Source organism: Bactrocera neohumeralis, chromosome 2 (genome assembly GCF_024586455.1).
Source record: "Bactrocera neohumeralis isolate Rockhampton chromosome 2, APGP_CSIRO_Bneo_wtdbg2-racon-allhic-juicebox.fasta_v2, whole genome shotgun sequence".
Lineage (NCBI taxonomy): Eukaryota > Metazoa > Arthropoda > Insecta > Diptera > Tephritidae > Bactrocera > Bactrocera neohumeralis.
In genome coordinates, this window is record NC_065919.1 from 2302914 (window position 1) to 2447092 (window position 144179).

Consider the following 144179-nt stretch of genomic DNA (forward strand, 5'->3'; position numbering starts at 1 on the left):
AATATCTGTATATACATATTTATATATTATATATGTATATACAAATATTCACCGCCTCAATCAATTTAAATTTCATGCTGCTGAGTTATACACAAATTCGCGCTGATAGCTTGAATGATTATAGCGTAGAGCTCAAATCAATTAAATAGGGCCGTTGGGTAGCCTCACTGGCGTCACACCGCTCAGCTTACAATTAACAGCTGGTCAAGCAGGCGAGCTATTTGCCTAGGCACACAACACAATGCCGTCGCATTGGCGATTTTGTTTGTTCGTCCGGTCTTCAACTTAATCCGGTTATTAAACTCTTGCACTTAATTAATTAAAGCGAGAGGTGAGACAAAGCTACGCTTTTGACTAAGTTAGCCCAAGCTGCTGAAGCGTTAACAGGAATGTTTGTTGTTGTATGTAAGTTGACGGCTCGAATGTTTGTTCTTGTTGTTATTCTCACAAATATATTAGAATTTAGTCTAAATATTCAGCATTTGACATAATTAATGTGGTAAATATAGCCGCCAACGTTTTGTCTTAAAATAAAGACGGAAGATCGAAAAGAATGAGTGAAAATAAAAATCAAACAAATAAGTTAGAAATGAAGAGATAAGAATAGCACAAACTAAATAAGAATATTCTCCGGTCCAAAAATCTTTAATCAGCATTAAATTTTTACCCCGTCCGACAGCTGGTCTGCCGTTATAAAAGCAACCGTTGCGAGCGTTGGAGATTTTAGTTGTTTCCGAATTTGCATACGCGCTGGTCGAGCAGAGGAGTTTGTACACGAGTGTTTGTTGATATAAAAGCAAACACTGGTTTAAGAGCAGTTCTAAATCGAGATAACTGCGAGAAAGCTTAAGCGCTTACTAAAATATTCAGCTGACATCATGAGCTGCCCAAAAGTGAGTTGTGTTTGTGGATACACGTTTGGAGCTGGAAGTAAAAATTTAAGCAACAACAAAAAAAAAAACTGGAAAAACTGAAAAACGCCATAATTAACGCCATAGGCGAAATCGAATTGCCAGTGAAACATGTTTGATAAATACTCGTATTTTCGCCAAAACAAGGAAGTGTCTGCACTCGTTCACCTACAAATCTAACAACGCAAGTCCAAAAATAAACAAGTAACCAGAATTGAACAAAAAAAACCAAAACGTTAGCTTTGGTTGCAGCGAAGCTTTAATACCCTTTACAACAAAAAAAAATATAACAAGGAGTGGATTTTGATTAGGCAGTTTGTATGGTGCTATAGTGGATCAATCTAAACAATTTCTTCGGAGGTTGCACTGTTGCTTTGAGCAAAAGCCCGTGTCAAATGTAAAAACTTTCCATACCAGCACATGATTGCGGTCGTTCACTTGGTATGGCAGATATAATATATTTTAGTTCCATATCGGTAGTTCCGACAAATGAGTAGCTTGTTAGGGAGAAAAGAACGTGTGCGAAATTTGTGATCGATTTGTCAAAAATTGAGCGACTGGAACGCTTATATACATACTTTCGGCGATACGGAGAAGTTAAAATCGACTCAGCTCGTCATGCTGATCATTTACACATTTACTTTGAAGGGTCCCCGACGTTCCTCTCCAGGTGTTACAAACTTCATAACAAACTTAAAATATCCTGGGTAATAGGGGTAATGGGTATAGGAAAACAAGCGTGCTACAAAACCAAATCTCACAAAGCCTGTTGTGCCTGAAAAGCACAATATTTAATTTCCTTTTCATCGACGCATGTAAAATCTTTGCCTTGGCCTGGCCACTCGGCAGTCACTTTTCTTTGCAAACTTGGTTTGTCATTTCAACGCTGCCACACTCCATAAATCATGGTTGGCAGTCGAAAATGTTACAAAAACAGGAATTTTCCTTCAGCAGTGCACCGACACACCCACACACACTGACATAAATGTACACAGTAGCAACATACATGTAAACACGTTGTGTGAACCTATGTTTTTGGTTGTGTGTGTCCCTGCAAAGCTTCAGTTGCATGCGTCCAGTATGCTCGTAATTAAAACGTTGCCATAACTCACTTAGCACTCAGACAGTCGTAGAAAGACCCGGCAGGAAAGAGATAGCAAGAATATTGAGAGAATTTTTAAATATTGCTTACTAACGAGTCGTCGGTATCGGAAATTCAGAATTTTCGCTGTTTACGCGAGGGGAAATCGTCGGGTATGTTTCTTAGGAAACACCAGACAATAATATTCACAATCATATACATCTCCATAGACCCTGAAACACTCGTATTTCTAATAATTATTGCTTACTCAGCAAGAATATAAGAAGCTAGCACAAGATCGAAATAAATGGAACAGTCTCATTTGCTCGCCATTTGCTCCCAGTTGAGCCATGGGAAACTATATTCAGCATAGTAACAATGTTAGAAAATACAGGGACAGGGTTGAAGTTTCTCATATTTAATGCAGTTTTTTTAGTTGCCCAATATTTAAATGAATTTTTGTGGGTTGTTAATATATTGTATAATTTCAAAATTGTTTGAAAAAATGTATTAAAAAAATTTTTGTTCTTTCCAAAATTTTTCATTTTATAATAAGTACAAGGTGATTTCCATAGTAAATAGGACTTAAAAAAACAGAAAAAATGCTTTTTGCGGCAAAATGAATTTATTTTATTCAAAATAGTCTCCTTCGGCTTCAATACAGCTTTTTGCATGATCCAAAAGCATGTCGAATGAGTGTTTTAGCTCCTTGGCCGGTATGGCCGTCAGTATGCCGGTGCAAGCCTTTTGAATGGCCTCTAGGTCTGCATAACTCTTTCCTTTCTCGGGCAAATGCATTTTTCCGAAAAGGAAGAAGTCACCCGGTGCTATATCGGCGGCGGAGTGGTTAATGGTTAAAATGTCATTTTTGGTCAAACAATTGATCACAATCTCTTGAATGATGCCCTTCGAATGTTGGATTCTGAGCAATTTTTGGTCGTCAGTCGATTTGTGCGGAACAAAACGGTGCACACACTTTTCGTAAGCCCAAATTTTAGGTCTGATCTATCTCCATGAATTCGATGATAACTTCGGCTGATTTTTGATGAATTCGATCGTCATTTAAATGAAATCACTCGTACACTCTGCTACGGGATAGGCAATCATCGCCATAAACTTGTTTCATCAATTGAAACGTTTCGGTAAAAGTTTTACCAATTTTAGAACAAAATTTAATGTTGGCTCTTTGTTCGAAGCTCATTTTCGCACCGATAACACAAACATACTGACACTTAAAACGCAATAACTAAACTTCCAATCTATGAAATGTCATGAAATTCTCACTGGACAATCGATAAAGATAGCAGATTCTAACGCACCAGTCGACATATAGATGGCGCTACCAGGTGGCGCTAGATTCAAAAAGTCCTGTTTACTTTGCAAACCACCTTGTATATTCTTTTTCTTGAAAATTGGCCGAAAGATGTAGACAAAATTTTACATGGAAGAAGATATTTCGAAATACAGATTTTCGAAACGTCCTTAAGCCCCAGCTCCAAAGGAAATGCTTTAGTGAATAAGTGAAATATATTATTATCGGGAAACCTTTGATATATTGCAAAATTTGAAAACGCAAAGGTTCTTTATTACAACATGTTTCAATGCGCACCCTACGGGGTTAACGGCTATACGAGTATTTGCGTTCAGGCATATTGATCCGGACCTCTTCCAGCCACTCTGTTAACCATTATCTACGCACAGTATGCTCATGTAATGTTATGTTCTCTTGTTTGCTTTGTTGCAGATAGTGAGCCCATCCCTTGCCATTGCTGTTGCTCTTGGTTGTTTTGCTTTGTGTCTTGCTCCTTGTTGTCTGGCCGCCGCTGCGATAGATACCGAAGGGCTGACACAAGAACTGTTGGTGCCGTTCAATGATTTATTACCACCACTCTCTGATGCTGAGTTCCAGGAAGCCCAAACAACATCAACAACATCAACGACAACAACAACATCAACAACAACAACAACATTGGCACCACCGGTCACTGAGGCACCAGTTAGCAAAGCGATTACAGCAAGAGCACCAACAAAGGTGACAACGCCGAAACCAACGAAATCAGCCACAGCACAAAAACTTAAAAAGACGCAATATCAATTGGATCAGCAGTCGCAAAAGCAGCCACTAGCAGTGCCAATATTAGATTTGAACCCCGAGGTGCCGCCCGCTTTGCCAGAAGCCGAGGCGCCCGTGACGTCGCAGGTCACAGAAGCACCGGTAACTCCGAAAGCAGTAGCAGTGCCAACAACAACTACAACGCGAGCTCCAATTACAACAACGAAAGCGCCTGCTAAGGTGTTGGAGCACAAACAAGCCGCGTCCACGCAGTACTTTCAACAAGTGCGAACGACGCAAACACAATTTCAAGGGTTGGAACAACACCGGCGGCCACAACAACAACAATACAAGTCACAACCACAACAGCAACAGTTCGCCAAGCAAGCGCCACGGCAACCAACAGCTCAACACCGGTTCCAGCCACAAGTTGCTGCCGCCATAGCAAAAGTGGCACCGTCACCGCAACGCAGCGCGCCAGCAGCAACGCAAGTCAACGTCGAACACCTGAGGCAATACCTCGAATACATTTACCACCCGACGACGCGTCGTCCGTCGCGCGGACCGCTGCCCACGCTGACGCCATTCCCGCGGCATTTCAAGTAAAGTGACGGCTTCCGGTGAATGGGTGCCCCGCGCTTGTGCTACCTTCACCCGCCTCACTTTAAGAAGACTTAATTTATTCACGCAACTCCCCTAGAGCGTCTCAACTCATGCACATCAGTGATTAACTAGTTTTACGAAAATTAATATGAATAAAATAACGATAACATAACGAAGTGAATTTGCGACTTTTAATACCATCTAAGTTGGAGACTCGAAAACTACAAAAATAAGTATGTAAATTTGCATAAATTATCGAGCAGTTTATGTTGATTTTGCCATACTAATATTAAAATATAAAAATATTCTGAATTTGGTTTATAGTGAATGTGAATAGCGGTTTACCGTTAAGTGATTGTTGTAGTGCTTATACATATGTATGTCTGTCTTCCAAATGACATTAATCAATTTGATCGCGTTAGCTTTTGATTCACAACTTAGCAGTAATTCACATGTGTTTAAAAAGGCGCTGAGGTTGATACAAGCGTTTTTTTACACATATACATTCATATATTTATAATATATATACATTAGCATATATTTGGCAAACGAACTGATGAAGATAAATGGTAAATCCAATGTTGTTAAACTTAAAAAAATGTGGTTTCAGAAAGTAGTTTGTCAGCAAACAGATTAATTATACCCTTCATCTATTTGAAGTGGCGCTATGTATAACTTTGATATATTAAATTTTCCCAGCATTCTACTTTTCGCTCGATACAGCTGACCATGAAAGAACACTTTTTGCACAATACAGTCAGTGACACCTTTTCCCTTCTCCAGATAGTCGATGAACGTTTGCAATCATTTTCCTAGCAGTTGCGACAGTCTTCGCCATCTTCGGCACATATTCGTCGGTTGAAGACGACTGTCCCTTGATTTCTACTGTATATCAGTGGGTCAAAGTTTATTCGACGGTTTCGAAACGACGCTGAAGCCGTTTCTTATCGCCGCTAAAGCGGCAAATACTGGTCCGAAGTGATCTTACAGTGAGTGAGAGCCATTGTGTCGACAGCTTTTTCACTGTGTGCGAGTGATTTTACTACGAGTTCTCTCTTACAAACACAAAATAATGGATTCACCGACCGATTTTTCATTTTTTCACACTTGATCAAACAAAGCCAAAATATTATAACAAGTGATTCAAGTAGAGGTACTTTTATCAATAGCTTGTTTTTGCAGATTACGCGTGAGCTACAGCTACTGAAAAAAGTACTTCTACTCGAATCACCTGTTATATTCATTTATTTTTGTTTGATCAAGTGTCAAGTTGTCATGTTATTTTTGTTTAGTATTGTTTGACATTTCAGGAGGGAACGACTTACGCTTGAACTACGTTTACAAATCGTTCAACTTTATTATGCAAATTCACGTTCTGTAAAGGATGTGTTTCGTGCTTCGCTTAACTTATGGCCAACATAGTCGGTCGACTGAGCGTACTATTCGCAACACCAACTCCCATCTTGCTACCCAGCATTCATTACTGGATAATATTTGACCAAATAGATAACTTCCAGCATGCAGTGAAGAAAATATAGCAGCCGTAGCAGAGAGTGTACAGGAAGACTGCGAAGAGTCGATTCGACGCCTTTTCAGCAACTCGGACTAGCGCATTTAACGTCGAGATCTTAAATTGAAAGCGTACAAAATACAGTTTGTGCACACACTGAAGCCGCTCGACCTTCCCGAGTGACATCGTTTCGCTTTATGGGCTTATAAGAAGCTCCAAGAAGATTCCGTTCTTCAGCCAAATTGTGTTCTGTATCTGGATCAACGGGTATGTAAACAAGAAAAATTATTGCATTTGAGATTAAAAAAAAAAAATAAATGTCAAAGATTGTTCTTTCGAATGATAATAAACATTCCACATTAAATTTGAAGTTTCTGTATTTCTTTTAAACTAGGGAACATCAAAAATGATTACTCTTCACTACATCATAGTTTAGTTTCGAGCCACACTCATAGATAATAATATTATACTCAATATATTGTGGTTATCCAAAAAAAATCTTGTATATCGGTTGAAACTTTCAGGTTGTCGCTGGACCATAAGAAATGCTTATGAGTTATTTTAGAAATCCCTAAGACGTGAAGTATTTTCAATTTGTAGAGCGATTTGTCCACTCAAACAATACAGTGCAGAAATTCAAATACACCCTAGGCTATGGTCTAAGTGTATATCTTATTCTTCAAGAGTTAAGCCCTGACCCCCAGTTCAACTTCATTGTCGCACGTGTTAATAAAACATTGATCTGTTTCATGTTAAAAAAAGACTTCTAATGTCGTACATTTTTCTCAAGTGGGGAGAAAGCCAGCATATTTGGCTCCAAACAAAATTTAAGACAGCTGAAAGACTGTAGAAACAATGGTTGTAGTTTACGATGCCTCAGGTTTGGGCCATTGTTTCTACAGTGTATATATAATTTGCCAAGTGAAAACAACGTGATGGTCATTGCTCCCACAAATTCTTTAAACTTAATATATTGTAGATGTATTCTCACTTTGTTAAAGGGGTCATAACCTATTTGCAAACAGAATTAAATTTCAATACATTAATCAGTCATATTGAGGCACAATAATATCGCGAACAAAAGACAAATCAACTTTATTACCGTTAAATTAAAAATTATACATCGTTTTCAAAAGCTTTGACAATAAATATAATTTATATGTTTTAAAACAATTACGCGTCATACCTTCGACCACGGGCGGACAAATACGAACACATATGTATGTATGTACATGCATATGAGCTGGCTGCAAATGAAATTTAATATGCAATTAATACAGCAGCATTGCGCAGAAAATTGATATATTCTTCCTTCCGCATTTGACCGTTGTCAGCAGCTGCCAGTTATTGCACTGCCCGTCGCCATAGTTGCCACGTTTTCCATTTCAGGTTTTTTTTGTTTTTGCACACATCCGTGCGCACACATCGTTCTTGTTTCTGTACGGCAAGCTGGTCGCGCGGATATGAAAGGGCGTTGCACATGAAGCCATTCGCCTTTCGGAGGTTGTGAACTGAAGTGTTCTGACACATGACTTTAATGCAGCAAGAGTTCAAAGAAATGCCAGTTTATGAATATTGAAGCCCTCTTGTTAACTACAACCTACTCCGAGCTCTATTTTTTTGGTATACTATGTCCTAAATTATCCTTATTGAACTAGGCTTTTATTTGGTCCCCTTATCTCTCACATATTTATAAAATTACGAGAACTTAACATTTGTCAGGGGTTCAAATATTTCTTGAAAACATTTATAAATGGTGCAAAAAATAGTTTTACTAATGTCGTAAAAACAGGCATATTTCAGTTATTTGATAAATAGAAAAGGGCAGAATACAACTAGTTATTCGCGAACATGTCTACGCCTGAATGAACAAAATATTGTCATTTTGTTGCGTAAAAAAGGTGTTAGGAGGAAAGGCTTTGTAATTAAGGAATATATTCCATGTTGAAGATAATATTCACATTAAGAGATATCCGAGCCAAAAGTAGAAATCTACCGCATGGGTTGCTAACTTAGACGATGTTACTTCTAACTTTAAGACCTCTGTCAAACTTGCCAACGCTTAACTTCTTTTGCAACCGAAATTAGAGAGCGATTATTCCAAAACAATGATAATACAGATAAGTATAGGGATATATATATTCATAAAGGGTCACGTAGTCTCTTCATATATTTTATTCTATATAATTTTTCACACTTGTCCACCCTAGCATGCATTTCAGCGTGCCACGATATGCTACGATTGCTACGTAATGCTTACTTTCAATTATGACTGCAACTTTTGCCGAAAAATAAAAGGTTGCAACGAAGAATATGTTGATAAAGAAGAGTAAAAATAAACGGAAACGAATACATATTTTTGATTGATTGTTTAATTACGAAAGACTTCAAAGAAATGAAAATACAGTGCAAGAACAACATGCAATGGCGCGGCGTGAAAGGAGCGATCGCGTGAGTGGCCCTCTGTTATCGGCGAATTGCAGAACTGCGCAATTATATACATATGTGAGCTCATAGCATGCAAAATAAGGACAGCTTTGCAGGGAAATGACTTTTATTGGGAAATTTGAATAATAATAAAGATGAAGAATAATATAGATGAAGTGTAAGCAGAAGTTAAAAAAAGTCAGTATTATACTTGTAATTGTTCTATCCTATAAGTTCAATTTTCCTCTACGTTTTTCTCTATATCTCATCGAAAACTTCAAGAAGGTTTTTCCAGAACTGATCATTCCTATCTGGTAGATTTGAAATTATCTCACAAAACCTAAAATGTATGATCTAATGAACTCATGACCTAGTTGACCTCGCATTCGTCTTTTTTCGACGCACAAGCCACGCCAGACAGATATGTTTACAGTATGCCAGAGAGCCTCTTCTTCTCTTTGCTAGTCCACTGTATTTTAGTTTTCATTTTTCCAACCGAAAAGTTTTCATATTCATTTCATATCCGCTTCCTGGAAGGCGTTTTCTTAATGTACTTAAAACTAATTAATTTACCATTTTCTTTTTGTTTGGTCATTTCCTTTCGTGTCTTCAACACATTCTTGAATTCAATTGGGCATACTATACATTTTATAATAGCTTTAGTGTGAGTGTAAAGCTTTCGTTAATTTTTGATCTCATTAAATATTGCTGAAAGGGGAGTAAAGTATATTACAGGCGAAAGTACATACATATATCACGCCTCAAACTGGAAGATAGTTGGGCCCAGCCTTTCTTCGAAAACTTAGTTTGTAGTCTGCTTTATACTTTAATTTGATGAATTATTTAATTCAAGTTAATTTGGAATGAATATCGAATTCTAGTTGGACAATATTTTTGGCTTGAAATTCTAAGTCAAATACTTGCATCGCTCATTGGTTTTAAACTCACTTTAACTCGCTTAGTTGTCATGTACAGAGCACTTCAACTTCGCGGCTCACTTAAGTAAAGTAATACTCATATGCCATATATCACATATCATGCGCCAGTTTAAGGCGAGTCTTAATACGATTCGCATGGCTTCGTAATGCCATTGATGAGCTTGTACGCACGCAGGCTTATGCAAGCAATAATGGAAATAATGGAAATTTACATAAGGGTAATTGCAAGCCATTATAGTTCTTTACACGGCATAATGAGTTGTAATTATATGTTGAACCAAAAATTTTCGTTTTTTGCGAAAAATAATGGGCTTTTGAAATCTCACATAAGTTCTTTTCAATTCGTCAAAATATGGTGTTGGCGAATCGAACAATCAATTAGCATTATTGAATACTGAATGATAAGCAAGCGGTTATGCAACTTGATTTTAAAAATTCTAACTGAATAACTTTAAACTGGCTTCAACTCTTAGGACCATACCGCTGCTTACAAAGCTTCTGAAGGTTACATTGCGCTTGAAATATTCATATACTACTATTATAATAGAAAATTTAATGAAATATAAAATTGCAATAAAAAGTGAAAATAAATGCAAAAATAACTAAAAGGGAAGTTCAAAATGAAATTGAAGGCATACAAGGTATTTCCAAAGAGAGTGCTCTAGAGAGGACACAGTGTAGCAAATTCTTTAATTAATAAATTAATTTCTTTTCTTCAAGTAACATATTAATTTTAAATTCAATTCCAAGGTGTGTTTTTCCGTGCTTTTCAAAACTCTAGCAAATTAATAAAGATTTCTAATTAGACTTTATACGTTGGTTTAAATTGTTGATTCTTTTTTAATATTTTAAATAATTTATTAAAAAAACTCGTTCAGAAAAGCCTTCATATTTACGAAATTAAGAAATGCATTTAGTAATTTGAAGGTGTTACCGCTTGATTTTGTATTAGCTTCAGCAACATATTGCTTACGTAAGTCTCAAACGGAGAAAAATAGTCTTTGTTTAAGATACTGAAAATTCAGAAAACTGTCTTCTATTCTAGAACAAATGTGAATACGATACAGAAATTTCCAGTTTAAGGGCCTTTGTGGACGCTACCAGTAACTGGGCGAAAAGTATGCAATACGAAATCCATTGTTGTTCTTATTGTTGCAGTTTATTTGTTTTCACCTACAATGTCTACATGCCATATAAATTCGAAATTATCCGTTAGCTGGCGTGCAAGTCAGTTGCTAATTGGAAAATTCACTTAAAGCAGACTGCAGTGCTTTAACTGGATAACCGGCAGCAGAGGGCTGAAGGGAGCTATAAATGAGATTTTCCTTATTGTCGCACACAGCTTTGGCCAAACTAAAATGGCAGCATGTTTGTTGTATTTACTTTGGTAATGTCACGAAGTACCTTCGGCGCTGCATCGCTTTGCCATCGTTACCATATTGCCCACTTTAAACGAAACAAACAATTTGCCATTGTTCGCTAATTACAAATGTGCACACCAACACACACACACGCGCACATATGCAAGCAAGCAGTACACAAGTACACATGTAGGGCTTACTGAATTAAAATTCTACCAGAAAGCCGGTAAGTGAATGCAAGCAGTTTGTCGCCCTTTGGCGCATTTGCAGCAGCTTTGCCGGCATTTACAGGCCAATACTTCGACGCCTACGTACAGTGTTGTGGAAAAGTACAAAGCCGAAATTTTCGTAAGCAAGCTGGAGCAAAAGAAAATAAGCATTACTGTGGTCTATTGCGTAGAAAAGTTACTTACATTTGTAGTTTGCTTAGCTGCTTGTGTGTAGATGCGAGTATATACATATAGTTTTGTTGTTGTTTCAGCACAAATTTCCTGCTTGTGCAATATCTGTCTAATGCCTATGCCTTTCCTATGTACATGTGTGCGCTTTACTGGAATTTTATAAGCATTTTAGTGCAACTTGCACTCGCCTCAGTTGGTGTAAACGCTTTGTTGTTGCTGTTCATTTCGACATACAAATTTTGCCAATTGCATGCTTCGGTTGCCTGCTAATGCGTACATTTTCTTTCGTTTGCTTGTTTCCTTCCTTCCTTCTATATGCCTGTACGTGTCCGACTGCGCCTTTGTGCTTTTCACCTTTCTCTCTCTCCTCAATTAGAATTTAAACAGATGTGTGAATGTGTATTGGGGTGATCCCTGAATGTAGGAGGACTCATAACGCTTAAGTTTTCTAAATTCTCACACCTTATAGTATGCCGTTGCTATGATAGTTGAAAGTATCACGATGCTCCAACGAACTCGAACTCAAACAAATGGTTAAAAATTCCGGTAAAAAAACTTCCTTTCTTTAGCTTAATTTTTTAGCCAATTTCTTAAGTTTAGTACCGAATGTAAATGTGTATATATGGTAGTTGAAGACCTCATATTGAGGCTGTTGAAGTGTTTTAAGAATTTGTTCCTGATTCTAGAACACCCGAGCAACACGCTCTTTTAGCATAGTATTTGCTCTTGAATGAGAGCGAAAAATATCAATTAAATTGCACTGAGTGCCCCCCTAAAGTATTTCTACTACATTTTTCACTACCACCGGCGCCTAAATGTAGGCAAGTGCGTGTATTCGGAGTTATCAAAACAGCTCGTCGTCGTTTTGTTGCTCCACGCTCGTTTGATGGGTTTTGGCATTTTTGGGTTTTGCACTCAAACTCTGTTTGCTTAGTATTTGTATTTTGTTGCTCTTTTGCAGTTTAACTGCATCTTTGGTTAGATTTTGTTGCTTGTGTTTTGGGGCACTTGCAAAATCTGCGCAAAAATCCGATTAAACTTGCACTTCACAAGGGCGGTTTGTGCATATCAATGTCCGTGTTGATACAAATTGATATGTGCGTACTTTGTATATTTTTTTGTATGTGCTAACGGTACTTTCTATGTATAATGTTAACGATAGATACATATGCCGCACAGCTGGTGGCACAATAATAACACAGCAAAGTAATTAAATTTTTAAGAATATGAGCTTCGTCTCTTTCTTGTCTTATTTTTGAGCGTTTGCATAGGAAATTTAGGAAAAAGTTTCTTGTCAAAAATTTGCAATGGATTTTTTTTACATTTCTTATATAGAAACATTCAACTGAAATTTTGCACATGCCCTTTCCTCTCCACAAAAGTGCTGTTTTGACGGAACCATCGACAGAACCACCGATAGGTCCACTATATCATACTAAGCTGCCATACAAACTGAACGATCAAATTCAAGTCCCCTTTGCAAAACTTTTATCCAAGGCTAGGCATAAAAGTTCTTCCTCAATTATTTTGGCTACCCTCATACTATCAATACGTTTTGTTATCAACTATTTATATAACGAGTATCCCATATGTATGTATACTTCAGTAATTTATTAATTTATTTTGCGTTCACTGTGCTCGGGCTTCCCCGCGTTCGCAAAATATTTAATTATAACTGTTTGCTTGACCACAAGAACGCCGCGTATTTTATCGATAGCCATTCGCATGCAAGCTCTCAGTTAGGTTGTGTATATGGCCATTGTAGTAGTCACTTCACACCTATGCCGACGCTTCCTTCCGCCCTATCAAATAATAATACGCAAATGATTAAGCGTGGCCATTTTTAATTCATCATTTACCGCAATCGAAACAATGCGGGGGGTGCTATTAAAATCTTGTCTCCTGGGCATCGTAAATGTAAGCCGGGCGACTGCATGTGGTGTACTGGCGGACAGCAGGTGTGCATGCATGCAATTATAACCGGTGCGTGCACACACACACACCCAAATACACGATTATGTGGCGAATGTGAAATTGAATATATGTATATGCAAACAAACGAGTAACGGTAAATTCAATATAAGCATTTGACGGTGAACGCTTAATCATTAATATCGATTAAGTGATATTGGAAATGCCTTTTTGTTGCATGTGGTAACGATATGCCACACGGAGCAATAATTGCAATAACAACAGTTCCATTACCACAATACTCCGGTGAGGTATGAAATACATATGTACATACATATGTACATACTTTATGTTGTATAGATATATGCGGTACATATTGGCGGTCATCAGGTGAAATTGTTTGATATTACGTTCCTTTCACTCATTATACTGTCAATATATTCGAAATTGAAATTATAATGATATTGATAATGGTATTGGTAATGGTACTGGTACTGGTATTGGTATTGGTAATGGTACTGGTACTGGTAATGGTAGTGGTACTGGTAATGGTACCGGTAATGGTATTGATAATGGTAATGGTACCGGTATTGGCACTGGTAATCATACTTATGATGGCTCTAAATGAAATTGTGTTACTATTACAACTTTGTACTATTATACTTCGAAAAAAAGTATGTAATATAAGATAATAATGACAATAGTAATTGTTGAAATAATATCTACAGCACTAGAAATCAATAATGACTAAAGCAATTAATTGTAATTAGTAATTTCGTAATTAATGAATGCATTACTAAGCTTGCTAGTTTTTACTTCCCAAATACACAATAGTTTATGCCTTTAACATAGCACTTTTCATTAAATTGCGTTTTTTAGATCAACAACGTACAGAATATTTGGTTAAAAAGACCATTTCACGCATTAAGCTTGTAGAAAGTGCTTTGAAGATAATTTCAGGCGTGACAGCAACAAAATGGCGCAGCATATTCCCCCTTGCATAATAAAAGGCTATAAATAATATTAAATTGCAATGTGCCATCGAATTCATATAATTTACCGCCTTTCTTGTTCCCGTTGATTTTGTTACTCTTTGTCGCCTATATCGATGACGTCGGTGACTATTAGTTATAATACTATTTTATTTCTTCTTTTTCACTTATTTTCACACGTTCATATTTTTTGTACTTTTTTTGCACTTGCCTACAGTGGAAGGCAAGACACTTGAATAGCGCTCTAACATGATAAATTGCTTTGATGGCTGTGGGCAGAAAAGCAGCTTGAAAGCGGTATTAAATTCTAAAAGCAGGTCACCAGCAAGCACATAGTACGGATATTGCACATACACAATACGCATATACAATATGAAGTATGTACATACTCAAGTGTTGTGAACTGTGCTGCCATTTAGCGCCTTTATGGTTTAAGGTCTGATGCATAGCACTTCGCTGTGAACTCAAAAGTCGAGCAATGGAGGTAATGGGGGAAAATAACTGCAATAAAAGCTATTAAGCAAAAATAACTTGATATTCGATTGTGTGCGTAGAATTTTATTTTCCTCTTCGGAAATACTTTTATTAGAATTCCAAATGCTTTGAAATGTACTGAGCGGTTCAAAGTATGGCATCAGGGGCTTCTAAAGCTGCCAGCAAATTTCTTTTAATAACTAAAGAGCGAAATTAAGGTAATATAGTAGTTCTAAGGTGTGTACTTGTTCAAAAACGAAATATATTTAAATTTTAATTTGTTTTCCGGCGTATGCATTCCACACATTGAAATCGTTTTGAAAGAGGAAAAACTAAGGAGATTAATACAATTCTCCACACTTCGCCGAAAATTTTTAAATATTCATTACTTAATGTTACTAACCAGCTAGTGCATTTTCAATAGGCTACAAAGAAGTGCTGGCACCTTGAAGTAGAGGGAGCCATTTTCCAACGGCGTCTTATATAAGTACTTAAATAATCCAAGATAGCATTTGCTAAGCAATTCCTTTATGAGATTATATTCAAATTAAAAGTTCCTGAAGTTTTCTACCATCTTCCACTCGAAACTGGTCTGACAACAAACAACCATAAGCTTTCCTTACTCACTGAGTACTCACTCTATCAGAGGTCAGGTCTCTGGAAAAAAATAATGGTGAGCTAAATGCTTCTATACAGCGACTCAAAATCAATTCGTCTTCTTTATTTTCTTCATTCAAAAACTGTACTGTGCTCATTTAACAATTTTTACGAATTTCAAAATCTATCAATAGGCAGAAAATAAAATAAATTAATTAAAAATTTTGTTTGTGATTAAAATACTAGAATTGCCTATATTTTGTTTAATATTGCCGTGTAAGTTTCCCGCCAAAAATCAATTGTGCACAACCGAAGAGAACACCAATAAAAATGGCCGCTGCCGATTTTGATTTAATCCCAAGCGAAATGGTGGTGCCGTTGGAAATTCCCAGAATGCGTACAGTCAGCGAAGAGTTGGCATTTTGTCAATTGCTGTTTCATAATCGCAATTCGCGCAAAGTAATCGAACCGATTTATGAACGGAAGTTTACACGTGTGCCCGTGGAACCACAAAAGGTGCAGGAGCGGTGCCGTGAGCGACAGTGTCTGGAAAAGAAGATTAAGGCCAGGCGATCGCCTTCACTACCGCCAACACCCTTCACATATAAGGCAACGAAAAACTCACCACGTTCTGCCAATTTTTATCGAAAGTAATATGGGAAGGTTGTGCACATAAATACATACATATATATGATTAGTTGCCAAAATGGTGGCCACTCCGAATAAACTAAATTGTTTCAACGCTGATATATTTATTTGATTTTTCGCAGAAGGTTGTGATATCAATACTAAGCTGATATATTTCGCGAGACCGCCTTGCCTAGAGTCGACTTCTCAACGGTAAGTTTCAAATTATCACAGGTAACCTTAATTCGGTGCGGGCCAGCATTGAAAACTTTAGATATAGTCGGAAGACAGCTGATGTGTGATGCTTCGTAGAGTATGTTGATACTTTAGAAACAGCGGTAAGTCTGGTTAGTTCTGAAGAAGCTAATTTTATCAATCTGTCATTGGTACGGTAGGATCTAAGCATGCTTAAGCGATTATGTAATGCGTGAGTTCTTACAAACAACCAACTCTTAATGAATAAAAATAGAGCCATATAACGCCTGTAACCTCCGCTTGACAATTAGTGAGCTCTTACGGCTTCTCACGTATCATGTTAGCGGTTTCTGAGTTCTCTGTCCGTACAGTTATACCAGATTGGTTTCAAAATTCATAGATCGTTTTTTCACCTTCGACGGAGAGTAAAACAGCTCAATGACTTCAATCGTTGTAAAATTTTGTATTCATTAATGAGAAAAGCAGATTCATTTCGTCTTCACATTGCATGGTAACAGAATATGAAATTGAATAACTTCAAACTTAAGCTTTTGTTAAGCTAACGTAGCTGGCACTAAGCTATCACATTTACCTCATGACACCCTGACACCGTTGAGACGCTACGAATGTATGCAGGTGTTTAAACAAGATCAATGGAGGTGCGTGTTCGTAATTCGTGTTTTTGTTATTACTGCAGTTACATTACTGTATGCAGGCGCATAACAAGATGTTGCTGCAATTAGAGCACCGCCTGCGCCTTGTTGGGCATGCATGAGTTGCGGTTTCGGAAACATAACCACTAATACAGGTACTTATGCAAGCATGTACCATAATTATCACGTGAATTAATGAACGAAATACTATGTTTGTAAGTTTATTGATCAATTTGAGTAAAAATAGGACTTAGGCGACCATTCTGACAAATTCAAGTTCTCCATATCTGCCTAGCAGAAAAATTCTTGAGACACCGAATTTGGAAAATATACTCGTTGTTTCATTTCTGCGCAAAGTTCGACTCAAATAATTAACAAAAAAGCACAAATTTCGAAACGCTAAAAATAATGATCTGATAAAGTTCATAAATTAATTCATAAACAATACATTGTCGCAAAATATGCTTGATCAATTCTATAAAATGTTTTCTGTTTCTGTAGACTGGAGCAAAATGCAATTAATTCTATTCTATGAATATCCAATACTCCAAAAAATTTTACCGCCTTTTAATGATCTCCTCTACAGGAACATGCACATATCTTTGCCTCAGTACGGAGTTAACGCTTTGTCTTCATCAAACGATTGCGCCATTTCCGATTCACTGAAGCCATAAAATGGAATAATGCTGTGAATATCCTTTGACAGTCACGAAGTATTCTTGTATTTTAACACCTGCACATTCACGCGTTAATGCCTCACATTTCACCGTTATATATGAGCACATCAAATCAAATCGACGCAGTTTCGATTTTATGTTTATATAATTCTTTCATCTCACGAAGATATTTTAAGAAAATGCTTTCGATTTATTATTTGTATCTCAGATTCCAGATAAAAAACTACATAATCCATTGAAGTTCATTTCCGAATGAAATGAATTCAATTTCATATGCCAAAAAAAACTTATTTGTTTTTTATTTTATATTTTTAGCCGTCAATGCGAAGCAAGTAATATGTATTACGGGCATTCTACCATTTATTGGCGCCTGAATATTCCACAGAATGCTGGTATTAGTTTTCAAATTGTGCTCCCTGTTGTTGCTATAGTTGTTTGCATGTTTGATTGCTGGCTGCGTTGCGACACGGGCTGATTGTCAAAGCCACCGCTATTACCTGGTTTTCCTTACCGTCATTCGCTTCCTATGCTCATATGTTCACGTTGTCGTTGTCTGTCGGCAACAACAAACATTTAAATCCTTCAAAAGCGCGAATTTGTATGCCTCACAGTACTTCAACATACATCTACTTGGAATGCTTGGAAGGAGTTCGCTGTGAGAGCATACATTAGCCGCAGTACGGTTTGAAAAAGTTTTGGGTAGGTTGAAGCAGAAGAAAGGAAGCATCAACTTCGAGCAATGCCGGCGCATAAAATTGGCTCAAGAGAATATATAGAGTGTGTAGAGTCCACACTTTCAACCAATAATTTTTATATTGGACCATGCATTCCTGTATTCTTATTTATTTGAAACAGTTATTTTATTAAGATTTCGATAAACCTACGGTTGAGTCACCAGAGTTGATAATCGCTGTGTTCCGAATAGTGAGATTAGAGAAAAAGGGAAATCGTCATAATTGGTTTTATAAATAAAGTGGGCCGCTTTGTGTCATATTTGGCATAACTTGAACACACTAGCTATGAGATATTCCGCTTTATTCAATACCGAGCCGTTCTACTTTCTTTAGCCTTAGAGAATCCTGAGGAACAACTTATAACGGTAAAAAACACAAAGTATGCATCAATGCAGGTAACAGAAGTTGCTAACTGTCAAATAAAAAAAAAACAAAAATAAATAAGTAAATGAAAGCACAAATAACTGTAAGTCATTATGTTGCCAGAGTATGATGTTGCAATGGAAAATATCTCCTCACATAATAACAGCAGCCTCAACCCTAGCAACAACAACGCCAAAACTGTGGTAAAAGCATTACCAACAGATTGTAACAAATTTGAGCGACGACTTGTAGAAAATCCTTGCTTAAGGATACCTTAGCAAAACTAATGCCATACCAATCAGCTTCCGCTGCGCTCTTTTAACTACTTGCAACAAATATTGTCGAAAGTGAGCCATAATTTGCATATGTATACCCTAAAATTTCTGCTGTACATACAAAGATATGCAAATGTGTGCGGATGTGCTTCAAATGAAAGCCCCCATATGTGTGCTTTTAAGTTTCCGCTACGCTCGCTGTTGCGTCTGTTTGCGCAGCTGTTTAACTTGCTGCCGCATTTTGCTAACGCTTCAATACAGTTGCAATTGCAAGCAATTATCGTCAAGCAACAGTAGCACAGCAGCTGAGCTTAAACATTTGCCTTCCACTGCCACATTTCGATTCAGCTCCTTCTCCTTCTATGTGTGTTGTATGAATGTATGTATGTATATGTTTTCAAGGAATTTAATGCCCGGTGGCGCAGTGCCAGAGGCAAATGCTCAGCTATGTTTGTGGCATAAGAACTTTAAACTATTTTTCAACTTCATACATGCTCTTCTCCAAACTTCAAACTAGTTTCAGCACTTTAATCAGATACTTGAATGCTTTCATTATACTGTCTTAAGTGGCGTATGGGTGACGATGGGGATTTACTAAGCTAATGGAAGTGTTAACTTATATTGGCATAACGGTTGTTAATGGTCGTATGTATACATATATCTATATTTGTATGCATATATACAAGGAATATCTACACTCTTATAAATAATTATAGTATAAGCCATTATATCTATTGGTAAGCATCTTAGGCCCACCCCCGGCCACATAAAACTTTAACTTATTATATTTGCATATCCATGAGCGGAAGTTGTGATTTTGTGCCTGGTAAAATTTTGAAATATTGCTGTACTGCCGACGTCGCATCCTTCTGCTGAGAATTTTCTGCCATCAGTTTCAATAAACACCTTGACGTGTCAACTAATATATACAATATATGTATGTATTACCCATGAGAATGGTTGCCTCTAGGAAAGTCCTTTCGATTAAGGAATATGCAATACATTCCTTGCACGTGTTCACTTCTCGATTGTCCTCGCAATTAAATCATATACTCTTGATAAAATTTTTTTTCGAATATATCAGCTACTCAGCCAATCGTTCTTTTCGCCCTCATTTATTAAGACAAGTATCTTATAACCGTTTATTTCATTCGGCGGTGAGAGAAACCTAACACTAAATATTCATCTGAATTCGCATTCGTTCTGTATTCCGAGATGGACGTGATCTTCAAGCTTATGACATTTAATAATGACAAATCTGTCAAGATGATTGACAGCTCACAAAGTTAGCTCCGAAGATAGCTGTTCCTCTCGCTTTCCACCATATTTGCATTTTACGTTTGGTTCCTGCTTCCAACAAGGAAGGATAGCACAAGATAGCAACCTACCCTATATAAAGCCCAGTTTATTATCGTGGCTCTATGTAATTTTACTCATCAGTCGGGTCTACGATTTCAAGGAGCCCTAAGCGCCAACCGCTAACAAGACTACTCTCAAAACAAGAGCTCTTATGATCTGAAATTAGTGTTTATTTATGGTAGCTGAGTTTAATAAAAGACCTAGATAGTACAAATTGTGCTTCATTTCTAACAATGAAAGTTAGATTTCCTTACAGGGCATGAGTCACCTGAATCCGTAGGGCTGATTTAAAGTATTTGTATGTATGTATATGCGCGTCTGGGATGCCTTACCAGTCTATTCGATGGCTCCAAATGGCTGTATCGAAGCTGAGTGCATTTTCGTGCTTCCTAATCACCTAAAATGATTGATATTATTTCCATCTATTACTCAAAATGGTTGAAGTGTAAAATCATTATTGCGTCAATATAATAAATTAATGCAAATAAATTTAGATTTGTTGAGTCATCAACGCTTGCATTTTAGACACGCGCTTATATAGAACAAGAAAAACAAACGGTTTCAAAATAACGAGAGGTATTTGATGATGACTGAATGAGTTTCATTTATTAATTGATTGACTTCATTCAAATTAAGCAAGTGACGTCATTGTGGTTTTCTCGAACGTGACGCAATATTTTAGATTGGAATATAAGTGGGTATAAAAGGGAGTAGATCTTAGTAATATGGTATATTAATTAATTTGGAACATGTAATAAGAGCTGTAGTTGCAGTGGGAACCGATAGAGTGATAGAAAGGGCTTAAAGGGATTTTTAAGTGAATGCAAAGATAAAAGTAGTTCAACTTTAGGAAGAACCTTGATTATCGGTCTTTGCGGATATAGACAAAGGCTTAAAAATATCGTTTTACAAGCTTCGATTTCACGGTCTTCACAATGTATGTATGGACTCCAGTTGGGTCCAATAGCTGTCGGAATAAAACCAAAAATAAGAGCTACCAGCGGTTCAGTAATACTTTAGGGAATGGTGGATGGATTATGTTCTGTAAACCATCTGCAATATATTTACTACCTAGTCGACTATCTAATGCTGCTTTCCTATAAAGTGTAAAGGGCTGAGATAAACTATAAAATATAACATAGGAAAGGTGACCTGTCTAAATTCAAATTTCTTCGGGCGAAGAATATATCGTTATCCCTCAAGTATTTCTGCAGCATAACCAAACGAACAAATATGAACAATTTAGAACAAGATATAACATTTGGGATCACAACGAAATGAGATGCTCTGCTTTCATCTCGAAATGGTCAGCGAAATATTTCATGATATCCTTCATCGGATGTACCCAAATTTATTACTTAATCGTGAATTACTATCTAGAATTAAAATTTTCGTAATACATTCTGACAAAATATTTGTTTTTATTCGTTTTTATATCTAAAAATTACAAACACTAGAAAAGTTTTTCTAATAAATTAAAAAAATTTAAATTATAAAAAAAACGGCTAATTGAAGTCAGGTGTAAAAACAAATAATAAAAAAGCAAACCAAAAGTTTAAATTGACATTGTTTACTTCTGAGATGAATAAATATTAAACAAACATGCCAAAGTACTTGTTGCATTGTTGTCACGAAGCTAACGAGCAGGGAAGCAATTGAGCGTGCTAAATATGAATATATTTTCTAACTTGGGTAAAATAGATTCTTCAGCTAGCTTTTGGCTTAATAGAGGCTGGTTCTGTCTACTTTCTTTTTATTATTTCGAAGTTTTTTTGTTGTATTCGTCATTATAACGTCGCTAGGCTTTAGCAGCTCTTAAAGGAGAAGGTAAAACTTTTTGTTTTTGTGCCTTTTTTACAGCGCTGATGGAGACCAAATTTACATAAGCAAAACTCAATAAAGTGACGCTTGAAAATGACATATAGTTGTATTTCAATATGTTTCGCTAAAGCGGTGCTTTCAGTGATTTAACGGTTAGTGCTCTTACGAAGGCATAAAGCTGAGTTTTTCGTTGCCATGTTATCACCTGTATTTCTCCCGAAAGCTGCGACTTCAGAAGTTTTGTAACTGTAACTCTCGAAACACCTTGTCGCCTCATTCGTATTCTCATGTGTGTAAAAGCAGCCTGCCAATAGCGGGTTTCGAGCACTGAAGATCACGTTAGTACCACTTTAATGAAGCAGTCGCATACTCTCGCGCATGAATTCAACTCGATATCTTTGTTGTTGCAACAAACATAATGTTCTTTATGACAGGAGCGACCAATAAATGTATATACTATACATATGTATATCTGAAACTATTCATATTTATAAGAAAACTTAAATAGAATTTGATAACGTTGTTGCAAGAATACTTATTCCAGCCCTTTTGTTTTACCCCAAGTGGAAGATTGAGGAAAGTTTAGCAACAAAATCTGCATTGAATTATGAGCTTACACTGCAAATATGTTGCTGTGACGAGCTTAATAAAATAAGCAACAGGAAAAGTTTTGTCCAGTGTCAGAGCTAACGAATAATCAACGTACTGAGGAGTCTATAAGTATGTATACATATACATATGTACGTACACGTAAAGTGAGTTTTGAAACATTTAATAAAGTTACTTAGATTTTCACTGTGATTATCTAAAATATAATTTTGCAATTAAGTTTGAGCCTTGATGAAAATGTGTAGACATCCTACTTTTACCGCTTATAGCTCATGTTTCCAACATTCGGTCCGAGATAACTTTAAGAGTTAGAAATATTCGTGTTTCTGAAATATTCAGCAAACTATGTTAACAATGAACACTGCTGATAGATACCAACTCAAGTATTTAAAAGTTGTTTTGGGATTATAGTAAGCATTTTCTGCCTTCAAAAGCTACAAAATATGAAATTTCATCAATAAGAGTCAAAATATGTTTAATTACTCCCATTTCACAATTTATGAATTAAAACTTTAATTCATTGAAAAATGAAGAAATGGCAGTTGTAGCATTTTCAAAATAGCGATTATGTGTTGCTTGCACTATTACATAATAACAAAATGTTGTTTTTTGTTTAAGAGCTGAGCTGAAAATGCGCCCAATCGGTGGAAAATTTAATAATATAATTCTGATGGCGCTATTAGCTAACGCCAATAACAGATAAAACGCTTGCAAAAACAGCCACAACAATATTACATATACATTTTGCAATTAAGAGCTTAATGACGGCAAATGCATTTTTCCGAGTAAAAAAAATATAAACGAGCCAAATAAAGTATAAACAATTAAATGAAAATCGTTACATCAAAGTCTGTGTTGGAATTTACGCATCAATTTAAATTACTTTGTGACAACGGCTTTACGTGCCAATAAATGCGCGTCAAATGCATTTTTTTCTTTAATAAACAGAAGTTTTTATGCGCTCACACATACACAGAAGCAAACAGATTAATGCAAATACGGCGAAAATGCACTAAAAACTAGCTGTGAGTAATTGGCAATTTCGTGGAATTCATTGCAAAGTGATGTGAAACAAGAAACCGATTTGACAGCTAAATAAAAACTGCAATTTAAAACAATTATGTAAGTAACTATTAAACTATTTAAACTTAAGAACTAGAGAAGTTATTTTGCAGGATGTGCAGGATAGATTTAAATTAGAGCGCGGTGTTTCGAAAGGGAAGTAAGTGAAGTAAGCTGACCGCAAGAAATGGCACTTAAGCCGCCTATTATGCAAAGGAGCATTTAGCGAAGCTGCCATTGAAGTAGTTGTTGTTATTATAGAAGCAGAAACTATTCCCTATGTTACGCTATGTAGACCTGTCTGTCTCAGTTGAGAAAGTAAGATGAAATTTGAGAGCTTAGCGCCCAAATAATATAATTATTGCTGCTTACTGAGTGTTTCTGGCAGTAAGTTCGATATGAAAATATTTACATTGTTTTCTATCGACGGTATATCGATTGTTCACTGATGGTATTATAGGAAACTGAGAGACTTATCAGCGACTGCTTGTCATTCACAATTGGTTTGTAAGGAAAGTCTTCGAAGCCATCAGCGACGATGGACTGAATTTTAATGTAGCCCCGTCGGTATTACGATATTAAACTTTGAGAAAAACCCTTAATACAAGAGCTAATAAACCATTCGTCATTCACTCTCCATGGGTACTCTAACCGACCAGAATTTCGTTCATGAGCATACTCAAATCGCACTTTATAATACATACATATATGTATTTATAAGTGCTTAATATCTTACAAATTGCTACTCTCTGGTGTACATACACTGTCGCCGAAATTGGCAGCTGTTGAAAACAGATGGACGTTTAATTCGAACGAATGATATGAGCAAATTTTTGTTTGTGTGAAGCAAGTGACCATAAAATAGGTCAGAAATATGAACTCTTGCTGTTGATGTTCAACAAACATTTTCACTCAGGGATTTCTTTAATGTAAAGTGTAAGTTTTATTCGATTGCGGAAGAGAATTGGAAATGTGCTCATTTAAGATTTGTGCGTACCACCCTAATGATTATGCACTTTCATAATTATCTCGAAAGTTTTGGAATTCTAATTTACCAACTACAAAATTCATAAAATAAAATAAATATTAATTTTATGGGATTTGTAGTGTTCGTCCACTTGTGTACTACTTTTCGTGATGGCCACAAGACAAAGCAACAGGAATTGGACGAAATACTTGTTGTTGTTTGATACATACTTGTATATACATATATATACAGTTACACATTGTAAACACCAACAGTTCTAACAGGTAAGATAGTAGAAAGCCGGCACTCCAACCACTGGAGAATTGTTTAAAGCAACGATAAATAATTTTGCTTGTATTCTCAGCAACTTGTTTCCAATTTCTATGCTACAAAACTCGTGTCTGCTAGTGTGTGTGTGTATTGCGTAATGGTTTGCCTGCATATCGCCGTGTCACCTTAAAATAACTGACACATTTGCGTTTGAAAGCACAGCTACACCTTTTAGCTGAACATCACGTCCGTTGCACGACATGCTGTCCTGCCAGTCGAATCTACGTAAAATCAGGTCAAACAAGACACGGGCGCCGACACTTGTAAATGTCATCAAATTTCTTGACACTCAAGCGCAAACATTTTCATGTCAAATTTCTGCTTGTTAATTTTGTTGTTGTGTATTATGGGCATTGCCATTTTCTTAATGTCATCGGCATTAAAACAACACAACCAACAATTGTGCGCCATAGCCATTGAGCTGCAAAGGCTTTAAAGTCTCTCAACGTGTACTTTATTTCCGTGACCGAGCAGAGTTTACGGTGTTGCTTATAACTGTACTTAATATTAAACCTGTGGGATTTGATGACAGTTTCTTGTTTACGCAATAACACTTGGTTTCACCAAAAAAATTATGGAATTACTATTTTCATGGTAAAATGAAATTTTCTTGCTGGGGTGGGGAGAACTCGTAATAATGAAAGAGGAGCTACATTTACTTTAGAGAAGGCCTTGCGTCATATATATTGGTGAAGAGTAGAGACTTTTAAGTGTACACAATTCTTTAAGGTGATTCTCTGCACAGTTTACTGTTGTCCTTATCAAACAAGAGCTGACGTCATAGCGGATGAAATGCAATTAGTGATGACTAAGTCACTGAGTGTATAAAAGGACGTACATTTTTGATTATTTGTGGTGTGAGAGAATATGCATCGAGCAACATATTGAAAAAGAACGGATGAGGGGGCATATCTAATATCTATTCAAAAAGAGACACAATCGTATCAAACCTAAGCTCAGTTAATAACAGGTAATCGTGAGAATATCAAGGTGACACTGATATGCTTCAAAAATTCTTGAAGAGATGAGAGTAAAGTTCAACAAAATTGATGGAGGAAACAAAGGTTGTAGTTTGGAGATAGGCGTATACCCCAATAATATCTGTAGTTTAATTATTGAAAAAGAAACTGATAATAGTTTACCTTTTATAAGAAAATTCGATAAACAATCGCTCAAATGTAGAGTAAGGACCTCAATATTCGATATTATTGAAATAAAGCAGTTGTAAATTCAAATAGATTCGGCATAAAAGCCTCTAAATATACATATGTATGTCTATCGGTTGAAACCTAGTTGTAATACATACTATATAGTTCAAAGTAATGTCAAGGGGCAAATTTTGCAATAAATAAATATAAAGAAAATAAATATTTGGAATGTACACAAAATTAATTAAAATGGGGCTAAGTTCCAATCAATTATATATAGAGGACCCGTTCGCGTTTTACTGTGACTGATACACAAATGGTCCTACCATATATAAGATTTCTGGTCAGCCCTTATCTTTAAAAGATTGGTACACAAATTTGGCTACTGAGGAAAAGATATGAGCAAAATGAGCACCGAGGACAATGAAGGCAGTGGATGCTCTAAAGAGGCGAAAGTTTTGTGCAAAGTGGGTGCCTCGCAAGTTCATAATCTAACATAGCCCTTTAGTCATAATAAAACCGAATTTTTGCGTCGGTGTGTGACTATAGAAACATGGCTCCATCATTTCATACTGGAGTCCAAGACAGTCAGCCTAGTGGACTGCACATTAGGAACCAGTCCTCAAGCGTGGAAAGATGAAAAAGTTGGCTGGCAAGGTGATGGCATCAGTCTTTTGGGATGCATGTAATATAATATTAATCGACTGATTACAGAGCCAGTAATGAACCATTGCACTACGTATTTGGTTCCAGTTTGATTCTACTATTTCCAATATTTTGCAAGTACATATATTATTTTTGAAGAGGATCAGTTTGAAATTGTACACATATACATACTTCATTGTTTCCGTTTAAATTTTCTACTGCTCTGTGAAATGCTTCGAATAATAGACCTTTTTATCAACATTGCAGTTATTTTGTTTTTTTTTTATTGGTTTGTTTTGAACCCCTTTGCGTCCCTCGTCCATAATCTAGCAAAATAGCCAAAATGCCTTGACGACGAAAATGTCAATGCTATTTTTGGTTTTTTGGTAGTATTTATGAGTTATTAATAAATATAATATAAATAGATAAAATGTGTTCTATGTCCCTTGGTTCAAAGTTACCTCTCCATCAAAGTTCGTGAGTTATAAATTGTGTAACTAACACGACTTTTTTTTATATATGTATATATGTAAATATACTATATATATATATAGTATTGATTGAATGTCGCTATATCAAGAAGCTACAGTAAAATGGCGGGAACTGAAAAATAAAGTAATTGTTTTTACTGATTTTTTAACTTCACAATTTTTTCTTGCTTCATGAGATAGGGAGATATATAAAGAATATTCATGCTATACTTCAAGTAATTTGGCTGATTTGAACGAGTTTGGCGACCGCATCAAAAAAGGTTGTTTGGAGAAAGATGCATTATATGTTTCGCCCACAGCTCAAACCGGTTCAGTTGCCACGAATCTGAGACAACTGTAACTTCGGAAATACATCATTCCGATTTTGATAAATCCTATTAGGGAGATATTTTTGAATATCTAGGCTATGGAATAATAAAAAATATAATTTTTTCAATTTTTTTTTCAAAAACCATACTATAGAAGTATACATATATGTATAAATATATATAGTATATCGATCCAAAAACACATTTCGCTGAAGCAGTTCACATGAGAATGTTCGAAAAATAGAAAAAAAGAGTTGGTGTTAAATATTCAAGAAGAGTCTTGCTGTTTTTATACTCTCGCAACAAAGTTGCTAAGGAGAGTATTATAGTTTTTTTTTGTGTTTGAGATAGTCTGCATGAGAATATATCGTTGTTTCGTACACTAAAAAACCAGGAAATTTAATTGTTGACCTTTTAATATCTCCAAAATATTATTGAAAAAATGCAATAAATTATTCTTTTCACAAATTAAAGTAAAATTCGTTAAGTTTATCAAATTGAAGGTCTTAACAGAAGTTAAGTTTGCCTCTTTCATATACTGCAGTTAAGTATTCTGGCAAATTTATTTATTTTGTTTAGTTCTCAAATTATTCCTATCTGTTTTTAAAGGTTTTCGGCAGCGAAAGAAGTATTCTGCGCCATAATTAATTGCACATATTAAATAAAAAAAGATATTCAATAATTTACATGAAAAGCTTCACCATATACATATATACACATTCATAATTGCATTATGCCGTTATAAATTATATTAATTTATGAATAATGCAACTGTGTTAACGTGCTTTTTTCGGACTTCCACGCTTTGTACTTGTTGTACTTTATGAATTTATAAATAATATAATGTTGTAATTTAAAATTTAACTTAACTGTACAAAATTAATTTTATAGCTTTGCGAGGCAAAACACACTAACACACACATACATACGTTTGCGAATATAAACTAGCTTTATGGCAGTTTTTCGCATAAGGGGGTACTCTCATGTGAACGCATACATTTTACCACTTTTTAGGAACATTTTTTTATTCGACAACAAAATTCAATTATTTTAATTTTTTAATATATTTTTATATTTGTATTTTGAAATGTACAAAAAAATTGTATTTTTCGTTTTTTACATTTTTAATATATATATTTTTTTTAATCAAAGTAGTCCCCAACAAAAAAAAGTAGTTCACTGGTCATGGTGATAGCGGCTGTTCATGCTGTCCGAAATAAAACAAATCGAATGGATTATTATTCAGTAGTTCTGCCGCTATCGTCCCTACCAAATATAATCACTTTCATAAAGCAAAAAAAAATGTCGAACTTAAACCAAAATTCACGAAAATCTTGTTTTTTCGTTAAAAATCGTTAAAAAAAATATGAAAATATTTTCGAAAATAAACAATTCTGGTAGAGACGATAACTATAAATGAGTAGAAGAACATATGTAAATTTTAAAGCAATCGGTTGAATACTTTTTTTAGGACCATGACAGTTTCAGAAAATGATGATTCGAGAAAAATGCGTTTAGAAACGTAGCAGCTGCAGACTTGTCATGGTGCCTGGTAGACAGTCGCTTACGACACGTCGGCGACTATGAGCTGTAGCTTATTAAATACTATGAATTTCGGTCTGAATTTTTCACAGCTTGTTTTCAATAGGTTTTACTGTCAAAATATAAAAAAATCGATTTTCGAAGTGATTACATGAGAATACCCCCTTTACGAAGTGGCGCTTTATAATTTGTTTTTGCGAGGTGTGGGGGCAGATGCATGTTTGGGTTGTATGTATGTGCGCGCGTTATATAATTGGCTGCATATTTATTACGCATGCACTCCAACAAGCAACAAATTTAACTAAAATTCAAGCATAACTGTTATTGCATTAACTCTTCATTTTCATAAATCCAATGTTGCCGTATTTTTATTAAATATTTTTTACGCATATGAAATGCTTTTGCATTTGTCTTTAATATGTACACACCAAGTATATATAGCTATCTACGTTACTACTGGCTGCAACACTTTAATTAATATTTTTTGCCAGCAGCTAGCTTTGCAATATGATTTAAAATGTATAGAAATAAGCACAGTTAAATTTTAAACACGTTAAGTAAATTATAAAAACATTTTTATGTAATTTTGCATTTAAATAATTTTGAATTTTTTTGCCCATTTTGCTTCCTTGAGCACGATATTCTTGTTTTTATTTTCATCTTTGCATAATTAATCATTCGGAAAAATAACCGGAAGTGCAGAAGGTCAGTTTGACTGCTTGACACAAACAACGGCAACTGAATAGCAAACCATTCAGCGAATTACAGCCGCTGCAGGCAGAGTTTGGTCGGACGCTTTGTTGCTTCGTCACTCCCCCAACCAGTGGCTTGAGTTTGGCATTGCAACAAGGCCGCAATGTAATCGCATTAAACAGAAAAACGTAAAAACAATAACAACAATGTACTGCAATCAAATGGTCTGGAAAATTTACATAAGTGGCTTTCATTAACGCGCTGCCGCCGCATTACTGCCACTCACTCACTGCTTTCATTCATTTATTATGTCACTCAGTCATTCCTACAGTTATTCAGTCAGTTGCTGTTGCTGTTGTAATGCTGAATCATGTTGAAATCGCATTCACTTCAGTTCATACAAATTGTAGTGAGTTAATGAAAACAATGTCAAGTCACAAATATTATTCACATGAATTGTGTTGGTCACTCATACGCAGTGGGGTTCATATGTTGTTAACCGCTTGCACGCTTGTATTTGCATACACGTAATTTTTATGTTTCTGTTTATATTTCTGTCAATTGTTGGCACAACTAAGCTGCATAATATATTTAATAACAATTTTATATTTAGTTAACTGAAAGTGCCAAGCAAAGGCGTAAGGCATGTGCTCATATAAATTCGATTCGATATTTCTCAAATTCACTTTATAAAATTATGTTTATTATAGTTTTCACATTTGATATAATTTTTATCTTTTTTGTATTAAATTGAAACTTGTGTTAATTCTTTTTAAAAATTTCTGTTGACACTTTTATTTTATTATTTAATTTCAAGTCCTTTGCTGGTGCCAATTAATATCTTAAATTTCTCTGCTCGCTTTTATTTTCTTTTTGCTTTCGCATAATTTCTTAAATCAATGACTCCCTGTTGCTTTGCTGTTGTGCCCAAATAAGACCTCTTACTGATAAGAACGAAACTGCAGAAGCGATAATTGCACATTATGACAGCGAAATGACAATAAAAGTAATCATAACGATTAACATTAATATTAACGGTCATGTTCGACATTTCTGAACGTGCAAACAGACCTGCCGGAAATTGGTTAGAATTTAAGATTTAGCATCAAAACTCATCAATGTAACTTAATATATAAAGCAGCTCATCTTTTTTCCTTGTTTTTGCAAGAAAAATACCCTAAAATCAAACGAGTTTTGAGAGTATCTCAAACGACTTTCATTTTTTTACGTTTTGCTTATGATCGACCATCCCGTAGTGTCTGATAATGTGAATTTGAGTCTAAAAATAAAATAATCATGACTCAACATAAATGTGCCTGGAAATATGTAATTTGAACCATTTCCGCGATAGTCGTCTATACGTAACAGTTCTGGATTCTGAGCCGGCTAAGTACTATCACCTCAGCAGCATTCTCCAAAGAAATGCGAAGAATATTCACGGCAACAAGCGCCACAATATTCGTTTGAGAGCAGTCATGCCTCTGCGGTACGCGATATTTACGATAATAATTAATCGAGCAAACATATGCTTGCCTCTTTTACATACATAGCAACTCATTTAATGAAAAAGAAAGAAAGGCGAAAAAAGAACAATTTTTTATCGAACTTTTGTGACACTTCAAGTGCAACCCCTATGTGATGCAATCAGCAGTTGGGCAACAATCAGCGCACAACAGCCAAGCGGTAGCAATAATAAGAACAACACTGTCATTGATATATCTGAAATAAAAAAAACAACAAAAAATAATATTGCAAATGTGACGGAAGTGTAATGACATCCTGCTTCGTATGTAGGTATGTACACACACACACACATGAATACGCATACATTTGGCCATTTAATAACCAAACAATTTCGCTGTGCCTGCAACGTCTGCCAGTGATAGCGCTGCATTTATTTTATTCTTTATTGCAACGGATGTTGATGCGGTTCGCGTATGAAACGGATGCGCGACTGTAATCTATACATTTTTGTCAGAGTTATTGGAACGACGCGTGGCAGAAAACTGCAAACTTGTGAATAAGCGATACAAAAGTACAGTCACAAAACAAAAAAAAACAACAACAGCAGAAAACAAAGTTAAAAAAGCAATTGCAACTCAATTACTATGCAATGCGGCAATGGGATGGCAATAAAAAATTGTTTAACTGTGGCAAGAAATGAAATGTGGCTGTGTTGCAAGTTGCTGAGATTGCTACTTTTAATGCAATTGTTGAAAGTATCCCATTGCATATGCATCTACACGTATGTAGAGCGGTATGTGGCGCGCAAACAATAGCAATTGTGGTGGCAAACGATAATCCAAACTGTTGCTGAATAAAATGAAACTTCAGTGAAATGCATTGCCAATGGTAATAAAATATATTGCAACATTGTATTGGTGATTCGCTGCCACATGTGCTGTAATATGGAGTTTCACCAATGTTGCAACGTAGTTACATAAGTTTAAGTACATACTTCTTCTTATACACGTATACATATGTATCTATGTATAACGACTTGCAAAGGGTACAGTGGGACTGCTTTGGTAAAATAACCGACTTTAATGTAAATATTTTTGTTGATTTATTACATTTTAGTCTAAGAATAAGCTTTTTAAGAGGTACTGTTGAGAATCTGTACTTTTGATGTTCGAATACACACCATAAAATAGACAAAGTACGAAGCAGCCGAATTGAAAAAATCTTGTAAAAGAATTAAAAATGAATGGATGCATTTGGTCTTTAGAAATTTTGTCTATTCCTTTAAAATATCATAAAAAAATGGGTTAAATACTATTTAGGATCCCGCCGGTTCAATCTGTGCTGAAAATTATCGTTTAATATGCACTTCCTAATTTTTACTTCCTTTTAAAAAAAATATCTCACTTTGTAGCGATGCAGCAACTTGAGGAGAAAAACGATCGATGTGCGGTGGAACACTTATGTCTGTGATAAGCTATGAAGCTGAATTTTTGAAACTTAAATGATATTTTTGTCTACGAAATGTATGTTGATGGCTTGAATTGGATGTCGTTCCGGAATCAGACTCAGCTTTGCAGAAGGAATAAGAACTCACCTTATATTTTGTATGATATACTGATTTGTAAGCATCTCATATTTAAAAGGAAATCCTGAACCGCTGATGAATCCACACGATGAGTAACAACTGTCATTTCGTTATAAAATTGGACCGGAAATCGAACCAACAAATTAATATGTAAGTCGTGATCACGCAGAGCAATTAAGCGCCTACATACAAGTCTTTGACATTCGAATGTTTCACCTAGTCTTACGCTAGAATATTTAGTTCATCGTGTGCCCATAGTTTTTGCCGTCAATTTAAACGAAAGCATTTATTAAATTTTTTCGGTTAAATCAATGTCACCATGCACTGTTTTCTACCCATACGAACCTTTCAACCTCCAATCAATAGCTTTATGCAAGCATTTGTGGCGGCTTTTAGTTACTGGTTGCCAACGGCCAGTATTACCCATGAACGGATCCCCAAACGAATTGGTGTGGCTGCGGAGTCGGGACATGAACAGTCGTTATATTGCAACTGCAAGCGGTAAAAATATCACAGTTTCCAGGAACAAACGAATATGCAAATCGCTGGGCTGCTGGCACTGACAGAAGCGTTGACGCTGCAACTGGCCGCCGGCAACTGCCATTGGTCATCGGCATGGGCATCAGCAACAGCATCAGCACGGATGCTTTTAATAGTGCAATCGATGCTCAGTGTAATGCAACACATATCCACTTTCATATATGTATGTGCATGTGTGCGTGTATGTGTATGACTATATAATATATTTTTTTAAAGCGACTGTTGGCACAGCAATCAACCACACTTGCCGCACGACGGGAACGAAAGCAACAAATTTTACTTGATAAATCATATGTAAGCATTTGTAAATATATAATATATATCCATATATTAGGGTTGTTCTAAATAATATAAATTTAATTTTAATCTTTCTTATTTTACTACATCAGTTAGAAATGTTGGAGCTGTTGGGAGGAGGTATAAAAAGCTTTAGGAATTCAAATAATTATTTTATTCCGCTGCAAGCTGCGTTAACTTCTATGGATGCAAAAACACTAATCTAACACAATCGATTTTTAAGTAAAGTGATTCAGTTGATTAAAAAGCCCTAAACATTATTTTGTTGCTTTTTTCGTTTGAAACAAGATTTTAACACTTCTCAAGGACACCAAACAATTTTGATGTTGAAAACAACAAAGAAAAATATTTGATCCCTCAACAAAATGCATTTCTATAGCAATATAGGTTAGTACCTGAACATTAAGGTTGTCCATAAACTTGCAAATAATAATTAATAATTAATTAAGTACTGAAATACTTCAATAAAAATTTAGAAGCTACAAAGAGGCGATAAAAGTGAGAAAAAAATCTCTGAGGGCAAATTTTATTATTTTCTTCTATCTGTTTCCATTAAAATCTTGTTTAAAAATCCTACATTGTAGCGTAAATATAATATGGGATTTCTTCAACTGTATTCATGTAGGAAATCTACCGAAATTTAATTTTTTTATAAATTAGAGACACCCTAATACATGAATTTACTTTATGTATTTTATATATGTATGTATGTACATACACACTTGAATTTTCTGCATAAATCAGCGCCTTTTTAATATCAAGCAAAAATCTGACTTTTTATGTAGTGTTACATACATATATATACCATTCAAGCATGTATACCCTTGCACATTTCTATTTAGCGAAAAATTTAATTTTTAGGTCCTCTCTTTGCCACTCATACATAATATGATCAGCAAGCATTTTCGTACTACTATATTTAGCTGTTGCTTATCCTGTGATGTCGCGTGTAACGGCTCAGCCGCGTTTAACTGCGCTTTTTAATTTTTGTTGCACCCTCCTTTTTTGCCCTCCGTGCAACACTGTTGTGGGTTTTTGTTCACAACTGCCATTGTTGGCGTATTCTGCTATGCGTTGTCCAATTTCCAATTCCATTTGCATGCTCAGCACGTTGCGGTCAACAAATTTTAAAATTTAATTACACATTTTTTCCTTTCTTCGCTGCGTTGGCGCGATTTCAAATGGCCAGACATGGTCGCCGAAACCCTTGTTACACACAATATTCGTATTTGCCTGACACGCTTTGGTGTCATGTCGCTGGCGTTTCGCTTAGTTAACAATTTCTTTAAAAATTCTGCGCTATTTGGCCGTCAGTTTTGTTTGTGTTTTTCATTTCGCGCTCCGTTTATTGCCAGCGAAGAGGTTAATGGGTGTTAATGTGTAGGCTCTCAGCAAAATTTCGGTTGGGTTCTCGCTTACTTGTTTGATGTTTGCTTCGCTACTTTTCATATCCTTTTTATTCAATCTTTTACTTCTCATTTTATTGCATACATTTTAATGTAATAATATTTTAATTATTTTAATAAATGCAATGTCACTAAAAGTTATTTGCTTTATGTTTTTGACCGCCGCTTGTGAGACCCTTAAAGCTGCTTTTTTATGTCTCTTCGCGGACCGGTTGAAAATTATGCTAATATGCAAATAAAAAGTCGCTTCCGGGGCTTCTTACGCTAGGCTATAATCGCTTTGTCAATGAAGGATATTGCGCTTTAATGAGCAGTCAAAATTTAAGAGTCAATTTTTTGATTTATAATTTTGGGGAAATTTAATTAAGATGATGGAAATCCTAACCTTTGAAGCCAAATAACTTTTAGGCGCTGAAGTTATTTTCTTTATGCTATTGAAGCCTCAAAATAATAGCATGAGAATTCACGTTATCAAATAAAAAGACGTTGTGAGGTCTAGGAACGAGATTTGTAGAAGAAGCCCATTTTGCTGAACATAATCAGTCAGTAGAGGTTTATTTGGCATATGACATTAGATGATGAGAATTAATCTGCAAGTTCTCATTTTACATTAAATTGCATTAATATTGTTTAACTCAAAGATTTACTTTAGAAAATATTGCTAATAATAAATAAGAAATTCACATACTATCACATCCCCAATATAACTCATACGCCTAGGCATATCCACTGTAATCACGCAACAAAAATATTTCGAGAATTTCTGAGTTACTGCAGGGTGATATCATTTAGTTTAGAAAGTAAGTGTTAGCAAAAGTTTCGTCACTTCTCATGCAAAAATATAATTTTATTACGACAAGGCTCGTTGGGCCACTTTAGGACGGTTGGAAGTTGCTGAGGTGATATGGTGAGGTTCCAAACATAACCGTACAAGTGGACACATTTATGCAGTTTTCTAACTAGCATTTTGCAATTATTTGCTACTGCGAAGAATTATATTAAAGTTTTATTTCTGTTGAGATGGCTGCATGCCATCCTCTGCTTTTTCTTCAAGCCAAACTTAAAAAGCCCTCGGTTCATTGAATGCTATGCAGAAATGTTCACATCTTACTGCTCCAATGATCCTCCAATCCGTGGATCCCATCCCTGAAGTGAGAGTCCGGAAGGTGTACAAAATACGTTCCAACAGCCGTTATGACCTCTTCATTTGATGAAAAGTGCTTGCCACGCATAAATTTTTTGAGTTCAGGAAACAAATGGAAATAGCTGGGGGCCAAATCTGGTGAATACGGTGGATGTTCCAATAATTCGAACTTTAATTCATGGATTTTAGCCATTGTCAAAATGCTCTTGTGACACGGTGCATTGTCCTGATGAAAAACGATTTATTTCCTCTGCAAACCGGGTCTTTTTTCACGATTTTTTTCCTTCAACTGGTCCAAAAAGTTGCAATAATCCAGTTTGCATGTAATCTCGCAAAAAAAAATTCCTCTCGCGTCTCACCGAACAACCAAGTTCACACCACTCTTTAGTCTTTTCTTTTCATTCAGGATCATGATTATTGACCCAAGTGTCATGCATAGTGATGAATCGTCGCACAAAGTCGACTTTATCCTTTTTAAAAGGCTTCAAATGCAAACGCGGCACCCATTGTGCACGCATCTTTCCAAAACCCAAAATTTTACTTAAAATATGGCTCACACCGCCAATGAGATGTGTAGAGTCTCTACTAAATCTCAGTCAGTCAATCGACGATTTTCCAAAACCATAACCTGTATTTTGGCTATGATTTCTGGTGTTGATGCGCTTTTTGGACGTCCTTCACGTGGATCGACTTCAAGGCTTGTACAATCACGTTTAAATTCAGCAACCCATCTTTCTACTGTCCTAATTGAAGGTGAACAATCATTAAACATTTTTCACACCTTCCAAAAATAAGATTTTATCACTGCACGATATTCAATTTTTTCCATTGTAAAATAATAAAAAAATACTGCGACACGGCGATACTAAATGGCTTGTAAACAAAGAATGCATTGACAGATTGAAACTTACCATTCGTTCATATGAAGAGTGTACCAACAAAATAAAACAATTTTTGGGCCCTCTTTTATTGAACGACTTCACTTTTGGCATAGTTACTCTCCCAGTTCGATATCAGTACGCTAACACTGAAAATTGTAATAATTTTTGAGTTTTTTCCAAGCGTGAAGTTGGCCTTGTTATAAAATGCAAAGATCATTTGCTCGAGTTGAAGTCGATTGAAACTCTCTTATGTTCTTTTACTCAGTTTCAAGAGGAAACCCAGAAGCGTCATATGCCGAAAGTATGCTGGCATACTGTAATCCAAAAAGTAAGGCAAAAAAGGGTTTATTTTTTAATTTAAAATTGCGTCACCTTTAAATCTGGTATACTTGGAGTGAAGACCTTATTTATTTTATGGGAATTTTAACTGCCATAGCTAAATATCTTAGTTAGAAGCGCTTTTGTATAACAATAGACATTGTTACTGCAATTTGCTGATTTGTGAAACTCAAAGTACGCCCGAAACACTACAATCCTTTTCGCAATTTAGCGATTTAATTCGCACTCCAACGAATAATTTCAACTAAAGCTTTGATTTAGAAGAAGTGTTTTGCACTTCAATTTGAATGGAATGCTTTTGCTGAAGATTTCCAACTTTTTGGATTCGCTTTTCGTAATTATTTTCAACATTTTCTTAGAAGTGTAGAGAGCCTTTGTTGCCATGCGATTCCCTTTACAAAGCTGCCAAAAATGTAAATGCAATTCAAGTGCATGCAGCCTTTACCAGAATAAAACAGTAAGAAAATTACTTTCGTGTAAATACATACAAACAGAAAAGTGCAAAACCGCAAGGCAGCAGCAGCAGCAGAAGCAGAACCAGAACCAGTCTAGGGTACTCTTTGTAGTTGTTGTTTACATTTTAGAAGCGCTGCCAACACTTTAAGCCCGAAAATAATTTGTTTTCCTTTAATATTTACACGAAGCCGCCATTGTTGCCGCGCTGGATGGTCGTCGTAAACACGGTTGGAGACGCGTCGTCCGTGTTCGCTGCCGACTTGGCCACTTGGCTACTACTTAACGCTTGTACTTGCACAATAGTCTCCAAAAACTGAAAACAGAAAACAACAACAAAGTGTACAACAACTACGAAATCATCATTACTACAGTAATAAAAGTGCATAAAACTCAGAATAGTACATCCTGTCGAAACTCGCCCTCAGTTCCGCTTTGCGCGCGGCTTGTTTGCGTCTGCCCAGTGAACAAGGGGAAACTTAAAATTCAAGTCGTGCGACTGCGGCGGAGCGAGGTACAGCGCGGGAGGGTGCTAAAGACAAGCAAAGTAAAAATTGCGAGAAATTGCAAGCAAAAGAGTAATACAAAAAGCATTGCATAATAACGGAGAAGGCGGTGATGTTGCTACTTGTTTTGCATATCAAAGCCGGGAAGGACGCGGCGTGCGCGCGGAGCGTGTTGTGGGCTGTAAGTACTAAGCAGGCGGTTGGCAGGCGCAAAAAGACTAACCATAAACAAACCAACCACCCAAAAACCACATGAATGAGACGAAACTTAGCTCATAGCATAAGGTATGCAATCTATCCACACACGCCCCAAACCGCCTGCTGAACTCTTTTAGCGGTAAAACAAGCAGTACTCAACTTTAGTTTCGTTTACTTCCGTTTGTGCTATGCTTAAGTACTTCCGCTTGCGCGTATGCCAACAACACAAACAATCAGCTGCTGCACTATTGTTGCGCTGTTAAGCGTTACAGTAAAGGACAAGCTGTGCAAGGCAACATAATCAAGCAAAGAAACTTGTGTAGGCCAACATTACTAGATGCGAAGTCGTACATATATATTGTAATTAATCCTAAAAATATTTTTTATTTATTGAAGCAATTTTTTTTGTAAGGAAAACTATCAAAATCGATAACTATTAGAGAATGAAAAGTTGCTAAGTACCAGTAAGTTGATCCACCCGAGACAACAAACGCTTCCGGCCGCTGCGTGCATAATTAAAATGGAGAATGGAGAAGGATGCATGATCTCGATTATGCTCACATAACGGTTTCTTGTAGCAAAATACGTTTAAAATAGTATTGTAGGTTGTAGTTTATCCAAAGTGTTCATAAATTTAATAGAAATATTATCATTCGGTCATCTTAAATGAGTGAATTTGTTATACTAAAATATATGTATATATTTTGATTGTACTTTTATATTCAAAATGTAGGCAGTTTCATTAGCCTCTCTCTATTTTTAAGAAAGATAAAAATAGCTCTTCTTCTATTATTATAATCATTTTGTGATCTGATTCCGATTGTTGGAGTTTGTAAAGTTCTACATGAAAGTTTTAAGAAAAATGGGCGCTTCTGCTGAATCCTTTAAAAAAATAATAATCTTTAAATATTTATATTAATGTTAATTGAAGAATGCCTAGATCGCCACATCCATCTCTTGCAATCAACTTTGGAAAAGGCTTCACTTAACTGAATGCAATATTATATATATGTACTTTTAAGGTATCTTCTTTCTAGTGAAAGTCAATTTACAATTTTAAAAATACTTTTAATATTTTCTGTTTTTGACAGAAAAGTGAAGGCAACAGCTTAACTCATTTCTTTTTGACACTGCAGATGATTTTCGCAAGTTAATGTAAATTGACTACAGTTTCAGCGTGTTTTTATTTCTCAGAACAATTTCGTTCTTGGACTTCGCCTTTTAATTTTCACAGAAAGTTTTCAGTTTATGGGCAAGTTTTGAAATTTAAATTATGATTAAAATATGATATAATTTAAATATCGTAATATAGCTGCATAGATGTAAGTATTTTCAATACGTAAATCCAGTGCATGAAAGGAAGCAGAAATCATTTCAGCAACTGGTCAGTCGAACTAATAGTATAGGACTGCTTATAAAAAACAAATATGGGTGGCATGAATATAGCAAAACTAGAACTGTTGACAAATAGAAAAATATGGCAACACGAAGAGTTTAAAATAATTTATATTTTGAAGTAGATATCTCTATTTTTTCTTTCAGTCCTACTTTTAAAGACATAGTTCACAAAAGAATTGTGTATTTATTTGTCTCATTTAAAACTTTGTCTCATTATTAGAGAGGTTAAACCTTTCTTTCGGTCTTTAAGTGTACTGTTCGCTATTCCAAGGTCCCATCCACTAGGTAGAGCATATTATGTCATTAAAATAAATTCTCTGTCTGTTTATCAGGACTCTGCCCATGATGAAATTATTGGTATCGTAATGCCGTATGCAAAATGTTTGCCTCTCTTGAGGCCTTATCTGAAAATGTTGGAGGATAACAGAATTGAATCATATCACATTCTCGCCTTGGCTTTCCTGCTTTTATGAGACTAAACCAAAAGCACTCAGTTATTTCCTTTTTAATCTTTTTTTAGTATATTTATGATCATCTCTAAATTTTTCGTCCATATTCGAAGCCTTGATTGTCTTCCGATATTTTAGCATCGAAACATCATATCAGCAAGTTTTCAAATGCAAAGCTAACCTAATGAGTTCCGGACTATATTCTGAAACTTTCTTGCATAATTGAAATAAAAGTGGAAGGCATAAGTTCTTGCAGTGGGACTGCATTACCGCGCATATGACCAGTAATAGTGGGTCGGAAACTAGAACTCTACTAATTGTGACGTGGCGAATTTCTCCACAGGGTGCCATCAAACAAGTATAATCCTACGCGCATTATACCTACGCAATAATGCAATTGTTAGTGTTGGCGTTCCGCTTAGCACACATTGAATCGCATTCAAGGATGGTTGAAAATGTCCAATGGATTGTCATATTCGATGGTTTGCCGAGAATTGCTTACATTCATGGTGAGCGGCGAGAACAAAGCGACCAATAACGCAGTGAAGCCAGTAGTATTATTCCCGCATTTGATTTCAATAAGACAACAACAACAATAACACTATAACACTATAGTTGCGCCTTCGCACTAAGCCAACAATATCGAATTCTCCGAAGGCACATAATCAGCTCCTGGCGTGTTTGAGAAAAGACAGAAATCCTTAAGACGCAATTGTATGTATACTTATATGTTAGTATGTATATCTATACTCTTGAAGCTGAAAAGCATGGTCCCTACTACTACTTATCCCGATATTTTGATTTAATATCTTCAGACTTTCGGGAAGGTTTAAAAGTTCATTAAAGTCATTTTCGAAATTAGTGGGTAATTATAATTTACTTCGAAAGCGAACAGAATTGTTCCTGAGTACTCCCAATTAGGCCAAATTTTACTTGCAGGGCTTAAAAGTGCGTCCATTTCCACACATGGGTACATAAATACACAACTTCGCATACATATTGCGTAAATACGTCCAAATGTTTAAGTTAATTTACGCACGTTGCTGTCAGCTTTGTTTGCTGCGACATCGGGGTTCGCGTGCATTTGTCCACATTACTAAATTCAATATGTGCCAAAATGTCATGGGTAAATATTCACAATACCCACACACATTTGTGACAGTTTTGGATTAATGGAACTGAATGTAGGAGCATGCAAGGGGGTAGCTGGTAGAATCCATAAGTTAGGGCTGCATTTTTATTTAGATTATAGTTTAACATAATTTCAATATTTATAGGTTGAAAGTTCGAAAATTGGAATAAGTGGGCTATGAATTTTTAGGTGGCCGGGAGAAAAGATTTTACGAAATTTATGAAACTTGTCAGTGTTGAATATAACATGGGCAAAGCTGCAACATTGATATAAGGGATTTTAACATTTCACTGTCTTATCAAATGCGCCCCGTGGTTGTGGCTAAAATACGGTTACTGGAGCTAAAACACCGAACATTATGCGTATGAAAATGCATCCGAGTTAAGTATAAATTGTCGCGCTTGAACCGAGTTCAAATTGGCGAATTTATTTTAGTTCGTTTCGGTTACCGCCCTCCAATAAGTTAGCATGAATGTGTGCTCGAATTCTGCATACATACATATGAGTATATAGTGCTATGTATGTATATGTATTTTATTGGCATTGCGCCATAAGTTTGGATTGGATTAAATATGAATGAAAAGTGTCATCATGTATTGGATGAAATTTTGATCTTTTGTGTGAATAAAATTTATTGGATTATGCATAAATCATCAAAGGATGAAATGAGCGTAAAAGTATTATTTTAAATGCTATTAAAAATTAAAAACAATTTTTAAAATTTCCAAAACTAAAATTTTCTTAACCATTTAAAGATCACTTGCCCGCCGTGCTGACCAGGGCTTAATAAACTCATTACCAGAACTGTCGTGTTCTCTGATGTGCTGGCATACATTTGCACTTACGTATATACATACTTACATATACATTTTTCTATGGCGTCCTCTTTCTGAGTAATTCCAGCGCCTTAGCTTGAAAGTGTCAATGTGACTTCAAGCGAGTTGAATGCCGTTCATCTGACGTTATCAAGCGCAATAAGTGGTCAATTAAGCTTGACACTTGTACGCACATACATGTTTGCGTTGTTAATTGTGATTTGTGAGCGCTTTCTTGCAGTTTAGGCTTTTATATTTTTCAATGTCAGTTCACACATAAACGCAATAGCATAGACGAATGTATTAATTACTTCAGATATTGGTGCTTTGAAAGCTTTTAGTTATGTGATCTTCTATCCACAATGGTTTCTAAGTCAAAGTAATCAATTTTTATACTCTTGCAACCAGTTGCTACAGAATATAATAGTTTTGTTCACCAAACGATTGTATGTATTACCTAAAACTAATGGAGATAGGTAAAGGGATATATACAAGTATATAAATGATGACGAGAAAAGTTGATAACCTGGTCTGTCTGCCGTCTGTTCATTCAACAAACTGTAACTTGAGTAAAAGAAGATATCTTGATGAAACTTGGTACATATGTTTCTTGGACAAAAGAAAGGTGGAGTTCGCAGATGGGCGTAATCGGATCACTGCCACGCCCACAAGGCGACATTAACCGAAAAAGCATAAAGTGCCATAGATAAGCACTAAAAAAGTTAAAGAACTCTTATTGGCACAGCGGATCGCAGCGGACAGGGGTGGGCTGAAAATTTAAAAAAAGGGCGCGAGGCCTTTCTATCTCCTACGTCTATCCTGTCTATGTACATATCTCCTAGACTATTAATGCTACAATAGGCAAATTACCTCAGGATAAATTCCTTAAGCTCCCCTACTGACATTTAAAAAATGGATGAAATCACAAGATAACCGCGTCCAATCCCGATATAACGGTACTGTTAAAAGCCACTAAAAGATACGACAGAATCGTAAAAGAGCTACACCTGAGATGGTATGAGCGGGCATTAAGAAAGCCGGGGTAAAAATTAGACGATGGAGGCGGCACCACCCGTTGTTAGGTAAAACCACATATACCGAGAGCTGAACAACCGATTTCGACTAAATTTAGTAAGTTACGTTCTTTTCATACTTTTATGTCACAGTGTGACAATGAGCAAAATCTTGTATGTGAGGTATTATAACTTGATGAAACCCAGGTTTTTATAGTATGTGGCATGTTAATAGTGGATGTTACTGGCAAAAATAGATAAAATCGGGTAAATACTATCCCCTACTTCCACATTTTCCTGAAGAAAGTTCTCGGACTTACATAATTCATACTTTCATGCTTAAATCTCGTTTTGCATCGAAATAAATTGGAGTCTCTGCGATCAGCTTCACCTCTGTCGTATAGTGTGAGGACAGAAAACAGACCATCTGAGCCAAATTCGGAGATTTCGTCTGTTAAGAAGCAATCCGAAGCCAAACTGATTTATTTCATTATCTTTTAAAAAGAAACAATATTTTTTTGTCTTCCGCCAATGAATGAGTTTGTCAGTGTTTGTTAATCCTTCCAAGCAATATGTGATGAAGATTTTACCAAAAGCATCCCAAAATATTGACATTTGCACGCTTTGGATACGGTTCATTCCGTACGATCCACCCGGATGAGCGTCAATCGATTTTCAGAGTAAAATGTTGAAAATAGATTTCATGCATTGATTGTGAAGGTAAATATATTTATTAAAAGCTGCAATAAATGAGCTTTAGCAGCGATGCAACTACAGCAATTTTAGCTTTATATATCAGTAGATATATACATATATGTACATAGATGTTTAATACATCAATTCACCACGTTGAGGCAGTTCAAGTATTCTCCTGGCTTTTAAGCATGAAATAAATCGCAATATTTATACGTACATACATATATATACCGATATTAGTCCAGTAGTGTAAACGAGTATGTGTAGAGATCCTTATATAAGTCTCAAATCTTTCGTGAGACAATACATTCTAGGATTTCTTATTACCAGTTTTGTTTCACACTGTTGCCGGTCTAAATTGGTTATTATTGACTTAGCCGTGATTTGAACCAATAGATCTCAGGTGGATGGTAGTGAACTTAACAGAAAGTAATCATAATAAAATAACTCCATTTGTGTGTATAGGGTATACGTATCGCATTGATTTACTGTCAAGAATAGTTCTACACATATTTATATCTGTATATATGTATATAAATACAGAAGCATAATAATGTGTATATAAGTAAGTGAGATTCAAAACTCCGCCTCAGCCTCGTCGTACAGATATTTCGTCTTGCCTTACAAACTTTTAATGGGTTCTTAAAATCTCATTACTCGAGACGATTGCATAGTATCTTGCAAGAGCTTATTGAAATAAACGACATAGTTGCCATTGTAGTCTTGTATAAGAAATTTGAAAACCGAAAATATTGGCGGGGGCAGATAAGATTACACCCTCACTTTCTACACATCCGAAAATATGTTTCGCCATGTCTCCAAATTATTGTTTAATTTGGTTTAAGTTCAATAATTGTTCAATAAGTGCCATTGGTTTGTAAACAAATCTCATACGACTGAAAGCGTTTATAAAGGGGAAAGGAATATCTAGTTTAAGCAAAACTTTTTAAAGTGGAATTTAAACCTCCTTATATTAGGATAGATTTATACAAATTTAGCTTTACTAACTTTGGTCATAACGAAAAATTCGCTCTACGAATTAGAAGATTCAGTATATAAGAATTTACCGATTCCCTCCTGCTTCATTAAGGGCATGAACAAAAAGTGTTTTGAGATATACTCACTCCAAGACTATATGAAAATTACTTTATTCACTACATTACATTTAAGAGCTCATTCTAGGAGAGCCTTTCTTAGAGGTGTCTATAGATACCGTGGTTCAGAGTACCAAGCGAAAAAACATTAGTATTTTTTTTGATCCACCCCAATATAAATATTATATATCGATATACTCACTCAGAAGGCGATCACAAATAAGTGCTGGTGAGCTCGATGCCTATACTCTCCCACATTCCTAATATACTTAATAAACTGATTTCTATTAGTCCGGTTGTGCTCAATTTCCTGCCTACATTTGACTACTCACCGAAATTATTACCTATAAATATTTACTCTATAAAAAAGATGTCTTTATCATGCGCGTTCAAACAGTGCAAAGGTAAGATTTTTTTGCCAAATATGAGTTATGAGGCTTATAAATAATTGCAACTTTCTTGCATACACTTCACTGAATTGTTTACTAGAAAAACAGCAAGATTATTTTGCGTTGGTAAAACATTAAGGGGTATGGCAGCTTCTTTTAATAATAATAATAAATATTATCATTATTTTTCCATCGTTTAATTAAACTTATGGCATGACTTGCTGTTTTTTTTGTTTTTATTATTATTTTTTTTTTGACAACGCCAATTAGTATTCATAGTTCATTTCATTATCTCCGAAAATAAATATAAATGTCAGTTATAGGCTTGATCAAAGACAATCAGCATGCGATAGTTTGATATGAAGCTTATGATAATTATACATTCATTATAGTGTATATACTACAGCAGTATAGTGTCTTTTTCTCGCGATATAACTGTTCATCATTCTAATATGAACTTTTTTATAAAGTTTTAAAATTTAATCGAAAGCAATTAGCATAAAAGTAAGTGTCAAGCCCAAGTTCAGATCACAATTATTAAGTTCTTATTTCACAGAAGGTCAAACAACAATGTATAATAAATCTCACATTTACACAACAAAGAAATGTAATCTCAGAACATTATCAATTTAAGTCTGTTATACTTGAACTGCTCACCCCACTTCTCCCATTTCACAATATGTAATCAATTACTATTTTATTTGATAGCTGTGTGATTATCAGTCTTTCTATTCACAAAGAAAATATTAAATAACACTTAAAACAAGTAAGGAAAGGTTAAATTCGGCTATAACTGAACATAAACCATGTAAATTGCAAGAGTCGAAGTCCGGGTAACTCACATATTATCACCCAACCATATGGAGTAAAGTCACTTAGATGTTATATGATTGTTACATAGCGTCTTGGTCAAGTTTTCGTCCAATTGTATACATTTTCTTCTTCTTAATTGGCGTAGACACCGCTTACGCGATTATAGCCGAGTTAACAACAGTGCGCCAGTCGTTTCTTCTTTTCGCTACGTGACGCCAATTGGATATTCCAAGCATAGCCAGGTCCTTCTCCACTTGGTCCTTCCAACGGAGTGGAGGTCTTCCTCTTCCTCTGCTTCCCCCGTCGGGTACTGCGTCGAATACTTTCAGAGCTGGAGTGTTTTCGCCCATTCGGATAACATGACCTAGCCAGCGTAGCCGCTGTCTTTTATCCGCTGGACTAAGTCAGTGTCGTCGAATATCTCATACACCTCATCGTTCCATCGAATGCGATAATCGCCGTGGCCATCGCGCAAAGGACCATAAATCTTTCGCAGAACTTTTCTCTCGAAAACTCGCAACGTCGACTCATTGAGGCAAGAGTTATCCTGCGTTGGATTTCCAGGCTGACATTGTTGGTGGTGTTTACACTGGTTCCCAAATATACGAATTTGCCATTTTAGGCTCTAAAATACACTGTTATTAGAAAAACTCTCTGTCTTTGCGATGTAGAGTCACCTGGAAGTCCAAAAGTCTTTATATACTGTCTATGAGGCCTAAGAAAACTTTTGACGCAATTTCTTAGTACACGTTATTACATGATATTGATTTGTTTGGATATCATAGTTTCCCAAGTTTTCACATACCAACCAATTCTGACTTCGTGGTTGGGAAACATTCCTAGATAAATCGGTTATTTCCTCAGTGTGTGAATATATGTGATAGATTTTTACTTTTAGTTGTTATGGCAACCCATTCGATCACAAAGCGGTTACAATTGTAGCAATATGTTGCAATGTACAAAATGCATTCGTTATCTGATATTTGCAAATTCTATTAGTAAATTTTGCATCGGCGATAAACATGCAAATAGACATACATGCATACAAAGCGAGGTAATCGCCGAGAGAAAGAGCCTACTGACACTCACTTTATCACATTCTGCTCACTGTCTGCACATACATATGTAAACACTGATTAACCTGTGTTGCAAACATACAAACGCATACGCATATATGTATGTACTATGAATATACTCTGTGTATGCTTTCGCATGATTATACTATCTGAACTTAATAACTGAAAAAACAAATATCACGCATGAGGGCATTACCCAAAGCGCAAAAGATTTTTTGTTATCTGTTTAAAGTGCTTGTATTTATGAGTGTGCGTGATGTCTTGGCAACATTTTATTTTATTGAGTTTTAATTAATCATATTTGTTTTTGCTATGTACTTACTTGATGATTGCACTGCCGCGGCTTTCCACTGAGATGGTAATGGAAACAGAATTCAGTTGAATGAAGCAATTCACTTGACTTGGGGTTAGCGATATAACGGTGTTGAATCAAAGCGGCGAGAAGTATTTGCAAACATTTCTGAAGAAGAAGAAATTCTGATTTTCGAATAGTACGAATTTTTCTAAGCTATCGGGCGACATGCATTCAAATGTCGGTTTTTTAGATAAACTACGTTGGCGCTTAAAGTGAGTTGTGATTCAATGAAAAATTAAGTCTATCATTTTGTAAGGGCTTAGATAGATATATAAACTTTTTAGAGTCAGAAATACCGGTGAAATATTTAGCATTTTTAAGTATAAGTCATTTTGTATATGTGATTATAGTGAGCGAGAGTGATCTTGAGAAAGATATCAACAAAAGTTTCATCAACTTAGTCAAGTGTTTCTGTGACTACTCTACCACTTACTTACACAGTAGTAAGCGTCTTCTTCATTCCAAAAGAATGCCTCCCAAATTACGATGCTTATATTGAAAGCCTTTGCTTTAATCACACATTCTTTTGCTTGCAACAGTTCTTCTGGTCAATGCTGAACTTAGATCACGGGTTTCAATATTCAATTTGCGCTGTGTTCGTGTCTTTAAGCTATAATTTTAGTTGAGTGCATATTCATTAAAAGTTCTATATTTCAGCGTACTTGGAAATAGATATGCTCAATACCGTTTAACCACCAACGAGACCGCAGTGGTTGACACCGAGTATGGCAAAGTGAAAGGTGTCAAGCGAAGAACAATCTACGAAGTGCCATATTATAGCTTCGAGGGGATTCCCTTCGCTAAGCCACCAGTAGATGAGCTACGTTTCAAAGCGCCTGAGCGACCTGAGCCATGGGATGGTGTACTAGATTGTCTGAGCCCAAAAGACAGAGCCGTGCAACTGCATTTAATAACAAATAATGCGGAGGGATCGGAGGATTGTCTATACTTGAATGTGTATGCGAAGAATGTGAGTTGGAATAAGCAAGTTTCATGGAAAGCAGTCTTATAACTTTGAATTTATTATTACCATAAAAATATAAATTCTAGTTAAAACCAGATAAGCCACAGCCCGTTTTGGTTTGGATACACGGTGGTGGCTTTGTTGTGGGCGAAGCGAATCGTGACTGGTTTGGACCAGACTATTTCATGGAGAAAGATGTAGTTTTGGTGACAGTGCAATATCGCTTGGGTGTTTTCGGTTTGTACACTGTCTTTTTCGTATTCTTAATTAAAAAACAAAAAAATTAAAATCAACATTTAAAGGTTTTCTTACACTCACCTCGCCGGAATTGAATATACCTGGTAATGCCGGTTTGAAAGATCAAGTGTTAGCACTAAAGTGGGTTAAAAATAATATAGCCAACTTTGGTGGCGATCCAAATTGTATAACTGTATTCGGCGAAAGTGCTGGTGCTGCCGCGACGCATTATCTCTGCATTACGGAACAAACCAGAGGTCTATTTCATCGCGCAATTTTAATGTCTGGCGCTGCCATTGCTTCTTGGGCGCACAATGGTCAGGAGCGGCACGCTTATCCACTTGCCAAGCTAGCCGGATTTAAGGGGGAACAAGATGAACAACAAGTCCTAGAATATCTGAAAAAATGCAAAGCGACCGATCTGGCACAGTTGGAGCAGAAAGTGCTGACCACAGTTGAGTTACAACGAAAAATAATGTTTCCTTTTGCACCCTGTATAGAGCCATACGATACGCCGGACTGTGTAATATCAAAAAGTCCACGTGACCTTATGAGAACAGCATGGAGTAATTCAATGCCCATACTGGCGGGTCATACTTCAGCGGAGGGTTTATTAATGCTGCCAAGTGAGTCTTAAACAACTTTAATTTTTTAAAAACCATATTATAATGCATTTACTAAACTTACAGTTATTAAGGCAATGCCAATTTGTCTGAATGAATTGGAAACTTGTCGTAGCTTCGTACCATATGAAGTAGTGGATGCTGTGGATATCGAGGAAAATGCTGCCAAGCTGAAAAAAATGCATGCCGACAGTGCTGAGCTTACAGCTGACGAATATATGGATGTATGTACTATCTTACAAAGCGCCCAGTTCATATTTTTATTCGCTTCATCATAGACAGTTTATGAATTTGCATCCTAATGCTCCGAAGGCTTATTCAAGTCCATATTCTGATCATGACTGTGACTGCTTTTTCCTATAGAATCTTGAGAGAGGGCTTACATGTATAATATCCCTGCGGCATAAAATAAGTCGCTTTATGTTTGAGCAGGTTCTGTGGCTGACGCAGGTTGGGTGCATCCTACTTTAGACCTGACTTTATACCGCCGAGCGTTATCTTGTGTGCTTTATTTTGGTCATTATCTTCAATGTTCCAATCGGGTTCTTTTTCATTTCTCAGTTAAGCTGCCGCTTTGAGTAGAAAGTTGAGGACATTAACATGAACGCTCAACGCTTTCAGGAGAAAAGCTCACCTTTCTTCAAGTACACATCGAGAGTTTGAACATTAAGTTCGATATCGAGTAGTAAGATCATGATTGCGATTAGACATCTTTAATTTTTTTTTAATGCCTGCCAGATTTTTAAGAATCACATAGAGAGTTTTGAAATAAAACAAGGCACTACCAACAATGGCTTGGAAAACTTTAAATTTTCTGACAAATCACTCAATATATTTATATATATCTCGTATGGTTTTCGTTTCAATTTATCATTTTCATACCAAAAACCATTTCAATATTTCTATAATCGCATTTTATAATAAAATTACACTCCATTTCACAATATTATTTCAGATCAACGCTTATTGGCTCTTCTACTTTCCTCTTCATCGTGTTCTGCTCTCGCGTTTGACTAATGCCACGTCTGCTCCCACATATCTGTACCGCTTCGACTACGACTCGGAAATATTATCATACCCCTATCGCATTTGGCGGTTTGGTCGCGGCGTGAAAGGTGTATCTCATGGCGATGAACTAGCTTATCTCTTCTCACATGCAATGGCAAATACACTTTCTAAGGAGAGCCCTGAATATCGCACAATACAACGCATGATTGGAATTTGGACGCAATTTGCGGCAACTGGTAACCCAAATGATAAAGAGGTTCTTGGTATGGAATCACTTTCATGGGACCCCATCCGTACACCTGAGCCTGCTTACAAGTGTTTGAATATTAGTGAGGAGCTGAAAGTAATAAATTGGCCAGAAATGGAAAAGGTTAAGGTGTGGGGGTCTACTTTCGATAGAAAGAAGGACTTATTGTTCTAAGCGTAGTATGTGTGGGGGCAATAAAATGTATAATTATGGTAAACACAATTTTATAATTTCCCAATGGCGTGATATTTCGTCTTTATTATTGCAAAGTGTGCAAAAGAATTGTCTGACTGACTTATCAGCGTGTGTGGCAAATATCAAATTCAGAGTAATGTGAAAAAAACTACCGAAAATATGCATGAAGACGTGTGATCTTTTCTCTAAGGAGAACATTTTACTTCAAAAGTATGTAGACATCAGATATGATGAGAGTATATACTAATGGTACTTTAAATATACGAGGGCGGTCCAGTAAGAACTTGATGGCACAAAAATTTCAAGAGTTAGTTAGCATGGTGTTGTTCACTTACGTAGATGAAAAAAGGAAAAGAGCAATATCTTTTCGATGGAGTTTCTAAATATTGGTTTATTGAGTCTCAGCGATAATATTTCAAACTTTCACAATCTAAATTTAAGAGGCTACCTCTAAAATTTCGTACTTTCTTCTTCATCTGCCGGAATACTGAGGTATCTCTCAGGCAGAAGGCTTTGCGGTCAGGAAAGCTGAACAGATAGGTGAGTCAGGAAATAATGTAATTAGTTTCTATATTTAAGTCGATAGCCGAGCGGTATTTAAAGCAATAATCTCACATCGAATTTCGTCAGAGAATGTCCTTAAAAGCAGGGAGGTATAAGCCGGAAAGCGGTTGCATATATAAATGATTTCCAGGCTAGCGTTGCGGAGAACGAAATAGCTTAGAAAAAGCCATAAAATACTATAGAATATAGCCACAACACAAGCTGAGTGATCGGAATCAAGTCCTTTTATAGCAAATATTTTTATATGTGAAGGGTATTACAGCTTCGTTTTATAGTTTTCTTCCGTAACATTGCCTTATATTCTAGTTTTAGTTATTTCTAGGTAATGTCCTGTTATACCAAATCCTTATAAAGAAAATTCCCATGTTCATACAAAGTGAAAGATCCTATCCCCAAAACCATTAATTAATGAAGAACTAAGTAGGAAAAGGATCTCTCCAAACTTAAACGCTCCGGGTTGCAGCATGATGATGGTAGAGTAGAAACAGCGTACAAATCGCCAAGATATCCTCGCTTATACACACACAGCTAAATAGTACATATGAGTATATGCGTTAACAAGCCCCATCATCTGAATGTATAGAAGTTATACTCTTTTATGCACCTTTCCATGTAGAACTGAATGCTGCTCATATAATTATATGCAAAAGATAAGCGTGCATTGCTGTGGAATAGCTGCGCATTAAAGAAAATTGCATTGCTGTCATGCAATTGCGTGCACATATGCTTGACTCTCCCCTTACATATAGACATATCTAAGCATCAGAATGACTCAACCATTGCAGGGGCAACGATGCAGCGCACGCTTACGCAACGTCATTGAACAGATGGCTACTGGCAAGCGATGATTGTTTTGCGTGTTCTTCTTTGAGCCAAGCGCAGCTTGTTTCGGGTGTGTATAATAACGCTGTTCATCCTGTGGGTATCACTTTGTACCGCCCGCCACTTGCAGACTTAGAAGATTGTTGAAAACCAGATATTTACCTGAACCTCTATATGTGCCTTCCATGTACCCCTGCAGACAGTTACAGATGTTATTTGAAGCAAGCTTTTCAAACAACTCTAGAATACAATAATGGCGAAGACGAAGATCTGTGGTCAGAGGATCGCCATGAAAGAGCCCACGGTTTCGAAATTTCCAAGTTTCTTGCGTGCCTTACACTCCGTTTAGTTGAAATTTACATCTGTGTTCTTTGATTTCTCTTACTCTACTTATCACTACTTCCAATGGTTAACCGGTGGTATTATCAGCAGCTTGTTTATGGATCAGTGCTTGTTGTCTCTGGTCCCTTTTACTTTGCTATGTTTTACATATAAATTTCTCGACAAAAAAAACCAGGTTATTGATAAAAAGGCGATCGGCGACTTCCACTTTGTCTTACTAAAATCGGTTTGGCATTTTTACAAATAGCGGAGAGCTTTAAAACTGGCTTGGAGTCATAGCGTCGATATTTAATAAAAGCAAGTGTTCCATTCTTTCATTTAAGTGATCCATGTAAAGATCCTTTGGACGAAAATCTGCCCTAGGGAAAGTTTATTTATCTAGTAAACCACTTCTTTAGACAGCGACGCCACAGTCAAGTGTGATAAATTCAGGATGACAAAAAAAGTGCTAACTACAGAAAGTTTTCAGTTATATTTCTTCAACAATTAAAAAGGAAAAACATTAATTAAGGACTAGCTGGTACAACAGTTAACTAAACGATATTTAGAGCAGTGAAAGATCACTTGCCTCTGCGATGATTTTTTAACTTGTCACTCAAGTAAGAGAGAATAGGTAGCCACTCTTTATCTCAAAAAGTGCGGCCAAGATGGGAACTCCAACTCGCTCCACAGCATTACCAACCGCTTGCAGTAGATGAGACATTTATTAGCATTATTAATACTAAGACTGGCCACTCATAAGGAAATGGACGAGATCATGTTGCTGTCTGATAATTTCTTTCATGATACCAAAAATGAATCTTACATTATTTAGGTTGCAACCTCATTGTGCTCCGCCTTACTTGTTTTCCTCGTGTTCTTACTGTTCTATTAATACCTGATGATGCGCGCGACAATAGCGAATTACAGTCAGCGATTGGTGTAATAACATGAAATGGATAGCTATGCATAAACATTTATGGTATGTATGCGTATGTGTACCTTCATATTTAAAGTGGATAATAGTACATGAGTAGCGATTCACACATAAATATCTTTAATAAGAATAAAGCAGCCATGGTTTTGTTTCTTTTTTTCATTTATATAAAGAAATTTTGTACTAATTTGAAAATAGAAATATCGGACGGCTATCTTAACCACTTCCTATATGCTATAAAAACAATAATACGAGTATATAATATTAAATTTAAAATAATTTTCAAAGAATATGACAAATATTTACAAAAGCATGGATTAACTTCTATCGGGAAATATTCCTTCTTAAGAAAGCAAAACTGTGTGGTTTTGAGCTTTTTAGAATACATGAACATAAGTCCTTTTGGTTGTCTTTACAATAAGATACTACATTGAAACTTGCAGAGAAATCCAGACCTCCAAAGCAATATGATACAGAATGATATCTTTGAAATTTTCAGTAAGACAATGGAATTTTTCTGGGATTGATCAGGTTCATACATGGCACCCCGAATTTGGGTAACATATTTAAACTGTGGCGCAGTTTAAGATTGATGAGATGTTGGTTGAAGGCTTTGGTTGCTAGGTTCAATATCGGGATCGCATAACGCTTGACCGTAAGCAACCGCACTGTTGCCATGGTTAGGCCAATGTGCTCTCAAGGTAACCCAATTAAGCACCATTTAACAACTATCAAACATAAATCAATCATCGTCATAAATCAGCCTACATAATACTATATGCTCGCTTGTGCAGAAGGCATACCAATTCATGTGTGTGTGCGTAAATTCTGAAATCAAATCTCAATCAAAGGCGGCAATTGTCGGGTTGATGTATACAAGAGCATTAATTTGAATCCATTCATTCACAACAGCCTTTCGTAGCATACGTGTATGTGTGGGAGATGCTCACACCTCTGGTGCAATACACATTTTATTGGCGCTTCTATGAGTTGGTATAGCAGCTCAGCTGCAATATCTAATACGATTTATGGCAAAATAGGTCAATAATAGCAGTCAATTGGATTTGATTGATTTTTCAATCTCTTCATCAACCCATACATAGGCACAGAAAATGCTTGTGTGTTTTCAGCTTTCAGATATTAGTTTTCAATTCCACAGTTGACCTGGACGGATCGCAAGTAGCCAGTATATAATTTAAATGTGTAAGTCTGTGTAATATTTTATATTTACTAGATTATGCTATATAGGAGTATACTCACCGTTTTATATCGGTTGAATGTAGGGCATTTGTTTTCGGTTCTACTAATATACAGTGAAGTGTAAATTTGTGTATTAGCGGGTTAAAAAAAGACCGTTGCTAAGGCTCTTGATTGCAAGCGGCTTCACATTAGCTCTACTGAAGGCTTTGTAGTCTTTGATGAAAACCAAATAAGTCTGATTTCGTAATACGCTAAGACATATACATATACAAAGATGTATACTGTTTTTCCCGAATAAACTGAATATTTTTGAAACCGTTAAAGCATGTAAGTATTTTTTCCGCACGTTATCGTAAGGGATCATAACTGTAAACAACATACATAACAAATCGAACATAACGTGCTCAAACTCCACCCACACATATATACAGCTTATCTTTCATTTGGAGTGCATTGAAGTCAATCAACTCCTAACCCATAGCAATTGATAACTGCCACCGAAGCTCTAAGCCTCTACAAGTGCAAATGCAACGAGTTGTGAAATGTCTAAACATGTCGACTGCGCCAGCGGCAAATGCAAATGGCAGCGAAATTCTAACAATAATGTGAGTATTCCTAAGAGCAGGCACTGTCAGCTGTCACTTCGCTGTTGTACGAACTCTCCGCCTGTCATTGCAGTGTAAAAGTTAATGAGCACAGCGAATTGACTGCGAAGCGCGCCGCGACGGAGCCTCATCGCCTATATTACAAATGTCAACTGCCAGACGTTTCCCATGGATACTCGTATGCAACTCTTATTAACAAAGGAGCTTATGCGCTGTCTTCGGTGAAGTGCACTTTTTCTAAGCGATTGATTGACATCACTTAGTTGAACTAGTTGCAGTTTGGTGTTGCTCCCTTCAGCTCGCATGTATTGCAGCAGGCGGCGCTATTGACTAAATGCTTCGAACTGCAACATATTTTCCGCTGCTAACCAAGTTTAATGAGTGGGTTTAGATTTGTTGATTTTCTACTTGCTGCGCTGTATCAATGCGCTTAATGATTTCTATTCGCAGAATATAATGCATGCCGATTCGGAGCAGTGATAAAGCAATGCGCCATGGAATATTGGCAGAGGAAGAAAAGTTGCAATATTCGTGATTTTGTTTGAAGCTTTTCAATGCTCATCGCGGGTAGAGTGTAATCTAGATTAAACTGTTTCGAGTGGTTTGGAAAATTTGCAAAAGAGTTCCGTAGACATTTAGTAATTCCAAATAAATAGCTTGCATACACTTCGACTGCTGCCGCGATTTAGTATTATGCGTTGGTTTACAGTAAGAGCAAACTTCCATAGAACAGGGAACGGTGCCTGGCTTTCAAGTGGCAAACCATAAAAAATCTGCGCAACAAAGGAGAATATATGTAAAAACAAGAGACAGCCACAAGACAAATGCACCGGTTCTCCATCTTACTCTTTCAGGGTAGCATCACTAATTAGTTATGTGTTAGCTTCTTCTTCTTTACTGGCGTAGATACCGCTTACGCCATTATAGCCGAGTTTACAACAGGAGGATGGAGTCATGTGTAGAAGTTCACGTTAGTGAGGAAAGTTCTCTGATCGCCATTCACTTGGGAGTGGCCAGAAACGGTTCTTTTATATATGGCTCAAGCAGCTCACGACTGCCGGTCTTTGACCAAGTATCCTCTGGGTTGCCAGAAAATATCCGTTAGAAGACGAGCTAAAGTGAGAAGGCGCAACATCCCCACCGCAGGGTTGTGCGCTGGGTTTGAGACCCGCCACGTAAAATAACGGCCCCAATGAAAAGGTTATGTGTTGGCAATCAGTTCAAAAGTAATGGGTTCAAAGAGTTTTGTGGTATTTCCTCGTAGTTTATTATTTAGACATTAAATGCATTCTAATGATGTATTCTAGAGAATTGGAAATGTGTATGAAACAGTCATTTTCCAATGTTCGAACTCTAAAAAACGTCAAAAGCGGTTCAGTTTCTTACACCCATTTTACGGTTTGGAAAAGACGAGAACAGTGAGATCTATGTAGATGACGATGACAGCTGATTTCTGAAGCCTGAAGGGGTGACGTTTTCAAAATCAAATTTTTCCAATGACCCAACTTAAAGCACCAATGTTAATTTTGCCGCTAGGCTGGTCCGAAATACTGGAAGTAACTCTCGATAATACTTGTACTTTAAAGTTTTGCTCCCGTCAGCAATGTACATATTAAATTATGAGACCCCCTTCCACAGTAAAAAGCTCTTTAACATCTTTTTATTTCTTACGAAGCCTTCGACTTTTCATTGCTCACCACACGAGCATAAATATGCCGTATTTACATTGCCATATTTCGCAGAAATTTATAGTATTTGCGTTTGGCAAATATAATTTTAAGTCACCATAATACAACTATGTATTTTGTTGCAATAAAATTGTAACACTGCGGCAAACAGTGCCGCTGGGCGTGTTGGCTGTTGAGTGCACAGTTTGTTGGAGTTGCCATGAATATTTGATTACGCAGAAACCGATTGGCGTAATCCAAACAGATTCAATCAAACTTAAGCGTCATTTGAAAATATCGGAACACAAACTGTGCGTATTTTATTATTTCGATTTGTATATTTTTTCCCAGTTGTTTTTGTTGGTTTTCGTTTTACCAACCCAATTACACTAATAAAATTTTACAATCTCGCTTGCATGTTAATGCCGTCGACCGATGCTGTATTTTCATGCAGTAGTCTTTCAATTTATTTTTTATGCGAGTGGCGTATTGTGTCAGGTTTTGTTGCATGCCATCGCCATGAAGTGCGACCACAATGATGCCGAAAATTATGCAATACATTGCTTATTTTTGGTTAGGGTGATTCTAAATTCGTGTTGCTAATGGAAACCTCTGACGTGGAGAGTGCTATGTGTGGAGTATCGAAGGTCGAAGGATTGATTAGGAAGTTTAAAAGAGAATTTAAAGAGATTAACAAAAAAAATAAAAATTATATTTATGCCAATCGATTTTTAATCAATAAATCGCTGACATGTGTGATAATAATATTATGTACATATTTCAAATAAGTTTTAGCACAGATTGATACACATATCTGGTTATTAATTAATCTAATATTCAGAAACCGAAAAATTTACTTTTGTAGTAAGTATAAAGGCGTTCTCCTAGGCACTTCAAGTGTAGTCAAAACTCTAATTTCAGTTTTTTTTAAGTATTACAAAGTCAAATTAAAATTTTGAATCTATGTATATGTACAACGACCACCCTAATGTGGTAACACAAATATTGGTATTAGCATTGTTGAGCATTTTTGAGCGTCTACACATACGGACGCACGTATAATAGCGCTACAGCATTATGCACAATTTGGCATGTGAGCAAATTTCAATTATTTTTCAATAATTTATTAGGGTTTGTATTACGCGCCCGCCGTCGCCTGCATTGGCAAGCCGCAGCCGATGACACCAGCCAAGTGAGTGAAATATTATTGTACCAAAAATCATACATACGAAATGCGTGACGCATAATTGAACGCACACACCTACATGTATACATGTGCATGATCACGTGACTTCTTTTATCCATTTTATCGGCTGACTAGTCCGACTCAACTGACAGGAGGATGCCATTTTTATTTATTTATCCGCCATGTGACCCTAAATATACATATACCCGTGTATTTAAATCTCTCGTATGCGTATTCTCTTCTAATTGCATATTTGTTTATGTATGTGTCTACTGTGTGTTATGAATATGTCAAATTCAGTAAAATGAACTAGTGTTATTATCACAAGTTTGTTATCAAATTTCATGCTAAGTGAACCTTAAATCGAGACTGTAATGTGCAGAGAGAAATGTGATTTATTAGGGTTACTTGGAGTAAGTGTGTGGCTAAATCGTTATTCGATACTTTTTGACATTGTATACAGGGTTTGTGCGGAAAATAATTGGACTGAGTCGATTAAAAAAAGGTACATGCTGCTTAGATCCCCCTCATCGGCCTTTCCAGCCAAGGAAACAAAAAAAGGTCCGGAAGGCCACATCCGGATTGTAGGGCTGCTGCGGAAGCGTTGAGATGCCTGCCTTGGTTAGGTAGCTGTTCGAAAGAAAGGCAGTGTGAGCCGGGGCGTTGCGATGTCTTGTCGGATCCGATTGATCCTTCATTTGATTCTCTTGAGGACTTCCACGTAAAACAGGAGAAACAAATTCATGGTGGACAATGCCTTTGTAGTAATGCCTTCCTAGTAAAACGTAACAACACTTTGGTGGCCGATTTCCAAGTTGTCAAGAATCGCTAAGTCAGCTGTATAATGTTAACCATCTTTTTTTTAAACAGTTATCTTACAGGGTTAATATAAACTCTTAAGTTTTTCGTCATAAATACTATATCTTCTAAGTAAGCAGTTACAGTTGTAGGACTATTGCCAAATCCTATTCTTGCGTACTCGCCGCGCACCCTGAAAACGTGTATAACATTTGTATAAGATGCGGCAGCCAGATCGTATCATACTGTGGGGTCCCCAGATGCTTACAGCGTAGTCAATTGCTTCCCAGGTACCCTGCTCTAGGCATTTCCTACAGTTTTCTCGATATTTCAAGACCATCTTGCGGACATGTATCGCCATCAGACAGTGACCAGTTAGTATTCCCATCATGCTCCAACAGTCTCTTCTATCGAGTGCCAATATGAATGCTGTGTACTTCCGATCTATGGTTTTGCAAATGACGGGGTCACGTCTAAAAGACAACAAGCTTCAGCGAAACCACTCCAACATATTCGGTTTAAGGGTTCGTTGACGTCTGTAGCCTCTCTTCACCAGAGGTGCGGCTGGATTCGGGACTCTCCACGTATAAGCCACTCTCAATGAAAAAAAAAAACAACAGTCTAGGATGAAATACCTCACTTTTGATGACGACTAGAGCAAACGTTATAAGGACTATCATTTACAGTAATGTTCGGTCCCTAAATTGAGATGGTGCCAATGCCCGTCTGGCTGATGTTCTCTTAAAAATAAGGGTTGCTATCAACGCCGTCCAATTATTAAGTTTTTCAATTTACAATTAAAATATTGTATCAAAGTACCCCAAAAAGTGCTTTAGTCGCGTGCTAATCTGCTTGGTTATGGCAGTTTAATGCATTTATACCAGTTGCTAGTTCGATTCGCAACGCACTAATATATATATGATGAATAGGAAAAGTATTGAACCTGGCAAAATTGTTGAAGACAAAAATAAAGATTTTTTTTGTATTTCATTGAATTTTTCTAAAATTCTAACACTATTTGGGTTATTTCAAATACAAAACTATGAATACTTTAATTTATTAACAACGTAACTCCAAATGCAATATTTTATTTTTTTGATTTGCGAGTTAGTTAGTCTGCTTTTACAGTTATTTGTCAATGATTAATGACAATGAATGTAAATTACGCGAGTGCGACCAAAAATCCACAGACTAATGGTGTTGCTTACAAAAAAGAAGAATGGTGTGAAATATTCGCATATTTAATGGGAAACTAGTAAGTGCATATGAACGCACACCAATTCAACCATACATGGCATTTATACTTACTATACACTACATACTATGTATATAATGTAATAATATAGTTTGCACCCCTGGCAGTTTATCATGTCGGAAGCGCTCTAATTTTAGCAACTAGAAAACAGAGAGGCCTCATTAGCATGCTACGCGCACGTTATTCAACACACACACATACACATGGACCTACACATATAGTGGATATTGGCGATATCATAATTTATCAAAATTTATTTACATAAATGACACTGAAAAACTATTGAAGCAAAACTAACAGCATATGAATATTAAGTCAGCAGCACAGCATGGGAGCGTGGCTGCGCTGGTGTGGGTGTAAGGCGGCGTTTTCGAGCCAATTAGTAGAACATGTGACAGCGCAAACAAAAAAAAACCAATGAGAAATGGCTTTCTGATGTTACTTACTACACATATATTACACGTTGGTGCTTGTGTGTGCGGCAGCAAATAATATGCATCAGTGGAAAAGTAGTGAACTGTAAACTGAGCGCACGTACGCACACATACTTATACCTATACATATACACGTGTATTATGTAGCATATTTATATCGTTTCTGCTTAGATTATAGACGTTTTTTTTTACAAATTATCCAAGTAACTTTATTACTCTTCGGCGGATATTTATTCCCTTAACTGGAAACCATTTTCTCCGCTACAAAAAATATAATCATCCACTTAAAAACGTGTTCATATCTTTGATTGGTGGTTATTGCTTAAGAAAAAGGGATTGACGGGTCCAGTTTAAAATTGTTTCCCATGCGGACTTCAAAAATCGTAAAATTGACAAAAGATGATTTGTGTTAAAGGACAAGAAAGTTGAAAAGCTAAAACTGTAAAAATATAAAGTAAATTTATGGCTGTAAACATCGCTTGTGCGATGAAGAGATCTTTTTTGTAATTGAATATTTTGGAGCACAGACCGATAGTAGTACCTATCTCGATATAGGGCGCAACTTTAACCATTTTATTAAGGTGAGTGGATAGAAAAGATTACACATTTCGAAGGGAATTTCAAGTTTTAAATATTTAGTTTGCCTGGCTAGTTAATCGCTTCACTACAGCATTTTCATAAAAGATCTTGTCTACTCCATGGATAAGAAAAGCATACAAGGTGAACTTCATCTACAATTCTAAAATCTAAAAACTGGTCTAACTCTATATCCACTGAATTGTGTCTGTAGATATTTGGCATGTTCCTTCAGCATTCTTAGCTTATTTTCATATCCACTAAGACAGAAATTGTGACAGGGCTGTAGTAAGTCAGACTTCAGTTTAGAAACCGAGTTTTGAAACGAAAACTACAAGGTTTTTTAAATTTTCACCGCTGAAAGCTTTCCCTCTCGGAAATTCGATACCATAAAAATACCCAGTTTGAAATACAAACCACTATGGGCAGAAAATAGTAAGACTTTGTTTAGAATTTTAAAATTCTTAATTTATTCGTTAAAATCTATGTCGTCCCTCTCAATGTAATCCTTTTTGGCCCCAATACACTTGTGCCAACGTTTTTTCCAATCTCCGAAACAGATGTCAGTCAATTTCCAGAATTTTCTTCGAATCGTTTAATGATTCATGTCTTCAATTGACTGAAAACGGTTCCTTCGAAGAGGTCGTTGGAATTTGCTGAATAGCCAAAAGTCACACGGAGCTAAATCAGGCAAATGCGGTGGTTGCGGGACGATAGTGGTTGAAAATTTGGCGAAAATCTTACGAAGGAACAATTCAGGATGCCACGGTACATTATCATGGCCCATAATTCCGACCTCTTTTTACTAATAGCTTCGCGCAAGTGACGCATAACATTCAAATAGTATTTCTTGTTGTTGACAGTTTGGCCAGTCGGAAAACATTCGAAGTGCACTGTACCTCGATAATCGAAGAAAACTGTCAACATAACCTTGATTTTTGGCCTACTATGCGTATTTTTCCGGCTTCGTCTCACCTTTGCCATAATATTGGGCCGATTGATGGTATGTTACTGGCTCGTAAGCATAGATCATCGCCAGTAATAATACATTTCATGATAACCTGGTGGTCAAAAAGCATTGTTTCACACGTTAACGCGACGCCGTTTTTCGAAAGCATTGAATGATTTTGGAAGCAGTCTTGTTTTCAATTTTTTTAGCCCCAAATAATTTTTCAAATTGGTTTTCGCTGTTCCTTCAGATGTTCTAACGATGCCAGTAAGATCTCTGATTGTTAATCGTCGATTTTCTAGCACCAATTCTTTGATTTTATACACATGTTGATCATCAGTTGAAGTGGGTGGCTGTCCTGGACGTTGTTCGTCGTCAAGGCCAATAAAAAAACCTTGCTCACGACAAACAGTTATTACCGAAGGCCTTTTTAACATTCTGAACGTTTCGGCACCAGAAATTTGATTCCGCACATAAAATTCAATGAAACTTCTTTCTTGAATAATTTTATTCATCGTAAGAATCGCCGAATGCATTTTATGTACTTTTGAATTACAAGACTGACAAATGTCATTGATAGTCATACCACAATCGGAAGAAAAAGTATTGCGACAAGTGGGTTTAAATTAAAAAGTCTTACTATTTTTTGCCCACTCTAGTATAAAGTTTTCTTACTCTTGTCATTAACTGTGCGCTACAAGACTTTTGAAAAAATTAATCTATTAAGAAGTGAAATACGGCGGTCGACAACCCAGCCTTTATTAAATCTGCTAGCCACATTTTTGGTGAATTGGCAGAACTCTGCTTGCTTAGACGACATCACACACAAGGAGTGTGGCAACTGCAGAAGCAGCATTTAATTTTACACCCCGCTGAGCAAAGAAATAGTTCTTTGTGGAATATTGTTCACTGGCAAATACAGCGCCTTGAACACCTCCACAACACGCGCACGGACGGACTACAATTGGCCACCATTGCCACTAATGCCGTGCTAGTAGAAAGGTAGTACCGTCTATGTGCCTTACAACAGTGCATTCTTATCTGCGCAAATTGACTTGTACGACTATGTCGTTAAGCGTTCTTGAAAGCTTGAGCGCAGGCTAAGTTGCTCTTCGGGGAGCCATATGTATTGCCTCTGTGTAGACAAATATGTGTATATATACATGATATTTTTGTTAGTGTAAGTGTATACAAATAGTTTTTAATATGAAATTTTATGCGTCCTTTGCTTGTACGCATCTTCTTAAGTTTTTGCTTTGATGATTGGACTACCAGCGATTGCTTGGATGCGCAAGTAAACCTCTCGATTAGGGTTACTTCTGAAGTGGTTGTTAAAAACTATGTATGTAGTTACAAAAACAACACAATAACTAATAATAATGTCATGTATCTGTGTAGTATGGCTATATCTCTCATATGTGGCACTATTATTGAACCTAAGGGAATTCTTTTGTCTTAGAACAGCTTAGTTGCATGGTAAGGGCTAACGGCTTGTTCTTGACGCTGCATGAAGTCCATTGAAGCTGAAATTTTATATTAACTTTAACATTCATGCTACAAACACAGTTACATTACTGTTTGTGTTTGCTCACAAATGAAAGAATATGGCAAAACGTATAGATGTAAATATGTATGTACATACATATACATGTTTATAGCGGTAAAAAATGATAAATTGTGTGTATACACTTCTTAGCTAACAACGTAAGCCGTGTGTATGTAAAAACCCCACACTTGTCTTATTATATGTTAAACTGAGAAAACTAAGCTTGAAGAGCAGCAACAACAATAACAAAATGACTGACATCGCTTAATACATCTTCACTACCAGCTTGTCATTTTCTTTGGCGGGTTCACAGTTTGCTCCTCAATCATGCGTGATTACCTCTTTTCGTTTTTAAGTTAGCTTTTTTACAACGGTTTCCTTTTCTTCAAATACAAAACTAATTTCAGTGATTTTCCGAAGTTTTTGCGAACGCTTGAAAAGCAGTTGCCTTCAGCTCAGCGTCTCAGTGGACCTCTTTTAATCATACGCTGCTGCACCTAATGTCTTCTGGGCCCCTAGCTGCCTTACTGATGGCAATAATTTACTCTCTAGCGTACTTTGCAAATTCAACATTGTATTCAAAGATACTATTTCTGCGGTAATAATTCTGATTGCAATTTTATGCGTGGATATTGTTTAGGGCCGCACAGCGGTTGGCATCTTTTTAAGCATTTCCTATTTCGGAAGTTGGGACAAAAAATAAGCATTTTATCGGCGAGAGCGGAAACGAGTCGTTTAACAGTTGCAAGATCAATCACTTTAGTCTAATAAAATTGTCTTTCTCAATTAGGCTATGGCAGTGTATGATATGTGATTTACAACAGTTCTGTGTACGGTTCAGAACTTCTAAAGCTTCTGGTATTTTTATTTTTAAGTTCCAAATTGAACAGGCAAATTATGCCTCATTAATTAGCAAACAAGGAGGGAGCATAGAAACATATTTTGCACTTTGAAATAGAAGAGGTCGCATGAGAATATATCATGCAATTAGAACTGCTGATTTTGAAAGAACGGCGGAAGACTAACCTAAAGAATCCAATATTTTACAAAACTATTTTGTATGTATACTCAGAACTCTGCGGAATTTTGTTGCGTAACGCAATTTCGTCACCATTAATCGAATTTTTAATAAGCCTAATCGAGTTTCATTTTACTTTTTATTTTTGTTAAGGCTTTTAAGTTTTTTAGCTTAATAAAATTTACTGTTTTTTGATATTTCATGTTGCATTTTCTTAACTAAAATTCTGTGTAAACTTAAAGCAAAGCCAACCATTATTCTTTAAAGCGAATTTAAGCATTGCATTCTGACTACACTACACTTCTCTTGCCTTGCTTAGCATTGCACTTTCACTGCAAGCTTCAAGTTGCTACACACACACACACACACACACGAGCGCTCTCACAGATACACATTGTGTACTACTTTGTTGTCATTGCTGCGTGTCTGAAAAGCTTATTTGTTAAAGCAACCATTGTAGAAGTGCTGCCAAGCCGAGACTAATGCAAAGCTACACTTCTTATTACACTGTGTGCCATAAGATGTGGTACGCAAAAGGCGCTGACTCAGGGTATTACTAACAAGGAGCGATAAGTAACTACAAGAAATTTGTAAATCTAAAATTTGGAGGCACTTCTCAACAAATACTCGTACATACGTATGTATATGTATGAGTAAGCTCAAGTGTACTTACATATGTATGAAGGCAAGGTGGCTAGGGAAGGAAGCCGCGTTGTAGCGTCGAAGTTGGCGCATATGGCGAGATAATTTCATTGCTTTACTTAAAACGCCACAGAAGCTGCAATGTCTTTCGAATTTCGCTATACAATTATATACGTGCGTATGTGTGCATTTGCAGTTTCACTTTTGTGTTGCGATTGCTTTTAGAGCCAAGCAATTTTCCATTTCCACCGAATTTCCAATGAAATGTTGTTTGTTGTTATTGTTATTTCTAAAGTAATGCCAACACACGTCCGGATTGTCGGCAGCAGAATATTTCGATGCTATGAACCTACTTACATAATTATATTGTATGGTATATGCATGTATAATATGTACATACATATGCATATTAGGGTGAGCATATATAGAGAAAAATATTTCTGAAAAAAAAAATTTCTCATATATACGTACTTTTGAAATGACTTTTTAGAAAATTGTATGATCTGCAAAATGTAGAGATGAAAAAATTCCACCATATACTTTGAAAATGTTATGGTATTTTTAATGACTTGATGTGATGGATGTTTTCTATAAAAAAAATCGCATTTTTAAAAACTTCAAAACTGAAAATTTTGCTCTCTGCATGGTTTCATTTTAACCCCTAAATTCGACATTGTTTTTGTTTTGGGTCACCCTAATGTACGTATATGCATCGATGCTTTTACTTGTGTTATATGTTTATGTGTGTGTGTATGTATGCATCTATCTGCAACTACTAAGGTTTAATTAAACTAAAAGTGTGTGCACAACAACAACAACTAGTAATATGCCACTAACAGCGGCGATAATATCAGCTGGCAGCCGCCAAACTTTGCAGTCAACAACGATTTGCTTGCTGTTTTATCCGGCGTTAATTCTGAGTAAAGCGTATTTTCATTAGTATTGCAGAGATATTGGCTAAAATGCATACACATTTACGCTAAAATATACACAACGCAATATATTCATGCAATTTCGGATTTGTAGAGTTTTCTGGCACAAATTTCAAAAGCTGCACTTGACTGGTGTCGCTTTTACCTATAAATAAATGCGTCTAAAATACTAAAAAATAAAACAAATTGAATTTGAGAGATTATATTTATGCTCTCAAGAATAAGTTGCAGGCATTTTATGATAACTCGCAGCGAACTCGCAGATCTTACGCGATCTTCTCAATAATTTTTAACAAATTTTGAATGCTATTTTTCCTAGAATGAGCGGTTGGCTTAAATTAATGCCACGTTCTTCCCGCAAGACCTGAATTTCTATCAAACTTCCCTCATTATCTTTGTTTTCTAATTAATTTGGCTCTGAGCAAGAAACGACAAAATTCCGAGTCTGTTTCTTCTATCAAAATTAATTTATATAAATCATCATTCAACAAGTATCTGGGTCAATAATTTTAGATATACTTCTCTCGACGTGATATACTGGGTTTCATGAAAATTATTATTATACTGGCATAACTGGCGAAGCGAACAATCAACTGGTAAAAATACTTGCATAATTAAATAGAGTACACAAATGAGTACACTAAGTGTGACAGCCTAAAAAAACGTCGATTTTTGGTAGTATCGAATTTTATCCTTTTTTCGGCAGTTCTTCGTAAAAAAGTAGGAAGATTTCAAAAAAAAAATTCAATATCCAAATTAGATCTGAATATCTTCAAAAATCTTCCTTTGAGTGGAAACCGTTTTTACACTGAGACGATCTCTTAAGTTCATCGGTAATTTGTCTTCGACTTATCACTGCAGCAAATTCAAAAAATGTTGTCGTTTTAAAAATTTCATGGATAAGATTTTTTTAATTTGATAACACAATTCATGCGTTGCAGTTTTCAAAACAGCATAATTATTACACCAATAAGCTTATCACCTAACTTGGGACAAAAATAACTGCAACAAATAATGAACAAAGTCACAGCAAGCAAAAACAGCAGAACCCCATAGAAATGAGTTTTCATTTTCTTGCTGCGCAAACAACCGCAAGCGTTGTCGTCCTGCTTAAAACTGCGCTTCATAAGACTCGGGTCCATGATAAAGCTAAAAAGAGAAGACATACAGAGCCGTGTTAAAATAATTGTCAGGCAAATGAAAATTCACTATTATAACTGTATGTATATATGTATTTTAACTCATACCTGTTATCGAATTATTAATCACTTTTAAAATGTATAAGTACTAATAAAGTTATTGAGCAAGAATTATATTAGAATTTTATATACACATACACACTATTTTTATTTTAAGCAAACATTTCTCTTTACGATTATTATTTTTTAGCCCTATGATTGAATACTCTCTGACACAAGAAAATTACATTTTTTTTTTCAAAACAGCAAAGTGTCCAAACTTGTAAAATTTACACAATAAATGTGTTCATATGGAAGAATAACATAAGTCCAATATGCAAGTTTTAAGATGTAGACAATTTAGTAAATATTTTAAGCCAATAAAAACGTTTAAGTTTGATCTATGATATATATAATATGAATAATACAGATACTGCTGACTTAAGGTACCCAGCTCTTCGACTGAAAATTATACTTAAAGCATTAGAAACCCTTCCGCATCAATTCAAATATTTTTCGTCACACTTTCGACTCAATTTCGGCTCGAAGCAAGTTTGTGTTTATTTCGTTCCAAACAAAAATTCATATAAAAGAGCATTGACGTGAGTGGCTAATATTAAATTAGGTGCATGTTTTTCGGTTCGCTGCTGTTAATTGAGTTTTATAGATAAAATAATCACAATTTCGCGCAAATTCCGCGAATATATTTTCAATTGTCTGCAATTCAAAGGCACACTCCCCTTCACTCCTAGTATGCAAATGTAAGCACTTTAATCTATTGTTTAGACACCTATTAATTGCCAATTTGACCACAATTAAATTTGTTTGCATTGCTGGCACAAAAATAAATTAAAATTTCAACAGTTATTTAATTGAAAATTAAATATTTAGTAATCAGCAGGCTTATATGCCACAAATTAGCGCATTGACTGAGCGTGCGTTTAGTTGAAATGGTTCACATATTTCCATGTAAAGAGTTCTTTTTCAATTTTGTCATGAAATAGTAATTATATTTCAATGTTTTATGAAATGAATTATATTATATCCCGATCTGCGGCTTCGAAAGGATATTATCATCTTTTTTACTGAAAGATAATCACAAAGCCTATCCTCAGACATCTCTGCAGAGCCAATTCTGATATGGACACTATTGAGACACAACAAAAGAAGCGAACTAATATTATTTTCTGACAAAGACGGCAAAAAAACAAGAAAATCCGCTCGGTTACACCGCAGCTAGAATGCCCTTCACAAATTCAACGGATTTCTTACAAGAACTTTGTTTTGTAAGTTTGGATGGCAGCTATGTGCTACATTGATTCGATCTGCTTTTTTTTGGAGATTATACCGTTATCTTGGTAAATACCATACGTCTTGTCAAATATAAAAAGTTTGTCTTACAAGCACTTAATTCCAATCAGTTCAGTTTGTAAGTCAGCTATTTGAGATAAAGATCCGATCTGAACTATTTCTTCGTCTTAGGCAATAACCCACGCCGAATTTCGTGAAGATATCTCGTCAAATGTAAAAGTTTTCCAAATAAGCACTTTATTCTGATCATACAATTTGTATGACGGACAGACGGATATGGCTAAATCGACTTAGCTCATCACGCTGATCGCTTACATATGTACATTATATATATACATTATATATATTATGTTTTGAGATTTTTTTGTCTATTACAACTACTTGAAAAAAATGTCGCGATATTTTCACTGAAATTTAAATTTTTTTATCAAATGTCTGCCAAAATTTCAATTTTCAGTTTTTTTCCCTTCATTCAAGTTCTAAGTTAAGGTATTAACTAAAACACGTATTTTTTCTTTTTCGAAGATGCTGTAATCCTGCGTCAGAATTTCTTTGTTAATAGTGTATATTTGTAACAATAAAAAATTGTAATCAAATATTTCATTTTTTATATAAGAAAAAATATGTTGAAGAAAGACTGTTTTTTAAACCGAGGAAAGAAATGTAACTCCTTAACCGCATAGGAAATTATTCGAATAATAATAGTCGGATAGCCGTAAGCTATTCGATTAACCTCTCATTTTCGACTATCCGGTTAACCATTCGTTGTCGACTATTTGCATTTAAGTGTTCAACTCCTACAAATTTTTTCTACGAAATAGATTTTTATTTATTCGAAAAGTCGCTGTAGAACAACAATACGAATAGGTGTAACATTTCGACATTAATCGGTTAATGTTCATACGAACAGTTACAAACAGGATATTCGAATAATCGGTTTTCAGGTTATTCGAATAATTTTAATAGGTATTATATACATACGTATGTATTTTACAAATATTTAAAAAAGCTTCAACTCTAAACTAACCTTCATAAAAAAAGTCATTTAATTTTAATACAAAATCGAATAAATAACTTTCAGTGTCAAATATCGATATGAAGATTTCTCTTTGTAATAAAATATATAAACACTATTTTTTTATAAGATTTGTTGTATTTGATTTTATTTTCTACCAAGAACGATAATTTTAATACAAAAATATTTATTATTTTCATTAAGAACCTCCTTAATAGTGTGTCAACTTTTTTAACACGTACGCGAGTGGTTTGAAACACAACTGATATCATATCACACGGTATAACAAACGTACGAAACTCACTTTCGCGTTAATAAAATAAATTTGCAAATTTTCAACACTTTGCCCGAACAAGTTGTCTAATAAAAAAATTCGAAATCGGAAGCCAAAAAAGTTTTTGCGGTTTACCACAATTTACATGATTGCATATGTCAATTTAAATTGAAATCCAAACATTTTCGATGCGCATTTTTTGTGCAAATGACCACTATTGATTTTTGGTTATTAGAATTTAGTTAGAGCAGCGAACACGAAACACATATGTTTTACTTATTTATTTTAAGTATGCCAGCAAAAAAATATGGAGTTTGGAAGGCGTTTAAGCATAAACTTCGTCACAAAGTTAATATACAGTGTTAAGGGTACAAACGTAACTAAAATGTAGCAGCTTACACATGTAATTGCTGAAACTAGTTTTTATGTAATATACATAATATATCCATATACTATATCTAATACAGTTCTCCATCACTTTTCTAATTACCTATTAATCGACTTTGGCGAAAAGCTAATGTAGCTAGCTATTTTATAATTACTCATTTCATGCTTGTTTGTAAACAGTTAGCCTCTCATAAAAATAATTTATTTGCACGAAAATGTAAACCTTCGACTCTAATTTATATGCACACCAAATAAATTGTTAAAAATGTGCTTTAAATAAATTGCGAAAATAAGCGATTTCAACACATAATTGTGCTGACACAATATAATTTTTATTACATGCTATTAAAATTTTAGCTATGGCAATTGACATGCTAATTAAATCAATTATCTATTTCCTATGTGAACGAATATATTAAATTAAATTAATTGCTATTTTGCTGTACTTCAAATAATGTACGCTTGCAATTTATAAAATAGTTCAAATAGTTTCACAACATTGTTCGTTTTAGAATATGAAAACTTTAATGCGATTACAAATGAATGTTTATACGTTTTAAAGCTACACAACAAATCTGGTAAAATCTTACTTGTCACAGATGAAGGACATTTAATTTGTTATTGGAGTTGTGGAAGATTTTTCTTACGTTGGTTTAGAATTTTCCGTCGTGTTTATGATCATAAAGGTGGAGAAAATATAGTCGAAATCAAGCCATTCCTTCGCTCATGGTGAAACTCAGCATATTTTTCAGATACGCAATAATCCAGCGGGGTCTTTAGGTTAATCACTTGAAATTTCGTAATTGACAGATCAGTTGAAAAGCCCCCGCCTACCGAAGTAAAACAAATTTGTCTGGCAAAACCCGTTTTTTCTATTCAACATAGTCCTCTTCAATTGTGACGCACTGATTATTGTGACCCTCCAACTACCTGTTTCCATTTTTGTAGTACGTTTTGTACTTTGCTTCAAATTAGGTTTCAATTTCGGCGACTTCATCTCCATTCGACGAAAATTTCTTTCCAGCGAGCATTCTTTTGAGATCCGAGTACAGGTAATAGTCGCTGGGGCCAGATCTGGAGAATGCGGAATTTGAAGCCCAACTCATAGATTTTTCTGCCGTTTTCGCTGACGGTCTTGGTACTCGTAAACAAGAATTTCTTTTTCTTTAAATGCAGCCATTTTTCGACGATTTCGTCCTTCAACAAACAGTCTAGTAATGCTATGTAATAGTCGCTTTTACTGATCCTTTCTTTTTCAAGGTAGTCAATAAAAATTATTCCATGCGCATTTTCACATACAAACACCATAACCTTGCCAACCGATTATTTCGTTTTTCCATAGTCCACTTGGATGAATGTCGATTGGACTTCGAAGTGAAAAATGGAGCCATCCATTGTCACATATCGACACAAAAACTCTATAGAGTGTCTGCTATCACGAACAACTTCACTTTACGGTCATCCAAAATTTTTTATAGACCTGTTGATGTTTTTGTTGATAACAACCTTTTTAGGTTGGTTTTTCAAGAGCGTTGTCTGGAAACTCGTCATCGAGCCAAGTTTTTGCTTCAACTGTATTTGTTTTCTTCAAAAAACAATATTTTATCATCACAACATAAAATATTGTCCATATTTTTCATAATAACAAAAGTTGCTTCTCTCAAATTGATATTATTCCAAAACTTATAACCCGATAGCTGTCAAATTTATACTCGCGCCTTATGAAGGTTAGGATTAACTGAAAATCAAATAGATTTAATTTTTTTTTTATTACGAGAAAATTCACTTAGAGGTTGAACTGTGTCTATAGTCTTTCAATAGTATTAACTTAAGGACTTTTTTTATAATAAATAATGTTAAGCAAATTTAAATTTGTCTTATAGCATAAACACATCATTACTAATACATATAGTCTTTAGTTTTTTTTGCTGTGCAATTATTCGAAATATCACCCACAATTTTCTAAGAATTCGAAAATTAAGGAGATGCACTATTCACAAGGCAAGTTGCTTTTCTAATTGATTTTAATTTAGTTATGTAAATATTAACATTCAAAGCGAACCAAATTCCTCAAGTGCTTTAACACCATTAAGCTTTCATTCGGGAAAGCACTAACAATTAAACACTCATAAAGTGTGCCAGTGTATGCGTTGTTGCACTCAAAATAATTTCACACTAAATGCCCGAGGCAATTAAATGCTTAGACTTTGAGTAGTAAGCACATAATTCTTATAATGACCATTCAACAGCCAAGCATTGCCGGGTCAACCGTTTAACATGCCACACACACACACGTAAATATGTATGTATGTATGCATGCAAAAGCGAACAGCAAACCAAAGTACGAGGCGTTGCAAGCAATGCACTGCCACCACACAAACATACATACGTCGAATGCCAGTAACACTCATGCACTCGCCGGGAAAGTGCTACGTGCTGGCTAAATTGTGCCAGCGAAAATAATTTTCTTCAAGTTGTAAAATTAAATGATTAAAAGCGAGTTGGAAAATTGCGGTCGGAAAATGTGTGTTGCCAGCAACACAATTGCACAATTTTCGCTCTGGTGTGGCCACGCCCATTGTTGTTGTTGTTTTTGTTGTTGCGCGTTGCTTTTGTGCGCACTTTTCGCGCGTAATTTCAGCACTTTATCTAACTGCAACATGGCCATCAACAACAATGGCAGCTGTCAACAGAGCACAACAATAGAAATAAAGTAAGGTGTTAGATGTGCGGCAAAGAGTTATTTAGTGGCTGGTGCTGAACTGTGCGAATGCTTAATGAACTTTTAAAAGCACATGCATGCCTACATACATACATATATACTACCAGTTTGCAACATGTGTGGCATGTAGCACAGGATTTCACGGATAATTGCCTCTGTGGGGCATGCAAGTTGGCGTTATAGCAGCACGCAAGTTTCGGCAAAGGGATCGAGCCCTCAATCACCTGCCATAGCTTTACTTTAATCTCAATGAATGAAATACCTAGCGGGGTAGGAAGAAGTTTCGGATTCAGAGTCACATGGCAAATGATATAACTTCGCTCTGTCCATCTTTATAGAAGTACATCACAATAATACCTGTGACAAAGATGAAGAGGGAGAGCTACTGCGCTTCGCGGAGACCAAGTTCAGAAAGGTCTAATGGTGTCTCCAATTTTTGTAAAGTGGGAGAAAACTTGGCGCATGAAGTGGAATCAAGTATATACTAGTACAGCCTTTTGTAATTCTTTTCACCATTATCATATTTTCAATGTTCATAAAGTCAAATCTTAGAAATATTCAAAATATTCATGAATTTTTTTTTCGTTTACTAACTGTCACAACAAAATACTGAATAAGAACCATTTCTTAACAAGCTGCAGTTATATCTTTATTTCTCAAAGCTATCTTTTTCAATTATTTTATGTTTAATAAGGAAAGTTCAAAAGCACACAGTTCGAAATCACTTTCCTGAAAAGCTCATATTTTCTTTCAATTACACAAAACAAAGCAGTTTGTTGTTAACCATTTGCGAATACCTATACAATTCTATTTTATTCTTCAACTTCTTGTTGGCCAGATTCGTCTGAAGATTTGTATTTCCAATGCGTTGGTTTTTAGTTTTACTCAAATATAGTATATTATATACATATGTATGTATGAAATATATACAGTCACATAAAGTAAATTTAAAAGTCGCTTAACAAATTTGATATTCATTCGTAGATATCCAAAATATTTCAGAACATGTGCATATGCATGTACATATATACATATCTACACATGATTTACCACATGTGTTGGAGCAATCTCCATTAAAATTTCTTCCATAAAATACTTGCAAAAGCCACTTGAGAAAACAAACGGAACTCTGAATGCACTGTGAAACGTCTTATATATCAAATGTGTATGTGTATGTACATAAAATAGCTAATTCTAGCCCTGAAGGAATAAATTGGAATGCGGCATGAAATACATATGTGAATATTATTCCGCATGTTTTTTTTTAAATGAGGGCGCTTTAGCTTTTACTAAGTGAGCGTCTTTTCTGTAAATATTCTTAAAGCTTTCAACAGTCTTCAAGTAGCCAGTGTAGTTAAAAAGCTATATACTCAGAAAACGGATAAAAACTACTGGCGCTAAGAAGATCGCATTCTGAAATTTTTGATTCTGTATTGGTCCGAGTGAATGCGGGAACTCTCTATCTGAATAATTTCTGTAACTTTTCTGGTCATACCGATTTTCGGAAAAGGAATGAAAGAAAAATTTAATTGAAATTAAACTTTGACAATTCTGTTGGACAATGTATTTACAGTTATCGGAAAGTTTCGCGAAATTACTAAATTACTTATTATTCTCAAAATTAAGTAATTTAGTAATTGAAAAGGTTTTTTTTATGGAAAGCTCAAGCGAAAGTTGTGATTAACTTAATAATTTATAAAGTCTCCGTAATTACACGCGTGGCCATGCAAACCTTACCACTCAAAATTTTCAAGTATTGCGAACATTTGAGTTTTTGCGGTTCGGTTGCACCGAAGCTAAATACCCTTCACAGGTGCATTTATGTTAGTAACTATGTGTTCAGTTTGTAATCCGATCTGAACAATTTCTTCTGATATTACATTGTTGCCTTAGAAAAGAATCTTTCCCAAATTTGGTGAATATGTCTTTTCAAATGTGAAAGTTTTCCATACAAGAACTTAATTCCGATCGTTTAGTTTGTATGGCAGCTATATGCTATAGTGGTCCGATATCGGCAGTTCCGACAAATGAGCAGCTTCTTGAAGAGAAAATGACGTTTGCAAAATTTTAAAATGATATCTTAAAAACTAAGGGACTAGTTCGTATATATGCAGACAGACGGACAGAAGAACAGACGGACAGACAGACGGGCATGGCTAATTCAACTTAGCTCAACATACTGATCATTTATATATATACGTTATAAGGTCTCCCACTCTTCCTTCTGGGTGTTACAAACTTCGTGATAAACTTAATATACCCTGTTCAGGGTATAAATATTAAAAATTTAAAACAAAACACATTCAGCTTTACAAAATGAGCTCGAAATGTAAGAGACTGACATACGATGAAAAAATTATATATTTTATTTTTTTAATTTAATTTCATTTACATTATATTTGAAATTCATATTTTATTTTATTTTTTTTTAAATTGAAATACGAAGTTTAGTAGGTGTATCACTTTAAAACAATAAAATCGGCCGCTTTTGTATAAGAACAGAAAAGCTAATTTGTGTTTTACTCATTAAATTATTATAATGAAATGATATAATTTAGTTTTATGCTTACTTATAACATAAAGAAAAAACAAAATTGAAGAAAATCTTGAACGAACGAAAAAGTCCGAAAAAAATTTAAGAAAGTATAGGGCTAAGGTCCGACCTGTTTCCTACTTACTTACAACTAGAACAAAATGCATAATATTTATTTGTATATGTCTTCAAAGTGATCATTTGGACCCAGGTGTTGTGTTTTTCAGAAAATTTTTCACATTACATGAACTTCATACTTAACGTTCAATAGTCAGGCTCGGTGAGTATCTATTGTCCAAAAACAAGCTAAGAACCTCTTTTTATTCTTATTGAATCTACTGGCGGAACAATAATATCCATATTTGCAGGAAGCCAAGAAAACGGGAAAATGTTCTACGGATCATTCTGAACAACTTTGCCTAAGAGACCGATCCATGGTATCTTAGGCAAAGTTATTGAGAATGATTTTGTAGGCAAAAAAAAAAATCGAGCCGCTCCAATAAGTACACATATCGATTAATAATAATAGCACGGGCCTTAAGAGGCTATACCAGTGTGACGCATGGAAAATTAGGCGATTTTCGTGAATTTTTTAAAAGAAAGTACTAGATTGAATGTTTCAACGTTCTATGGACGTAATAAAGTATATTTTTAGCTATACTAAAAAATTTTTTTAAAAAAATATTGAAAAATAACGGAGTTATGTGCTGTCTGCGGAAGTGCCGCAAAAAAAGTGCCACAACTGCTGGCATGATTCCGGTCGATTGAGTAGCTGAAACAAAAAAATTCAAAATGTTTATTAAACTTAAATATATTTTCTATACAATGAACTACGATCTTTGAAAAATATCAAAAATTAAGAAAATGGCGCCATTTTGAAAAAAAAAATCGTTTTTTTACGAAAAAATGGTGTTTTTTTTAATGCCAAATTGACAATTTTCAACCAATCAAAAAGATCGTAGTCTATTGTATAGCAAATGTATTCAACTATATCCAGTTTTAATTTGAAGTCCATCGGTCAATTTCTCGTTGAGTTATAATGTCAGCAATTTTGAAAAATGTCGTTTCGAGAAAAACGCGTTTAAAGTTTCACTTATATACATATGTTTGCACCTCTGAGCGGTCGCTGTTTAGAACGCTGCCATTCAAAAACTATTTAAGATACAACCTCGCCGATTTCACAGGATATTTTTGAATATATAAACTATCGAAAAAGCCAAAAAAATAATTTGTTGAAAGTGTCACACTGGTATAGCCCCTTAACTGAGCCTTCGTTAATACTTCGGAAAAATACAGTTCGTTTTCTGACTCACATGTTGGTAGTATAAAGTTTTTCTGCCTGCCTTTGATTTCGCAGAGGGTAGTTTTTATAAAACTATGCAAATTTAAAGCAAGATTATAAAGCACATGAATATAAGTACATATGTATGTATTGTATATATATAAGAACATGCACGTGAATATTAAATCGAAAATTTGTTACATAGAAAATAGAAGACAGTCCATGGAATGTTTTATGTAGAGAAATCATTCATGTTTTGAGTCAAAATTGCAATCAGGAGCGAAACAAGTCGGAAATCATATATAGCAGTTGGCGCAAAAATTAACTTCCGATGTTTTTGGGAAAATGAAAAACTTTTTAAAAAAATGAAAAACTTTGATTCTGCTTGTAGATTATTTTTATTTGGTACTTTCAATTTTTTTACATCAAGTCGAGGATGTGATATCATGTAAATGGCCGCCGACAGAGTTGATTGTCATTTGTCACACATTTTATGGCATTTTCCATCACTTTGGCCAGAACTTCCGGCGATAGCTCCTCACATTATTGACGGATATTGTCTTTAAGAGCTGCAACAGTCTGAGGCTTGTTGATACAAACCCGCGACTTCAAAAAGCCCCACAAAAAGAAGTTTGGAGCGGTCAAATTCGCGATCTTGCTGGTCAGTGCAAATAGCCAAAACGGCAGATTAGGCGCCCGGGAAATGCATCCTTCAGCATATCGTTTTACGTGTATTTCGCATGTGTTTACTACACAAATGTCAAAACAGTACCGACGTTTGAGGTCAATTGCAAAATTTATAGCATCTTCTGATCATCTTCTGACTTTTGCGCCACCCGTTACACGTTAAACACATATATGTGTATATGTATAACAACAGAAAGTACTTCTAACTTTGTGATAAACTGCTCTCAAAATGAGAACGAGGAAAGCGCATTAAATATATGGAAATATATATGAAATTGCATATAAATAGGGTGCTGTTTTGGAGGTATACTACTGCCTACATTTAAAGCTGTGAGCCTGCTCTTACGGTGAACTCAAGTACAAGTATATTCAGTACAATTTACAGATCACGACAAGAATTAAGAAAAAGTGCTTTATTTGGAGTGAGCATACATCTGAGGAGGTTCTTCCTGCCGTCTGCTGCCATTATTTCTGTATATTTTTTTAAAAACTAAAGATAAAGCTTGCCAGCAGATTGCAGTGCAACATTCCATACATACCGTGCGAAACCAGCGCTTTTTTGGGAAGAACTGCTGACCTAATCCTATCAACTAAAGAGTCAGTCACATTGACCTCTTAAATATTTTGGTATCGTTATACCCAGTTTTGTAGGGAGAGTAGATCAACTACACCAGAAAAAATAGCGCAACATTGAACGTACAAAATATTTTCAAAAAGGACAGTCACTGTGTTTATATTCCTGAAATTCTAGTCAAGTTTCAAACGACATAAGATATGATAAAACAAAATGTTGACCATGCAGTACATTTTTCGTGTTTAATTTGAACTAAAGTTTTAACCTTCAAAAGAGCACCCTTTTAAAACATTTGTATATGTATGTAAACAAACATCTATATACATGCTTTCAAATAAATTTAATAAGTTCTCTGAAATCAAACATGCTATAGTGTTGCTCATTTTATAAGCATATAAAAATATATATGTATATACACATACATATACATATGTATTTACTCATATTGCGACATGCGAAGACAAGATGGGCAAATGTCTTACTAGTATAAGAATCATGTGGCATTCATGCTTACACATTTATTTAAGTATATAAGAGTATACGAATATATGCAAATAAACAAGCAGGAAAGAAGAAGAAGTGAATGAAAGTATTGAAGATAAAATGCAGCAAGAAATCAACAAAGGCTACATTTTCGAATATATTGTTCATTATAAATATGTTTACTACAAAAAATATTAGATTCACTCAGAGCATAACGCAATTTAATATGCATTTTACGCAAGAGCACTGAATTGACTCAGAAAAAAGAAAAGCAGAAAGTTCGCAGCTTTTTTATTACGCGGCAGAGATATGAAACTGAATTTATTGCGACTCTCAAATTGAGAACATTTCAAATCTGAAAATGAACAGATCTTTAATATTTACGGTACAAAAAACAATTACCATCTGTTAATATATAAAATTGTAAATGAATATACAGCATGAGTCATTCTTTATGTTGGTTGTTACGATCTTGAGGATGCACCACGTCCTGGAAAGCCACTTGAAGCCGATGTGGATAAAAAAAAGTCGATGGTCGATGCGAATCGCTGAACACTCTGACTCGACAGATTGCTGAAAGATTAAGGGTGTCTAACGCGACGTTCGGAATAAAAAATCGGGTTAAAATTTCATTTTCGTACTTACACAGATTGTGGATCACCCTGTATATAGTCGTAAATGTATGTGATTTACACTTACAACTGTGCAAGTTGCTGGACCACACTTCCCTTTCATTATATTTATTATTGATGTTTGATAAAAAGTTTCGAAACTCTAAAACCCTAACAAATAAGTTAACGCAAAATAGAATCAAAGTAAATGAAAAATTGAACTTTGGTGAAAGCTTTTACTTGTGACGAAGTGAAACTTTAAACGTGCTTTTAGCATTAAACTTTAAATTGGCGGTAATACCTTAAAACATTTTGTCAAATGTGTAATTTTTTATCGAAACTAAAATCCGAAAAGAGAGACTTTTGCACTTCTAAAAAATTTAGCAAAATTGTTTAAAACGCACTTAGCTTTTTAATGTATTATACAAGTTACGTGCAACACGCTTCTAAGGAAACTATAATTCTTTATTCAATGAACTATTAGTTATCCAATTTCGTTGTAGTACAGCTAATGTATGAAATTATATATTTCGGAGTCTTACTTCCAAAAGCAAAATATTTGAGGATAGTTTTCGTAAAACACTATTTAGAAGAAGTATGTACGGCAAAAGTATGCTTGCCCAAAAGTAGAACGCAGATGAAGAAGTGTAATCTCAATAGTGACTCCTAATGTTGAGTTTATTGAGTCTCCAATTGACTTGTTTTCGTGTAGAATTCTATAGAAAAACTTCCTTCCAAAAGTATTAAGAGAACACTCCTAGAATATGTGAACGACGTTCTCTCTGTTACAAACAATATCATTGAAAGGGAGGCAGTTAAATACTTTCAAACCTCGCAAGTGCCCACTCAGACCAACTAATCTAACTTTCTCTCTCTTTGTTTCGATAACTTCGAAACAACTCATTACCTTGACCTCTCGTTAAATGAGTACGATTACTTATAATTAGTGTACCGAAACACATTGTTGTCATATGTACAGGTTATCACAGCTTGTACGATAACACCTCGGACAAAGCGGTAATGAAAATGACCACAATGTTCTCAAGTGTACCTCAGCCGATCTGTTACGTCACAACTTGCTTTCTAAAGAGGAGAACTATTCGCATTTGGCCCAGTAATTGTACCGTATTTATCAGAAACATATATTATACCGAAACAGCCGATTGCTCTGTTTGTCGATGCTTGGGGTACCCATACGTCCGTTATAATTAGTGGTACATCTTTTGAGGGTCTTCAAGCTCAAAATTGGAGTTAGTTTCGATATACTTACGAAATAGCTTTACTTGTACCAAACAGTGGCTGTGAAGTGTGTACAGCGTAAATAATAATATTATTTTCAGGTTATTTTAAGCTGCTCGATCCATCAGAAAATATAACATTTATATAAAGTCTAAATATTTATAGTGCTTAAAGCTTTTGAAAAAATGTGAAAGCAAATACTTTTCCTCTCACCCTCCACAACAAATAGTTTATAATCTTTATAGACACCATGAAGGTTCTATTGCGCGCAAATAATAGCACGTTGTGTAAATAAAACATATTTAGATTTACATCTTACGGAACAGATATAAAAGCGAGTGCGGAGGAGCCAAAAATGGTACAGGTGCAGCCGCAGTTTCAGTTATTACACCGCAGCAGTTAGTTGTAAAAATTATGGATTCGCAGTAAGTCGCACGACGACCGGGAGTAAATTCTTACAGATCACATACCGGGAAACTGTAGAAAGAAATATGAAATTGTATTTAACATATTTTTTTTTTAGAATTCTGGAGCCAATAGTGTCCACCGCAAGTGGCAAGGTGAGAGGTCAACTGCGTGAAGGCATCTACGGTGACACCTATTACAGCTTCGATGGCATACCTTATGCGAAGCCACCACTTGGTAAATTACGCTTTAAATCACCACAGCCGGTCGAGCCTTGGCTTGGCATACGCGATTGTACCATATGTCCGCCGATGTGTATCCAATCGGATTATTATAATGGCGTGATAGACGGCGTTGAGGACTGCTTATATTTAAATGTATTTACGAAGAAGGTGAGCTTGGCAATATTTTAAAAATAAAAAAATATTGCATAATAATATTTATTGTAATGTCACATAAACCTAGCTACGTTCTGCAAAGCCCTTACCGGTGTTAGCTTATTTGCTTGGTGGACGTTATGCCAACGGAGACGCCTCGCGTAACAGTTGGGGTCCGGATTATTTAATGATGAAAGATGTAGTATATATTACAATTGGATTTCGGTTAGGTGCTTTAGGTAAGTGACGAAATATATGAAAATTCGAAACAAGCCTGGATTAACAAAGGGTCTTGAAGGAAAAGAAGACTTTATTTAGAAGAACCGAGTAAGATAACTAGTTTCTTATCTCAAACCACTTAGGCTTTCTCAGTTTTCCGGAACCCGAACTTCAAGTGCCCGGCAATGCGAGCCTCAAAGACGTCATCTTGGCATTGCAGTGGATAAAGAAAAATTGTCAGTACTTCAACGGCGATCCCGATAATATAACACTATTCGGGCACAGCTCAGGCAGCATGACAGCACAAATGCTCATGTATTTGCCGCAATGTGAAAATCTCTTCCACAAAGTCATACTAATGTCCGGCATGCAAATGCACTTACGCCGCATTCCTCAACTAGAATATCGCTTCGCCAAGCACTTGGGATATAAGGGCAAAGAGAATAACCACGATATACTTGCCTATCTCAGCGCATTGCCAGCAGAGCGCCTTTGCGATGTTAAAATTTGGACGCCAGAAGAGCTGAAGCAATGCCCTCATTTCGTATTCTCTCCTACGCTCGAAAATGAGTCCGCGTCAGATGCTATACTGACCAAGGACCTACTTGATATGTATGCCAATAAGCAATCTTGGTGTCACAGTATACCGCTGGTAATAGGTGGCAGCTCATTTGAGGGTCTTATGAATTACAATTATTTCAACAAGGAACCTGAACTATATGAAACTCTCAGAAAGCATCCTGAGTACTTGCTCCCATACGAAGTCAGAGAGAAATATGATATGATCACACAACAACAACTCGCTAAGAAGCTTATCCACTTGCATTTAGGTGCGAAGGAATTGGATATTGAGCAATCGTTTGATCTTATGGATGTAAGTAAATTCATTTCTAAATTGGGAATTTCTTTTATTGCCGCTCTATAAGGGTTAAAAAGGTTTTTGGACAAATTAGGAAATATCTGTTGAAATTTGGCAATCTTACTACCTTAATTTCGCTTCTAATTCTTTGTAAACCCCATCTTACGTATTAACAAATCAAATTGTAATATGCATTTTTATTCCTGCATACCGTTACAGTTAACGTCATATGATTTTTTGTACCATCCAATATATCGCTATCTCAAAACACGAATACCTAATGCTAAAGCACCTACCTATCTTTATCGCTTCGACTTTGACTCACCTTACTTCAACTTGTTTCGGATTAACCATTGTGGTCGTGACGTGCGTGGCGTATGCCATGTAGACGATCTTTCCTATATCTTCTTTATGCCAGACTCATTTAAGCTGCAGCGTAACACGAAGGAGTTTAAGATAATTGAGTGCATGATAGATTGGATTACAGCCTTTGCTCTCAATTCGGATCCCAATTGTGAAAAGCTAAGCAGCTTAGTTTGGAAACCACTGACTGCAGATGCCCGCTATTGTCTTAATATTAGCGATGAACTAAGCACTGTCAAATGGCCAGAGGAAGAGAAGTGCGTATTATGGGATCAATATTTTAAGGAGGCGGGTATAAGGACTTTTTAGTTGACACCAAGTTTTACAGTGTGTGCAAATTTTTGGCAGCAGTTTATTTGTTTTTTATTTTTTTTTTTACATAAACAAATATTTTAAGAAACTTTTGGTTATTATGAACCTGACATGTTAAAAATTTGTTCTAATTAGACTTTGAAATATAAATGTTTGAAAATATAATAAATAAATATTTGTTTTTATCCATTTAATATTAATTAATAATTGTAAGTTGAGTACTAAGTTACAGCAAGTGCTATGAGGTTTCGGTTTATAGCTAGTAACAAACGTGGAGACCAATTTTTTATAACTGATTTAGGAAAGACCTAGCAAAAGCACAGACAACGAAAAATTTTATCTTTCCATCTTTCATAGAGATGACTATTTCCAGGTGAGCCACAATGGACTGAATTTATTAAGGTCAATGTAACTCTATACCTAGTTGACATCTTGACGGGGCTACATGGTAAATACATGGCGTATACAATAGTTGGGGTTCGTGTTTCAATAACGTTACCCAAATAAAGACTGTCCTGATAACGGATGTTATTGCGAGAAAAAGTATTACACCGCTCCCCGTCTTAATCGCATTGCTTAGCTCATATATATAGTACACTTCAGATAACCACTGACTTAATTTGTGAATAAGAAATCAAAAAGCTCTGATAAGCATCTTGTCACGGCCCCTTTAACCTTGTAAGTTGGTAGACAAAGTAAACCATTTAAATTATCTGAAATGTATTTGGCAACTTGCATAAGTTAATCGTAATTTGCCTCCTCCAGCGACCAGTTTAAAATACACAGCATGGCTGCACAGTAAGTTGCCTCTTTGCTCTCATCAAAGTTACTATATCAACATATTTGATCTATCGACAGTTTTGACGAAAATACCAAACAACCGATAATTTCCACTACACATGGACAAGTGCGTGGGCAATTGCGTGGTACCGTTTATGGCAATCAGTATTATTGCTTCGATGGAAGTGGGAAAAACTAACAGATCCAACCACGCGTTGCTGTGGCTTAGTAAGATGTACATATATATTTTATTTTACTCAATCCAGCAACAGTTATCGCCATCTGTTAGAATCTTTTGGAGCTAACAAATAATTGTGATTGTCAAATAGAGACAAATAATTTGCAATAAAGTAATATTGCGATTATAAATTGAGAAGTAAACCAACCTATCTTTCAATCTGGATCAAATTGCACACGGTGTGGAAATCCAAATTAAAATCGGTTCAGTGGTTTAGGAGTCCATCGCGGACAAACAACGTGACACGTAATTTTTATATGTAAAGATGATAGATCTCATCTAAATCTTATAGTTGCGCACTGAAACACAATATTGTATTTACACGCTTTCTCAGCTTGCAGGATCCCACAGTTGGCATAAGGGCAATACGGGTCTGAAAGTCCATCTTCTTGGCTTACAATGGCTCGAAGAAAGCAACAGAAATTTCAACACTTCTCGGTGAAAGCGCCAGTTCTGGGTCAACACACCTATAATGCTGTCACCGCTGGCGAAAGGACTCTTTCACAAAGCTACAAGGTGTGTTCCAAAGTATACATTTTGGAATCTACCGCCCCTGGTGGCGCCATCTTTATGCCGAATAGTGCATTAGAATCTGCTATCTTTATCGATTGACCAGTGAGAATTTCATGACATTTCATCGATTAGAAGTGAAGTTATTGCGAAAATGAGCTTCGAACAAAGAGCCAACATTAAATGTCGTTTTAAAATTGGTAAAACTTTTACTGACACGTTTCAATTGATGAAACAAGTTTATGGCGCTGATTGCCTATCCCGTAGCGGAGTGGTCGTGAAGACATAAATGACGATCAACATGTGGGCCAATAAAATTCGGGATCACCGGAAATTCCATCGAAACTGTGCGTGCATTGATCAAAAATCAGCCGAAGTCATCATCGAAATTCATGGAGATAGATCAGACCTAACATTTGGGCTCCCGAAAGGTGTGTGCACGGTTTTTTCCGCACTAATTTTCATTCGAAGGACATCATTATGACCGATTATTTGAACAAAAATCACATTTTAACCATTAATAACTCCTCATATTTACCTGATATGGCAACGTGCGACTTCTTCCTTTAGAGAAAAATGCATTTGCCCATGAAAGGACAGCGTTATGCAGACGTAGAGGCTTGCACCGGCATACTGGCGGCCATATCGCCCAACGAGCTAAAACACTCGTTCGACATGCTTTTGGACCGTGAAAAAAGCTGTATTGAAGCAGAAGGAGACTATTTTGAATAAAATAAATTGATTTTGCCGAAAAAAACCATTTGTTCTGTTTTTTTTAAGTCCTGTTTACTTTGGAAAGCTCTCCCATGGGCGCTGTCGCCACTGAAGGCCTAACCAAAACGATTAGCACAAGCTAATGGCTACACTGGCAAAGACAATGATCACAACGTACTCGTATGCTCGTTTCTTTTGCACGAGTTAAACGAAAACCAACAACATTGCCATAATTATTATTTTAGCTCTAAACTCTCTTCATTTATTTATAGTACGTCTTGTACAAAGCAATCACCAGCTTATCGGCTATTGTGGTAAAGAAGAACGCGGCGTTTCAAAAAATATGTATTTGGACTTCGTTTGCCGCAAACTCTGATTCGAATTGTGATTATCTCGGCGGTAACAAATGGATGCCGCTGCAAGCTGATGGCAAGGTGCATTGCCTAAATGTAAGTGAGGATTTAGAAGTGATCGAGTTGCCGGAAATACATAAACTGCAAGTGTGGGATAGTCTGTATGAAGTGGCGGAAGAGCAAAGACGGTGTTGGCAAAGTATTTTTTAAATTGTACATCAAAAGTATTTAAATTTTAACATGTAGAATTTGTAAATATAAAACACGAGTTTTCAAGTAACTATAATCGCAAAAAGGTTTGGCTTTAGGTTTGTTTTCAAAGTGTTAAACACAGCTTGATCCCGAGTCATAATTGGAGTTTGTTCGGTTATACTGAGTGCTCATCACGATATCTTAGCTCTGTTCACTTCAGAAATAGCTTTTGTTGTACCAAAGAGTGACCGTGAAGTGTCCTCAGCGCTAATTTTATTTATAAGCTCTGGCTCCACGAGATCCATCAAGAAATGATAACATTTGTATTAAGTCTAAAAATTTAAGGTGGTAAATGTTGTTCTTAAATTGTGAACGCAAGTAGTTTGCCATCTAATCTCCACAACGAGATAGCGATTTTGGCATGCGCTATGTAGTAAATAGCTTATACTCATTATAGACACCAAGAAGATTCTATTGTGAGCAGATTAAAGCACGTTGTGTAAATAAAATATATTTAACATATCAAGGAATTGATAAAGTCGAGTACGGAAGATGCAAAGAATGGCACAGGTGCAGCCGCAGTTTTAGCTACTTCACAGTAGAAGACAGTTGCACAAATTATGGATTCGCAGTAAGTCGCACGACGACCGGGAGTAAATTCTTACAGATCACATACCGGGAAACTGTAGAAAGAAAAGTGAAATTGTATTTAACATATTTTTTTTTTAGAATTCTGGAGCCAATAGTGTCCACCGCAAGTGGCAAGGTGAGAGGTCAACTGCGTGAAGGCATCTACGGTGACACCTATTACAGCTTCGATGGCATACCTTATGCGAAGCCACCACTTGGTAAATTACGCTTCAAATCACCACAGCCAGTCGCGCCTTGGCTTGGCGTACGGGACTGTACCATATGTCCGCCGAAATGTGTGCATGCCAATATTTATACCGGCGTGATAGACGGCATTGAAGATTGCCTGTATTTAAATGTATTTACGAAGAAGGTGAGCATGGCAATATTCTAAATATAACAAAATATTGCATAATAATATTTATTGTAATGTCACATAAACCTAGCTACGTTCTGCCAAGCCCTTACCGGTCTTAGTTTATTTGTATGGTGGACGTTTTACAGCTGGAGATGCGACGCGTAATAGTTGGGGACCGGATTACTTTATGATGAAAGATGTAATACTTATAACAATTGGATATCGCTTAGGTGCCTTAGGTAAGTGATGCAATATATGAAGATTCTAAATAAGCCCGGATTAAAAACAGTTTTGAAGGAAAAAATACTTAATACTTTATTTAGAAGAACAGAATAAGATAACTAGTTTCCCACCTCAAACCACTTAGGTTTCCTTAGTTTTCCGGAACCCGAACTTCAAGTGCCGGGCAATGCGGGCCTCAAAGACATCGTCATGGCATTGCAGTGGATAAAGAAAAATTGTCAGTACTTCAACGGCGATTCCGATAATATAACACTATTCGGACACAGCTCGGGCAGCCAGGCATCACAGTTGCTCATGTATTTGCCGCAATGTGAAAATCTCTTTCACAAGGTAATACTAATCTCCGGCATGCAAATGCACTTACGCCGCATTCCCCAACTAGAATATCGCTTCGCCAAGCACTTGGGATATAAGGGCAAAGAGAATAACCACGATATACTTGCCTATCTCAGCGCACTGCCAGCAGAGCGCCTTTGCGATCTTAAAATTTGGACGCCAGAAGAGCTGAAGCAATGCCCTCTTTTCGTATTCTCTCTTACGCTCGAAAATGAGTCCGCGCCAGACGCTATACTAACTAAGGACCCACTTGAAATGTATGCCAATAAGCAATCTTGGTGTCACAGTATACCGATAGTGTTAGGTGGCAACTCATTTGAGTCTCTTATGCATTACAATTATTTCACCAAGCAACCTGAACTATATGAAACTCTCAGAAAGCATCCTGAGTACTTGCTCTCACACGAAGTTAGAGAGAAATGTGGTGTGCACACACAACAACAACTCGCTAAGAAGCTTATCCACTTGCATTTAGGTTCTAAGAAATTAAATGTTGAACAATCGTTTGATGTTTTGCGTGTAAGTCAATTTATTTATGATTCTGTATAAACCCCATCTTATGTATAAAAAAATGATATAATATATATTTTCATTTCTGCGTACCGTTACAGTTATCGTCATATGATTTTATGTACCATCCAATATATCGCTATCTCAAAACACGAGTAGCTAATGCTAAAGCACCTACCTATCTTTATCGCTTTGATTTTGACTCACCTTACTTCAACTTGTATCGGATAAAGCATTTTGGTCCTAAAGTGCGTGGCGTGTCCCATGTAGATGAGCTTTCCTATCTTTTCTTAATGCCGAACTCATTCAAGCTGCAGCGTAACTCGAAGGAGTTTAAGATGATTGAGTGCATGATAGATTGGATTACAGCCTTTGCTCTCAATTCGGATCCCAATTGTGAAAAGCTAAGCAGTTTAGTTTGGGAACCACTGACAGCAGATACTCGCTATTGTCTTAATATTACCGACGAACTGAGCTTTGTCAAATGGCCAGAGGAAGAGAAGTGCATCTTATGGGATCAATATTATAAGGAGGCAGGTATAAGAACTTTTTAGTTGACACCAAGTTTTACAGTCTGTGCAAATGTTTGGCAGCAATTTATTGTTTTTTTTTATACACGATTATTTCAATAAACTTGTTGGTGGTTATGAATATTTGCAATTTAGTTAAGCATGTGAAAAATAAATGAAGAAGTGCGTTAATTTTTTTACTTGGACTTGAAAATAAGGGGTTTTCAATAGGGCACTACAAAGGTGGATCCCTAGGGACAGCAAACGACGCCATATGTTGCGCGCTTTTTTTGACATTTCTCTTCGGTAAGCTTTGCCATTTCAGCATGGAAATTTATACGATCCAACGACGAGTCGAAATCGAAGAAGTACGACCCAGTGACACCTCCGACCCATCATCCGCCCTAAAGCGTGATTTTTTCGAGATGTAGTGGTGACTCATGGAGTACGTAGGAATGAACTTCCACAAGACTAAAAAATTTCATTGATATTCGGAACCGCTTTTGCGTTGTTAAAAAAAAAAACTTTTGTAGCGCTCTTATTGTAGAACCCGCTATATGCTTACATTCCCGGAATTACTTCGTTGCTATAACGCTTGAATGCGCCAACTGAATGCGTAATTAAAATGTTGCACCATGGGTGAAAAATGTTGCACAACAGTCTTTTTTTTTGTAAATTATCAGGCAAGTGAACGTGCCGCATAGCCAAGCGCCGGAGCGCATTAAAAGTGTATACATAAAGTATTATATTTAACTACCTGCCCTTACACATATTCACAACAACAAATATGAACGAGTTTTGTGTATAAAAACTTCTCTTGCCCACTCACCTCACTGAACAAGGTACAAGTCGTTATCTGTGGGTAGCTAAGGGCGCCTCTTGCAACAAAATAAATAACTGCCAAATAAAGGTAAATAACAACAAGTCTATCGCATGTAATCGCTTCACTGCCAGCGAAAATGCAACAAAACGAATACAATATATCAATTAATGGAATGTAAAAAGTGGCCACCGAAATGTGCACGAACTTCATACTTACTGCAGATCCTTGCAACGCCGTACCGCGGCTGCTATGTTGCTCGCGATGCAGACGCAAGTGCTTGCCGAAGTAGCTGCTATAAATAAGTGCCGGTTCATGTATAAATTTCGTGCAAAAACACGGTGCAGTAGCCGGAGTAGGTCACATACTTCACATACCATCGAGGTTACCGAGCAAATGGAAAGTGAACTTTACTCTTATTTTGGATTCGTTAATATCTTTGCGCAGTCATGGTTTGCTTTTGTTTTCCAACTTGCTTAAAGTGCACAATTTTAACTGAAGAAACAGAAAGAGAGGAAGAGGAGAGGAGGAGGGAGTTGAAGCATAAAGATAATATAATTTTTATGTATGTGTGTTGTCCACCTTATAGATCCGTAAAGAAGAGGAAGCTGATGGGGATAAGCGCTGTCATTGATATAATTCGCAATCAGGTTGGCAACTTTGGAAGTAGTGGTCTATATTATATTAGTTTTTTTTTGTTTTTTTTTTCAATACAAAGATAGATATATGTACATATATCTACACCAATCTTGAATTTGCAGATCCTGTAGTATGTGAGTGCTGAAATCGTGATTTATCTGAAGTTTTTGTGGATAAAAGCAAAGACTGTTCCATAGATTCCGCTCTGTTTTGCTGCACCTAGAAGTTTATAATGTTAACTCAAAATAATTCTATGAACCTTCAAGCTTCATATCTCAATGAAACAGCCAGTCCACTCCGACACTATCCTCCCACATACTGAAGCAGCTTATCTATGCAATCTCTTGACCATGCTAGTATTAGACTGTTTAACGCTACGCCGGTTGATTTTACAATTCCTCAAAGCCACATTTTTCATTTTCCTACAAATTCAAAATCCAATGAACTTATGCAAATTGCCAGACAGTGTACAATAAACAAAATATCAAGAAAGTAACAAACCAACGTCGTAATCGACACAATCTGCGACCAAATGGCCAAAAGTCAGCAAATAAAGAGCAAAGGCAGAGCACGAGGAAACAGAAAATTGTCAAACAACAAACAAATGCGTACTTATATTCATATTTGATGCTTTTACTCAGCGGCAGCGCATTTTTATTGCCACTGTATTAACAGACGTCTATGACTGATTTTCGTCCTTGCCATGGGTCACTGATGTGCAATGATTGTGGACAGAACAAGGGCGCATGAGAGCGCGATTGTGTATAAATTGAAATTCGTAGCAGGCTTATTATTGTGCGCTGTTTTTCTTGTTTTTGTTGACCACAAATCTTTGCTGTCTGCTGTCCGCATTAAAATTGTGGGCGTTTGTCTATTTGTGTGCCAATAAAAAGTTGATTCAACTCATTGTTAAATTTTTGATTGCATTATGGTTGGCTTACGGCGGCGGCTATTATATACTCATATATGCATGCTTTAAGTGTGTACGAATGTTGTAAGTAGAAGTTAATGCGTGTAGTGGTCAGTTGGCTTTATTGCGAGCGGAGCGGGTAATGAATGAACGTTGCGGCGAGAAAGTCAGCATAATTGAGCTTGATTAAATGAAATTCAGAAATTAATTTATGAAGTTTTTAAAATGTGTAAATTCAAATGTGTTGGAAATGACTTGCGAAATTTTTTGGTTTTCATATGGGGGTATGTTAATATCGTCTTGAATGTTGCGCATACGCACTGTCGCCCATACTTGTAATGACAGTATGTAAGAGTAAAATTTTTTTATTTTTTTTTAGTTGATGCGTAACAAAGTCAACATTTTGAGAAAGATATGGGGGTTTGCTGGTTAGAAATAGTTGGGCCAATAGCAATCTGTGGGGTAAAACTAGAATTCAGCCGTACTGGTATCGCTCTCGGCTGAAAATTTTTACTTTCAATTGGCAAAAAAATATGGTGAATATACGAGAAATAAAACCAAATATTCACTGAATTTTTCTTTATACCTAGTAAGCGAGAGTAATTTTCTTGCTTATTATGAAACAGAATATCTGAAACCCAATCTTGCATCAATTTTTAAACTAAGGGTGGAAAATAAGTGAGTTCAGTGATGATGCAAGGTGAAATATATTATCTTATTATAGTACATACAGTATACAGTTTCATGATCTTTTACTGAGCATTATTATTAATAATTTTCCACAGATTGATGCGTCTGTATTTGCTTTTGTGGATAAATCAAGTAAACATAGCCAGAATGACTCCCAACCCTCGTGACCTTAGTAATTGCAGTCACAATATATTCACGCTGACAAGGCTTCAGCCAAACAGTTAACAAATTTATAGCACAAGGGCAGTAGAGGGGCAATGCTAGCGCACATTTTGCTGCTAGTACTTATATATGAGCATTGAAATTGTGCAAAAAGACTTGAGAATTGTATAACCACAGCAATTAGTAAGCATGTTGCCGCTAGCGGGCATACGGCGTGGCTGAAAATATGAAGGAAATAATAAGAGCATTGCAACAACTTGCACACTACCGCATGCAATTTTGTGTGAGCCAGCATTAGGGTGGGTCATTATTTCAGAAAGAGTGCCCTTTTTAGAATTATAATAACAAACAAGTCGATTGCATTTCTTTAGAATAAGAAATGTTTTTTTTCCCCTGCCAACAAATAATACTACACAGTTTGCATCGAATGTTTGGAATTTTTTTTAAATCATCCCACTCTAATACTAAAAGTAAAATCAAACTTGGCGCGTATTCGCCTGAGTGTAGACAACGTTTGTATGGTTGTGTATGTGTGTGTTTGTGCGACCGCAGCTGCAGCTCAACAAATTTTTTTAATTGAATTGCTTGCAGCACATAGCGTGCCACATACGCTTTCGCACACGTGCGCCACTCATACGCCATGTTGGCCACATGTAGTCACGCTCACTAGCACAGCTACGTGAAGCTACATGCTGCATATTAACTTTTTAAGTATATTAATTGCCACCATTTGAACTTTATTTAATTTACGAGCGACTGCAATAATCTTGGCCGCATGCACTGACTGCGCTTTTCACTTCACTTCCTTCCTACCGCCGCCAGTTAAGTGCAGCTTTATGTGAGATTTAGTAAAACGGACGGCCTTTCTTCTCCGCTCTCCGCTCTCATGCTCTCTCTGTGTGTCACAGCTTGCCTATGCATAGGTGTAGTGGGAGCGCCACTTGCCCATACATTCTCTCGTTTAGCTCGATTTAAGTTAAGACTTAGCCGCGCCTTTCCATGCACTGTCAATTGGTTGACTCGTTAGCTAGCTGACTGCCAGCGCACCACATGCAACGACAACAAAAGATAGCACATTGCGTTGTGGCAATTTGTGTGCGGTTGGCTCTTTCTGCTTTTTTTGCCGTTTTCCCCTTTGCTTTTTATAATATTATTCGCTTTTTATCCAGCTCTAGCATTGCTGTGGCGAAAGCTGTTGTTTTTGCTTTTTATTCATAAAACACCAATGAAGTGCAAGGCATGGTTGATATTGCACGTGAGTGTGAGCGTATATGTGGGTGGCGCACACACACATCTGTAGCCCGCTTAGTAATTGCAGCAACTGCAAGTCGCTCGCATAAGCACCTACACATACATATATTGCATGTGGGGGTGTAGTTGTAGTTAGAGTACATCAGCTCGCCAGCAATATGAATTGACATTGCTCGTTGTGTGGCAACCTAACGCTGCCGGTTGCTGCCTAACGACGCCTGGTTACCGGGTCACATATGCGGCTAATAAATTGTGTTAAATTAAAAGGGAGCTGTCAGAAGAACGTACTAATGCATGCCAATTTAGAGGCGTTACATATATACATACATATGCATTTGTTCTTTCCCATATATCCTACATTCTTTGAACTGCATATGTGTGTGAGAGTAGTACAGATTTTTACACTTAGGTTGAAATCAAAATAAATTCAAAGTTTTTAGTTCGCCGGTGTTTCTTGAGAAGTTAGTTGCCGTTGCTTGATTATGATAATTAAGACTATTTTTGTGTCATTCCGGCAAGAGTGTAAATATTCCAATTCGATTAATGAAACACTGTTAGCTTTGTGTTCAACGATATAACTGAAATTGCAAAATATGCGCACAAAGAAAAATAATTTCACAGTTTTAGACTAATACGCCAATGGAAAAGTCCAAGACCCATCACAGTAAAACATATTTTTTTGCAAAATTCGCTTTTTTATTCAACATATAGCAGTTCCCGTCATGGGTGAGATACTATATACAACGATTCTCCAACTTTTCGATACCATTTTTGTAGTAAGATTTGCCCTTTGCTTCAAAACATACCTCATTTTCGGCGTTCCGAGAACAGGAAATAGTCGGTGTGGGCTATGTCGAAGCCTACTTCATGAACTTTCGCCATCACTTACACTGACTTGTGACACGGTGCATTGACTTGGGAATACATCACTTTCTTTTTCTTCAAATGCGACCGTTTTGCGGAGATTTCGTCCTTGAAACTACAGTTCTTTTCAAGGTAGTCAATAAAAATTATTCCATTTGCATCCCAAAATACAGGCGTCATAACTGTTTCTGCCGACTATTGAGTTTTTCCACGCTTTGGAGCACCGTCTTAATGCAATCTACACGGATGATTGTCGAATGAACTTTGGAGCCATGTTTTATCCATTGTTACATATTCGACGCAAAAACTCAGATTTGTTATGCTTGACCATCTCCAAACAGTGCTCCATATCATCAATTCCTCGATGTTTTTTGTCATAAGCTCGAGCCGCACTCACAAAAACAACATCTTTTGGGCGTCCGCTAAGTTCACCATTTTTGGTGCACATTTTACCATGTCTCCACCAATGCTTGATGGTTGGTTTTCTTGGGGCGGTGGCCAAAACCTCTCCATAATGCCAAGTGTTTGCTTCAACTCTATTTTTCCTTTTCAAAAAGTAATATTTTATTAACTCGCGAAATTACTTTTTTCCCATTTTTTCGAAATAACAATTTGAGTGAAAATATGTTACCGATTATAATTCACAAACTAATGATCCGACAGCTTTCAAATTATTTACCTTCGTAAGGTTAGTGTGGCTTTTAGTCTGGTGAAATCATCGGTGCGTATTTCTTTCGAAATGAATCTGTTATTGACAGAGGAGGGCGACGATTACCAGTTTTTCTGGCCGCAATTGTAAGAAGTTGGTCCTGAAAACATCTGGTTCCAAGGAGACGGGGCTTCGTGCCACATAATCAAAATGTACAAAAACCTAATTATCGCGAGAAAAGTTCCGAGACTCGATTATTTCAAGAAATTGTGACATTGAATGGTCTCCAAGAAGTTGTGATTTAATACTATTACAGTACTTCTTACGGAGTTATTTGAAGTCATTGCTATATAGTAATAAACCAGACTCTCTTCAGTCTGTAGAAGTCAATACTGAACGTGATATTCAAGATATACCACATGATTTAGTGGAAAAAGTAGACGAAATTGGATTCATCGAATTCGTAACTGTAAACAAGTTGTGAAGGCCGTTTGAATGTTGTTATATTCAGGACTGAATTGTATTTATTCCACTTCGCACTGAATAAAAAACATTTGAATTTTCTTAAAAAGAGCGTGCGTTTTTTTTTAAGAAAGCATACCAAGCTTATTGGAAAACCCTGTGAAATGTTTCAAAAAATCTCCACTAGTAAACTGGAAAAAGAAACATCATTGAAGCGGTTGACAACCCTTAAGCCAATGAACCTGAACATTATATTGTAATGAAAAGCGTTTCGGAATACTATTATCATATATTAATTATATATATATGATATGATAATGTACGTAATATATTTGTTGTGGCTACACTGATAAAACCCCATAGCAACAGTTGCAACTGTTGTTATTGCTTTACTATGTCACCGCATTTCCGCCTTCGTCAACCTCATGACATACTCTCAACTAAAAATTGATTGGCACACTTTGACAATCCGTGTAAACATGTGCTTACCCCAAAAATAGGACGCAGCCGCTTATACACATTTTAATATAGAACTTTGAACTTCGCCGGCAAATATTAGCTTTGGGTGTGCTACCCGATTCCTCCTCTGATTTCCATGCCAATACAGTTGCGAAAAAGGCAGGCATTAGTGTTATTGCTTTTCCTCATACAGTATACATATGTACATGCATATGTGAACATATGTAGATGATATTTGTACTATGTCACTTTGTTGGCGAACTTGAATGTATTGGTTTGTGGTGCATATTTTTTGTCAATATTTTTTAAGGAACTTCTAGCAAAAAAAAGCCATAGCGTAGATTGGTTGCCTTAAAGTATGCAACGTACTTTACGTATATTGGCTTTTGTCACATATTCTACGTTATTTGGGCGTTTTCATAAGCGGCAATGTGCTAAAGAGTCGCAAAAAAATCGTAATAGAGAAAGAATGTTGTCCGCTCTGGAATGTGGCTGCCGCTTTCCGAGACAATTTTTGAATGTGAACAGAAAAAATTCGTTGGATACCAGTCGATAATAATGAAAACAGAGCTCATAGCTTTGCCGTTCCCAGCGATTCTACTATAACTATGCGTTCATGCGAATCAACAAAGTGGCTTAATCCCATGTGTAAGAATGATACGTTTTACTTGGCTGTGACTAGTACAGAATCACACAGGGCTGTAAGTCTGCTCAATGAGAAATTTTCGGGTTTGGGTTTTAAGCGGAACTTCTTAGCACATTAAGGCCAAAAATCCTACTATTTGTCAACTTAGCAAGTTGCTTTTGAGAAGTAAGCCAAAATATTTTAGACTTAAATTTACCTTGGATCTCGACATTGATTAACTTAACGGAGTTCTCATGGATACACGACAATTTGTCAAAATATGAGAGTTTTAATACATCTTTAGGAGTTTTTGGTATTAGTGATTTTTTTGCAGCTGTCTAAGTAAGATTCTCCGTCTCTGGACATAACCTAACTTAATGCTAAAACTGGACATCCTATGTAGAGTTCACTCTTTTTGCTTTCTTTGTTTGTTGTATAAATCCCACACAGTGTTGGAAGCGTTTTTTATATACATATACATACGTACATATGAGTTACTGTTCGCATGCTGTTGCAGAAAAACAGCAACATCCCAGACTAGTAAGTTCAGACTCTTCACTTTATGCAACAGCATCAATTCGTGCGGGTGTTTGCCACAAAAGAACAACAACGCTGTAAGTCCAACAAAAAATGGCCACAAGTGGACAGTGTGCAGCAGACACACACTCACATATGCGAATTTTGTAGCAATAGATTGTGGCTGTAACTACGTCGATAGCAGCGACATCAGAATTTGTCGAAACCGCATATTTGGGGCTTTGTTAGCTGGCACATAAATAAACAGATTCGAGTGCACAAAGCGGGGTCAAACACACACAAGATGGCAGCGGGCATTCGATATCGCGTGCAGCGCTCCGGTGATGTTGGCAGAGTTCGTTACCTTTTGTTGGTTATTTTCCCAATGCATTAGCAGCCCTTGTCGCGAGCGTGTCGCTTTTGTCTATGCACCTCTCTCGGTTCATTGGCGGTGGCTCTAATTCGCGGAGTGTAGCTTGGCTACGTGACACAGACCGAGCACTTGCGTTGTGTCGCTAATTAATGCACGCCATGCTGGCCGATGGCCCACGCTCATTTACAAGCGAATGCGTTGAGAAATTCATGGCGAAAATTTCATAGCTGACTACTGAGCTGACTGGCTAACGTGGACAAGCCCTCGCAGATTGAATGTAAGGATGGCACTCAGTGTGAAACAAGTCCAAATACCTGAAATATGCATTTTTATATTGTAGGACATGTTATTCGGGTGTCAGTGTATGTTATAAGAGATTGTGAAATGTCGATTTGGGTCTTTTGAATTCTATTGAATTTGTATACACAAGTCGTGAGGGTTTTGTTTCTTGATGGTCGATCATATATTATAGTGAATTAATTTTTTTGAATCAATTGGATTTCAGAAGTTGGCGAGGTTAATTATAGACTTTGAGAGTCCTTCCAAACAAATAAACCGCGGTACCTTTAGGAGTCATACAAGAATTTGAGAATCAGCCTCGATTTCTCAAAAAAAAAAGCAACGATCGCAGTGCCATCAACAAAATAAGTTGCTTTTGTGTCTATAATATGCGCAAGTATAATTTGTGGCATATATAAGAAATAGAGTTTTCTCACCCCCAGAAAATAACACCTTTTCGAGACAATTTGATTTGCAAAGCTATCATTACTTACCCACCATTCTGAAATATGTACAAATATAATTACTTATATATATTAGGAACCACCTACCCATATTTTTGGAAACAATTCCAATCAAACTGATACGAAAAGTGCCACTATAGAACGGACGCCGGCTACCTTGCCACCTGCAGAATTCCCACACCTAAAGCCTTTAGGCTGCGAGACGTAAAAAAGCACTACGAAACTGCCGCTAGCATTGTTTGACAAGTCGATTTCCAAAACGCACCAATACTTTGGAATTGCAAACTTTGCTCACAGCAGCGCAGACGATTATTTTCTGCTTACATACATATTTACGAATGCACTTAAGTAGGCAGAAATGGCACAATTCTCGCTTCGAAACTTATAAAATATGAACGTTAATGAGAAAAGTTTTATTTAATTAAACTAATCGAAGTTCGGCGCATTTGCTTTGATAATAAGTACAATTATTTCCACAAGGTATGCACGCCGCCGAAGCTGCTGCAGCCATCTTTTTGTAGTGAAAACTCAACTCGTTGAAATTGCCTTCCATTAGCTATACAAATTAGAGAATTCATTGTGCGAATGTGTTGGCGGCAGGAGGGGCATAAACTCGTACTTACAATGAAGTAAAACTTTACTTCGATTTTTGCAATTAATAATAGCGCAATTTCTCATTTAGGCTTACAATTGCATAGCCGTTGAATAAAATAGGTGTATATGTCAATAAAGGGAAATTGGTGTGCGAATATTTTTGAGTAGAAGAGTTTTGTGAAGCATAATAACTTTTTAAGTACTAGCCATTGAATTAAGTAATTAATTGTACATAATGCAATGGATCATATTATAATTTTCCTATCACAAATATGTGTAATTCCTTTTCTTCTTCTGTAACACTTTATACAATAGTCACTCATACGCCCTGCTGATACATTAGCTACCACTAAAAGGTAATATTTTTTTATCCACGTTATTTTAAGTTTACAGAACAATAAGAACTTAAATGAAATTAAATAATTTCCTATTTTCCAACAATCACATTAACTAAGTATTTTTTAGAAGAAAGAAAAAATTCAAAATGCCCATACTCCATTAAATGTCATATTTTAAAGTATAAAACTCACCATAAATTTATTTTCAGATTAACACATACGATAACTAAAAGTATATCACTATAATAAGGACTACCCTTAACTTGTCACAAACAGACCGGATCACTGTATTTAAAACTAAACTTTATAATTACGCAGATTATCCACATTTATAATATGTACAATTGACAGCTGAGAGTAATTAGTATCTTCCCGCTTGAAATCGTTGCTTCTAAATAACCATCCCTTGTAATATGAATCGTGCACTCAAGAGGAAAGCTTGAAAGCATGCTGTCTAAAAAAAAAATAACATTGAGGTAGACAAACGACCACACAGTCATGGTAGCCCCCTGAATTGCCGTCCGTTCACAGTTTTCCCGGCGCATAAAACTCGGTCCACACTTTAATCTGGTCCATGCCCGGCAATTCAATGAATTCTATTTTTTCGCTAATATTTAGGCATTTAATATCGCCCACTTCACGTGTGACCGGCTCGAATATCAAGTCCTCCAACATATCACAATTCGGGTCACTATTCGCCGCGAAACTGGTCCATATGTCAACCATGGTGCGCGTAATTTCATGCTCTTTGGAATCCTTCGGTGGCTTATGTGAAAATAAGGCATAAAAGAGATAACAGAGATCATCACCGTGGCAAGTGCCCTGCACGTCGCGACCGCAGAGAATATTACGTATGGCATTACCATCGCGAGAGTCATAATCGAAGCGATACACATATGTGGGCGCTGTGCTGTGGCGTTGACGAGCGAGCACCGTACGATAAATGGGCACCCAGAATTCACGATGCGAATTCAGCTGTTTTGTAAAGAGTTATAATAAGAGTAAATATTCGCGGCATGAAAGAGGTAATATAAGCCATACTCACCTCCAAAAACTTCATCATTGTGGCACGCGAACATTCCTCATCGCCGAAGTAAGTGCTTTTGAGTTGGAGACCGCAAGCTTCTGCCTTCGCCGAATCACGATCGAAACCGGCATCGATTGGCACGAGGTTTTTACAGTTCTTCACTTCATCTAGTGTTGCGGGGCGGCGTGTTATTTCTGCGGATAGAAAATTTTAGATTCTTTGCTCAACCCGCAATATTTTTTACGCACCTGGATAAAAGATTAAACCCTCAAAACTAGTGCCACCAATGATGATCGGTATATCATTGCTCCACGTCCTTTTCAATAACTCATACGGGTGTTCACTCATCACACATTGTTCCGTCCAATAGGGCTCCACAGTTGGCACGAAGGCAAAAAGTGTACGGTTGTGTTTCTCTTCTTTCGTCAACACCATGCCATTACCACGCACTAGGTCAGGTCCTTTTGTATTCGATAAGTAATCGTATACGTCTGCATCGATATCCTCACCCTGATAGCCTAATGCCTTGGCCAGTCGATAGGCCCAACGTTTGTTAGGTACATTCGCCCAAGAGCAGAGTGCGCTGCCGGACATTACGATGCCTTTGTTTACCAATCCTTTAGACTGCTCGCTAAGCAGGCAAATATGTGTGGACGCGCCACCAGCGCTTTCACCAAAGACAGTAATATTGTTTGTGTCACCACCGAAAGCTGCGATATTTTCTTTTACCCAACGCAGTGCCATTATTTGATCTTTAATGCCAGCATTTCCGGGCACTTTCACATTGGGATCGTCCAGACGTAGAAACCCAAATGGTCCAAGGCGGTAAGCAATAGTCACCAGCACGATATCCTTGTGCATGAAGAAGTCTGGGCTATACATATCACGTGTGGCCTCTCCTATTTGAAAGCCACCGCCATATATCCAAACCATTACTGGTTGCGCTTTCTCTGGTTTGATCTGCAAAGAATCAATAAGAAATGCAATATAAAAGCGAGGAGGTCGGAAAGAAAGTGGAAAAGTAAGGAAATATTTGAAAAAGGAAGCAAAAATCTTCGAAACTTGGACAGAACAGAGCTTTAAACAGACGAAGTAAGACACTGGTAAGGCATTTGCTTTTCAGTAATGTATAAGTTTAATGGTCGGGTTTCACCCTTCTAGCTCAAAATTGGTTGAGCGACTGCAACTGAAGGATTCTCAATACTTACACTCTTTGTAAACACATTCAGGTACAAGCAATCCTCTGATCCTTTGTATTTACGAAATATAACGTTTGTCTGTAGCGGCTTCTCGGCGGGACCAGTGCCATCTAGCACGCCTTGCCAAGGTTCAGACGGCACGGGCGCCCGAAAACGCAGCTCACCCAACGGTGGCTTCGCATAAGGTATGCGCTCAAAGCTGAAATACGAATCGCCCCAAATGGTGAGACGCTTGACGCCTTTCACCTCGCCTTTGATGGTCTTCGCCACCTCATAGATTTTTGTGGTGTGTTTACTTTGTTCATATTTGAACTCGAGGACCCTGAAACGGAAATAAAAATCGTATTTAGTGAATATTATGCAAATGGCAAACGTTGCCGGATTATTTATAGCGATTTTAAGCAAATTTCAATTTTTTATTGTGCAAGCGATGCGAAGCGGAACGTTATATATACATATATTCAGTGCGCAAAAATCTTCGCGCATGTGCAATGCCCATCGAGTGCGCGCATATTGCAACGCTAAATACTTTTAGTGAGCGTGTTTTACCGCTTTTATTGGCTTTTCGCTTAATGTAATATATTTGCTATGATTATTGTTTCTGTAAGCGATCGTACGGTGTGCCGGCACGCACAGGTAGCCGACAACTTGTCATGCCAGCGGCTTTAAGTGCAAACTTGAATAAGTACGTCTAGCGGTTTCGCTACACAATTGAAAGTAAAACAAACAATCTAAAAAATAAACAAAAGAGGCGAACGAGACGTGAGGAAAAAATACATTATATTTACGAGTAGCAAACAACGACGTCGTCGTCAACCTGACAACTTCGTAAATATCAAAATGAAACAAAAAGTGCTAAAGCGTCTTGCTTTGAGGTGTGAATCAAAACAAAACACGTTCACTCGTCATGCTCTCCTCGCAAATCACTGCATCTTGTTGTCTTTACATGCATGAAGTATTAACTTTTTATTCACCTTCGGAATGTATTTTACGATTTTCATTGGAAACATGTATGCGCATTAATTTCACCGTCAATAACAAATGTCCAGCTATGTGTCTTTGTATGCACTTGCGACTTAATATTATGGAATTTTGGTGACCAGGTATCATACATACATATGTTGCAGAAACACAAATTTATGTGCCCTGCTTACAAGATTTTAAGCCTGACAGATACTATTGCTCTGATTCTGAATTTTGTTTTATTTAAATCAGTTCTCACCACAATTTCTATGGTGTGTTGAGTGCTTTAAAAATGACAGTTCTTTGCCGCTGGTTATATTAACCGAAATACGGTGTCATACAAGTAAAGTGGATAAATTAATACCTCATTAGAGAGTGGCAGTTTGGTTACTATTTCGGGGTGCTGGCATTTATGTTAGTCGAAAAATTGGGGTAAATATATATTTTATAATATTTGGTATTAAAAATGTACGATGTGATCATTAAACATCCCTAATTTTAGCAAAATATCGCATCATGTCCCGCAGTATATCTCAGATTTGATGTTCCGTCAGCCGCACTAATAGAACAGTCATCGTATAATTTATTTCCACCACCACATCTATAAATTAAATTAGTGTTTCAAAGTTCACAACATCAAGTGAGTAATAACCGTTCCAATTATCTGTCAGCAATTTACATTTAAATAAAATAGTAGCAATTGTAGAAGTTTTACAATGTTTCTCGCAGCTCCGTTAATATTTAATACACAAGATTTAATCACTTCATGTTACATATGGTGATAAGTACAATATACTTATATAAGGTATGGCATATAATTCGAAATTAAATTTGATACAGAGATAACCAATCGGAGTACGCATGACTGACTTCGCATGCTGTCTCTCATTTTGACCTTTAGATCAAGTTTAAAAATTATTCTAAAACGGTTTATAAGCAGGCAGGTATTAACTTCGTCATCTCAGGTAATTAGTTTATTTAAGAAATTGTATTTTATTTGCGGTAATTATAACCGTAAATAGCAGCTACGTACATAATACTTAGAAATTTACATACGTTTTTTATATTATTTCGTTGCGCTCTTTGTAAGCTAGCCGTTCAAAGTGCAGTCAATCTGTCATAGTCGCTTTGACGTAATTATAAATAAGGTGTGTTCTGGTTTTTTATTTACATTGAAAATGATTTATTCCCCGCAATAATGAGCTTGGTGTTTTTAGTTATAACTTTCAGAGTAATCCGATCCTAAACCGTTTATAAATTTTTTAAAGCCAAATTTGCCAAAATCTCATACTTATAATCCCAAAATGCATAAAATCGGTTCACTATTAATCACAATAGTTTTTTACATATTTCCACTTCAGCACCATTTATTTGGTTATACAGTTTACTGGAAAACTATTTTAGTCGGCTTGTCACATTGACGCTTACGCTTGGTTTTTCTCGAAGTGCGAAACGTAATGACGTCGTGCTTAGCTCACAAGCTTAATATAAAAACTCTCAACTAAAAAATTAGAATTTATTGAACACTTTGCGACTAATTTGCAAGTAACAATTGCATTTAAGTGACTTTAATGACTAATAATTATAAACTTATGGGCATTATAAATGTTTATAAATATAAAACAGTTTTAGTAATTAAATAATAATAAGTTATTTACGATGCAGCTGTAAGTGTAAACTAGAATATTAAAAAAAATATATGTTATATATAAAAAGTACGTGTCACGTTGTTTGTCCGCGATGGACTCCTAAACTACTGAACCGGTTTTAGCAAAATTTAGCACACTGTATCCAGTTCGAACCAACTTAGAAGTACGGATAGCTAAAACAATTATAAATAAAAAGTACAGTGAAAGCTCTATTAAATGAACGCTCTATTAAGCGGACATCTCCATTAACAATGCACATTGGCCGGACCCACAATTTTTTGATTTTTATTAAGTAGGATCTACTAAGCGGACAACTCTATTAACTGGACAGAAAGACTGGTAATCAGATATTGAGAAAGCAGCCTTAAATTCGTTATTTTTCCCAATGAAATTTATTTCTATGAACATATCCAAAATTAAACATCATGTACAATACCTTGGATTCTTGTACCGACAAAAACAAACTGGTATAATAGAAAATGACTGGGATACGCAAACATCACAGAATAGGAAGAGGTTATACTTTTCCTAGGATATTACCTGCTTTCTACGCTTACAGGTTAGCAACTCGATCTTTAATTGGTATAACTCTCACAAACTGATATAATCAAAATGAAGTAGAATAGCAAGCGATTATACGAGTTTATTTCGGGTATATTTAAACTCTAAAAACTAAACTGGAAAACCTTCCTGCTGATCTTAGATGTCAATTTTGCAAGATATGTATACTTAGCGACTCATGCTTAGCGAATAGTGAATCGAAGATGTTTGTTTACTAGTTTCCTATATTAAACAGTTATAGTTGCACTGTTATATAAACATATGGCGCTAAATAGTTATTCACTTGCTATAATAATAACTCAACAACAAAAAAATAACAATAATTAAGTTATTTAATGCAATTTCATTCGCCACATCAACTCAGCTATATAATTAGAGAAAAACAATAACAACATGTGGAACTTGATATTATATTTGCATATATTTATACTCGTACATATGTGTACAGTAGATTATTTTATTACTTCCATTAAATTACCAGCAAACACATTTATAATTCCTTTGTGCAATTGCAGGGCGACGGGCATAAAAAACTTCATAATTTAAATTGCAATAATACATTTATCTAAGTTTACAGTTAAATAAGTTATTTGCTTTCAGTAAGTGATGCCCAGTGGTATCGTAGCACTTACAGTAATTGTAGGTTTATGAATACTTTATATGGCATGGGTGTATGTATTTATGTGCTTCTTCTTGTATATAGCCATTTATATAAATACAATACAACAAATGGAAATTTTCTGCGCTCGCTGACATCAAATATCGCACATTTCTCTTCGCGTGTAAAGTTGTTTACATATATTTACGACACATGTTTGTTTGTACAATAATATATGCATTGGCGTCTTTGCATGACCAAAAACGTGAGTCTCACCAAAGTGGGTAAAAGCGGTGAATCATTGAATATACAACGAGTTGACTTTTGAGTTTATGTGTACTCAGAATGCACGGTGGATGCCGTAGTCGCGTGCGTTGAGAGTGTGGCCATCATTTTTGAAGACACTGAGCTTAACCGCCACTGAGCTTTAGGAGAATGTGTATGCATTCGAATAAGTTTCGGGCATGCCAAGAGCGCTCTTAATTTTTTAAATTTTACGATGAATTTTAAATCGTAAAGCCTATAAAATAGATAGCTGCATAGGTCAATCAGTAAACTCAAACGATCGATACAGAGAAGCCATTTTCAGCCAATTGATGACATTAAGCGTGAGTCGCTACTGGCATTGAAGGCTATTCCGAAAATTGACTTTAACAACTGTTTCGTGAATTGTAGAAAACAATTATATTGTGACCAAGAGGGATTACTGTGAGGAATTATGAAGTGAATGTGAAATTTCGTCACGTTTCATTTGACACCTTTTTGGCATTTGAAACAATTTTCTTACCAGTTTAACGTCATTAAATTTGTCTTAAATAAATTTACGCTTGAAACATTTGATATTGGAAGGCTTAAACTAGCGATAGATCCACGTTCATTTCGATCATCACCATTATACATGTTTTTTTGTCTTCCTCTGGTATTTCTGCTTGAAGACCTTAATCTTCACGCAAATGAATATATCAAATCCATTATTTTCAAAATAAAGTTCGAAACCACACAAAACTGCTGCGTAATCAATTTCACTATCTGATTTTTATCTTATCTGACAATAAATGCATTAACAGGTGCGAAGTAAGCTTTTATATAGGTAACAAGGTAGCTTATTAAAACCAGTTAACTATTCAACAATTTAGTTGAGAGCACTATTTTCATTTACTGGATGTTCGACTGTTCTAATTCTTATGGCTAGTTAGGATTTTCTGAAATAATTGTATGTGGTACATTCTACCACTTGTATACTATGATTTTTGATATGTTCATATGTATGATTTGTTAATGGTTTTCTAAATAACGTTGAGTTCACAATATAACAAACAAAGTGGAAAATTAGAGTGAAGTGAAGAAATAAGGTCATGCAAAAAAATTCAACGTTTTCGTTCTGGTGTAGAGGTGGTCGAAGATGCGCCACGCTCCGGAAGGCCTGTCGTCGAAAATTGCGATAAAATCGCTGAAATGGTCGAAAGAGATCGGCATAGTAGCAGCCGTAGCATCGGTCAAGAGCTGGGCATGAGTCATCAAAATATCATTTCAATTTCAATAAAAAAAACAAATAAATTCAATAAAAATACCGCAAGACTTTTTTGACAACCCATTATTTTACATATTCTTGATATACAATTCCTTTGTCAAAAATTTTATAGTTATCAGAAAATTCTCTTATATAAATTTGATTAAATAATTTTGGACTTTGAATTGATTCCAGCATTTTTGATTAGGATTGAATTAAATTGGCTGTAAAGTTGCATCCATCCACATTAACAGCTTACACGAAGATAAGTTGTTTCTTTGTTTTGAAATATACACATAAAATTTCAAAACGATGCCGACATAGCAAAAGCTGAGTAGTTCATTGTACGTTAATCTCAACGTTTAGGTCATAAAGCTAATTGCCGCAATTTCTGATCTAAATTTCGTTTTAATATCAATTTATTAGCGTACAGTTATCTCAGCTTGGTAGAACTTTCACGAAACTGAAGTTATGTGAACTAAATAAAGAACTTCAGCGTAAAAATAAACTGAACTATTTCGATATAAACCGGGTATCACTTTGGGCTAAATAACTGAGCACCCTAGTACCAGCTATGCATACATATAAACATAAATATTTTTTGGAAAGTTTCAACTCACTAAATTAAGCAGAAACTACACAAAAAATTTCAAAATTTTATAAACGGCACGCTACTGCATTATTACAAAATCAAAAACATTGTAGTTTGCCACCTGCCATCAGCAGCGACCGCTCCGTGTCAGCGCGCTCGCTTGCGGTCATTGTGCAAATTTTCTTGCCGCGAGCGGATGTGCGCATATACACATACAACTCTGTACGCACACTTCCATTCAGCTCCATTAGCATAACGGTAATATGTATATGTATACAATTAGATGCACATACATATATATGTAAGTATTTAGTATATGTATATGTGAGGTAAATATGTGTTTGCTATTTTGTTGAACTTACTTAAAGGTCAGCTTTAACATATCCATAAATGAGAGTGAACTCATTTTGTGCGCGACTATTAAGCACTTTGACACAAACTATTGGAGAAAACTTTCAGCGATTTTTATTTTTTGCAAAAAAGTATTTTTATTTTTTTGAACTTTTCGAAACAGATGGATGTAATTTGGCTTTGCACTTTGACACTCTCCGAATGTACATACGTTATTTAGTTTTCGTTTCTAATTACACTTTGATTACTAATATTTTTGATTAATTTTTAATAATGTCTATCAACACGCACATTTAATTATACATAAATTTATTATATACGTTTTATGTATGCAAGCGAGTTTGAATATCGAAAAAATACGCTCCACACGAATTACATACGTTATATGTTAGCAACAACAAAAAGGCACAAAATGCCGAATCACTTTATTACCAAATCGACAAAGTTACCAAGAGCGTCTAACAGCCAGCGGCTTTGTCCAAAAAGTTGGTAAGTGTGCCAGCGCTTCACAATCAAATGGAAATATACTAACAAACTGGTTGTGGTCGATAAACAAAATTGTTGTTGTGTTAATTATATTCCCAATATTAGTTGCAGCAAGTGTTATTGTTTCCGTTTGTTTTTGAAAAAATTATAAACCAAAGTATTTAAAGGAAGTGGCAACTGGAGAGCAAAGCGAAAACGCAACTTCTGCACTACGATTGACAGGTGAAAGGAAAGCACAAAATATCACTTCAAATAATAATTGTTACTTAAATCACTTTCGTTTAAGCAAAGCGCGAAACTAGCTGCCAACGGTAGGGCAAAATTGTGACTGAAGCAAAGTGTTCGCTAAAGCAGCGAATGAAGGCAGTGAGTCCCCGAAAGTTGCATTCAAGCGGCCACCGCATACGATGGTTAGCGAAGCGATCATGCACTTCTTGCAATGAAAGAGCGAAAATCACAGCTGAGCACTAAAATCAAACAGCTGGTGTTTCTCACTTTCTCTCTCTCTCTCTCTCTCTCTCTCACATGATTCTCGCTAGCTTATGTTATTGTTAAATTGTTGTTATATATTTTTTTGTTGTTTTATTTGGCTGATCAAGCCGGTTGGTATGTATTGTAGAAATCAAAGTAAATGAGCCAGGTGGCAACATAAATGTGGAACTTATAAAAAAGCTTCAAAAGCTTTGTTTAAGAGGCGGTCACAATTCGTGCGCTACCAAACACTTAATGATAGTAGTTAACATTTATAGTAAATTAAATTTACTCTGGAATCTGAAAGGTCGTATCTGGGGTCCGCTGGGTACATTCATGCCGCTCAAATTTAATTGTGATCAAAACTAGTCGCAATAAAATTCAAAATTTTCAGCATCATCGTTTAGAACCATTATCCTTTAAAAGGCACATTCTTAACCAAGGCTTGTCCTGGCTTCTAAGTCTGTAAAATCAAAATATTAATTTTTTCTGGCAAAAGCATGTGACACCTCGTTGGCCACCTTTCGAAAGTTGTTTTTCCGTCTAAGAAATTAGAAAAGGTACTAGCATAATGTAGAGAAATAAACTAGACAAACTTATACAGGAGAACAAGTTCAAATATTCACAAATCGCTCACACCACTTTAGGTCTATTTCGTGAGATGTATTTTCTAAGCTTTAGCCAACGGAAATTACTCACACGGTTCAACGAATACCGTGCTTGTTTGAAATGCTTCGTTAATATCGGTCTTACAAAAGTCAGTAATCTCAAATTGCGGGAAAATTACTAATTACATAAAATAATATATACAAGAATATGATATATAGTTAGATCCAATTAAATGCTAAGCAGAATACATTTTCGCATCACATATAATATGTATTTGAGATAATTTTTATCTAAACTTACTTACTACTATCAGCAAAAAATAGTAAGAGTTTGTTCATAATTTTTAAATTCTTAATTTAATCTTCAAAAGCTATGTCGTCCTTCTCAAAATAATCCTCATTTACCCCAATACACTTTTGCTAAAGTTTTTTCCAATCCTCGAAAGAGTTGTTAAAGTCAATTTCCGATATAGCCATTAATGCGTGTAGCGATACACGCTTTATGTCTTCAATTGCCTCAAAAGCTGCGTTACGATATTGGATGAAAATTTGACGAAAAATTCAATAAGAATCCATGCAGTATACGACAGTGCTTTATCGCGGTGTAAAATTCAAGAGTTATCGGACTATAATTTTGGCTTCTTTTTACGAATAGCTTTACACAAATTACGCATATATGTAGGTACCCCTCAAAAATTATTCCTTGTTGACAGTTTGACGGATCGAAAAGAATTCGGAGTGCACCACCTCACCACCTCAATAATAGAAGAAAGCTATCAGCCTAACCTTGATTCTTGACCTGCTTTGACGGGGTATTTTGGCTTCAGCTCATCTTTGCCTCGATTCGGTCGATTAGTCGTCTGCTTCCGGGACGTAAGCACAGATACAAAACTCCCCGCCAGTAATAATACGTGCTTTCACTTTTCTTACGCCCAAATGATCTTTCAAATTGTCTTCACTGATCCTTTCGATCTTCCAACGATGCCAGTAAGATCTCCAACTGTTTATAGTCGATTCTCAACCACCAATTCTTTTATTTTCTTGAAGTGTTGATCATCAGTTGATATCGATGGCAGTCCTGGGCGTGGTACGTTGTCAACTCGTTCTCCTTCTTTGAATAAGTTGTATCAAACGAAAACACTTCCTCGCGGCAAACAATTATCACCGAAGGCCTTTTCCCTTTTTTTGAGTTTTCGCGCGAAATTTAAATAAAAAAGTCGTACAAGAACGCCCACAGTAGTAGTCATATCACATACAATTTATATCGCTTAATATATTGCTTATATACAACAAAAAAAAATGTAGCCTCTTCACGAATTTTGAATTCAATCGCCTTAATTAATATACAACGCGTTGTTGAATTACAAAAACAAATTTAACTAATTGCATAATGGACACAATTTAATAATCTTTTATTAATTTAATAATTCGCTAACTTGTGTGCATGAAAAACAAAAATTATTAGCAAAAAATTGTATATGTCGGTTTTTAATAAATACCAGTAACAAAAGATAATTACTTATCTATTATTATTATTACTATTTGTTCGTTTTTTTTCGGTAAATAAAAGTGGGTATTAAAATGGGTTTAATATATTTCGAATTTGAATTTCAAACATTAGCTTCACTTGAGCATGCAATATTATAATTTGTTGATTAATAATTTTTTACAACTTAGTTCGTAGAACGCTAAAAGTTCAAATTCATAACTATGTGTTCCGTAATTTAATTTTTTATGGTTTGTGGTTACTCAATCACCACAAACGTCAGTTATACAAAACTTGTTAACAAAATAATTAATTATGCCAATTACCGTAATACAAACAATTTCAAACCATTCTAATAGCCTAATTTTATTAATACTAAGTTTTTATTTCAATTAAAACATAAGCAGAGCATAATAGTTTTTTTTTATGAAACAGACTATATTTAAAAGTAAATGTACTTACCATTTATCTGATGAAAATTTTTATACATTAAGTATAAATTCAATATTTTTCATCAATTAAATATGTTTGTAGTTACGTGAGAAACTAGTTTTGTGCGTTCATATGTAGTGAATGTCGTCACGTGAGCTGCTTGTACGGTGATTTCTACAATTCAACACAGTTCATGTTCAAGGCTATGTGCGTGGAAGTTCAGATATATGTATGTATGTATATGTTTCTATGTACACATTTATAGAAAAAAGTAAGCATTTTCTTGTCCTATGTGATATCAGAAAAAAAATTTTGAAAAATTGCTCCATTAAAAACAATATATGTATACTAGCTGTAATGTCTTCCGATCTTTGATACAAAGTATATCTGTATTTTACCAATGCTTCTGGCTCGAAAGTTGCAACGAGATGCCAGCAATTTTCAAAAATGATTTTTATGTTTAAACTCTACTACAGATCTTAAGTTTTACTTTTCCTTTATTATAATTTCGGCTGCGACCTTTAATGTTATCTACAATTTATTGATGAATGAAGGCCAAATAGCGGTGTATTTACAAGTAGATATCTCTATAGTACTGACATATAATTTCTGTAATCATTACCTTATATTTCATTATTACATTTTGTGTTTGGTTAAAAATACAACCATTTTGTAATAAAAAGAAGGTGATTCCTTCGAGCCGGATTTGAACCAGCGACCTATGGATGTCTACTTAGCGATTATCTTTCTACAGTCCACCGCTCTACCAACTGAGCTATCGAAGGCTGTATAACACCACAGATTTATGTGGTCTATGCGTCAGTCTATATTCGTTTGTATTTGGAGTTAATTGCTCTGCGGTTTGCTTATGCGTTTCTTATCGCTGGCGCAGACTTGATAATGTCGAAATTGGTGTTTCTTCGCAAACTCTGCGCGTAGTTATGCTTATACACACGTATACATATGTATTTAAATATTTATAAATGTTCAGTCAGCAGGTGCCGTGATTGAAAGAAACTTATTTTCGCTGCGAAAGGCAAAAGCAAATGGATTTTGGTCTTAGGACTGCAATCTGAATAGAGTATACTAAGTTTCCCAGCAAGTTTGTAACAGTCAGAAGGAAACGTTGGGGATTAGCGTGATGACTTGAGTCGATATAGTCATGTCGGTCTGTTTGTAATATACATACATGCGTGAACTAGTTACTCAGCTTTTGAGATATCAATCAGAAATTTTGTAAACAATTTTTTCTCTCCAAGAAGCTGCTAATTTTTTGGAGCAGTCGATATGGAATCACTATAGCATATAGCTGCCATACAGAACTGAACGATCGGAATTAATTGCTTTTTTATTTGACAATATATCCTCAAGAAATCTGAAATAGCTTATTGTCTAAGGTAACGGTACAATCTCTGAAGAAATTGTTCAGATCGGAGGACTATGGGGTATGGTTGCATTCCAAAAATCGATAAAAATAATTTTTTTATATTTTCCACTGCTGAAGTACTATGGTGATGTAGTGACCGATGCAAAGAGCATACTTAAATTATGGAGGGAACACTTCTCCAGCCTGCTGAATGGCAGTGAACGCACAACGCCAGGAGAAGGCGAACCCGATTCCCCAATTGATGACGATGAAGCAGACGTTCCATTGCCCGACCATGAAGAAGTTCGAATAAAAATTACCTGTCTGAAGAACAACAAAGCAGTGGGGCCGATGGATTACCGGCCGAGCTATTCAAACACGGCGGCGAAGAACTGATAAGGAGCATGCATCAGCTTCTTTGCAAAATGTAGTGGGACGTAAGCATGCCCAACGATTGGAATTTAAGTGTGCTCTGCCCAATCCACAAAAAGGGAGACCCCACAATCTGCGCCAAATACCGTGGGATAAGCCTCCTTAACATCGGGTATAAGGTTCTATCGAGCGTATTGTGTGAAAGATTAAAGCTCACCAACAACAAACTGATTGGACCTTATCAGTTTGGCTTTAGACCTGGAAAATCAACAAGCGACCAGATATTCACCATGCGCCAAATTTTGGAAAAGACCCGTGAAAGGAGAATCGACACACCACCTCTTCGTCGATTTCAAAGCTGCTTCCGACAGCACGAAAAGGAGCTGTCTTTATGCCGCGATGTCTGAATTTGGTATCCCCGCAAAACTAATACGGCTGTGTTAACTGACGTTGAGCAACACGAAGAGCTCCGTCAGAATCGGGAAGGACCTCTCCGAGCCGTTCGATAGCAAACGAGGTTTCAGACAAGGCGAAAAAAAGAAAAAATAATAAGTTCTGCGGAAGATTTAGGATCCGTTGCGCATTGGCCACACCGAAAACGTTCCGTGGAACGATGAGCTGTATGAGATATACGACGCCATTGGTATAGTTCAGCGAATTAAAAGACAGCGACTACGCTGGCTAGGTCATGTTGTCCGAATGGACGAGAACACTCCAGCTCTGAAAGTATACGCAGTACCCGCCGGGGGAAGCAGAGGAAGAGGAAGACCTCCACTCCGTTGGAAGGACCAGGTGGAGAAGGACCTGGATACGCTTGGAATATCCAATTGGCGCCACGTAGCGAAAAGAAGAAACGACTGGCGCGCTGTTGTTAACTCGGCTATAATCACGTAAGCGGTGTCTACGCTAATTAAGAAGAAGAAGAAAGTACTATGGCATACTGAACACTGGAATAGTGTTTTCAAGATCCCAAGTTACTATAGGCCAAAAAACTAGAAAAAATCCAATGCATTCACGTGCCTGAACTCAGAGGGAAAATATCTATTAGTTCCGTCACAAATTTTCGTTTTATCCATTTTTAAACCGAAATATTGATAAACTATTATTTCTTCTAAGCATTTCTCACATTTTCTCATGAGCTAAGTTTGCTGAGAACGTTTTCTTTTGGAATCACTTAAGATCGGTCTCCAATTAGAGTTTCAATCTTTGCATAAACTCTTCTGGTACCAGAAAGCAGCCTTATAAGTATAATTTTGACCCAAAAGCGAAGAAGAAGCTCTTGGACTAAAGAGAAAACTCAGTTCCAATGAAAATTTAATCGCCAAACGTTAAACCTATTACTATACCTCCAACTTATTATTTTCGTAATTTGTCTCTTTAGCTTTCCAGATTTGTGGGTACTCTGCTATCCCTTCATATATATGCTGATACTTGACTGTTCTGTTCTTCGCCTGATGGCTTAACATATGATAGGGTTTGGAAATCATTTTTCTTGTCTCGCAACCTATTAGAGTGCTTAATTCAGAAAGCAGGCATACTTACCTCAAACCTGGAAAAAATCCACAATAACTTCTTTCTTCTGAGAAATATATATTTTTATTTCTTCTTTCCAACATTTATAATATTTTAATGTATTACATTCATAGCAAAATATTTTTCAATAAATATTAGCATCACAATCTATTTAGTTAGTGGTATGCTTGTCCATAGTAATAAACTTTATAAAAATATTTCAAAATATACAAAATTACGCAGATTTCTTTTGTAGTACTTATCAAAAAATACACACTTAATATGGTTTGATTTCAAAACCATTGACACGCAAGTGCCCATATTTTTATATTTGTAACAATTGTTAATTTTATTTACTAAATTTAAATATATATTAGCATACATATCTAATGAAGGAAGTTGTTTGCACGTGGCATTTGTATGTTTGCTTGTATTCAATTGGCGCTACAAGCGACACAATCTTTTCCTGAAAAAAAGTTTTAGCCTTCTATTAGCTACGGCTCGTAAGGTCTTAGTTATAGGAGAAGCAGACTTAAGCTAGAAGACATGCTTTAGTTTGGATGACTTGTAGTAAAAACTTTAAATTAGTTGCGTTCACAGATTTCATTTGTTTTTCTTGTCCTCTGTGTCCGACTTACTGTGTTGCTGCAGGGTTGCCATGTTTTTTAGGTTAGTTCACTTGCTCTAGAAATCACATTTTGTTCATCTTAGTGTCACATTTTTATTAAAAGGTACTTTTGTCTTGATATTCATAGGTACATATATTTATTTCTGGCGACCTTCGAGTTCATATTTTGTTTTATTTTCACTATCTTTTTTTCTGGAAGTTTTTTTTCCAATACAAAATTAGATCACAATCAAATTAAAGCGTTCAAATTCTTTCTTAATAGTATCTTTGTGAAACTTTACTGAACGCCTTTTATATATAATACAAAAGCTAGACTTTACAAACATTAAAAAATAACTAATATTTACTAATACGCAAACATTGTCCGCTTTAATCAGCTCAAACTATTGGTCATTTGTATAAATTATTACTATTAAACAACTAAATAACATTTTCGAGCTCTCTACTGTGTCTATAGAAAGCTTTGCAGCTTCCATAAGTTTTTGCGCTTTCAAAGCATTGATGAAAGCTTTGAATCTTTGTGGCTTTCATATTTGGAAGACAATAAAAATGAGTGTATTGCATTGGAGTTGTCAGAATATTAATTGTGTTTTTGAAATATGTTTGCGGTTAATTACTTTCGTGTTTAATGTAAAATTTGTACGCGCTTATAACTTCAGCTGTAAGAGCCTTAAGCTATTTTTAAAAAATTTACTAGTTTTACTCCCTCTGTTAAATTTTCGGAGAACTCTTAAACTTTTCCTTAAATCCTTTGTTTGCAAAATTTTCAAATGTGTCGTGTCTTCGAATTAACGAACTTGAAATCAGACTCCCTAGTAATTCATGCAAAAAGCTCTGAAGTTTCGCTAAATTTCGGAAATTAAAAAAAAAACTTAGATATGCTAAAATATTTTCTTCGAGGCAATTTGTATGACCTTCTTATTTTTTATAAATTATTTTTTAATATATATTGTAGTTAGAATATATCAGATTTAGTTTATATTAATTACAGTTAAAATTGGTGGTACATTTGAAGCGTAGATTTTCAAAATTTTATCATTGGGTTGTACGATAAAAATGTTTTATACCTCAAGCTTCGGCAATGATCCAAGTAGTTGGTAAAAACTGCTTTAACTTTAACATATACATTTAAGAGGACCTCCATGTTTATAAACTTTTGAATTTGACCTCCCAATTTTTTTAATCCGTAGATTTTTCATTTCTAATACATTGGTTTCAATTTTATCAAAGCTTTCTTAAAGCTTTTAATAGATAACCTTTTTATGTTCCAACTTACTGTAATGTATACAATTGGCTTAAATATTTTCAATACAAAATGTTTATTATTTTACTTGAGCTCTGTAAAAAGTTGTCTCGAGCCAAATTGCCTTTTATGCTTCGTCTTTGAAATTTAAATATTTGCTAACAGTACATACCTTTGACTTGACAATGCAAAATCCTTTAGAAATTTTAAAGTTAAAACAATTATATGATAAGTTGATTCGCCTCTCTTGGTATGGAAGTTCGTTGAATCTATAGATAAGCTCTTGTGGTTCTCAGTGTTCATATAAGCTGATCCGGACCGTAGAAGTTCTCCCAAACCAACAACTTCTTCAACTCTGGCACATCGATCTCTTTCAATTCATCGGATATATTAAGGCACTTTAATTTTCGTTTCTCCAAAGAGGCTTTCGTAACAGGCTGCCATAAATCTATGTGCTCTGGATCATAGTTGGGATCGGAGTGCGCGGCAAAGTGTGTCCACATACCCACAAGCCGTTCGATACATTTGTACTCACGTGTATGATTTTTCAGCTTACGTGCAACAGAATTATAAAATAAATAGGAGAGATCGTCGCCGTGACACGTGCCACGTACCTTCTTGCCACAGCTGAGTATACGCAGATGATTGAAATGCTTCGAATCGAAATCGAAACGATACAAATAGGTGGGCGCGGTGGCGTGTGTCATACGCGACAATACTGTGCGATAGATGGGGAACCAGAAGTATTCATGTGAAACCATCTGTGTAAAGTATTCAAGTAGTAGAAATTAAACAACTTATTCCAGAAGAGTCATTTGATATTTGTTTAATTTACCAATAGATACTCGTGTAAGGTTTCTAAGCTGGGCTCTTTGTCGCCATAATATGCTTGTCTCAATTGCATGCCGTATTCCTTGCACAATTCGCTTTCGCGATCCATGCCGAGCTCGAGCGGTACCACAAAGCGACAGTCGCCGAGTTCATTAAGTAGTTTGGGGTTAGATTTCGTTTCTGTAAAATATAAATAATACAGCACAATACAATTTTAAAATAATTGAAACATAAAACGTTGGACCTTACCCGAATACAACAGCAGCCCTTCATTCGACACGCCACCGATAATCATTGGTATATGATTACTCCAAGCACTGCGCATCATTTCTATTGGCTTTCGGGGCACCACACAATGGTCTGTCACATAGGGCTCGATCACTGGGCCAAAGGAAAAGCCAATGCGTTCGCGCTTCTCTTCGTCGGAACATAAGTCTTCATTAGCCTTAACTATATCGGCACCCCTTGCTTTGTGTAGAAAAGCAAAAACCTCCTGATCACTATCTTCTCCCGTATAACCAGCAGCCACTGCCAGACGATATGGCCAGTTATGTTGTGGCGTAACTGCCCATGGAGTTAATGCGTTTCCAGACATAGAAATCGCTTTATGAAAGAGGCCTCGCGTTTGATCGGTGATCATCATGTAATGTACTGATGCACCGCCAGCGCTATCACCAAAAATTGTTATATTGTTGCTATCGCCACCGAAACGTTCGCAATTTGCTTTGACCCAACGTAGCGCCATCACTTGATCTTTTAGTCCGGCATTACCAGGCACGTCGAAAGCGGGATCGTCCATGCACAGAAAACCTGAGAGAGAAAGAACAATAGCATATGTAATATCTAGTATATATAATGCTAAAAAGATTTGACTGAAACAAAATCTTACCGAAGGGTCCTAGCCGATAAGTTATTGAAATAATGACGACGTCTTCGCGCAACAAATAGTCCGGACTGTAGAGTTCCCGTGAAGCTTCACCAAACTGAAAACCGCCACCATAAATCCACACCATGACCGGCCTAAGTTTATCCGGATTTATCTAAAAAAAAAAAACAACTTTGCATTATCCTTATATTTTATTGTTAATTAATATATTTGGTAATATACTTACATGCTTTGTATAAACATTTAGGTAAAGACAATCTTCCGAGCCATCTGTCATTTGAAATACAAAATGTTTTTGTAATGGCTTTGGACCACGCGACGTACAGCTTCTCACTTCTATCCAAGGTTCTGGCGGCTGTGGTGCTTTGTAGCGCAGCTCACCTACCGGTGGCTTGGCAAAGGGTATCTTTTCGAAGCTATAATACGAATCGCCATAGATGGACTTGCGTTTAACTCCTTTAACGGGTCCATATATGGTGCTGACAATTGTTTTTTCGTTGGTGCGAAAGCGACGCTGTTGCACTTTAAAGTCGACCATCCTACAGTGTGGAGTAGTAGGAAGAAATAAAGAGAGGGAAAATATTGGTCAGTAAAATGTTGTAAGAATGTTATTTAAGTTATTAGTCGTTGCAATGAATGAGATATAAAGCATATAATACAAGCTTAAATAAAAATAGTAAATATAGAAAAGAGCTTGACTATAAAATAATTATTTGAGTCATAATCAACACCCAAAACGGCTTGCCTCTTAGCATAAGTATTAAATATTTGGGTGTGCTCTGGGCGTAGAGTTTTCGAACACTTAATAGAATCTTTAATATACCTCAGCCAATGTCTTCGCAAATATTTTCACATCAAAATACTGGATAATAATCTTTTGTGGAACCAAAACGTTTAAATAAGAAATCGTTTTAAAGGTAGCTAACACGATACTGTGACAATATTTACTTAATTATTTAGTGAAGCATGAATTTCTGGTTAATTTCGATAGACATAATCACATCACTTGACCCTGAGTATTGGTATATATGTATTTGATTTGCTTTCATGAAAGACATCTGCTGCTAGCGGTAGTTCCCTTAAAAACATTAGTAATCGTTCGCAGAATATCATGCAAAAAGCCCTGCAAACTATGGCACAATTTTAATATCTAACCTTATTTAGAAAAAACAAACAGTTGTTCATGCTTTCACGAGTTTTATGTGAACATACCAAATATACCAACGTCAGGGTCAACATATCTATATAATTTTTTGTTATCGCGGTGCACCCTTAACAAACACGTCAATGCTTTTCATTATCAATAAAAATCCCCCAAAAAGTACTTGTCATTGACTGACTCAGAGAAAAATTGTCATTCATCAAATTGGTATTAAGGATTAGTCATTAAAGGCTTCAAAGCATATTTATATTATAATAACGTCTAATTTTCTGTACATTCTTTTGTAGATACCACCGGAATTATATAATTTTTTTTATCAAACTCTTTGAGGCTTCAGCAAGCACGACTGACTGCATGCCAAATTAATCTCACAGCTAAATCACTGATTCCACTTCAACTGCTGTTTTGCGTTAGACAAACCAGTAAAATACCTTGCTTTGTTGTTGATAAAATAAAAGAATAAATTACGATAAATATATTTGTTATCGGAATATAATACACATTTAATAAATCTCCCCAAATTGAGTGTGGAATTGTGTGAATTTTTGCACTTGAACACAGCGTAATCGATAAGTAATTTCCGCGCCGAGTGGGTTACACTCTTATCAAGTAATTTCCATTGAAATCGGCATGCCAGCTCGTTGTGATAAAAATTCTGTTAAATAAATGCGCCAAAATGTAGACAACATGTGCTCTTTCATAGTAAATCGTAAATAACTTGCAAGAATATAAATATTTAATGTTGGGAGTCCGAAACTTGTATTTTCTTTTGGTTGGCGTGAGTGGGACTAATTTCGAAATAGTACAGCATTTCATTTTACTGTCTGGTTTCTATGTTTCTTTTAGGCTTTTTAAAGACACCTAAGGTTCGTGATATACATATATGTATGTATATATTAAGTAAACGGTACATCAAACTGCATAATGGCTTGTTTACAAAATTAAATGCCCCTACGATATATGTATATGATAACATGATTCATTTTGAAGTTTTCTCGTGAAAAATTTAGGTACTTATCATAAATTAGTAGAATTCATTAATTCTTTGTTTGCCTACTAAACACAATTATGTAAAATACTGACTTCGAAGAAGAAGATAACGCGATTGTATTATGCTTAAAACAGAATTCTAGCTTTGATATTTAACACTAACTTTGAAATAGTTTTACTGAAAAGTTAGTTAAATGAATTATTGCAACGAAACTGCAATGAGCAGTTCATTTAAATAACATTTTTATTCACGAATATATAACGCGTAATACAAGTATAAAAACTCGCTGATAAGCTGGTGTCTGGACAAGGCTTCTATAGCAGTGCCTTTCACCTATCTTTTATGAACACACATATTATTAGACGGCATGCTAAAATTTAATAAATATAATACGTGTTTAATTTAAAGCAGCTTCAAGTAGTAAAGCACTTATCAGCGTAAGAAAGCAGATAGGTATATTATAAACAAGCTGGCAACTTTCATTGGAAATTAAATTTCATTAAAAGTTTAAATATCATTAAGTGTAATCCAACGTCTGTAATAATCTTTTTTAATTTCCATAGGGGATGCATGTGACACACGGCTACAAATATTTTTGAAAGCTTATTAATGCCACTTAATTACACCTAATTACACTTTTCGCTGTGCAAAACTAAAGTCTTATCAAATTTAGCAGAATCAGCGCAGTTTCATAAATAATCTCATTAATTTTTTTTAAATCAAGCCAATTGAGCTGGCATGATTTTTGTTGATTTTAAGTGTATAATTACTTATCAATATTTACTGACATAATGACACCTAAATTTATAAGTAACCCAAATCTGTTTTGTTTTCAAAATTTTGCATAGCCTCAAGCGCTCACAACGGGGGATTTCAAGTTAGGACGAATGAAATTCGATTGTTGTTTATTTGCGTATTTATTTTTAGAAATACTATTTTATACGAGTATTTAAACTACTTATGTGGTTTTCTCTTGTAGATCGCTCCCAGGATGGCACGCAGAATTTGGACAAATTAACTCTTAATTATATACTACAACAATTGAGCAATTAATTTAATTATCTATTGTGTATTATGGTAAATTAGGAAGAGTCAAAAGAGTCTGCACTAAATGATGCCGCATTAGCAAAAAAGTGGTCTTTCTGTAAACTACTTAATGCCTCTTAAATTTCTTAGATACCTTAGATTAAGATTCGTTGAAATTTAAATTTAAGTTAATTTATTTATTCTAGACGATAAGAGTTACGAGAATGCTCTCTCAAAAGTGTATTAAATCTATAAAGCAATTTTGAGGTTGAAACACTTTCCTACATAACGGAAATGTGCGAAGGTTATAATGATTCCGAAACTAAACAAATCTCTCTCATTCTCCCGCCCTACTAGCTTGCTGGTGACCTTTTCCGAAGTATTCGAAAGAATTCTTATCAGTACATACATTGTTACCAGTTTTGAATCTATATCTATCTATAATACGTTCATAGAACTCCAGCGCAATGTCATCGTATATTGTATTTAACTATTTGTGAATACGAAAAGAATCTGTACTCTGCGACTGTATTTAGGGATATACCATATAACCAGCATTGTCATCGAATGTGCCATCCAGACATGCTTTGTAAAGTTAAAAATTAGCATTTTTTTTTTTATTAAAATCATATATGAACAACTGACACTTTTATATTCAAACTTCCAAACTATACAATAAGGCAGTATTCTGTGACCTGTCCTTACAAAATATTCATTACTGATCTTGTTTCTGATGCCAGAGATGTTTAAAAAGCTGCTTAGGCTGATGATATAGCTGTAATTGCATCTGAAGATACTGCGGCAGACGTATCTCAAGTTATTCAAAATCAAATAGTTGAAATAGAGCGATGGCTTAGGAAGTCAAAAATGAAGGTTACAGGCTATTTTAAAGCTTGTGTGGGCATGTGCTATCTAATTTTGAAGTACCGCAAGTCAATCAAATACTGAAATTCTTCAACGACCGTAGCCGTTCGACCAAATTCGTAAATATTTAAACATTCTATACGTTACATCTGAAATTCGCCGGATAAGCACTAAGTATGTTGAGATCACTATAGTCTTACTATATGATAGCGACACAGATGAACTGGACTGAATGACTGGAGATCAACTATTTCTGTAATAATATTAAAATCTGAAAATAACTTACATAATGTCTTACTGATAGATTGTGAATAAATAAGTTAACAAAAAACGTATATTACGTTTAAAGGGAATTTTTTTAGCTTCCCCGACTTAGATTGACGTCATTTACTTAAGATTTGTTCTGTTTTAGAAAATAAATCGTTATTATTAAAATGCCGCAAATATCATCCGAGAATCGAGCAAACTTTGAAAGAGAGTAGCTCAGTGTCGTAAATTAATGCGTAACTCATACAATACTAGTACCAAGGGTTGATGAAGGAAGCATTGAGTGGAGATGGCCAAATAAAACTTAACAAAATGAAATGCACATTCACGGCACTACAAATTTTTGTGGCTTCTTTCCTCACGCTAAACATTATATGCGGTCTTCAGAAATTAAAAATTAATTCCTAAACTATTTTGGTAAAAGATATTCGTTGGAAGACCCACCGAGGACGGAGGCCTTAAGAAGTATGTATATGCAAAATTGGTTAGGAAGTTTGCGCTGCTCGAATTATTTCAAATTAGAATTTTTGGTAGCATTCAAAAAAAAAAACAGAAACAGAAACAAATGACGGTAACAAAACAAATGAAAATCCAGATTCATAAGCATTTCTTATTGCTATATTTCAGCAGAAATTTAAATGGTTTTTTTTGCAGACGCAGTTGAGCATACATTTCGCCATCTGTGTCTTGTTTTATGAATTTAAAATTTTAATTGTTTCCTATTACCTAAATTGAAAATTTCGAATTTTTTGCTATAACGAATTATAAAGAATATTGCGAATAAAACTCAATCAACCTCAATTAATGAAAATACTGAAAGTAATATTGACATTTCAAGGTCAGCGATTGCCAATAACGCGCTGCCAAATATACCGTCAATGCAAATAAATTTCAAGAAACTGAGCGAATTGAAGAAAATTTAAAGATCTTTAAGAAATTGGCATAAATAATATAATAATAAATTAATTTTATTTCCACCTAAGGAAAACACCGCCACATACAGGTATATATGCTCAAATATATTCACAATGCATGAGTAAGATACCTATATGGTTGTTTCTATGTGTATGTTTGTATCATATGTGTACCAATTTTCCGTAGGCGATTTGAATGAACTTGTCGCTTGAATTTTTGTCCATATTTTGCTAGCCAAGCGCAAATTCTCTATGTCATTCTATTTAAAAGTGTGAATAAGCGTACATAGAAGTTCAATATGTGTGCATTGAAGAAGAAAAATAAAGGGTGGTACATTTGGAGGCTTTCTACCTTTTTAGAGAAAAAAAACACAAAATTTCAAATTTAATGTGGAATGTTTATTAACATTCGAAAGAACTTCATTTGGCATTTACTGTTTGAAGATTATCTCTTTCAATTATTGGCCCTGGTTACGTCTCTGATGGTCCATCCGTTGAGCGAAATTTTCGATGTAATTGGCAAATGACACTTGTGGTGTTTTGCTGAATGGCTTGAACCGAAGCGGAATTGTCCGCATAGACTTCGAACTTTACAACCTCCACAGAAAAAAGCCAAACAGAGTGATATCACATGATTTTGCTGGCCAATCGACCTGCCCAAAACGTGAAATTATCTGCTTTTCGAAGTGTTGTTTCAATTGATGCATGCGAAGTGTGAGAAGTGGTGCTGTTTTGTTGAAACCAAATGTCGCCGAGATCACGAGCTTCAATTTCAGGTATCAAATAGTTGGTTATCATGGCGCGATACGTTCTCATAATTTTTGAAGAAATGTGTACCGAAGATTCCACTGACCCACAAACAACAAAAAAACGTTCTCTTTTCTGAATGAAATGGCAACTTTTAAATCTCTAGCGGTCGCTTTTCATCCGAAATGTGGAAATTTTGCTTGTTTCTTACATACCCATTGAGCTAGAAATGGGCCTCATCACTGAACAAAATCTGGGCTCGAAAAGGTCGGATCTTCTTGGAACTTTTCAAGACCCTATAAAGCGAAGCGAAGTCGCTTGGCAAGGTTAGCTTCAGTTCTGTTCTTGCACAAACTGTACGCTCTCAATTTAAGAACTCGACGTAAAATGCCCTAAATCGCTCCATGTGTCAGTCCGAGGTGCTGCGAACGGCGTCGGATCGAGTCTCCACGGTCTTCGTGTACACTCTCATCTACGACTGCGATATTTTTTTTCATTGCGTGCTGGACGTTGTCTACTCGGTCGAATAGTACGATTATGTTCACCATAAGTTGAGCGAAGTACAGAACAAAAATAACATGACAGCTTGACACAACTCGCGCCAGATCACGCGCGATCGAAAAAGGCTATTGAAAAAAGTATATCTTCTTGGATCCCCCGTAACGATGCGGCAACAATGAAGCAAATCTTTATAGAATTCAATTATTGAGCAAAACAGAAATTGTTACACAAAGTATTTGGCTGCTGTGTCAAATGGAATGAGCGATCGAAGAGACCTCATGGCAAAGCGTTGTGTTTGATATTTTGCATATACATATGTACAATAGAATATATTTGTTTATATACACAAATATATGGCAGACATACATCTCGAACTCACATTTCGCTCTTAATGGCGTGACTGGAATTGATGTGATTGAAAAAATTAAGGCACAGTATCATAACGTTTCATTCAATAATTCATTTTAGCAATAAAATCATTTTATTTAATTTGTATTTTTGCTCTTCCCATCTCCTGCAAGCATGGTGTCGATTTCATTGTGGTCGTTCAAATACCGGTCAGCTTTTACAAGCGCAGTATTAGGGGGTATATTAGAAAGTGCTTAGAATATGTGGCTGTAAATGGTAAAACACTACAAGGGAGATTATGAGCGAATGATTTTAAGTGTTACTGCTTTTAGAGGGTGTCACGCTACAAAGTCGTTTTTATGTATGTAGGTAACGTTATACAAAATGTACTAAAGTTTGCTTCAGTTGGGTAAATCTTGACTTAGGGAGTTTCGAGTCTATTTAATCCAAGTAGCATTAATATGTGATATCATTTATAAAATTCTTTCCTATAACAGTCTAATGACCTACCATACCAGAAAGCTATTGCTCTATACTCCGTGTAGTTTTTCATGTTACTTGGGTCCTTCATAATGCCTTACAATGCCAGTGCCAAAAGAAAAACTAATTAAAAATGACTGCATGAAGCACCCTTAACGCACGTACGATTCAACAAGTTAGCTTACCGTCGGCACCCTTACCCTTATACCCATAATATTAACTAACCCGAACTTGAAGCTGTGTTACTTTCGCGTGTCAGCCTACAATTATGTAATACACCGCGACAGGTGTGGTCAACTGTCTAAAAATAGGAAGGAGTGAAACAATGAAATGACCGAACCCCACGGTTTTATAACCCATTACTTTTAGAAGTCAGCATTGGCTGAGCGCAAAATTGACCTTGAGCGCAGACGGCTAATGAAATGGCAGGCAAAGCAAAAATAAATGTCATCATTCGCTGCTCAAATTCCAGTTTGTGCTTTATTACAAATTATAGTGGATTCATGTTCCGATATAAAAACTCGCATAGCTGTGAATTTGTTGCAAGTATGGGTGTGTAGCTGCACTTGTGATTACATGCACGTGGCTGAGTCAATTATAGCAAGGCATCACAGTCATCATTCTGTGCGGTGTTTATTTTGACACATTTTTATGGCGATTCCACGTGTTTGTTTTTGTAATAATTTTTTATTGTTGCTTTGATGGTGCTATCAATTAAATAAAGTGGCAGAAAATCAAAATTCGGTGGAAACGAGTAAGTGAAATTTTACGAAAGCCGATGAGGACTAAGGGAATGGAAAATATGTAGACGGTTATAAGTAAAGTAAATAAAGGCAAATGCCTTGAAATAAAAAAAAAACGTTAACTTCGGCTGCACCGTAGCTAACATACCCTTCACAGGTGCATTTCTTTTAGTAACTATGTGTCCAGTTTGTATGGAAGCTATATGCTATAGTAATCCGATCTGAAGAATTTTTTCGGAGATTATGTCATTTCTATGAACAATAACTCATACCAAATTTCGTGAAGATATACCATATGTCGTTAAATGAGGAAGTTTCCCATGCAAGTATTTGATTCCGATCATTCAGTTTGTATGGCAGCTGCACCGATCTGCACAATTTCTTCGGAGATTACAATGTTGCCTTAGAAAATAATCTATACCAAATTTCGTGAATATATTTTGTCAAATGCAAAAGTTTTCCATACAAGAACTTGATTCCGATCGTTCAGTTTGTATGGCAGCTATATGTTATAGTGGTCCGATATCGGCAGTTCCGACAAATGAGCAGCTTCTTGAAGAGAAAATGACGTTTGCAAAATTTCAAAATGATATCTTAAAAACTGAGGGACTAGTTTGTATATATACAGACAGACGGACAGACGAACAGACGGACAGACAGACGGGCATGGCTAATTCAACTTAGCTCAATATACTGATCATTTATATATATATACTTTATAGGGTCTCCGACGCTTCCTTCTGTGTGTTACAAATTTCGTGAGAAACTTAATATACCCTCTTCAGGGTATAATAATTGTTCAAAAATTTTTTATATTGCGTGTATGACGGAATTGCCTAACTTGTGAAATCCCGAAGCCGTCAGTTAAGCCCAAACTATAAACAACATGTTTGCTTACTAACACAAACAAAAGTACACCCAAGCACCCAAGCAAATATTAACCGATTCATATTTTTAGTGATTCAAAAATTCTATTTATGCTATTGTATTCAGCATTGAAAAGAAAAATAAAATGAATACACTATATAATGAAAATATACCAACAAGCATAAAAAGAATCAACTACTTGTTGAAATCTCCCGCATATTATATCATAAGCAAACGAAGCTATGCACTAATAAAAACATATGTATGTATAGTATGTATATTGATAAATACGTACGCTGATCTGTACATATACAATGTAATATAAAGCTTGTGTGTCTGTATGTATGTAAACATATGCCTTTTGTTTCGACGACAAGCTTGTAGCGTATTTTTTGTTTACAGAAGATAAAACAAAAATTGTCTGGCTCTTTGCCAGCAGTGACGCCAAAATTTCTGCCAGCGGAAGAAATCATAAAAACAATTATAAACGGATTTTGTATATACGCCAGTTTCACTCAAGAGATTTTGGTTAGACTGGTAAATTACCTTTCTAATATAAAAATGGATGTTTTTTTGTTAATTTTGAGACTAGGAAAATAAGAAGAATAATTTAGAGTAGCACATTATCGACTACCCATTCTGCAGTTTCATTACTAAACACAAATATATATCTACTTCTTTCACCTTTTTGCTCATGACTCCGTCTCTTCAAAATAAGAATCGAATTTTTCATATAGTGCACAGAGAATATTTATTCTTTGGTAGAAATTCATATAAACGTGCATAATTCGAAGTGTAATTAAACCATGGTCACGCACAAAACTAATCCAAATTACTTGTATTCCAGGGAATTCAAATTAATAATAATATTTTTTGTTTTGTTTTTGCCATAGTTTTCTTCCAATATTTACTTTGTAACGCGACATACACAAATACATACATATACGAAACTCCCACCCTCTGTCTCATGACCTTCACCTATTGTCAGTTGTGTATGTGCGAGCATGTAATTTTGCAGTACTGACAATAAAGCTTAGTTACAACAACAATATTTACACATCAGTATGCACCTTTATGCGCATCGCTAGAGCTTAAGTAGATACACGCACACGCCCTCCCGAGGCTATTGTCCTTTTTCCTAAACAAGACTTCTTATATATACATAAGTATTTACCACACAAACACACATACACACTTCCGCTGTTACGGCACGAGAACTTTCAGCCGTGGCACGTGCTGCTGAAACCATGAGTCTGCATATTTTCAATACAGCATGACCTCCTCGTTTCACATTTTCTGTATGTGTATGTGTGGGTGTGTGTGTGTGTTTGGTGAATGAGATGAAAAGCTCTTTGCAGCTTCGCTCGAATACATACATTTCGTGTACACGCTGCACAGAGCGCGGAGCTTTTCGACAGCAGAGGTCATTGAAAGTGGATTGTGTGAGGCTCGGGCGAAAGTGTGCAAAGATGCCAAAATAGCAAATAGTTGTTTTGAAAAGCGTTGCCAATTTGAATGTGTTTTATTCGGTGAATTCTGAGAATACTTTATTTCGTGGGATTCGATTAATGCAACCAAAATTAGAAATGTACTCTTGAGCAATGTTTGACTCAGCGCAATCACTTATAATTTTATTTAACTGATAGCATGCCAATTTTCGCTATGTTTATTCGAAATTAGGGAAATTTATTGTGTGTTTTTAATTTCTAAAACCGTTGAGAAACAGCAAATCGCAACTACGTCATCTTTATCTAAGGGTTTAACAAGGGTTCAGAATCAGAAAAAGTCTTGAGTCATAGACTTTTACTAAAATACATAATAGTCAGTCTGGGTCCATATGGACTCTTGTGAGTCTACTAGCAACGCTTGGGTCCATGTTCGTTTCAGGCTCTAAGGGTACAAGGTTTATCTTAGAACTCAAATTTCAGCTGGATCAATTGGAGATCATAGAAGGAATCTTAAACAAACTCATACGAAATCAGTAGTTTTTTGGTATTATACTGTTGGCTATTTGTTAAATTTAAGTTGCTTAAAACCTTTCAAATAAACAAGTAAGGAGAGGCTGTGTTCCGGGTTAATCGAATTTTTCATACTTTTGCAACTTGCTTGGACCAAAGCCAAGGAAATACAAATACGTACCTTAAGGTGCAAAACTTCAACCAGAGGTCCATCCACGCAATTATATATAAGTGTATATATATATGTATATATACAAACACCCTGACCGGCATTTTTGTCATAAGATTGTTAGAGTAACGAAGATAATTATCTGTAGTACTGTATAGGAATTTGGGAAATTCGTAGATCGATTCCACATATTTTTGGCATAAAACTATAGTATGTCCAATATCATAGTTCAGTTAATTTAAGCAAAATTTCAAAGATCTCATATTAGGTATATAAGATATAGCATTAATTTATCTATTTTTTGCCAATAATACAAGAAAAAGTCAGCAGGGTTTTCGAAAATCCTGTTATAGAGTGCTAAGTCAAGAGTCAAGTTCTCGCCCAATTGTATCTATTTTAGGTACAAAAATACATTGTCATCTACCATTTTCATTGAGGTAAGTCACATGTTGCCGATATATGTATGCTGCATCGTCACCTGGAGGTCTGGATATCTTTGCATTAAGTATATGGAGGCTAAGTGAAGTATTGACTCTATCCTTGAATTTTAATTATGTATCTGACACATTTAAACCTCAAAGGCAAAATACATGCAAACGTCACATACCAAATATTCCATACAAGGAACTAAATGAGCAAGAGATGTTTGCGAACTGAACTTAAGTCTTTCAAATTTTGGTTTTACTGTGAATTGAGCAAAGTTTTTATGATTAAAATCACAAGATTGGAATTAAATACAGGCTGAGCCAAACGTAATGCAATATTTAAATTTGCTGCCATTTATGTCGTAAAGTAGTGCCATAAAAAAAACTAATCGATAACTGACAGTTTAGGATTAGTAAAAATGGAGCGTAACTGATAGAACAACGTGTCTTCATTATTGAACAATATTTAAAAAATTATTAAAGATTGGCGGCCGCAGTCCGAAATTTTATACAAACTATATTCGAAATAGTGTTTTAACGTTTTAGCATTTAATTTAATTACATTGTGTTATAAACTAGTATTCCTTCAAAGTAGCCGCCGGCTCTAATTTTTTGAGTCATCAACTTTAACGATAGGCTTGCGTGCTAAATACTAGCCTATTTGCCTTTTAATTGTTGATATTTCAATAAACATACTTTTGCAAGCGTACACACCTACATTTGTATTTTTTACTTCACACGTTTGCGCTTTAGCCATTGTCGTTATTCACCGTTGCCCGGAGGCGGCATTATGTAATGCTCTTACTGACGCTTGCGCCAGTTAAAGTGAGATCATTCATAATTAGTGATTGTTGTCATTGCTGTTATTCTTAAAAAAAATAGTCATTGTATATTTCATATGTTTCGTAAATATACATACATATATATGTTGCTATTAATAAAATTCGTTCAAATATTTGTTTTCTTATTTTTGCTGGCTTCTAGTTTTTCATATACTTATGTAGGTATGTACACATACATATGTAATTGAAATGACAAATAACGCGCTCATTTGGGAAATGTCTTTTTTTTGTGTGAAACTATGCAAATTTGAAAATGATAAATAAATACAAATCAGGAAGGCTAAATAAATATGTTTACCAGAGACTTTATCAATAAAGTTAATACTAAGTTTTAATAGTTGTTTGAAAGTGAATGACGAAGAAGATCAAATAAAGGTGAACCTTTGGTTATGTCATCAAATGTCAACTGTTTTTGTGATCAAGAACATTTTTTGATGACCGAACTTTAACCAGAAGTTCACCAAATCATTTACTGCAGACAACTTTTCAGAAGAAAGGAGATTAAAAAATATATATTTCCTGCTCTGACGACATCTGTGGTTTCTGCGGAGGCAGGCTTCATGACACAATAACTCCAATTCTTTGTTTTATAAACTCCATATGGGGTTTTCGTTTGAGCAATGAGTCATTAACAGTTTTATACAAATAAGGGTCTTGAGTTATTCTATAAATAGCATCAAAATGTAGTTTATGCATAAGTAAAAATTGCAACAAATAATTACATCAAAATGCTGAGCAATTGAGAACTGAATAAATAACTAAATGATCGGAATAAGAAAGTGATTCAGTAGTTTCACGCAAATAAAGTAAGCACTAGCAAACGGTTTATTTATTTATTAGGGATAAGGCTCACAATACTGACTATAAAATGACAATCCTGTAATAATATTTTTTTAAGTAGTTTTTATCATGTTCTTAGTTATATTTTACCATTTTCTTTTTACTTCTTTAATGTAGCATATACCGCACCTGAAAAATTATTTGATCAGTTGTAAGGTCCTCGTTGATGAATGAATTTTAGAGCTACTTAAAATAAGTGTAAAGAGCTATAATTCAAAAGAATTAAATACAGCTGTTTCTTTATTAAAAAAACTAGCTGTACCCTGCGCTAATTGCAACGCCACTAATTAAAATAAATTTTAATGAAAAACATTACACAAAAACTCAATTCATTTTGAGACATTTTATTTATTCTGTTCCTCTGCCGGAAATTGGTTCGACTAACTAAGGAACCTTCTTTGGGTCATGCACAACAATTGTGCTAATTATAATGAAATGCACAGTTCATTATTCTATAAAGGATCTTATAGACAAATATTCGTTTGTATATACTCTGTACATACTATATGAAGGTGATCGCGTGGTTTTGGCATTAACTGTCGGAGAACGTCCGACGTCAAAATTAATAGCGAAGAAATATAAAAATATTATATTTCTTACTGTTAGAAACATTCTTTACATATTTTTTTTTTTATAATAATGAAAATAAAAAATATCTCAAAATCAATTGAATTTAAAAATAAAATTGAAAAATAGTTTCTACATTAACTAATTTTCAAAATATTTACTAAGCGAAAAACATATTTTCTTAAAAACAGATATTATAATTAACTGTAAAGTGTTACTTACTTAAAGCCCAGCTTAATTTGATCGATGGTTTGCACGGCTGCCATGTTGTTTACGATTAGTTGGTTCCGCTTTGATTACTTTAAACTTGTACTTAAAACGTAACTGTGTGTGGTTGCTTTGCAGGAATTACAGTAATTACACAACAAGAATGAAATGGCCAAAACAAATGTATGTAAGTATTGGGTATCACTGGCGCATGTATTAAGTTATTCGGCACTCACTGGAAATTGAAAGGACGCATTTGTTGTTGAAAACATATACAAGTATTTGATCTAATATTTGAAAGTATGCATTGATACATTCATGGCCAACCTTTCAAAATTAAAATAAAAAATTATTAACTGCAATGTAACTATGACAATATAGGGTTTCAATTAATATTACTTTTGTAAGAAAATATCGGCCAACTAAAATTTGTAAACGAATATAAATATCACCCAAGTCAGGAATACGTTTTGTGAGGCGTATATGTACTCGTATAATTAAAGGGTCGTTTTCTCAATACTTGATTAGCAAATGTCAGTTAAGTTCTGGTTAACTTAACGAAGACTACTATTTTCGGTAAAGAATCTTCTTTAATTAACTTAGATAAGACAACGCGGTTATAGGATATATACACGCGATATATATATATATATTTTGCTTGTAGAAATACGAAATAAGGCGCTCGAATTGAACTCAAGACCTGTGCATTTACGAGCCACACTAAACTCTTCATCAACGCGATTTCTACGTGTGTAGCGCCGTGGGTGCATTTTTTGTGGTTTAGAACTCGATGCAACATTCTTAGTAAAATGAACAATAACAGCGCTAGTAAAATGAAATACATCTGTTCGGACACACATACATAACTACAATATACGTACATTTGAACCGGTTGGCAACGCTTCAAAGTTTGCAGGGATCTCTTTGGCAAAAAATGACTCCAAATTCAAGCGAGAACGCGAACGAGAGCAAATGACGATATTAAGAAAACTAAAAACTTAAATAAAAATTTAGAAAAATAATTAATTTTATAATTGTATTAATTTTTTTTCTAATTAATTATTGAATTTTTTTGTAATTCTATGGACTGTTTTGCGGAACTAAAATATTTACAGAATTCTTAGTCTCATTATTAATATTAGTTTCAGCAGTAAAATATTTTATGCCAGCAGCTGTTTTTACTTTACAACGACATGTTTTGCAATCTTAAATGATTACTTCAATATGCTGCAGACACACCTATACACACACACACATACAAATATATATACATATGTATTCTGAACACTTTTTCTTTGCATGCTGTTTTCTATGTATCTCGGCAGGATTTACCTGCTAAACTTTTTGCTTCAGGAAAGCTTTCGCCAGCATATCCTTGCAAAGACGAAAAGCTCGTGCAGTGTTATCAATATTATCTACATACACAGATACAGTTACGTGCGTGTGTTTCGCCGTTGAAAACAGTATTGTAATGTGAAATTATCTATTACTGGAAAATATATAATAATCCGTTTGTTAAGAACCGCACATACATATGTGTAGGTATGTATTTATTCGTATATATTGTATGTATGTATATCACAAGCTTGCTTTCGGTTGCTTAGTAAAATATTTGCAACAACTTTTTCACTAATTCATCACTTCCTTTTGTACGCAATTTAGTTCAATTTACTTTTATTAAACTCTGCAATTCCATTCTGTATTTTCAGGTAATTTCTTTGTGTGCACAAACGTTTTAAGCTTTTTTTCGGCGCACACACACTCACACGCCACACAGCGCTGATTAGCGTATAAATTTTTCTTTTCGATATTGTTGATTTATTAGTAAACTAAATAAGTTGGTTGTTTAGTTGATTGGTCTGTTTGTTGAGGCCTCACCGCCAGCACACATCGGAGTCGGAGTCGGCGTATCGAGCGCAACGTGAATTTGTAACACTGGCAAAGCGACCGTTTAGCGCGATGGCAACTCATCAACTAACTGGCTGTGCCAGCAGTTCTACAGCTGCCACAGTGCGAAAATGTTGTCGCTGTTGCTTCGGTTGTGTTGGTGTGTGTGTGTGTGTGCGTGAAAAGTTCTGATAACTCGTATGCTTTCTGCTTGCCGCAACAATATAATTCAATATAGTTGCTGACTGGTGTGTGCATGCGTGCGTGTATGTCAGCACTCATTACTTATGTATGAGCGAAATTCTTTCTATTTTCACACACATGCATACGTATATATGCCAGAGTTAGAGAAACAGTATATAATAGGCGCCTTATGCTGCCGGGCTTGTACTGCCGGCATGCTTCTAAGCAAATTTACACAAAATCTCTCATATACAAACATATTCATATATGCATGCATGTATTCTAACGGAAAAAATCAGCTGTTTCCGAATTTTTTGTGCACATGAGAGCGCGAGTGCCACTCGAGATTATTGTGTGTTGCTCTTTTTCTTTCAGTTCATTTTGAAATTTTGCGGTTCGTTGCGGCTTCTATTTCGTGTAAATTATGCAAATACGTCAGCAATTTACAATTACAATTTATATCTTAAATAGGTGACAACGAAGCACAAAGTTGATTAAGACTTAATCAAATAAAGTAGAGTTAGATTTACTGGTCTGGCGCTTTGTTATTACTGCCCTAAGAAATTGTTGTTGCTTTGTATGGTAACTGCCGTTAAAGACGTGTATACACAACACGAAAAGCGCTAATAAATAAAATATGAAGATTTTAACTTTGCAAAAGCAAATAATATTGGCTTATAAATTTTTAAGCTTTCGAAAAAAATGTTAAAATGTCTTCTCACAAATAAAAATTATATATAGTATACACTGGAAAAAAATATTTAGACTCTAGCCATTTTCAGTGGGTAATAAGGTATTTATCCAACAATTTTATTTAATTTTTCGAATTTTGAGTAATTTTTTATTTTCAATTTGCTGTAAATAATATTGAAAATTAAGAACAAGACTGGCAAGAGTATGAATTTTGTTTTCAGAGACTTTAAACTAAATTGTTCAAATAAATAATAAAAAATTTTGGTTATATAACGCTGGAAGCGCATTTTCATCCATTATATTTTGAAAAATTCAATTTCTAAAAAATAAATGAAAAAACTATTTTTCAGCACTTTTTATTCAATTTATTTGAAAAAATTAAAAAAAAGTTTCGAATAAAAAACACCAGAAAAATTATATAATATTTTAATATTGAAAGAAGAAGAAACTCGAAGGCCAAAAATATTGTATTAAAGCGAAAAGCCGACTCTTCGGTCAGTGTATTTATGTTGGAACACCAGGCGTATGAGCAACCTACGCAATTTGCATAGAACAATAATTTTAGTTGGAAGAAAGATTGCGAAATGATTAGTAAACAAAAAGCTTCTAGTGAATAGAGTGAATTGGTATAAGCGGCGCACAATTGACAATAGCCGACAGCTGGTCAGCTGGTCAGCTAGCAAAGCTTTATGATATCATTTGGCGCGGCATAAACAAGGGACCCAAAAAAAAAAATGAGAAGTGAGGATGCTTCACAAGGTTAGCACATACATATGTACATACATATAACAGTATAAGCTTTCGTACGTTGTGCACATTTAAATATATACTTTGTTGTTGTGCAGTGTCAGCAGCTTTTCAGAGAAGCTTGTTTCATTTATACAGAAGTTGTCGCTTATGAGCTTTATTAGAATTGTTGCAAAGCTTTCTATTGTAAAATGAAAATGACTGTATTTGTTGCAATTGCTGTCATTTATTTACATTACCTGGTCACAGTAATTAACTGTTTTCTACGATAAATACGCCTCACTGTTGGCATGTCATGCTCATTGCCTGCAGCAGCTGTGCATTATCAATGTTTCATATATTTCTGGAAAACGAAGCACGTGCCGACGGAGTACATATGTACATATGAACACCTCGAGATGTGAGAACTTTTGCTAATCAAAAGCTAGTGGCATGGAAATTGTGTATCTGTGCTTTTCGTGGTTTCTTAAATGTCACGTAGTTATTTAGTATTGGATTAATCCAAGTATATTTTAAGATTTTTTTTTACAAAAATGTTGAAAAAAACGGAGCTATGGGTTGTCTTCCGAGGTGCCAAAAAAAAAGTGCCCCAACTGCTGGCATGATTCCGGCCGAATGAGTTGCTGAAACAAAAAAATTTGAAAAGTTTATTAAACTTAAAGATATTTCCTATACAGTGACCTACGAGCTTTGAAAAATGTCAATAATGAACAAAATGGCGTAATTTTGAAAAAAAAAATCGTTTCTTTAGGTAAAAAATGGTCGTTTTTTTAATGCCAAATGGGCAATTTTCAACCACTGAAAAAGATCGTAGGTCATTGTATAGTAAAAGTATTAAAAAATACTCAGTTTTAATTTGAAGTAGATCGGTCAATTTCTCGTTGAGTTATGACGCCAGCAATTTTTAAAAATGTCGTTTCGAGAAAAACGCGTTTAAAGTTTCACTTATATACATATGTTTGCATCTCCGAGCGGTCGCTCTTTAGAACCCTGGCATCCAAGAGCTATTCAAGATACGACCTTCCTGATTTCACAGAATATTTATGGAAATATAAGCTATCGAAAAAGCAAATAAAATTTTTTTTTTAAAGTGTCACACTGGTGTAGCCCCTTAAGAAAATTTGGCAGTATTTTTTTTCACTCAAAATATATTATTTACATTTATGATTTTTCACAGTTTACCCAATTGTTGCCACTTACTTAATTGTTTGTGTGTTGAGTAATTCTGCACTGTCATTTAGTAATTGCTTGCATTGGGTATTTAAGAGCCAGCAGCACCCTTCTCGCTCGTCATCTTGCCTTTCGTTATGTAAGCAATTGGTCAATGTTGAAACTTTCAAGGCTCTTCGGCAAACTCTCCACCATTCGGCCTACATCTCTTAAGCTGCGGTTGCCTATACAATTTTGCTGCGAGAGAGGTCGGTCGGTCTATGTGTTGAGTTTTGTTGATGTAAAGATAACATTTAAGTGATTGATTGCCCAGCATATTGAGGTTATGTAGCTGTCATCCCTTTTGGCTAATATCGATTTTATTATTATTGTTTATTGTTATTACAAAGCTGCGGCATTTATTGAGTTCATTGACATTATTGTGGTAAGATGTAAATAAAAGTTGAATGCTTGTATGAATATTGTATATGAAAGGAATTGTTAAATACATTTATTTCCCAAATAAAATTAGCATTTATTATATTCCCTGAACAAAAGGAAGTTGTAAAGAAATCAACTTTGTCTAAAGTATGAGTTCATTTCGTGTTAATTGAAGGAAGGGAACAAATGCTGCCAAAGATTGTCACGGAAGGGCTTTGAATATTTATTTTTGCTAGAAAGAGTAAAAGATATCTTTTCCAACAAAATAAAAGCCAAGAAAATTAATAATAGTTCAAATTAATAATAAAAGCGGCCATTTTATTCCATTGAGATACCTCAATATGAGATATTGCGCCAAGTGAAGGCCAATGCTATCTTTATTTTATTTTTTTAGAACCAAGCTATATGGGAACCACAAAGCTAGACTTTTTGCCTAATTTAATTTAAATGTCTCCCATTATTATTTATATCGCATACTAACTACAAAAAATTTAAAACTCGAAAAGTAACAGTTCCTGTTCCTTAAAATTTTATGGTCAAATCGTCTCTATATTGTAGAAAATCTGTTTTAAAAAAAGTCTTACCCAAATAGGGTTTTCTAGTTTAGGAAGTAAATTAAGAGACATTTTGGAGTTAAGATATCGAAAAGAGTATGATAAAGACAATTCTTTCATTAAAAGTGACACACCTCAAATAACTCAAATGATTAATAAAACAATTTTTAAGATAAAAAGACACAAATTCGCAGAATACAGCAGATAATTTATGATTTATTTCAGCAAAAGCGACCTAACTACAAATAGACTATTTAGTTTATTTGGAGAAGCTCCTCGAATAAATGCTGTATACCCACGGCAAGCATCCGAAAGTTATTTAGCTTTGTTTGATTAGCAAAATCCCGCATGAGCTCTCCCCGAGGAACCGATTGGTAGGTATATACATATCTAAGGTCTGACCTTTTACCTTGGTGTTCGCTGCTCTTCAATAACACAGCATTCAAATGGGGAGTTGTGCTATGGTTGGAGTACAGAAAAGGGCTGAATCAAGATGTCATGCGATCCGTGTCGAGGATCAACTTGACTGGAAGGCCTTTAATAGTTTCGAACTGAGCTTATGAATACCTGGCGCTCTCTGCATTAAGAGAGCCTTACTTGCGTAGCGGAAGCTATGAAGCGAACCTACATTCTTCTACACTCGTGGGTCTAAATCATGGACCAAATTAGCAAAACAAAAATACATAATTGGAGTAGTCCGGATTCTCCAGGAAAACCCCTAAGGTAACTAGTTCCGAAAAGTGGTATAGAGGCGATTGAATTTATCTTCCGAGACTTTTGTTTTGCCACAACCTCAAAGAAATAGCTAGAAATACTAGGTTTCTACTCAAAAATGTTCTCACATTCTCCGAACATGTTTATGTGGGCGCAGATTAACATTTATTTCTGCTCACAGTGAGTACACGCCTAAGTTCCGGCTTAGGTAAATGCATTTTTTATTCTCTATGTGCAACATAATTAATTTAAAATAACATAGCATTTTCTCGTTGCCCTTCGCTGATCATGAGCTAGTGGATACATGCTACACTAAATCCATATGTACATACCAACTAATGTCTGCTACAACCATGTACTTATAACACCTTCATCTACCCACGCAGCACAAAAGAGAGTTTTAAATTAATTCACAGGCACATAAAAAGCTTAGCGCTTTCATACAAGTTTATTTATGAGTTTCTCCTTTTTAGTTGGTGTGCTGGCTGCTAGGCGACATGCTTATGTATGACTGTCATACATTACAAAAATATGTAATGAAATTACTATTGTTAATTACTGCTCCGCTGGCAGAAGGGCTCAACTTATGCTGGTTTTCGCGGCCAAAAGTAGGCAAAATGTCCGGGCACATTATTATTAACTACATATGCATGTGTGTACATATGTACTTTTACGCGAAGCTCGTGTAAGTTTTAATTACAATTTAAGTCGCAGTAAGTCCGACTTTTTGGCTGGAAATGTGAGTTTAAGGTTGTGTGTGTAAGCAATATTTTAATCGTATATTTTCTTTTATATTCCTTCCATGCTTCATGTGGGGCTTCCATGCAGTCGAGAGCTACAATTGCGTGCATGCCTTCAGTAGAGCACAATGTTTATAGGGTAAATTATTACACTCGTTTGCAAAAAAAAATGTTAATTGTTGCACAATTTCTCATATATGCCTCTTTATAACGTTTGTTTTGAAAAATTTAAATTATTTACAAAAAAAATAATATAATAAGATACAAAAAATTTAAAGTTTTTCTCATTAATATGGATTAACTTTTAATTATAACCACTTCCAGTGGTTTTGAGTGGAAGACTAAAAAATTCCCATAGACATAGGATAACACTATAAATTGTAGTTAAATGTTCTGTCTAAAATAAAAATATGATTATATGAAGTTTTACACAAAAACGTTCGAAAGTTACTCACACCACATGTACATCTGCTTTTTATGCATACTAGAGAAGTATGTAGTAGCACTCAGTAGAATAATAATTTTATCTCTAATTAAAGCTAATTAATGCACTTACATAAATTTATTTTTATAATCTTCAAGGATTACTAATTTTTTTACAATTATGTATATCATAGTTATGTTATAATAAAAGCTGGCCTAGACTTGATGCTGTTGCTTAACTACACAAACATTATTGCGAAAAGATCACGTATGCTGAAAGTAGAGAGAGAAAACGAGCAAGCGCTATTTAGGGCGAAATTTTTAAGAATTTATTGATCAAATTTGTCGGAATCAGTCAGATCGCACAACTATAGCGCATATAACACATATAACCGATAGTTCAAATTAAAAAAAAAAATAAAAACCGTTGGCTCTAAACCGGTTTTAGCTAACGCACAGTGTCTTAGGCTAAGTTGGTCAGAATGATCCCTACAAATTTTTTCTCGTATACGCGATTTAAAAAAAAAAATCGGCCCGCTCTCATTAAACTGCAAACCATTGAAAGAATGTGGCATTGAAAGCTACGCTGAGATACTTCTATTGAAATTCGTGGTATATCAAAATTTTCAACCATGAATCTATCAGAGACGCAAACACTTCTAGCGACATCTGTCAGTGAACCTTAAGCTTTTTGGATTACGAAGATCATTTGGTGAGTGTATGAACTATATAACGTATAACTAAAGGAGCTTTGAGAATATTTGTGTTTATATAGTTGGATATTTAAAAATCTTTAAGAGGAGGAAAATTGCTTAATTAATTTTTATTGACTTCGGAGAAAACGCTTCCTTTTTCTGTTGTTAACTGGATGACACAAAATTTATTTTTAGTTGATCCTTACTTTATACTAGGAACAAGTCTACCTGTACTTTCAATAGCCCCCTTTCAATTGGGTTATGAAAATAGTTTTAACACTCAACTTTTGTCAAGTTACTAAAAAATAGTAAAAGTTACTAAATGCATACCCAGCAAGCCTGATAATTCGGTAACAGTTTCTATGAGTGTATAAGATCCAATTGATAATTATACTCTCGCAACAAAGTTGCTAAGGAGAGTATTATAGTTTTGTTCACATAACGGTTGTTTGTAAGTCCTAAAACTAAAAGAGTGAGATATAGGGTTATATATACCAAAGTGATCAGGGTGACGAGTAGAGTTGAAATCCGTCCGTCTGTCCGTCCGTCCGTCTGTGCAAGCTGTAACTTGAGTAAAAATTGAGATATCTTGATGAAACTTGGTACACGTATTTCTTGGCTCCATAAGAAGGTTAAGTTCGAAGATGGGCAAAATCTGCCTACTGCCACGCCCACAAAATGGCGAAAACCGAAACTAAGCCATAAAAAAAGATATTAAAGTGAAATTTGGCACAAAGGATCGCATTAGGGAGGGTCATATTTGGACGTAATTTTTTTGGAAAAGTGGGCGTGGCCCCGCCCCCTACTAAGTTTTTGTATATATCTCGGAAACTACTATAGCTATGTCAACCAAACTCTATAGAGTCGTTTCTTTCAGGCATTTCCATATACAGTTCAAAAATGGAAGAAATCGGATAATAACCACGCCCACCTCCCATACAAAGGTTATTTTGAAAATCACTAAAAGTGCGTTAACCGACTAACAAAAAACGTTAGAAACACTAAATTTTACGGAAGAAATGGCAGAAAGAAGCTACACCCAGGCTTTTTTCAAAAATTTAAAATGGGCGTGACATCGCCCACTTATGGACCAAAAACCATATCTCAGGAACTACTCGACCGATTTCAATGAAATTCGGTACAACATATTTTCTTAACACCCTTATAACATGTACGAAATATGGGTGAAACCGGTTCACAACCACGCCTTCTTCCAATATAACGCTATTTTGAATTCCATCTGATGCCTTCTCTGTATAATATACTATACATTAGGAAATGAAAATACAATTCAATACTCAAAGTACACAAATTGATCTAATCTAATTAATTTTACAGCAAAATAAAAAAATATGTAAATTATTATCACTTTATCATGCGAGGGTATAAGATGTTCGGTGACACCCGAACTTAGACCTTCCTTACTTGTTTTAACTGAAATTCTTTTTTACGTTGTTCTCTTTCTTACGCAAAGGCTTTATGAGTTGCAGGGTGTGTATGTGCTAGTTTCCGCGCTAATTCTTTCTATGCATTGGCGTTTCGGTAGCCGCGACTTGCTCGACAGTTAATAAATGTCTCACTAATTATACCCTAAACAGGGCATATTATGTTTGCCCCAAAGTTTATAACATCCAGAAGGAAACGTCGGAGACTCTATCAAATACATACATATGTGAATTATCAGCATGGCGAACTAAGTCGATTTAGCCATGTTCATTTGTCTGTCCGCCTGTATATACACACAACAGGAGCTTGTCGCTCAATTTTTGAGATGCCGATCTGACATTTTTCACAACTTCTTTTTTCTCTAAGATCATTTGCTGGAACCGCCGGTATCGGACAACCATGGCATGTAGCTGGTATACAAACAGAATGATCGAAAACGTTCACTTCTATGGAAAAAATTCTGCAACTAAATTTGAAGCGCTTATTTTATAGCTGTCAAACTTTAGTTGCTCAAGCTAAATTGAGTAAGTGAGAAGCACAAATATAATGAGTTAGTTAATCATGCTAATTGCCTCTAATTGGGCCACATAAAAGCAATAAATGTCAAAAAAATAAAACACAACTTTGCATGTTATATACAAAATAAATATATATATATTTATTTAAATAGTGTTTATATACAAATATGCTAATATATGAAACTGTTATATAAATAAATAAAGTTCGAACTGCTTAGCAGTACAGAAATAACTAACACTGATCATACAGAGTTTAGGTATATTTTTCCACTTAATATCACATACGAAGGATGTATTCTGAAAGACCTTCAAAGGCTTCCTATGAAACACACACATTTAAATACGCCATGCCTACAGTTACATCACGTGCGGCCAACCCATTACAAGCAATCTCTCGACTGTCAAACGAAGTGGCTAAGCAACAAACCAAACCACACAGCAAACGGGAAAGCGTAATTACGTGCCCGAAATAAGCACGAACTCAATAGAGTAGGGTTTTATCTGTGTACATTTCGTCCCACAAACGCAACTTTTCTGCCTCGGGCAAATCTATCACCTCCAATTCATCGGAGATATTCAAGCATTTGAATATGTGCGAGTCGCGTGATACCGGCAACCATGTCTCTTGTGGTGGCGTTTCATTTTTCGTCAATGCCGCCTTCACCTCCAGCGCCAGCTCGATGCCGTCACTGACGCTATCATCAAAACTGCCGTCCGTACTGTGCTCTCGGCTATGGTGTTCGTGCCCATCACCATTTGCCTTGTGTTGCACATTTTGAAGCGCATTGCTACTGCCATTTTGATTATTGGCCTGAACTGGTTGCGCGTGGTGTGCCGGCTGCCGATGGTGATGGTGATAATGGTAGCTGTGGTCGTGCCCTTCATTCATCGGTATATTTGGATTGCCGCATTCGGCGAAACGTACTAGCATTGTGGTCAATCGGCGAATGGTGCGAAATTCGGCACTGCGTTGTTTCAGCTTCTTGGCACCCGCATTGTAGAATAAGTAAGAGAGATCGTCAGCATGACAGGTGCCGCGCACGTTGCGGCCACAGGTGATGATGCGCATGAAATTGAAGTGCTTCGAATCGAAATCGAAACGATAGAGGTAAGTAGGCGAATTGGCGTGATGAAGCCTTGAAAGTAACGTACGATGGATGCCATGCCAGAAGTATTTGTAAGAGAAGATCTGAAATGAAATGAAAGTACATTTCAGAATTTAGAGATGAAATAGCATCTAAGTACCGGAAATAAGCAGCAGTTTGATAAATGCATGATTATGTGGTGGTTTATGCTTGGCTTTAGAATGGTCAACCTTACAGGTAAAGTAATTGCAGAAAAAATATATATCTGTGATGGAGCCTATATCACTAACAGTTGAGATTCATCTTCAAAACCAAATGAACATACAAATATAGTTAGATTTATATTCAAATTGGGTGTATGATTCGTTGGGCTTATAAATTTTGTTCTCTGGATGGAACATGCATTTGTAAGTATATTTCAAAAAAAAAACCTGGTTTTCAAAACTAATATGAGCGCTTATGAAATTTTAAATATATCCAGTTCAGGTACGATAGAAAAGGTCCACCATAGTATTTAACCATAATTTATATACTCACATCGGCATACTGCAATACTGTTTCCCAACGAGGTTCATTGTCACCGAAATGTAGACGCAACAACTTCTCACCGTAATCCTTTCGCTGGTCCACATTCACATTCGCGTCGTCCGGCACCAAATATGTGGCATCTTTACTCAATTTGTGCATTAGTTCCGGATATTTGCGAGCCTCGGTGAACATTAGCAGACCCTCTGAACTATTGCCACCAATTAGCAAGGGTATTTCATTGCCCCAAGCGCTACGCATCATTTCCAAAGGCGGACGCGGTATAACACAATGTTTGCTCTCGTATGGCTCTACTGTTGGTCCAAAACTGAACATCATCCTCTGATGACGCTCATCACTGGTGAGCAGATCTTCGCACACCTTCACCATGTTGCTCGCTTTGCAGTGCTGCAAGTGTTCGAAAACTTGCCGATCTTCATTTTCGCCACGGTAGCCAGTGGCTTTTGCCAATCGATAAGCCCAATTGTATTGAGGTATGTTGGCCCATGGTGCCAGTGCGGTACCAGACATTAAGACACACTTGTGAAATAGATCACGAGTTTGTTCGGTGAGCATCATGTAGTGTGTTGAGGCAGCACCAGCGCTTTCGCCAAACACAGTGATGTTCTCAGGATCACCTCCAAAGAATTGGCAATTGCGCTTAACCCATCGTAAAGCCATCACTTGGTCTTTGAGACCGGCATTGCCAGGCACATCCAACTCGGGGTCCTCCAGCACGAGGAAGCCTAATGGGAATAGTAAATAAATAACAAGAATAATTAGTCATGTCTCATGTCTTATCAGACTGCAGTAAAAGACCACTTCAACTATCCCCAGAATTGCTGGATAATATCGGCCCAACTG

At 35.8% G+C, this 144179-nt stretch overlaps 6 protein-coding genes and 1 non-coding gene across 16 annotated transcripts in view; 3 read left to right on the forward strand and 4 right to left on the reverse strand.

The window, feature by feature from the left end:
* The first annotated feature begins 744 nt into the window (after window positions 1-744).
* Window positions 745-4829, forward strand: LOC126755859 (mucin-2). Its single transcript, XM_050468579.1, has 2 exons — window positions 745-893; window positions 3737-4829. Exons 1-2 carry the CDS (start codon window positions 879-881, stop codon window positions 4649-4651), a joined length of 930 nt encoding a protein of 309 aa, XP_050324536.1. The 5' UTR covers window positions 745-878; the 3' UTR covers window positions 4652-4829.
* A 42981-nt stretch (window positions 4830-47810) lies between these two features.
* On the forward strand, window positions 47811-83531 carry LOC126750789 (uncharacterized). The gene is made up of 11 exons (XM_050460512.1): window positions 47811-48013; window positions 48459-48771; window positions 48852-49002; window positions 49068-49628; window positions 49692-49849; window positions 50581-51051; window positions 81130-81248; window positions 81347-81620; window positions 81694-81844; window positions 81968-82698; window positions 82903-83531. The coding sequence occupies exons 1-11, from the start codon at window positions 47967-47969 to the stop codon at window positions 83353-83355; spliced, it is 3429 nt and encodes a 1142-aa protein (XP_050316469.1). The 5' UTR covers window positions 47811-47966; the 3' UTR covers window positions 83356-83531.
* Window positions 83532-86707: 3176 nt separating this feature from the next.
* On the forward strand, window positions 86708-88807 carry LOC126757381 (esterase B1-like). Its single transcript, XM_050471250.1, has 5 exons — window positions 86708-86776; window positions 86875-87148; window positions 87222-87372; window positions 87501-88231; window positions 88324-88807. Exons 1-5 carry the CDS (start codon window positions 86766-86768, stop codon window positions 88774-88776), a joined length of 1620 nt encoding a protein of 539 aa, XP_050327207.1. The 5' UTR covers window positions 86708-86765; the 3' UTR covers window positions 88777-88807.
* A 10175-nt stretch (window positions 88808-98982) lies between these two features.
* On the reverse strand, window positions 98983-108094 carry LOC126766196 (esterase B1-like). Of its 2 annotated transcripts, none has more exons than XM_050484095.1 (5): window positions 107288-108094; window positions 101062-101374; window positions 100102-100813; window positions 99872-100047; window positions 98983-99801 (listed from the first exon to the last, which is right to left on the reverse strand). In XM_050484095.1, exons 1-5 carry the CDS (start codon window positions 107329-107331, stop codon window positions 99352-99354), a joined length of 1695 nt encoding a protein of 564 aa, XP_050340052.1. In that variant the 5' UTR covers window positions 107332-108094; the 3' UTR covers window positions 98983-99351. The 2 variants fall into 2 exon arrangements, with proteins under 2 accessions (XP_050340052.1, XP_050340057.1); XM_050484100.1 differs by lacking the exon at window positions 107288-108094 and adding an exon at window positions 101508-101584.
* A 3356-nt stretch (window positions 108095-111450) lies between these two features.
* Window positions 111451-111544, reverse strand: Trnay-gua (transfer RNA tyrosine (anticodon GUA)). Its single transcript has 2 exons — window positions 111508-111544; window positions 111451-111486 (listed from the first exon to the last, which is right to left on the reverse strand). It is a non-coding gene; the product is annotated as a tRNA-Tyr (tRNA).
* A 4388-nt stretch (window positions 111545-115932) lies between these two features.
* LOC126766152 (esterase B1-like) lies at window positions 115933-133479 on the reverse strand. Of its 9 annotated transcripts, XM_050484050.1 has the most exons (9): window positions 133188-133479; window positions 132848-133004; window positions 132397-132512; window positions 131531-131750; window positions 117824-118136; window positions 117601-117751; window positions 116961-117521; window positions 116716-116891; window positions 115933-116641 (listed from the first exon to the last, which is right to left on the reverse strand). In XM_050484050.1, exons 4-9 carry the CDS (start codon window positions 131572-131574, stop codon window positions 116180-116182), a joined length of 1707 nt encoding a protein of 568 aa, XP_050340007.1. In that variant the 5' UTR covers window positions 131575-131750; window positions 132397-132512; window positions 132848-133004; window positions 133188-133479; the 3' UTR covers window positions 115933-116179. The 9 variants fall into 9 exon arrangements, with proteins under 9 accessions (XP_050340007.1, XP_050340021.1, XP_050340017.1 ...); XM_050484064.1 differs by lacking the exon at window positions 132848-133004 and having other exon boundaries at window positions 133394-133479; XM_050484060.1 differs by lacking the exon at window positions 132848-133004.
* Window positions 133480-141810: 8331 nt separating this feature from the next.
* Window positions 141811-144179, reverse strand: part of LOC126750800 (uncharacterized) — a 21504-nt gene continuing 19135 nt past the window's right edge. Inside the window, exons 10-11 of the mRNA XM_050460528.1 lie at window positions 143328-144061; window positions 141811-142894 (exon numbers count right to left, since the gene is read on the reverse strand). Coding sequence (XP_050316485.1) covers window positions 142187-142894; window positions 143328-144061 — 1442 coding nt within the window. The 3' untranslated portion in view covers window positions 141811-142186. The remainder of the gene's footprint in view (window positions 142895-143327; window positions 144062-144179) is intronic.

What these genes read in the sequence shown, in the direction of transcription:
- LOC126750789 (XM_050460512.1), top strand. Translation starts at nt 47,967, where the DNA reads ATGCATTCAAATGTCGGTTTTTTAGATAAACTACGTTGGCGCTTAAA. An exon ending in ATATCGCTTGGGTGTTTTCG is followed by an intron (nt 49,003 to 49,067) that starts GTTTGTACACTG and finishes CAACATTTAAAG; the next exon opens with GTTTTCTTACACTCACCTCG. An exon ending in GAAAGAAGGACTTATTGTTC is followed by an intron (nt 51,052 to 81,129) that starts TAAGCGTAGTAT and finishes AAACATATTTAG; the next exon opens with ATTTACATCTTACGGAACAG.
- LOC126757381 (XM_050471250.1), top strand. An exon ending in ATATCGCTTAGGTGCCTTAG is followed by an intron (nt 87,373 to 87,500) that starts GTAAGTGATGCA and finishes CAAACCACTTAG; the next exon opens with GTTTCCTTAGTTTTCCGGAA. An exon ending in AATCGTTTGATGTTTTGCGT is followed by an intron (nt 88,232 to 88,323) that starts GTAAGTCAATTT and finishes GTACCGTTACAG; the next exon opens with TTATCGTCATATGATTTTAT.
- LOC126766196 (XM_050484095.1), bottom strand. Translation starts at nt 107,331, where the DNA reads ATGAGTTCACTCTCATTTATGGATATGTTAAAGCTGACCTTTAA. An exon ending in GGGTTTAATCTTTTATCCAG is followed by an intron (nt 100,048 to 100,101) that starts GTGCGTAAAAAA and finishes TTCTATCCGCAG; the next exon opens with AAATAACACGCCGCCCCGCA. An exon ending in CAATGATGAAGTTTTTGGAG is followed by an intron (nt 99,802 to 99,871) that starts GTGAGTATGGCT and finishes TTTACAAAACAG; the next exon opens with CTGAATTCGCATCGTGAATT.
- LOC126766152 (XM_050484071.1), bottom strand. Translation starts at nt 131,574, where the DNA reads ATGGCAGCCGTGCAAACCATCGATCAAATTAAGCTGGGCTTTAA. An exon ending in TAAATGTTTATACAAAGCAT is followed by an intron (nt 117,752 to 117,823) that starts GTAAGTATATTA and finishes TTTTTTTTTTAG; the next exon opens with ATAAATCCGGATAAACTTAG. An exon ending in TTATCGGCTAGGACCCTTCG is followed by an intron (nt 117,522 to 117,600) that starts GTAAGATTTTGT and finishes TTTCTCTCTCAG; the next exon opens with GTTTTCTGTGCATGGACGAT.